Source organism: Megascapheus bottae, chromosome 5 (genome assembly GCF_031878675.1).
Source record: "Megascapheus bottae isolate mThoBot1 chromosome 5, mThoBot2.hap1, whole genome shotgun sequence".
Taxonomy (NCBI): domain Eukaryota; kingdom Metazoa; phylum Chordata; class Mammalia; order Rodentia; family Geomyidae; genus Megascapheus; species Megascapheus bottae.
This window is the reverse complement of record NC_143513.1, coordinates 6,587,153-6,731,331: the sequence shown is the minus strand read 5'-3', so window position 1 is coordinate 6,731,331 and position 144,179 is coordinate 6,587,153. Positions and strand designations below refer to the sequence as shown.

Below are 144,179 nucleotides of genomic sequence, written 5' to 3'. Positions count from 1 at the left end.
ACGCCTGTAATCCTAGCTACTCAGGAGGCTGAGATCTCTGGATCAAGGTGCAAAGCCAGCCCAGGCACTAAAAGACCGTGAGACTCATCTCCAATTAACCACCAGAAAACCAGAAGTAACCCTGAGGCTCAAGGGTTAGGGCCGTAGCCTTGAGCTGAAGAGCTCAGATTCAATGCCCAGGCCCAGAGTCCAAAGCCACATAACTGACAAAAAAAAAAAAAAAAAAAAAAAAAAAAAAAAGAGTGAGACCCTGGATTCAAACTCTAGTCTGCTATAAAGAGAAAGAAAGTAAAGAAGATTAAGGGCCAGCAGGAAAGAAACAAACATTTGTAATGCAAGACACTGTCTCCTTTCTAAAGTCAAAGAAGAGAAAAGGAGGTTTTGTTTGTTTTTTTTTTTAATTCCACTTGGTATTTGCAAGCCACCTACCTACTATTCTTGCTTATTTACAAGAGGTATTCTGGGGCTGGGAGTTTGGCCTAATGTTAGAGTGCTTGCCAAGCATGCACTAAGACCTGGGTTCAATTCCTCAGTACCACATTCACAGAAAAAATCCGGAAGTGGTGCTGTGGCTCCACTGGTGGAGTGCTAGCCTTGAGAAAGTCCAAGGACAGTGCTCAGGTCCTTAGTTCAAATGCCAGGACTGGCAGAGAGCAAGAGTGAGAGAGGGAGAGCGAGAGTGGGGGGAGGGAAAGAGCCCAAAAAATAAACCAGAAAATAGCAAATACCCACACAAGCTAAATACAATGAGGAAAAAAGAGAAAAGCATCAAATATCCCAGTTGATAAAAATTCCCATGGTAAAACAGCCATAAAATTCCTACCTTAAAGCTAAATGAAATTTTGATCCTTAAGCAATTACTTATTGATCTATTTTGAATTTTTTGAAAACTTCAAGTGGAAAGACCAAAAATTTTTTTAAAAAAACAGAGCTAGGCAAAACAAGAGTTTCTAGAATTCAAGAAGGATTTTTTAAAAAGACAAAACCCTCTGGAAAAAATACTATATTAAAATTTGAAGATGCCAAAGGGGATTCGATTCAATTGAAAAGATGCCAATATAAAAAGAGCTCAGGGACAGTGCCCAGACCCCATGTCTAAGCCCCATGACCAACAGAAGAAGGAGGAGGAGAATGCTTGGAAGCAGCAGGAGAGGTGACATCAAAGGAGGAAGAGGAGGAGGACAGAGAGAAAGAAAGAAAGAAAGAGAAAAGAGGAAGAAAAAAATGATAGGAATGAAAATAACTAGATAAAAAGTAGCATTATTGGAAACATTATCTAGAATGGTCATTTCTAAACTATACCAGAATAAAATTATGAGACTTCAAAGGCATTTTTTTAAGACTAGGAATTACACACCTGAAGATAATAAACTAAATGACTCTTGGAAGATTTTGTGCAGGCATTGCTGTAGAAATATGCAGAGCGGTAGTACAATGTTTTCAAGAAGAGAAGCAGAAGGGCGAATGGTGAATTTTGCCTCTAGCCTAGGACTCTTTAAAGTGCCAAGGTTCTTTTATATGTGCACAGCCTCAGGAAACATGGTCCTAGGAGCCATTCCAGGAATGGCTAGTGGAGAATTAGCCTCAGGTAGGCAACAAATGGTCTAGCCAGGTGCCAGTGACTTATACCTGTAATCCTAACTCAGGAGATTTCAGCCTCCTGAGTTAGGATCACAGTTCAAAACCAGCCCGAGCAGATAAATCAGTGAGAATCCATCCCCAACTAACCTTTCTTTAGAAAGGCATGGCTCAAGTTGTAGAAAACCACCTGTGAGCATCCAGTGAGCATGAGCAAGCTAGCATGGGCAGAAAATACCATTAACAATCCATCTCTCTGCACAGTCTCGATGTGGCAGTGTACAAAACCAGGTATCATTCGTGAATACTATGGAAAGAAAGGAAAAAAGAACTTGAGATAAATCAACTTGTAAAAATGAAACTTATTTGGGCTGACAGTTCCAACGATTACCCTCTTTCTTCACTTGACCCTACTACTCTGGAGCTGTGGCAGCACAGTATTTCATGGCAGGAGCAGAAGCTAGTAAAGACTGGTTCGGAAAGGAAAGAGGAGAGAAAGGACAGTAATTCTAGTGCTGCCTTCCAGGACCCGCTCCCCAGTGACCTCACTTCCTCCTAGGAGCTCCTGCCACCTAAAGATTCCACAGACTGACATAACACTCTAACCCTGGGCCTCTGGAGAATGGTAATAGCGAACCATCACTTTATATAACTCACCATACCAACCAAAGGAAAGGCGGGAAAAATTCATTAAGAGAAATAACTTCTAGGTACATTTGTGAGCAAGGAGACTTCCTTAATTTAACAATTAGAAGTCACCTGATAGTTATATAAGGATTAAGATATTAGAATAATTGAATTATTAGATCCTTACTGAAAAATGTCATAACCAAAACTTATGACCCATGAGTTTTGCTATCTAATTAACCTCTACTGAACCTAACACTTTAAAACAAAACCATTTTACTTGCTCAAACTTCTGTTCATTGTCTCCTTGGGTTTGCGGATCATCCATTTTCCTAAGTTCATGGACTGCCAAGACTGCCTATTGTGTCTCCATAGGCCACTGACCCACAGAAATCACACCCACAGGACAGCTATGCCAGCCACTGAGCGATGCCTTTCTCTCTGTGTCTTGTCCTCACCCAGTCTTGCCTGAGCTGCTTATCATGGCAATGGAAGCTTGTAGAAAGAACAGGAGAGGCAAGACTTCTCCAGGTGTGGGTGGTAAGGATTGCTTGCTGTCATTTGTGCCACATTCTCTCCATCCAAGCACATGACAGGTTCCCTCTACTTCTGGGAGGGTAGACAAAGGGAGTCCTCTCTTCTGACAAGTGAAGTAAGAAAGCTACACTGCAAAGCATCCTGTAAATTAAGAGCATAGAAATTTGAGGCTGTATTGTGTAATGTAAAACACTCGGTGTACCTGACATTAATGATGAGCCCTTAGACCCTTTCTCTTTGAGTATGAGAATTTGAAGAAAGGATGCTTACTCTTACCCTTTTGTTCTTTTCTTTTCTTTTCCTCTTTCTTTTTTTTTCTCTCTTTTTATTTTTGCCAGTCCTGGGCTTGAGCTCAGGGCCTGAGCACTGTCCTTGGACTTTCTCAAGGCCAGAGCTCTACCACTTGAGCCTCACCACCACTTCCGGCTTTTTTCTATGTATGTGGTACTGAGGAATCGAACCCGGGTCTTCGTGCATGCTAGTCAAGCACTCTACCACTAGGCCAAGCTCCCAGCCCTTCTTGTCTTTCTTTCTTCTTTCTTTCTTTCTTTCTTTCTTCTTTCTTCCTTCCTTCCTTCCTTCCTTCCTTCCTTCCTTCCTTCCTTCCTTCCTTCCTTCCTTTCGTTCACTTGAATGCAGGGCCTAGGCACTGTCCCTGAGCTTTGTCCTCAAGGCTAGTGCTCTACCAATTTGTGCCACAGCTCCATTTCTGGCTGTGTGTGTGTGTGTGTGTGTGTGTGTGTGTTTAATTTAAGATAAAATTCTCACATACTTTCCTGCCCTGGCTGGCTTTAGATCACAATCCTCAGATCTCAACCTCTTGAGCCACTAGGATTACAAGTGTGAGTTACTGGCGCCTGGCTCACTCCCGTATTTTAAGTCCATATTGGAGACCATACCCAGTTTTAAAAAGGCATGAAAGCTTTTCTCAAAGATGAAAGGTATAAAGAAAAGCTAAGGAGTCGCTGTTTACACGATACACAAAAATGAGTAGATCCTACAAATAAATATTTGAATCTACAAATAAAATATTTGAAATAAAACTTTAGATGAACAGATAGAATGCAATGCTATCTTCATGTATCAGCAACCAAGAGCAGTCAGATTGCAACATTACCCATAATAAAATTATTATTTTTTTTTTTTGCCAGTCTTGGGCTTGGGCTCAGGGCCTGAGCACTGTCCTTGGACTTTCTCAAGGCTAGAGCTCTACCACTTGAGCCTCAGCACCACTTCCAGCTTTTTTCTATGTGTGTGGTACCGAGGAATCAAACCCAGGTATTCGTGCATGCTAGGCAAGCACTCCACCACTAGGCCAAACTCCCGGCCCCATAAAATTATTTTTAAATAATCTGTAAGGGCATCATCTGCAATCACATCAAAAAGTTTAAATAACTAAAAACAGGTCAAACAAATAGTGTGCAGAACCTGAAGTAAAAGTATACAGAATTCTAGGCCAAAGAAATAAAAGTTGAAGGGAACTCTGAAATTTAGCTATAATAAGGTTTTAATAATGGTTCTTTAGTTATTGATACAGTCCTACATTGTTATTTATTTTTCTGTGAATTGTTGTGTCCACTTACATTTGCAATAGATCCCTTGACACAGAAGATAGGATGGCATTTTTCCTCTCCCCAGTGTCTTTCTCTGGTAATTAACCAACCCCACTACCTTCCCATTCCTCTTTCCAAAGAATTCCATGCTTACTCATTGCCAGTATTTGCATATATGTATATTGTGTTTGCGTGTAAGTTTCTCTTCTGATTCCTCTGTGGCTAGCTCCTTATGCACATTCTTTCTCTATTTAAATCAAAACTATTATCCAGACTTTTGAGGCTTTCTCCAATCCCAAACAACCCAGTAGAGATATGCTATAGAAACAATCATTCCTACCATGTAGATGCAGCCAGGGAGGCTTCAGTATGAGTAGCAAAGAAGAAACCAGGAGAAAGGAATCTGTTCCTAAGACATGTTTTGCAGAAGATTGTGCCCCAAGCTATTTCTCCCCACCAGAAACCGCAGGACCGGATAAACAGCCCCTCCTTATGTGCCGAGCAAAGCAAAGCACACATGTACCGCAGTGCCCAGAGTATTAGCACAAGAGCCCAGGACAGACTCAGGAGACGGGGGCAGCCATGGCATGAAGGGCAATCCATTTGAGACCACAGTGTGGGACTGCAGCCAGCTATTAGTACAGCCAAACTGACAACCTGGTCAGGAAGGCCATCCCAGCCGGTGTCTGTCCATCCTCAGCCTGGGTGCAGGGTGATGTAATGTCAAATTGGAGAGACGCCAGTGATGCTGGAAACTTGTGGCCAGGGGACCAGGACCTTTCCTGGGAATCCACAGAGCAGCAAGAGGGACTAGAGCGAGTGGGGGGGGGGAGAAAGGATTAGTGATTCAACAAGATGCTACCTGCATTCTGCATATTGTAATAAGCTGTGTGCATGCTTAAATTAATTAGGAGATAGATTTGAATGTACCTCACCCATCTGATTCTTTGCTTGGGCTCAGCTTAACTCCTGTTTTTTTCCAGTAGCCCTCATAAACTGCTGGAGAGCTGTAATCTCTAGACTTGATAATTACTGACTCCCAGGTATAGCTAAAATGCGCACGCGCGCGCGCACACACACACACACACACACACACACACACACACATCGAGGAGTGTTACCTTTGCACTGATTCATTCACCAATTCTTCATAAGAGGTGCAGGAAATATGCTCTTACTCTGTCCCAGACAGAGAGGTGGGAGGTAGCTCCTTAAAAAGAAAAGTTCTTCAATAAAAAGTATTTACTGAACCAGGCCGCTGGTATCTCATGCCAGCAATTCTAATGCTACTCAGGAGGCTGAGATCCGAGGATCACAGTTCAAAACCAGCCTGGGCAGACCAATGTAAGAGCCTTTTATCTCTAATTAATCACAGGGAAAAAAGAAGAAGAAGAAGAAGAAGAAGAAGAAGAAGAAGAAGAAGAAGAAGAAGAAGAAGAAGAAGAAGAAGAAGAAGAAGCAGCAGCAGCAGCAGCAGCAGCAGCAGCAGCAGCAGCAGCAGCTGGAAGTAGAACTGCAGCTCAAATGGTAGAGATAGCCCTGAGCAAACAACTTAAGGGAAAGCACTCAGGCCCTGAGTTTAAGCACACACACACACACACACACACACACACACACACACACACACACCCCTAAGGAACAAGTTCCTTACAAAATCCTGAGGAAGGAGCTATCATAGCTATCTGATACTGAAGAAAAGATTTTCAGAGGAGGTAACCTTTGAACTGGGAATTCAAGGAGATTCTAAAAAGTTTTCTAGGCAGGGACATGAAGAAAGGTAATCTGGACTCAGAAAACAGTGTGTGTATAAATTCAGAATCCTAAGCAGAGAATCTCCAGGGAAGATCCAAAGTCTACAGTCACAGAGACAAAGGGATAGAACTTTAACCTTTGCATGAGTCCAAACCAAAGGAAGGTTGATTTAATCGTTAACATTCCAGAAAGTTTAGGGCAGCTAAACCATCTCATTTTTTTTTGCATCTAGCAAGAAAAGAATTAAGCAAAATGCAAACATAAGTGAAAAGGATAGAGAAGTGAATTAGGAAAGAAATATGGCAGAGAAAGAGAGAGTATGGCACAGACATGCCAGGGGAAGACAGAACATCACAACTATCTTGGCATCTTAGCATCTTCTTTGCTACAGAGTTTGGTCTTGGGTTGAGTAGGGAGAATTCAGAGTCCTTGAAGATAACTTTGATTGGTGGGTTTCCTTTCTGTTTCCTGTAAAGTGTGATGTCCAAGACTTATGCCCCTCCTTTATCCCTTGGTTCTTCATCATTCCTTGGTAGCTCTGGCTCCAGTCTCCAAATTCACTGTCAGATAGCTTACCCAGTCCACCTGCAAGTTCTCTAGACCACAGCCCTTGATTGACTGCTTTTCCACTAACTCAAAGCAGGACAAGAAGGTGGGAGGAGACAGAAAAGCAATGCCCACATTTAGACAGCTATCAGAAAATCCACAGTTCCCTGCCCTCGTGGATGTAGAGGAGAGAAACTAGGGACTGAGTTTGCGCCTAGGAAGGGGAAAGTCACATGTTCAACCCAGGATGACTGAGAGCCACCAGCGGTTCAGACTTTAGGCATATACAGTCCAATCTGGACCTAAAGAAAACAGTGTGGGAGTGGGGTCTGTATATGTGTATGTATGTATGTATGCTGGTCCTGGGGCTTGAACTCAGGGACTGGGCTCTTTCCCGAAGCTCTTTTGCTGAAGGCTGGCATTTGACCACTTGAGCCACACCTCTATTTCTGGCATTTTGGTGATTCATTGGTGATTGAACTGTGATCCTCAGATCTCAGCCTCCTGAATAGCTAGGATTATGTGTGTGAGCCAATTCCTCATAGCATTTGATAGCATCTTCAATTTCCTTCATTTGCCTCCTGTCCCTCCTCCTTTAACTTCCTGGACTCTCATTTCCAATTATGATTCCTGTTCCACAATACAGTTTTTGGCGGCCTGCCCTTGACTTCTCTAATAATACCTGGCATTTGTGTTGAGCAAGCTCTCACCTGCATGATAATCCCATGCAGGCAGCATGCTGGGGAGCAAGTAAAAGATGCCCCACTGTACAGAAGTTGGCATTTTACACCCAGGAAGAACCCCACTCACACATTCCATAGTATTGACCCTGCAGGGCAAAATGCACTAAACACTGTAGCAAGATGCTTCAAACTTTCCAACTAAGGGGCCTTGAAATTCTGATTGGAGCATAAGCAATCTCAGGGTTTTTAATATGTCTCCCCCCACCACCAATTTTTAAAATTTCTATCTTCACAATTCTGAGATTACAGGCATGTGCCATCACACCCAGTTTAATGATTCTTCATTTCTACATCTGGCAAACTCTTATTGAAAAGACTGGTCCTTCCCTTCTATTTCCTTCTGCCGAATGTTGCCGCTACTGTCTGCAATGGCTACAGCTATGGCTAGAATGCTGATGAGCATGTCTCTAGCCCTAGGGATTCTGGGGACCAGGACCAACTCAGTACTGTTACTGAGTCCAGGAACCAAGATGAACAGAGTCCCTTCTATGAGCTTTGGTATTGACATCATGAGTAGGATTTAGCTTCTCTTCTGGTAGCTGAAACTATAGTAAATAAACTTGGGAGCTCTTGGTTTTCATGTGAATATGTAAAAGAAAATACAGTCAGGAAGATACATATGCATACACATACACACACAGAGAGAGAGAGAGAGAGAGAGAGAGAGAGAGAGAGAGAGAGAGAGAGAGAGAGAGAGTTTGGGAAGGGTGGGTTCCATAGTGTAACCCTTCTGAGTAATTAACAGGTTAATAACATAAATATCAGAAAGCTGAAACATATCTGAGGAAGGGGAAAATAAATGGAAAGAGGAATGATGGGAGACTACAATCATATTATATAATATATAACACTCAATGTACATATGTGAGAATGGAATCAGGGACTTGAGTGGCTGGAATAGATCAGGAAGAATGATAGAAGAGGTGGCTTTAGTCAAGGTGCTTTGTAGACATAAACTGACATGTTGAACTCCTTTATAAAACTATTCAAAGATAGGGCCCAGGAGTTTGGCCTAGTGGTAGAGTGCTTGCCTAGCATACACGAAGACCCGGGTTTGATTCCTCAGTACCACACACATAGAAAAAAGCTGGAAGTGGTGCTGAGGCTCAAGAGGTAGAGCTCTAGCCTTGAGAAAGTTCAAGGACAGGGATCATGCCCTGAGCTCAAGCCCAGGACTGGCAAAAAAAAAAAAAAAAAAAAAAAAACTATTCAAAGATAAACTTTTAAAAAGAAAAAAAATACCATACAGAATCAGAATGAGGCTGATAATAAAAAAATAAATGAAAAGAACTGGGCCTTGACAAACAAATGAAGATGGACCCCTTCTTTAAACCATGAACACAAATTAATTAAAAATGAGTCATAGACCTAAGTAAAATTACCCAATGAATTAAAAACAATTCTAAGAAGAAAATGTAGTCATAAAAATTAGAGCCCTGGGGTAAGGCAACAACTTTCTGGATATAGCAACAAAAGAAAAATAGAAAACTAGACTTTATAAGATTTACTTAAAGACTTTGTGCTTTAAAAGAAATCGGATAGTTAAAAGAAATAAAGTATTTAGAAATCATGTATCTGATAACGGAGCCCATCCTGAACATATGGAGAGCTCCTATAACATTTTTTAAATGAAAATTAAGTTAAAGTTCTAAATAGAAAGCATTCTTTGCCTGCTATAAAAAGCCTATGGAAACCAACTGAATTATCAAAATTAACATGTCCAGGAACTCAGGTCAAAGAGACAAAATTGATCCATAATATTAGAAAAGGTGCTCAGCAATGGAATTCTATGCTGCTGTCAGAAAGAATGACATCGCCCCATTTGTTAGGAAATGGAAAGACTTAGAAAAAATCATATTAAGTGAAGTAAGCCAGACTCAAGGGAACTTAGGCTCAATGGTTTCCCTCATTCGTCATAATCAGTAGAAACCTTGAGCTCTACTAGCAGAGATCTGCAATAGAGCAAAACCTTGATACAAAAGGCCATATAATGTGAAGCTAATTGAAAGGACCTCCAGGATATTGAAACAAAAGCCATATAATGAATGATTGTTGTCCTTAATGTACTATGTTGTCTCTCATCTCCTTTGCTGTCCCTTGGTTATCTCATATTGTTATAGTCTCTCACTTTGTTATCTGATATATTGAATTTATTTGTATTTGGATATTTGAAATTTGATAGGGAAGGGGGGAAAACCAAGACAGGTGGGGGTGTGGGGGGAGGAGGGAAATGGGTACCAAGACATGTGAAAGGGTATCAATGTATGTGAATTAATGCACCTTCTATCTGGCAAATATCATGTAACCCTTTTACTAATTACAATAACATAAAAAAAGAAAAGGTGCTCAGCACCATGAGTTATCAGAGAGTAGGCAAAACCACAACAAAATATAACACAAGCCCAAGAGGATGGATAGCCTCAAAAGAACAAAGGCAACAATCATTGGTAAAGGGTTGAAGACCGGGAACCCTTGAGTGTTTCTAGTGGAAATGTGAAAGGACTGATTCAGTCTCTGTGGAAGAAGAGTGTTTTGCAGAACCTCAAAACCTAGCTTACCTCATGATTCAGCAACTTAATTCCCACTACTACATCCAAGAGAACTGAGAGCAGACATACATCAGCCTCCAAACTTGCATGCAGATACTCAGAGATGCATTCTCTGCAACTCAGAAGCTCATCAACCCAATAAATGGATAGAAGAGTCATATGTCCATGCAGTAGAATATTGTCTGACAATTAAAAGGGGGAAATATTGACAGATGCTGCAATGTGGATAAATCTGGAAGACATTGCATTAAATGAAAGAAAGTAAACACAATTTGTAACATTCTATTTGTATAAAATTTTCAAAAGAGGCAAATCCATAGAGACAGGAAACAGGTAACCAATGGCCAAGATACAGAACTTAGAAAGTAGCTGCGCTCTCTCTCCCTTCCTCCCCTCTCTCTCTCTCCTTCCCCCTCCATGCCTCCCTCCTTGAGCTTTTGAAAATTATTATGATAAAGATGATATCCAGAGGGGTTACAAATTTCATAAGTCAGTTTATGAGCACATCTCTTTCTGGATAATGTTACCTCTTTCCTCTCTCTCCCCCAAGTTTTCCCTCTCATCCTCACTCACGAGTTGCACGTAGTTCATTTTCAACATGTTGTCCAGTGAGTACCAGAGCTTCTGGGCACCCTTTGCCCCTCCATTTCTGTGTATGGCGTTGCTTTGAGGCTTGATAAAAACATTCTCCAGTTGACAGTGGTGATGACTGGACATCTTGCCTCTGATCCCCCCACCCTCACAGCCCTCACAGCCCCTTCTAGTTCTGATGACCTTCCACTGATCATTGGGAAAGGTTTACAGAAGGTATCTGACTAGGAATCAACAACCTATCTGAATTGGACCCCACCCACAGATAATCTCCTTCCAAAACATCTAATTATAATAAGAGCAACCAATCAAAACACAGCTAAGGGCATAAGAACCTCTAGGGTCAGAGCTTCGGGAACAGAAACATACACAGAACCCTCTGGGAAAGCCAAGAGGATGGGTAAAAGCAGACAGTAGAAGATTCAGAGAGATACTTCCCTGAATAAAGTTTTTGTTGTTGTTGTTTTGTGTTTGGTTTTTTTTTGTTTTGTTTTGGTTTTTTTTTACCAGACTTTAGTCCTGGCTTCAGTGATTGAATCCCTGAGACCAGAACCTGAAGAGGCCACAGCAGCTCCACAGTGGGGTTGCAGCGTTGCCTGGTGTTGTCTGTGACTGGACTACAGCACTAAGAGCTGTGAACCTAGTGATCTCCGCTGGCTGCTGAGCCAGAAAAGCTGTGTGGGCTCTACCCACCATAGATAATAGCAGACGCTTCTGTAATTTAAAACAGTCATTTTGAAACCAGCCTTTCAGAATTGTTGTAAGAACTGCAAGAACAAAATATGTCTCCACTGCAGCAAGGTAACAGCCCTATAGAGGGAGAGGGCTTTTCTCTGCTGTTTCATTGGGTGGTAGAACATGTCAGAGACTACAGTAGATTTTACTCTAGCAAGAATGGTCATCATCAAGTAGACATACAGCATGCTGGGTGCCAATGGCGCTCATGCCTGCAGCTAGCTTGAGTAGCCTAGCTACTCAAGAGGCTGAGATCTGAGGATCTCGGTTCAAAGGCAGCCCAGGCAGGAAAATCTATGAGACCCTTATCTCTAATTAACCACCAGAAAACCAGAAGTGGAGCTGTGGCTCAAAGTGATAGAGCACTAGCCTTGAGCAAAATAGCTCAGGGACAGTACTCAGGCCCTGAGTTCAAGTCCTAGGACCAACAAAACCAAAAGAAAGAGGCTGAGAGTGTGGCTTAGTGTTAGAGTGCTTGCCTAGCATGCCCTAGGTTTGATTCCTTGGTACTACATACATACATAGAAAAAGCTAGAAGTTCTGCTGTTGTTCAAGAGGTAGAGCATTAGCCTTGATAAAGCTCAGGAACAGTGCCCAGGCTCTGAATCCAACCTCCAGGACTGGAGAAAGAAAGGAAGAAAGAAGGAAAGAAGGAAAGAAAGAAAGAAAGAAAGAAAGAAAGAAAGAAAGAAAGAAAGAAAGAAAGAAAGGAAGGAAGGAAAGAAAGAAAGAAAGAAAGAAAGAAAGAAAGAAAGAAGGAAAGAAAGAAAGAAAGAAAGAAAGAAAATACAAACAGCAACAAACTCTGACATGGCTTCAGGGAGATAAACCTGCCATAGTGTCAGCCTAAGTTTACATTCCCACCAACAGTATGTGTGTGCAACCACCATGCAACCGCGAAGAATCCTCAGAAAAACTCAACCTAGAGCTACCCTGTGACCACCAATAGAAAACCGGGAGTCCATTCAAAAGACCAACTGCCAGAATCCATACTCACCCATGATTATCACAGCACAGTGGGATAATTGTGGAAACAGTCCAGATGGCCCCCCAATAATTAATGAGTTTTTAAAAATGATATATAGGGGCTGGGAGTTTGGCCTGGTGGTAGAGTGCTCGCCTAGCATGCACCAAGACTGGGATTTGATTCCTTGGTACCACATTCATAGAAAAAGGCGGAAGTGGTGCTGTGGTTCAAGTGGCAGAGCTCTAGCTTTGAGAAAACTCAAGGACAGTGCTCAGGCCCTGAATTCAAGCCCCGTGACTAGCCAAAAAAAAAAAAAAAGATGTATACATGTGAGGTCATTATATACAAATACCTATTTTGCAGGGCGCAGTGGTACATGCCTGTAACCTAGCCACTCAAGGAGGCTAAGATATGAGGGTCGTGGTTCAAAGCCAGCTGGGGCACAAAAGACTGTGAGACTCTTATATTCAATTAATCACTAGGAAATGGGAAGTAGGGCTGTAGCCTTGAGCTGAAGAGTTCAGGGACAGAGCCCAGGCCCAGAGTTCAAGCCCATGACTCACAAAAAAAAGAAAAAAATACATATTTTATATTAATGTGATACAGTTTTTCATTGTCAAGTAATAAGTAATAGCTAGCGCATATATATACATAATAGAATATATACATCATGAAATATAAATATATATTGTATGGACACACATGTATATGTTTATGTAGAATTCTATGTAGCCATCGGGAAGAATAAAATTATGACATTTGCTCTACCACTTGATCCATGCCTCCAGCCTGGCTTTTTCCTTGTTATTTTGAAGATGTAACATCTGAGAAAAGCAAGCAGATAGTATTGTTAGTGCATCTGAGGGAGTAAGTGGAACAGTCTGTGGTCAGGATGAGGATGCTAAGGACATCAGATCATGCTAGCTAAGGACTTGGGACATTAGGGAAGAAAGAGCTGTATATGCAGTTCAGGCAGAACAGTAGAATGATAGTACGGATATCCCTGTTTTTTTTCTTAGTCAAGCGTCTATAACTGTCTTTTTAGTTTTTAATCAAGTGGTTCATTTTCTTGTTCTTGGGCTATCAGAGTTCTTTACATATTCTGCATTTAAAGCCTATGTCCTGTTCGTGCTTCACAAATGCTGTCACATTTCAGGTTAATTGGAGATACGATTCTCATGGACTTTCCTGCTCAGATTGGCTTCAAACCAGGATCCTCAGATCTCAGCCTCTTTTTTTTTTTTTTTTTTGCCAGTCCTGGGCTTGAGGTCAGGGCCTGAGCACTGTCCTTGGACTTTCTCAAGGCTAGAGCTCTACCACTTGAGCCTCAGCACCATTTTTGGGTTTTTTCTATGTATGTGGTACCGAGGAATTGAACCTGGTTCTTCATGCATGCTAGGCAAGCATTCTACCACTAGGCCAAACTCCCGGCCCCAGATCTCAGCCTCTTGATTACAGCGTGAGCTGCCAGTGACCAGCAGAAATGTTTACTCTTCATAGACTTCCAATTTCTCTGTTTTCTGCTCTAGGAATTGTGATTTGTTTTAACAGCTGTAAAGTTTTCACCAAGCCCAACACTTTTTATTCTTTGCTTTATTCTGGATATTTTATGCTTTCAGATTCATGTTTACTTTTATATATGACACCTACTAGTTAGCTTTTAACTATAGCCTAGAAAGTAGAACTTTGTATTCCAAGTCCAGGACTTTGCCTACAAACTTTTAAAAAAAATGTCCTCTCCAAACTTTCAGCAAAGAGATCAAAAATGGAAGAAACAGCATGTGATAAGATCCTGGATAACCTGCAAAACTACTTAAGAGGATTTCTTCAACCATAGAAGAGTGAATTTCCTGAACGTCTCTTTGTTTATCTAGAATAAATAATCAGTAACTCTGGATTCTGGATTTATCATTATAACTCATTTTTATGATTCCTATAAAAATATCCTAGGATAAAACAAGCTTAAGAGGAGTCTTTGGTTTCTGCTAAAAACAAACAGACATTCAAAAACTACTTTCAATGTAAGAGTTAAGCACCAGAGGGACCATTATTTACTTCTATCCCCTATGCTCTTTCATAGCATATTATTGGGAGTTAAATGAAAGACTTGATATTCATCCCCGAAATATAATGTGGTTTAACCCTCTGACCCTAAATTCTCATCCCAGGTGATACCTTAAGAAACCATTTTGTATTTCCAAAATGGTTTGTGGTTTTTGTTTTGTTTTGTTTGTCTGGAGGCTTGAACTCAGGGGCTAGGGGTTGTCCCTAACCTCTCCTGCTCCAGGCTAGTGCTATACCACTTAGAGGAACAACACTACCTCTGTTTTCTGGGGGTTAAATGGAGATAAGAATCTTACAGACTTTCCTGTCCAAGATGGCTTTGAACCGTGATCCTCAGACCTCAGCCTCTTGAGTAGCTGGAATTATATGCATGAGAAGCTAGTATTGGGCTGTGGCTTGTGTTTTGATGGATAATTCTCACCAATTAGGCAAGATAACCAAGTTGCAGCAGCAGAAGGTTTCGTGTATGTGTGGGTCGCAATAATGTCTGAAGTGACTTTTAAAAGTTTTGTTATTTATTTATTTTTACAAGGTAGGAGTGACTGCTTCCTACCAGATGAGGTGAAATTTGAACCTCAGGCCCAAGTGGTATGTTTTGCATTTGGATCAATATTTACCATTGAAGCCTCTATGTAAAACATGTGGCTGAATTTATTGGTCTGAGCTTTGGGAAAGCTTTTAATTAGCATGGCCATTAAGGGGCCTAGACTACAAACAGGCCAGGGAGCAGTTAGCCTTCCTGTGTGAAGGGAAAGGAAAACCCTACAGTGACCTAGGACTAGGCTAGAAATAATAAGAATTAGAAGCCAGGCACAGACGGCTCATGCCTATAATCTTAGCCATTCTGGAAGCTGAGATCTGAAGATCCTCATCTAAAGTTAACCCAGGCAAAGTCAAGACTTTTATTTCCAATGAACCAACAAAAAGCTGGAAATAAAGATGTAGCTCAAATTGTAGAGCACTAGCTTTGCAGAGAAAAGGCAAGCAAGAGCACCTGACCCTGAGTTTAAAATAATTTAAAAAGTAAAACAGAATAAAGAAGTGGAGAAAACTATTACATAGGGTTCTTCTCATGGAGAAAACAGTAGGAGATTGGAATTACTTTAATCTGCACATCAAGGTGCTACTCAAGCTAAATTTCCCAGAAAAAAAGGAAAGGAGAAGAAAAGGGTCAGATAATAGCCACCTATAAATGTACTCTGTCTGGGGGCTTCAGACATTTGATCTTTATTCCTGGGAGAAGTACACACACGAGATCCTGGGTCTTTCTCAGCAGTTCCATGACATTCACCCTCTTTCCCTAAATGGAGGGCCAATCTCTCTCTTTTCTTAATATCACCTTATTAAGCCCCCTGCCCAAAGTATTAGCCTGCCTGAAGGCTCACATATCTCTGTCTTTGTCATGACCCTGAGGCAGTATGTGATATTGCTAACAACTTAATTCAGGCAATGAAAGTACTTGGAGAAAGATTTAATAAAGACAGTCTTCTAGGGCTGGGAGTTTGGCCTAGTGGTAGAGTGCTTGCCTAGCATGCACAAAGACCCAGGTTCGATTCCTCGGTACCACATACATAGAAAAAAAGCCGGAAGTGGTGCTGAGGCTCAAGTGGTAGAGCTCTAGTCTTGAGAAAATCCAAGGACAGTGCTCAGGCCCTGAGCTTAAGCCCAGGACTGGCAAAAAAAAAAAAAAAAAAGACAGTCTTCTATCATTCCAACCCATCCCTTGGGCTTCTGCTTCTTAAGTATTAGGGAGGAGAAATGTTAGATTAGCACTTGAAGGATAAAATTGATTGGCTGTTGATTGGTTGACTGGTTAGTTGTTGGTTGGTGGGTTGGTTGGTTGACTGACTTCTGTTTGCTTGGTGGTTGGTTGTTTGATTGGTTGGTTTGGGGGTGGGACTATGTTGCAGTTGGGAGAAGGAAGATGAGTCTATTTTCAGGTACTCAAAAGTGATTATCTTTGAAGATGTAGGTGTGGAGAAACTGGAAGCACCTGTTGGAATCTGATCTAAGAGAATAACTGGAATGTAGGAAGAATCCTAAGCTTGAGGAGAGACTCATTTTCCCAAGCTCTGAGGATCTGAGGAGGAAGCTTACCTGGTCCCAGTTCACAGGGGGTGGGAGGGTGGACAAAAGCTGGTTCTTGATGGCATCAGCCAAATCCCCTGCTGAATTTCTGTCCTACCCAGCCCCCTGTATTCCCGCCCCCAACCCCTGAGAGGACACCCACAAAAAACTTACCACCCCCATCCCAGCAGTAACCAAGGAAAAATGACTCCTTGACTTAGATGACTGTCAGAATTAGATAACAAGTCAGAGACTTGTTACTGTAATAAACACCAAGATCATAAAAGCATAGATTCATTTTGGCCCATGATTTCAGGGGTTTTCAATTCATGATTACTGGTTGCCCCTGTTGTTTCTTGGCTCTCAGGAGGCAGGGATATGGTGGCAGCTCATGGCAGCGCAATACTATTTGTTTCAAGGCAAGGAATAGAAAGAGAGGGAGAGAAAGGAGCTGGGGTAGGAGAATTTTCTCTTCTAGGACCCCACTGCCCAGTGATCAGAAGGCCTCCACAAAGCTCCACCTCTTAAAGTGCCCACCACCTCCCAACAGCCCACACCTCATGAGCCCTGAGAAAAATTCCCAAACCAGACTATAGAAATCCAAGAATGGGAGCGGGGTGGCTGGGATACATGTTTATTGAAATATCTCAGTATTGGCTTCAGAATGATAGCATACAGTCTCCATTGTTTTCCTATATCATCATGGTAGCAATTTAGAACTTTTGGAGAGAAATAAGTGTGACCATTTTTCAGAAGGAAAACCATTCAAGCCAATCAGTAGAGTCCCACTTAGAGTAATGGAAAACAGCTTGGATTTTGTGTGTCTGTGTTGCCTCTAATTCTATAAGAGCAATGTAAAATGAGTCCTCATGGTGTAATTTAAATGAATCATATCCAAGACAAGAATCAGAAGAAGTAGCCAAGTTCTGGCCATGTAAACCTTGTAAGCTGCCAAGATGGAATAGCTACTGGCAGCACAAAGGGAGATTCAACAAATATCAGGCAACCCATGCATCTTGGGGTCCAGTGTAAAATGGTGACCTAATGTTTGTAACAGTTGTTCTGTACACCCCTATACGCACACACAAACACAGGCCACACACACACACACACACACACACTGTCCATACTCAAGTAGCTTGAGAGATGTCTTTGAAGACTTTGGGGGTACTAAAGAGCACAGAAGGGTTTTGGTGATCTAACCTTCCACCTCAAAGCTTCCACCAGGTAAAAACTGAGCACTGATTCTCACGAAACACTGGTGTTCTGGGCAGGAGCCAAAGTACCCAAGATGCTTTCTCTGTAGCACTATTAAATGTATGAGAATCAAAAGAAGGTAATTTCCCAGCTCTAATCAGCCCTTCATTATGAGCCAGCTCTGGGGCTAATTAGCTTCTTCCTCAGAATTATTTCCTCTCCTTACATCACCCATACCTTACATCTTGGCCAGAATTTACCCTCCAGAAAGTGGGGAGCTCTGACCATTACCTCCTCCCTTAGGAAAAGACCTCTACACATGGAACTATCAGGGTTCCTACTTGTGCTCTCCAGCAGCCTACCAATACCAGTTGTTGAAGAATCACCTTTTACTTCTAAACTCTCACTGCTAATGGACATAAATCTGTTTGCAGTTTGGGGGATATGATTAGGAAGAAAAGGATTTTTAAATTGTTGCAGGGATGACAAGGCAGAAGATAGAGAGGCTTGATAGGAAAGCAGTCCAGCCAGCTGCTCCAGGGGTCTCCAAGGATGCCTCCTCCTTAATGGGCTCCACATGTTCCAAGAGCTCGAACTACCTCACTGGGCAAGGGCTAGAAAGAGGATGTGTGGACATTCCATGGTGTATCAAACTCAATAACAATAACTCAGTAATTACTACTACTATAAAATGAGAATTTCCATTTTGTGTGTGTGTGTGTGTGTGTGTGTGTGTGTGTGTGTGTGTGTGCATGTGTGTGAGGGGGTGAGGGTGGGGATGGGGGTGTGCCTTGAACTTAGGGCATCAAATTCTTGCTTAGTTGTTTTGTTCTGCCATGGTTTCAGCTGGTTAGCTGGAGCTAATAGTCTCATGGACTTTTTGATCTTGAGCTGGTTTAGAAATAAGATCCTTAGATCTGAGCAGCTAGCTAGGATTATGGGAGTGAGCCACCAGTGCCCAGCTTTCAGCGGTATTGTCTAATGGAAGGAGTCCATAACAACTTGGACAGCTTCTTTCCAAGGTCATCATCCAAGGTCACCCTCCTAAAGCAGGACATCTCTAGACCCAGTGAGTAGACAAAGGACACTTGGGTTGGGTCACCCTGGGAACCAAAGTGGGCAGGCTGGACAGGGATTAGCCCAGTCCTACTCAGGCTACATTTATTATGTGAGAATTCTGTGTTTGACCCTGGCTTCCCAGGTTGATTGGAAAGAGGAGAGAATATTTGTCATGTTGGCTGACTTGTAATCAAGAATGGAAGACCTGTGGTGGCTGGGTCTCAGTAGTCCATCCTAGTTGTGTGGATAGTCTTAGGTTTTATTTCATTGCTGCTTATACTTTACATTTTTTGCTGTTGCTATTTTTCTCCCCCCTCCCTCCCTCCCTCCTCCTCCTCCTCCTCCTCCTCCTCCTCCTCCTCCTCCTCCTCCTCCTCCTTCTGTACTGTCTCCTTTTCCTCCTTCCACTTTCTCTTCTTTCCCTTCCTTTTCTCCTCCTAATGCTTCTTCTTCCTTTTCTCCTCCTCCTCTCTCTTCCTCCTCCCCTTCTTCTTCCTCCTCTCCCTTTCTTTCCTTTCCTTCCTTCTCCTATTTCTTTTCTCCTCCTCTTTTTTCCCCTCTCATCCCCCTCCTCCTCATCTTCCTTGTGGTTTGGTTAGTGTCTGTTGAGTAAATATTTGGTTAATCTTTTGTCTGAAAATTTCTGCATGTTTATAATTTTAGTGGGATTTTTTTAGAAAACCACATGGCTGGTCATTGTTTATGAACTGATTAGAGAATTTTCATCTTAGGGGATTTACTTTATTTTATCATCAGTATCAATGATGGTCTTTATATGTTATCTTCTTTCACTTTTATGCTTTTTATTTCATACAGTCAGGTTTTTTTTGTATTATTATATGTTTGCTTATTCCCCTGATGTTTTGAAAGATACAAACCCTACCTCCATCCTGCTTTCTATTTTCTTTAAAAGAAACTGGGCTGCATCAAAATAGAAAGTAAGACTGAAGACTAAATCCTCATTGCTTAGAAAAGAAGCCTATTCTAGTTTTGTTTCTTTCATTCCCCACTCCTTGTCAACAGAGAAGTCTTCCAGCCAGTTAGTATTGTTGTCATTGTGCAGGCACCTTTTTAGAAATTACTCTTGAGATCAGAATTTGTTTCTCTAATGATATTCTTTCTACCAACCTATACTGTTTTTTTGTTATTGTTTTATTTTGATTTTGTTTGTTTGTGGGTTTGTTTTTTGTTTGTTTGTTTTGCCAGTCCTGAGCTTGAGTTCAGGGTGTGAGCACTGTCCTTGGGCTTTCCTCAAGGCCAGTGCTCTACCATTTGAGCCATAGCACCACTTTTGGCTTTTTTGTGCATGCTACGCAAGCACTCTACCACTAGGCCGAACTCCCAGCCCCAACTATATTGTTTTTGATATTTTAATTTCATTTTTTTAAGACTATGTCTCAAGTAACTTTTTAATCGAAACTTTAGTGAGACAACTGTAGAGTCAGATGAACTTGAAGAAATAGGCGCAATCAAAGGCTCGTGGCTATCCCACCTCCTTAGGAGGTTGAAGTAGGCAGACTGAATTTGAAGGCCAGCCTAGACAGAAAAATTCATGAAACATCTTTTTAACCCACAGCTGAATCCAGTGGCACCCTGGATTCCCTGCTTCCCAACCTTGGGGAAAGGCCCCAAGACTCAATCTCCCTGTAAAGAAGCTGAACATAGCAGCACATACCTGCCATTGATACCTGCCATCACAGCAGTGACAGGAAGTTTACCGAAGGTGCATCACAGATGAGCAGCTTTCCTGGGCAGGAAGCAAGACTTTATACTAAAAATAGCCAATGCAAAACAGAGCTGGAGGCATGGCTCAAATGGTAGAGCACCAGCATAGGAAGTACAAGGCACTTCCCTCCCTCCCTTCCTTCCTTCCTTCCTTCCTTCCTTCCTTCCTTTTTCCTCAGGAAAGAGATAGAGAAAGAGAAGTGAATGTACCCTGTACATATTCTCTCCAAACAGCCCAAACACTCCAGTGCAACATCCTAAAGAAAAAAGTTTTAAAATCAACATATAGTAAAATAGTTCCAGGGGGTACTTTGGGATGGTTACATGGATATATAAAATGCACTTTGGACAAGTGCATTTTACCTCTATTCTGGCCCCTTAATCACCTTCCCCCTCATCTTCCATTTTGAACCCCGTTTTATGGGTTCCATTATGCTGTCTTCATACATAAAACTCATACATACTTTGATCCTTTTCACCCTCCTTCTGTACCCTCACCTTTCCCTTCCCCCTCCCTCCAGCCGGCAGTCTCTGTTTAAACCTTTTGAGTTTAGATCCATATATGAGAGGAATCACATACTATATGCATATGTGGAGCTTGCTTTACCTCATTCAACACAATGATCTCCAGTTCTATTTTTGCTACAGATGACACAAGTTCATTCTTCTTCCTAGCCGAATAATACTTCCTTGAATATGTGTACCATATTTGTCATTGATCAACTCTGGAGATTTGTTGAAATTCTATGCATCAGTAGTTTATAGTTCTTTTCTTTTTGGTGCAAGTGATCAAACCAGCATGCTAAGTACGTGCTCTATTTCTGAGCTAAACCTGCAGCCTCGATTTGTTCCCTTTTCATAGCTGAGTAGTATTCCAAGGTAAGGTTCTACCATAGTGAAAGCATACACCTTTGGAGAGTCATCCAGTTGTTTCCAATGTGGGGCTCTTAACTAATCATCCTACTACCAGCACTCCTGTGAAGGGTCAGTGCAAATAGAAAGTTGATTTCTCCAGGGTAAATGCCAAGACTGTAATTGCTATGTTGTCTGTCAATTATATGTTTGGGTTTATAAGAAACTGCCAAACCATGGTTTCCAGAGTGTCAATACCACCTTACTCAGGCAAATTTAAGAAGGAAGGTAAGATTTATATTTTTTTTCTGGACACTTATCTTAGAACGTCTCTCTGTTGCCTCACACCTATGATAAATGAGTCGAAGAAAAATACTAGTTTCAGAACCATTTTTCTTTGAACTTCTACAAAATCCCTTTATCCTCTGTTAGTTTCTGTTGCAGAAGAATCAATTTCTAGCCCAGCTTTGTGGACATTCTGCTCTGTCCCTCTACTTTATATGTTTCATTTTCTTTTCTCAAATTAGAAAATGAAAGTATAGCAGGGTTTTTTTTTTTTTACTTTTATCTTTTTGTCTCTGCCAGTCCTGGGTCTTGAACTCAGGGACTAGGCATTGTCCCTGAGCTTTTGTGCTCAAGGCCAGCAGCACTCTACCACTTGAGACAGAGCTCCACATCTGGATTTTTGTGGTTAAATTGGAGATGAGTCTCATGGATTTTCCTGCCTAGGTTGGCTTTGAATCATGATCCTCAGATCTCAGGCTCCTGCAGAGTTAGACACTGATGGAAGCCACCAGTGTCCAGATCCTAACTTCCATTCTGTATTATTTTATTGCCTTAACCTTGGAAAAACAATATTCCCATTTCCTCTCTCTGCATCTGCAGAGATCTTAACTCCTCACAGTCAAAGGCTTTGAGAATATGATGGAATAAAAGTAATTAATTGTTCTAGGAAATTGTTTCCCTGGGGGCCAGATGCTTCCTGAATTTTCTATGGGACTTTTCCTTCTCTTGTGTTGCGAGGTTGATTTGTTTTTGTTTTTGTTTTTTTAATGTTTTTAATTGAGAGATTCGTGTGATTTTTTTTTTTCCATTTCGATTGTCAAGGCCTATGCATTCACTGGCCTAGAGTTCCTCTGTCCTCTTGGATTCCACTGGCTGCCATCTCCCACCCGCGGCCTGTGACTTCAGCGGGTGTGTTCCAGTATAAGCCTGATGGTGAATGCAGCTTGGGATTCACAGTCCTGGTGAAGAGGAGGCACCCACATTTTCTCCAGGACGCTGGGCCCTGCACTTGCCCATGGAGATCTACCCTGAGAGCCAGGGTGGCTGCCCTAAGGCTTCAGCACTGCCACACCCTGTGTCCAACGACACTGCTCCTTAGCCTTGGTGCCTGGAGAAGACCTCACAAAGGGTGACACACATGACATGGACGCAGACAGCCTTTTTGAGTAGCCCAGCAGTCTATGGAGATGCAGACAAACCTGATTTGTGAAAACGTGCAAGGACATGCCATGAGGTCCTTAGGTTTTTCATCTTAAGAAGGGGCTGGAGTCTGGGAATGTGGCTCAGTAAAATGCTTGCCTATCATGCATGAAGCCCTGGGTTCGATTCCTCAATACCATATATACAGAAAAAGCCAGAAGTGGTGCTGTGGCTCAAGTGTGCTAGCCTTGAACAAAAGAAGCTTAGGGACAGTGCCTAGGCCCTGAGTTCAAGTTCCATGACTGACAAAGGAAAAAGAAAAAAGCTTACTTGCAAGCACCCATCATCAGAGCTAAAATGGTTTCGTTAATTTTGAGAAAAGTGACAAGGACATGATGCTTACACCTGGGGGAGGGGGCGTTGCAGAGGTAAAAATAAGGAAGATAGAGGAGGTAAGAGATAAGAAAGGACCTATGTCTCTTATCTCCAATTAACCCCTAGAAAATGGGGAATGGGAATTGGCTCAAGGGTAGGGAGGTAGCTTTGAGCTGAAGAGGTCAGGGACAGCTCACAGGCCCTGGCCAAGATCAAGCCCCAGGATGCACAAAAGAAAAAAAAAGAACCTTCCAACAATGGCTTCCTAGCTCAGGACTCTGAGCCTGCTCTGCCTTAGTCTCTACTTCTGTTCAAGCAGCTAACTAAAAACAATTAATACAGAGTTCACTAATGAAGGTCACCACACTGAGATTTCTAGAATTAGATTTGAGTGTTCTTATTGACTGAGTGTCCACCTTTTCCATGTTCTATAACCTATCAAAGTCTTGCTTTGTGCCATGATGAATTAACAGTAAGAGTGATGGAATGAATAAGTGAAATATGACTGTTAACACTACCTATCTTTAGGAAATGGGAGGAGCCATTGGAAAACACATAACTCAGAATGTTCCAAACTGAAGGATGTCATTAAAAATGCAAAGCAGTGTTGCTATTAAAATCAATAAAAAATAGTCACCAAAACAGATTAAGTGAAAAAAAAAAGTGTGGTAAATTCTTCTAGCAGTGTAACTTAAACAATGCTTCTCTATAAATAACGATTTTCCATAGAACATTCATAGAAGAATGACAATTTTATTTTGTGTGTGTGTGTGTGTGTGTGTGTGTGTGTGTGTGTGTGTGTGTGTGTGTGCTGGTCTGGCTTGAACTAAGGGTCTGGGCCCTGTCCCTGAGCTTTTTTGCTCAATATTATTCTACCACTTGAGCCACCACTCCACTTCTGGCTCTTTCATGGTTAATTGGAGATAAGAGCCACATAGACTTTGTGAACTGGGTTTCCTTCCAACTACAATACTCAGATATTAGCCACCGAGTATCTAGGATCACTATGAGCCAGTGGTGCCTAGCCTTTAAAATATTTTACTTATTAAAAAAAAAAACAAAACTGTGGCTCACACCTGTAATCCTAGCTATTCAAGAAGATGAGATCTGAGGAATGCAGTTCAAAGCCAGCCTTGGCAGGAAAGTCAATGAGGCTCTTACCTCCAATTAACCACCAGAAAACCAGAATTGGCACTGTGGCTCAAGGGATAAAGCAGTAGCCTTGAGCTGAAGAGCTCAGGTACAGCACCTAAGACCAGAGTTCAAGCCCCACAATCAACAGGAAAAAAAAAATCTGCCAGGTGCGAGTGGGTCAGACTGGTAATCCTAGTTATTCAGGAGGCTGAGATCTGAGGATCACAGTTTGAAATAAGCCCCAGGATCACAAAAATAAGTTCATTAATTAAGAAATAACAAATTAAAAAATTTTAAATCCATAAACAGAGCACCCTAGCTCAAGCTTGTAAACCTACTTAAAGCTAAGATCTGAGAATGATGAGTTCTAGCCAGCTCTGGGAGAGACAGACCAATCTAAAAGACTCTTACCTCAAATTGAGCAGAAAACATCCAGAAGTGTAGGTGTGGCTCAAGAGGTAGAGTACCAGCCTAGTAGTATCTCTGTCTGTCTGTCTGTCTATCTGTCTCTCTCTCTCTCTTTCTCTCTCTCTCTTATACATAAACACACACACTCACACACAAACACACACTGAATTAAAGGAACCAATTATAATTATTCTGAGAAAACTCTGTGGGAATTATATTGATTATTGTATCTTTGTAATAACCAATATTAATAGCCATGACAAAGACCACTTCTGGCCAAAAGGCAAAAAATTAATGATTAATAGACAATAGAACAATTTACATTTAAAAAGCCATGTTCAAACCATGGTGCTTTGAGAAGCAATTATCAAGGTGTGGTAGAGGAGCCTTGAGTGATTCTATATCTCATTGAAAGGGGCAGGGGGGTGACAAGGAATCTTATAACTGTAAGGAAAACTTTGTCTTCCCAATCTGAGGCCATTCTAGCTCACTGGTGCATGACGCATAGTCCTTCAAGGCTCTAGCAAAGAGCTGGAAAGCTAACGGGAATTCCCACATGTGAGCAACTCATCAACTCATAGATCATGAACACTTACAGTTATTTATGTATTGATTCTGAAGTGAGAGGCTACATGCAATGTAAATCTGATCACTGTAGACCAAAACTAGTAAGTTCATTGACTTTGTTAAAGATTCTCCATCACTCTTCTTCTAAAACTATGGTTGTCATCCAAGGTTCCGAGTTCACAAAGTTCTTACTGTGCACACGCCCATGGTAACTCACTTGGGAAATGATGGGGGACTTTAGGAGTTGATCATTTTTGCTTCCTAGGGTCAATTGTGTGTGTGTGTGTGTGTGTGTGTGTGTGTGTGTGTGTGTGTGTGTGTGTGTGTGTTTGTGTCCTGGGGCTTGAACTCAGGGCTTAGGCACAATCCCTGAGGATTTTTGCTCAAGGATAGAATACTGGGGCCACAGTTAAACTTCTGGTTTTTTCTTTTCCGTTTTTTCTGTCTTTTTTTTTCTTTTCTTTGTTTTGGTTGTTTAGGGGAGATAAGAGTTTCATGGATTTTTCTGCTCAAGCTAGCTTCAAACCTTGATCCTCAGGTCTCAACCTCCTGAGTGGCTAGGATTATAGGAGTGAGCCACCAATGCCTGGCTCAGCTGTATTTTTTGGGGGGGGTGGTCAGTTGTGAGGCTTGAACTCAGGACCTAGGCACTGTCTCTGAGCTTTTTCACTCAAGTCTACCACGTTGAGCCATAACACCACTTTCAGTTTTCTGGCAGTTAATTGGAGATAAGGGTCTCACAGACGTTCCTGTTTGAGCTGGCTTTGAACTGGGATCCTCAGATCTCAACCTCCTGAGTAGCTAGCATTACAGGCATGAGCCATTGGCACCTGGCTCAGCTGTAATTTTCAATCGCCGCTACATTTACTGTTTTTCAATATAAATTACTCATTAATCTGTTACTAATGTATTGTGTTGTGAGCTGATAGGTTAATCCTACAATATGCAGATTTTCCGATTACCAGGATTTTGCACATGCACGCAAGCCATTTCCAATATGACTCATTCTCTTATGACTAAAGCATGTATAGAAAATCAGCCTGTAGGGGCCGGGAGTTTGGCCTAGTGGTTAAAGTGCTTGCCTAGCATGCATGATGACCCGGGTTCGATTCCTCGGAACCACATACATAGAAAAAAGCTGGAAGTGGTGGTGAGGCTCAAGTGGTAGAGCTCTAGCCTTGAGAAAATCCAAGGACAGTGCTCAGGCCCTGAGCTCAAGCTCAGGACTGGCAAAAAAAAAAAAATCAGCCTATAGCTTGCTATGTATCATTGCTTGTTGTACTTATATTACTTGCTCTATCAAGTTAACTGTAAAAGAAATTACTGGAGCATCATTTTAGAATATAAAATGTTTCATAGAGCCTAACAATTTTGTTCTAGACCGTGAATAACACAAGCAATTCACAGACATGCCTATCAAGTTTATTTGGGTATTTTATCTTTGTCTAATTCATAAATTCTTTCTACTAGCTGGGTGCTGATGGCTCACAACTATAATCCTAGCTACCCTGAATGGTGAGATCTGTGGATCACAGTTCAAAGCCGCCGGATCAGAAGTCCATGAGACTCTCATCTCCAAGTAACCACCAAAAAGTCAGGAGTAAAGCTGTGGCTCAGTGGTAGAGTGCCAGCCTTGAGCAAAACAGTTCAGGGACAGAACCCAATCCCTGAGTTCAAGCCCCAGGATCTGTTTGCACACACACACACACACACACACACACACACACACACACACACACACTATTACAGTGTGGGTAGCCACAAAAGTGGGAAGAATGCAGTCTAGACTAGCCTAAGAGGAAAAAAGTTCCGGAGATCATCCCAACAGAAAAGATGGTAATGCACACCTGTCCTGCCAGCTATGGTGAGCCAGGAAGTGTAAACAGAAAGATAGCAGAGCAGGCTCATCTAGAGGGATCTAAAAACAAAAACAAGCCAAGGGACAACAACAACAAAAACATGACTCTATGAGGGGGGTGGGGGGAACAACAACAAAACTCAGCAGGTCTCCAATGGGAAATCCTCTAAATTGCCAACACACATTGTTCTGGAGAATGAATCACACTGTACAGATGCCAGATAACCAGAGCAGTGCTGCACACAGAGACCCATCCAAAATACACTCTCCCCCTCAAGCCCCAAGGGTTCATAAACAAGCTGTCAGCACACTGTGGTGTAGAGCTGTCCTGCAAAGGGAATCTCCTGACCCCTCTCCTCCACATCTGATTGCCCAGAGGGGAACTTACCTCTGCAACGGTTTAATCAGACCCAGCTTCTCCTTTGGATAGAGCTGGGCAGGAACTTTCCCCACCCCTGAAGGGAGCAGTAGGGATGCAAGCACAGGGTGCTCTGAGCAGCTTCCTTCAGCCTCTCAACCCTCACTCTCATTCCTGGCCTGCCTTCCAGCCTGAGTCACCAGCTCCCTCTTGCTGGCTCTTGCTGGTGTTTGTTACACCATGCTAGTGTCTCCCTTGGCTTGGTCTTTCTACCCTCCTTCTTCCCTTTGAAATTGTAGGTGAAACAAAGCACCATTCTCCTAGAATCATAACCTTGCATTTCAACCTGTATGCTACCCCGAATACTTCTTGTAATGGATGACTTCATTTTCAGGTCTTGAGAAGGCAGAGCTTCTGGTCTATCTGATGTAGTTCTTGTTTTGGTGCTATTATTCTTCTGATATTAGGTCTTGAACTCAGGGCCTCACTCTCTCCCTTGGCTCTCTTGTGCACTGCTGGCACTCTACCACTTGAGCCACGCCTCCAGACAGGCTTTTTGCTAGCTATTTTGGAGATGGCGTTTCATGAACTTTTCAGTCCTGCCTAGCCTCAAGCCCTGAGCCTCTGGATCTCAGCCCCCTGAGCAGCTAAGGATTACAGGTAGCTGTCTTGAGGCATTGTTTTGAATTCAGCTCTGGTAGTAAGCGTGTGTCATTCCAGTTTTACAGCTGATCTTCTGGTGATACACAAAACCTACCTGCTGTGGTTTGGCTATGGCTTGAGTGTCCCCCCAAAGTCTCAGGTGCTAGACCTTTTGTCTCTAGTATGATTGGGGAATGAGGGAGTGTAATCTTGAAGATACAGATCCATTGAAAGATGGTCAAGTTATTCAGGGCATTGTCCTCAGTGACTCATGTATTTCTTGTGGGACCTTTTCTGGTAAGTTTCTATAAATGCAGTTTGATGTAAAAAGAGAAAAGCAGTTTGATGTAAAAAGAGCTATGATATATGCCTATAATTTCAGCTTCACATGAGGTAGAATTGAGAGAATCTTAGTTCTAGTACATCCCGGGCAAAAGTTACTAAAGCTCTATGTCCAAACACAAGCCAAGCATGGCAATGAACACTGGTAATCCCAGTTAGAGGGGAGGTAGAGGAAGAAAAATCTCAATATTAGCCCCAGGAAACAAGCTTGAGACCCCATCTGGAAAAAAATGCATAAACGTATAAAGGGCTAGAGATGTGGCTAGCCAACTAACCAGAACAAGATTGCGAGTTCAAATCTCAGTATTGCCCCCAACCCAAGAAAGGCACTGATAGTTCACACCTGTAATACTACTTACTTGGGAGGCTCAAGAGCAGCTTGGGCAGAAAAGGCATTCAAGAGGACTTCCCAACAAAGAGCTCACTGTGGTGGCAGGCTGGTGAACAAAAAGCTCAGGGACGGTGCCTAGGCCCTGAATTCTGACCCTAGGACAAACAAATAATAACATAGAAGCCAGTCTGGAAGTATAGCTCAAGTAATAGAGCCCCAACCCAGTGAGCATAAGGCCCTGAGTTCAAATCTCAGTACTGCCCCCAAAATTTTAAAGTCTGCATTCCAAAGGGAAAAGGAGAAATAATATGTAAGCAATTATCATGAGTTCTGAGAGAGTAAGGAATAAATTAACTCACTCTTCAGATTGCAAAATACATCTTTTACCCCAAGAGATTCAGTTCCTGGTTGTTCAAGCCAGGACCAGGCTCCCCGCCAGTGTGGTCTTGGTGTGATGGAGAGAAAGCATCTTGAAAGATGACTACTAAGCCTTCCCTTGTTTCCCCGCCTTGCATGGATTTCACAGAACCCAGAGCAGAATGAGGGCAGCCGAAACACACAGAGAAAGAAAGAGTCAATGGCTGGTGCTCACTTCCAAAATACGTTCTTGATCCAAGACCAGAAGCTAGGCTTTTGAAAGCCGTAGTTTTTGAAATGCGAAGAGTAAGGTTGTTTCCAGAAGAAAAGGCTATTAAGAACCAACAAGAGAAGACTGGGAGGAAGGAGGGCAGAGTTTCCATGCCAGAGAAGAGGGTGAAAAGAAGGTAGAGAAAGAGCAGACTCTCACGCTCTGAGGGGGAGGCAGAGCAGATGACATTCAGGCAGACTCCAAGCAAGAAGACTCAATCAAGCAGTCTTGATTGAGTACAGGGGGCAGGTGGTAAGTGGGCTCAGCCAAGTCCCTTGGACCAGCATGATTTAGTGTGTCATACACTTGAGAGACACAAAAACCACCCACCCACAGCTGCCCACAGGTGGGTCCCTGATGGCAGGGACACTGTTGGCTCGGTTCTACTGGCCTGGTTTGCACAGCTCCTTTTCAATGGGCAATGGCAAGGTGACCACTGACCTTATGACCTTGAACAAGGCCCTTAGCAAGGATCTTCTGAGGCTAGTTCTTCATAAAGGGGTTGTTTCCAAGCAAAATGTTTAGGAAGTAAGGGAGTTGGGTACAACAGCATGAAGAAGAGAGACAAGCTATATAGGTGGACAGGTAACCTTGAGAGATTCCATCTCTCCCTTGAGATGATTTCTGAGACCCGCTAAGGAAAACGAAAGTGAGGTCAGATTTAAGGAAGGACAAAATAGCTTAGAATTTGCCAGAATTAAAGCAAGACTTGAGTGTTGATAAGAGTATGTACTGTATGTCAAGAATACTATCCCGGGTGTAACTATAGGATGACAAAGACACAAATGCTAAACGCTAGCCGGGCACCAGGGGTTTAGAGCTATAATCCTAGTTACTCAGAACGCTGATATTTGAGGATCTTAGTTCAAAGCTAGCTCCAACAGGAAAACCCATGAGGCTCATATCTCCAATTAACCACTAAAAAGCCAAAATGGAGCTGTAACTAGAGTGATTGAATACCAGATTTGAGCACAAAAGGTAAAGGACTCAGTCCCTGAGTTCAAGCCCTACAGCTGGCAAAAAGAAAAAAAAAATTAAAAGCTAACAGAGCTGGGCACTGGGGGCTGATATCTGTAATCGTAGGTACTCAGAAGGTCAAGATCTCAGGATCACAGTTCCAAGTCTATAAAGATTTCTTTCCTAATTAACAAACAACAAACCAGAAGTAAAGGTGTGGCTCAAGTGGTAGACTGCCAGTCTTGTGGGGAAAGGTGATGCAGGAGTGTAAGCCAGTCACTTGCTTTTAAAAACTGGTGCCTAGCTGAGATCTGAGGATCGTGGTTTGAAGCCAAACGTAGGCAGGAAAGTCTGTGAAAAGTCAAAGTGGAGCTTTGATTCAAGCAGAAGAGAGCAGTAGAGATGTAAAATAGTTCAGGGATAGCACCCAGGCCCTGATTTCAAGCCCCAGGGCTAGCACAAAAGAAAAGGTCATTTAAATCCAAACAAAAATAAGCCAGTTGACATTCTGGTAGTTTGTGTGGCTTAGTCAATAATGGAAATATTGACTATATAAAATATTCAATGTTTTTAAAGTCTACGCAAATTTTGAAGTGCTCTTCAGAAGCAGAATTATTACTGAGCAATATCATTGAAGTGAAGAGAAGTGGTCTCATTTGATCAGTATAATGAACAAGTCACTGGAAAAATGCATTGTGATTTCCCTAGCCTGGTATTGGCTCAAACTGTTATAGAAAGAACAGCTATACATAAAATAGAAGAGTAACATTTTAAAAATGCTTTAGAAATTGTTTCAGTGATTTCTTGCAAATTATTGGTGCTACAACTTAAATCACTGATAGAAGTTTAAATACCTTCATTTAGAGATAAAAGAATAAGTATAATTTAAATTTTTTAGTTAACTTTATTTTTAGTGGTTATTAAACATTTCAAATACCTTCCATACTATTTTGAAAACAGTATAGACCCACACTTTGACTCTGTGTGATTGTTGCATTTGGGATGACATTGAATGCCAGAATATAAAATGTCATGATTTTGATGGTATTGAATAGATACTGTCCTGTCTTAAGGACCTGTACCCGATATCTTTTTTAAAATATATTTTAAAATAATTTGACACACAAGGAGGTACAGTGGGACTGACTTAGAAGTTTGTTTTCAGGCTTTTCATAACCAAAATATTTTTACTGTTATTTTAATACCTCAGAATGATTTGGGGGAGTAGCCTTTTCCACAACCCTATTTGTAAAACATGATTGTTGAATTCCAGGTCTTTGGTTTAGAGAATTGTATTGTGAATCCCTTTGCCCCTTAGCTTGTTAGTGAGCAGAAAGTTACCAAGTGCTTGTTTTGTGCAGAGCCTTGCACTGTGTACTAACTACTCTTGATGTGGGAATGGAAACAGAGAGCTATCAAATAAATAGATACCTGTTTTAAACAGTGACATTTTAGGTGAAAAAAAAAAACTGGTGCCTAGGTTCCTTAGAAGCAACAACTAAAGCCTCAAAACTAGCAAGTAATATGTTTAAAGGCTGAGAAGAGTACACACACACACACACACACACACACACACACACATATCTATTTATCTATCTATCCATTTACTTATAAAGAATTCTGTACTTCATTAAAGTATTATTCAAGAGTAAAGGCAAGCCAGGCACTGGTAAATCATGCCTGTAATCCTAAACACTCAGGAGGCTGAGATGGGAAGAAAATTGTTCAAAGCCAGAAGGAAAGTCCTTAAGACTCTTATCTCCAATTAACCACCAGAAAACCTAAAGTAGCACTGTAGCTCAATGTGGTAGAACACTAGCCTTGAGCTGAAGATCGCAAGGACAGTGCCCAGGCCCCAAGTTCAAGGCCCATGACACACAAATACAAACAAAACTAAAGCAGATTCCTAACCCTGGCCACTCCTGAAGGAAGCATGGAAGGGTGATATTTAGCAAGAAGAAAAAGAGACCAAAGGGAAGGAATGTGTACAAAGAGCATGGAGGGGCAGAGTTGATGGTGTAGCCATGTCTGTGCTGACCCCTATGGTTTTGCTCTGACTGGGTTGAAAAGCTCCTGCCATACTAAAGTCATTAGCACAGCGATGTTCACTGCAGCACTATTTACCATAGCAAAGATATGGAACCAACCCAGATGTCCCTCAGTAGGTGATTGGATCAAGAAATGTGGTATGGGCTGGGAGCATAGCCTAGTTGGTAGAGTGCTCGCCTAGCATGCACGAAGCCCTGGGTTCAATTCCCTAGTATGACATACACAGAAAAAGACAGAAGTGATGCTATGGCTCAAGTGGCAGATCGCTAGCCTTGAGCAAAAAGTGTCCAAGGATAGTGCCCAGGCCCTGAGTTCAAGCCCAGGACAAGAAAGAAAGAAAGAAAGAGAGAGAGAGAGAGAGAGAGAGAGAGAGAGAGAGAGAGAGAGAGAGAGAGAGAGAGAGAGAAAGAAAGGAGGGAGGGAGGGAAGGAAGGAAGAAAGAAAGAAAGATGGATGGATGTACAATGGAATTCTAGGCTGCCTTCAGAAAGAATGACATTGCCCCATTTGTCAGGAAATGGAAAGACTTGGAAAAAATCGTATTAAGTGAAGTAAGCCAGACCCAAAGGAACATAGGCTTGATGGTTTACCTCATTTGTAATCATTAGTACACATCTAGGACTCTCCTAGCAGATAATTACAATAGCTCAAAACCTAGGTACATAAGGTCATGTAGGATAAGACTAAATGAAATGAACTCTAGGATATGGAAACAAGAGGTTTATCTTGTGTGATTGTTCTTAATTTACTATGTTATTTCTCTCCTCTTTTTTCCCCCTTTGGTTAATCTCATATTGTTACTGTATCTGACTATGTTACTTGTTATATTATATATACACTTATTTCTTTATTTGAAATAGGAAAGGGAAGGGAGGAAAACAAGATGATTAGGAGGGGCTGGGGGGAAGGAAATGAGGACAAACACATGAGAAGGTGGTATCAATGTGTGAGAAGTAATGCACCTACTATCTGGCAAATGTAACAGTAACCCCTCTATACATTTCCCCGACAATAAAAAATAAAAATAAATAACATAACATAAAAAGAAAAGCTCCTGACACACTCACACACAGGTGTGTGTGTGTGTGTCTGTGTGTGTGTGTCTGTGTGTGTGTCTGTGTGTGTTTGTAATGTTCACAGAGAGAAGGCCCACCTTCCATGTGTTGTGCATTCATTAATGACTGGGCCCCCAGATAGGGTACAAGCCACAAAAGGAGTCACGTGCTGGCTCATGCCTGTAATCCTAGCTACTCAGGAAAAGAGATCTGAGGATCATGGTTCAAAGCCAGCCTAGGCAGGAAAGTCTGTGAGACTCCAATTAACCACCAGAAAACCAGAGGTGGAACTGGGACTCAAAGTGGTGGTGTGCTAGGCTTGAGGAAAATTCCTCAGAAACAGTCCCAGAACTTAAGTTCAAGCTCCATGATCAACCAAATAAAACTAAACTAAAATAAAATAAAAGGACACTGGTAGCCTCCAGGAGGCCATGTGGTGAACTGTTTTTCTTCCTCACCGCCCCCCACACCGCAACTCCCAAACCCTTCTTCCCTGACCAACAGATGGATAGATGAATTACCTTTTCCACCAAAACTACAACTACAATACAAATAGGATTCAAGTTGTTAATTGATCTAACAGGTAGAACTAACTCTCCAAATAATAATATTGAAAACTAACAGAAAACATTTAAAAGGGTGTTAGCCAGGTAAACTTCCTTGGGTTTATTTCCCCCCACCCCCAGGGAAAAAAAACAAAAAACAAGCAAAAATGCATCTTACTTAGGTATATTTATATTCACTATTTAAACATTTACCATAAAAAATAAGACAAGTTGTAACTGAATGTGGCAAGATGAGAAAAATGACTTCATTTCATTATTCACAGGAAGCTGGAAAAGAAACAGAAGCAAAGTGGAGAACACAAATTGAAAAACCAAAATAAGATGACAGAAATAAGTCTGAATTCGTCAATAATCATGATGAATTATAAATAACTCATTCCTCAAAGGCACATGATTCCGTAGTACTGTGGAAACAAGAACAAGATCCAAATTTATACTTCTATGTCTCTTACATGAAACATGCCAAAAATGAATAAAAGCCAAAATAAAAAAGCATGACAAAAGATATACCAGGAAAATACACACCAAAAATTTTTTTCAGAAAAGTTTGCACTTTGTGAGAAATAATGCACCTACTGTCAAATTTAACTATAACCCCTCTATACATTACCCTGACAATAAAAAAAGAAAAGAAAATTTAAAAAAAAGTTTGCACTTATGTTGAAACAATAATGTGAAAGAAACTCTTATGCTAAAGAGATATTTTCAAAATTACAAAGGAAATAATTGTACCAGGTAAATCAGTAAATATGAATCAGTATACTTTGTGGTGTGTGTGTGTGTGTGTGTGTGTGTGTGTGTGTGTGTGTGTGTGTGTGTGTGTGTGTGCCAGTCCTGGGCTTGAGCTCAAACCCTGAGCACTGTCCTTGGGCTTTCTCAAGGACAGAGCTCTACCACTTGAGCCACAGCACCACTTCCGGATTTTTCTATTCATGTGGTACCAAGGAATCGAACCCCGGGTCCTCGTGCATGCTAGGCAAGCACTCTACCACTAGGCCAAATTACTGGTCCCGAATCAGTTCACTTCTGAAAGCAGATTGTCAAAGTATATTTAAAAACAAAGGGCACTTCGTGGCTCACACATGTAATCCTAGCTACTCAGGAGGCTAAAATCTGAGGATTGTGGTTCAAAGCCAAACCAGGCACAAAAGTCTGTGAGACTCTTTTCTCCAATTAACCACCAGAAAACTGGAAGTGGTGTTATAACTCAAGTGATAGAGCATTAGCCTTGAGCTGAAGAACTCAAGGACAATGCCCAGGCCCTGATTTCAAGCCCCACAACCAGAAAAAAAAAACAACAACAACAAAAACATTACTAGCAGGGCACCAGTGGCTCACACTTATCATTATAACTACCCAGGAGGCTGACCTCTGTGGATCATCATTTGAAGCTAACCTGGACAGGAAAAGCCTGTGAGACTCCAATGGACTACGAAAATGGTGGAAGTGATGCTGTTGCTCAGGTGGTAATGGCAGGGTGCTAGCCTTAAGAAAAAGAAGAAGAAAAAATAAGATTCTGGGTGTTAATGGCTCCTACCTATAATCTTAGCTACTCAGAGGGCTAAGATCCTGACTAGTTGATTGAAGCCAACCTGGGTAGAAAGTCTTCAAGGGTCCATCTATAGTTAACCCACACAAAACTAGGCTAGAAACATGGCTCAAATGGTACAGCACCAGCCTGAGCAAGCAAACTGAATGAGAGCTTGAATCTGTTAAACTCCATCCTGGTGAAAAATCTAGGAATCTTGATTCAAATCTGTCAGCCCAAATACCACTGGAAGCCTGAAATAAGCTCATTCAAGCCCTGGCATGTGCCAAAACTGGAAGTGACATCCTATCTTAAAAGTGACCAGTGCAAAAAAAAAAAAAAAAAAAAAAGTGCTGCAGGAGGTGTGTCCCCACATTTGAACTCTGGTCTAATAATCTTGAGGTTTTGAGTTCAAAAAAGGGGGGTGAAAAGGCTTATGAATTTAATGATGAGATAGCTGGAAAGTAGACCTTATTATTAACTTTCCCCAAAGAAAAAGTTGGGGAGAAGAGAGAATGGTAGTCAAACCCAGGCACTCTGGTCCCCAGAGCCTTTGTATTATGTTCTATTTAACTCTTATTTAATTCAGAACTTCACAGTTGGGGAGCCAGGAAGAATCAGTTCCAGATGTGGCACCTGAAATTGGTTCGTGCGGCTCTGTCTGATCACAGCCTTGTCCGGGGCTGTCCACTGAGAGTGACAGGTCTGGGCTTACAGGATGTGGAGCCCTGACTGCTACCTGCTGTTCTGAGGTGGTGTCAGTGTTGGAAGGACAGGTACCCCTCCCCTGAGGGCAAGCCAAGATACTAATGGCAGGGTATTCCATCTTCATGTGGGATATGTGTTGAATGGTGGCAGATATGTCTTTCTGGTTATAGCAGAGTGATCACCTTCATCTTCCATGTGGTCTGGGCTCATGAGAGCCCTGTCAAACCTTTGAAATGCTTCTCTTTCTTGTGCCTTACTAGGGCCTGGGCACTATCCCTTAGCTTTTTCACTCAAGGCTAGTGTTCTACCCCTTGAGTCCCAACTCCTCTTCTGGCTTTTTGTGGGTTAATTGGGCATAAGCATATGTCAGATTTTGTCTACCGTGGCTGGCTTTGAACTGCAATGCATATATCTCCTCACATTTGGCTTTGGACCTTAATCCCCAGATCTCAGTCTCCTGAGTAGCTAGGATTACAAGCAAGAGCCATTATTGCCTGACTTAAAATGTTTTCTTTAAAACTACCTGACTGAATGGAAATGTCAGCTTATTTTCACATTTGTTACTGAAGAGACTGTGGGGCCTCCTAGTTGGTGGCCTAGAAGCCTAGATTGCTCTCTGTGCTTCCGTGACCCTGTGCCTTCAGGCCACGAACACCCCTGGGAACACCCAGTGAGGTGGGCAGTCGGAACCTCAGGGCACTTCCACTGCAAGTTGAAGCTCCAGGAAACTCCCGGTAAGGGCGCGTGTCTCAGGACACCATTGGCTGACAGTTGCAAGAGGAAGGCCCTATTTGCTGGTGGTGGTATGAAGTGGCTGCCATTGGAAGATGTGCTGTATATAAGCAAACACATTTTTTAATAAAGTTTAATCTGCACCTTGAGTCTGGTCTCCAGAGTCTGTGTTCCCAGGATTCTTCGGGATCCACTTTCCCCCGAGAAGGACCCCGACAACAACAAGAGACAACAAACACGCTCAATATAATTTCAGCTTTTGTAAATCTAGGATCATTTTGAAATAAAACATTGAAAGTTTCTTCTTATCTGGTTGGGTGAGCAAAGTTTGTCAATTTTTAATGACTTTGACTTTAGTGAGAAGAGTATAAAAATCTATTAAGTGGAAAAAATTTTAGTGGTCAACAGACAAAGCTACAGTCATGGAAGCAGGCTCACATTTTTTCAGCAAAAATATGTTGAAATGGTTGGACACTCATGGCTCATGCCTGTATTCGTAGCTATTCAGGAGGCTGAGATGTGAGGATTGCAGTTCAAAGTGGGCCTCGGCAGGAAAGTCTGTGAGACATCTTATCAGAAAACTAGAAGTGTTTCTGTGGCTCCAAGTGGTAAAGCAGTAACCTTGAGGAAAAAATAGCTCAAGGACAGCATCGAGGCCCCAAACACAAGCCCCACAACCAACAAAACAAAAAAAGGAGGAAAGAAAGAAGGAAAGAAAATTGTTAAAACGTTAACTTAGGACTTCCATGGAAGATTTACATTGGTGTCTTTCACCCCTTTTTTTTCTTGCCAGTCCTGGGGCTTGAATTCGGGACCTGGGCACTGACTTTGGGCTTTTTCCAGGCTAGGGCTCTACCACTTGAGCCACAGTATCACTTCTGGCTTTTTTCTACATATGTGCTACCAAGGAATCAAACCCGGATCTTTGAGCATGCTAGGCAAGTACTCTACCACTAGGCCAAACTCCCAGCCTTTGACACTTTTTTAAAAATCTTAGTTTTCTTGCCATAATTATGTACTAAAGGGACAATGTGGCACAATTTTCATCCAGAAGCATATAGGTCCTCGAGTCAGCCTAGGCAGAAACACCTGTGAGGCTCTCATCACCAATTAACCAGGAAAGAAAGAAAGAAGGAAGGAAGGAAGGAAGGAAGGAAGGAAGGAAGGAAGGAAGGAAGGAAGGAAGGAAGGAAGGAAGGAAGAAAGAAAGAGAGAGAGGAAGGGAAGGAGAGACCCTGAAATATGCCTATTTTCTACCTATTATCTGTCTTTCCTCTATCACCTTCTTTCAATCTCTCATCTACCTATCTATTGTCTGTTTATCATCTATCCACTTATACTATCTTTTATCCATTACTTTATCAGTACTAGAATTTGACCTAAGGATTCACACTTGCCCTCCTTACTTGCTTGGCTTGTGCTCTACCACCTGAGCCTCAGTCCAGTTTTTCATTTTGGAGATGGAATCTAGCAGACTTTTCTACCCTGGTTGGCTTCAAATTATTCTCTGCACTATTTGAAGTATCTTCTGTCCCTTTGTTCTGGTTGGTTAGATTGGTTTTAGGTAGTACTGGGTCTGAACTGAAGGCTCTGCAGTTGCGAGGCAGAAGCTCTGTTACTTGTGCCATGACCAGCCTTTTCTGATCTGCTTCTGTTTGAGATAGGGTCTTTCTAGGTCAGCCTAGAACATGACCCTCTATTTATGCCTCCTGCCTAGGGCTGGGATAGGCCTGAGACATCATATCAGCCTTTTTCTGTAGTTTTTGTTCCTTCCACAGTGTCTGACCTTCACTAACTTGCCAGTGGTGATGCTAGAAGTCAGGGATGGGGGTCCCTTCCTGTCTCCTTTATGAAAGAATGACATAAGAAACAAGATCTACATTTTTGGGGGGCTAAGGGGTGGGCCAAGCCTGGGGCTTGAACTCCAGACCTGGGTGCCGTCCCTGAGCAGTGACACTTGCAGAAGGTTCTAGGCTCTGAATCAGTCAGCAAACAGGAGCCCATGCACCTCAAGTTTCTTTGTGTGTGAGTGTGTTCATGTGTGCTTGTATGGACTCGTGTGTGTGTGTGTGTGTGTGTGTGTGTGTGTGTGTGTGTGTTCCTTTGTTTTTCTTTTTGCTTGAACTCTGGGCCTTGGGCACTGTCCTTGAACTCTTCATCTCAAGGCTAACACTGTACTACTTGAGCCACAATGCCACTTGTGGTTTTCTGGTGGTTAATTGCAGATAAGAGTCCCATGGACTTTCACACCCGGGCTGGCTTTGAACTACAATCCTCACATCTCAGCCTCCTGAGTAGCTGGGATTGCAGGCATGAGCCACAGAGCATGGCTTGTGTTCATTTTTTTCTTTTAAGTAATGAAGATGGTAACTGGGAAACAAAGGGTCTTTATTACAGAAAATTCTGGGTTTTCCAGCCATCACAACCCAAGTCCTTCATAAGACTTCTCAAACTTCAGCACTCATAGGGGAAAATTATAAAAGAGAGAAGAGTTAAAGATAGAGTATATATTTCATCTAAGTCTAACTGTAATCTTAACTACTTGAGATCAGAGTTTGAATTCAGCCTGGGCAGAACAGTTCAAAAAACTTCCATCTCCAATTAACCAGTGAAAAAGCTGGGCTGGAGATATAACTCAAGGGGTAGAGGATTGGCCTAGCAAGCAAGTTGAACAAGGTAAGGCCCTGAGTTCAAACCATAGTAGCATTAAAAAAAAAAGATGAAGGGATAACTTAAAAAAAAAATTAAGTGAAGGGGCCGGGAGTTTGGTCTAGTGGTAGAGTGCTTGCCTAGCATGCACGAAGACCCGGGTTCAATTCCTCGGTACCACATACATAGATAAAAGCCAGAAGTGGTGCTCAAGTGGTAGAGCTCTAGCCTTGAGAAAGTCCAAGGACAGTGCTCAAGCCCTGAGCTCAAGCCCAGGACTGGCAAATAAATAAATAAATACTGTATTAGGTGTGTGAGGGGGTCATTTGGGTTTGATCTTAAGGCCTCACATTTTCTCAAGCCTCTACCCCTGGAGCTCTTTTGCCAGCCCTTATAGACATAAGGCTATATGTTGTTTGTTTGTTTGTTTTTATTGTTGTTGCTGTCATCTTGTTTTATTTTGTAAAAATTGTGCACCAACCCTGATTTTTGCCTAAGATAGTTTATTACCTTAATTTTAGTCTTTCATTTAAAAAACAACAACAAAACAAATTCTAAGAAGGAAAAGAAGCATTAAACGACATCCAGTTAATATCTTAGTCTATCTAACCCATAATTAATCTTTGGTCACACGTCAGATTTACATACTGTTCGTGTACACCTCTATACCTTTTGGGGCATTGCTCAAGAAGAACTTAGCCCTGGGGGAGAGGGGAAGGATGAAGATTGTTCTGACTTTTCTGACTCTGCTTCTAACTGAATAAGCAAAGTACTTACTCTTATTTGATTTAAATTTCTGGATTTCCAAAATAGAGGCTGGACAAAACAATCCTGTGGTCCCTTACAGTAATAAAATTACAGGCTTCTGTGACTTAGAACAGGATTTTAAAATGTAGGGTGATCACTGAGCTTGAAGACATACATGGCTTTCTGCTTATGGTACAGGAGTGGCCACAGTGTTGACTTATTTTCCTCTCAAATCCCAGTGATAGCACTGTTTCTATAGGAAAATAGCTTCATCATGACCTTCTTCCTCACAAAGACTTCCAAAGATGCACTGAGGGGAAACCAGTATAAACTTCTAAAGCTCCCTGGGTTACCACCAATTTGAGATATAAAGGTTTTTGTAAAAGGACTTAAAAGTATGCTGGTATATTCTAGAATATTCCATCCATTGACCTACAGCTCCAGATACCAAAACAAACACCTAGACTGTTTCTGCCAGAACTCTTGGTCTGTTTGGATTGGAAAATCATGCAGGCAGGCACAATGGCAAGTTTATTTCATTCCCTATTGCCTCTGTGTCACTCACTTCCTTCTAATGGCATTGGCTTGAATGAAATAGTCTCTAAAAAACCCAGTCCTATTCTAAAGATCCTGACAAAGCTGGGGTCCCTGATCAGAAGGCGCCATGCCAATGTTCCTTTGGGAAAGAGCCAAGTTGTAGGGACAGAAAGTACTCTGTAGACCTGCCCAGGGAAGTAGCCCAAATGTCTAATTCCTTTACACACTCTGGGGTTCACGTAGATCATCATAAAATAAGTCAGGGAGCATGCAGCACCATGGTGGTATGAACAGAAATCAGCTATTTTGTATTCTTTTCTAGAAGTGTATTCTTTGTTGCCCTTGAGATCTCAGGACATTTAAGATAGGATAAAACTTGTAGTCTCTCAATACAGAGAGGATGCTTAGATATTATGGTCTCTCATGCCTCAACCAGAAAGGACTGAAACCTCACACCCATTAGCTGGAATTAGTCCTGAGAGACCTTGGTCGCATACTTAATTCTCCTCCCCCTCTCCACCAGTTCTATGTGGCTGCCTTTACAGAACAAAGATGGAAAGTTTGTTTCTCTCCTCTCCCTACTTCTAAATACCTTGTCAAAAGCCCCACAAAACAAAGCAAAAACAAATATTAATAACCACATCCACCCACCAACTTTGAAATGTCAGATATCCATTAGGCCTGCCTTGTAGAGCCAGTTTAATGGAAGCAGTCAAAAGTTATGGTGCATGCCTGTAGTCCTAGCTACTCAGGAGGCTGAGACCTGAGGTTCACAGTTAGAAACCAACCCCCAGATAGGAAAGTCTTTGAGACTCTTTCCCGCTTATTTCCAATTTTAAAAAAAGCTAGGAGTAAATCAGTAGCTGAAGTGGTTGAAAGCAAACCTTGAGCACAAAAAGATAAGGGACAGGGCCGGGAGTTTGGCCTAGTGGTTAAAGTGCTTGCCTAGCATGCACGAAGACCCGGGTTCGATTCCTTGGTACCACATACATAGAAAAAAGCCGGAAGTGGTGCTGAGGCTCAAGTGGTAGAGCTCTAGCCTTGAGAAAGTCCAAGGACAGTGCTTAGGCCCTGAGCTTAAGCCCAGGACTGGCAAAAAAAAAAAAAAAGATAAGAGACAGTGTCCTGGCCCTGAGTTCAAGCCCTGGACTAGCACAAGAAACAACTATGCAAATAATTTTAGGTTCAATTAACCAAAGCCTTAACACATAAGCCACTCATCCAAGCATCTACATATTAAATTCCTAAATGTCTTTTTCCTGATAATATTCCAACTTTAATCTCTTTTTTTTTGCCAGTCCTAACTATTCATAGGCTGAGATTTGAGGATCAAAATTCAAAGCCAGCCCAAGTATAAAAGTTAAAGAGACTCCTTTCACCAATTAACCAGCAAAAGTAGGAAGTGAAAGTACAGCTCAAATGGTAGAACACTGTGAACAAGAAAGCCAAACAAGATCTCAAGCAAGCCTCAGTACTGGCACACACACACACACACACACACACACACACACACACACACACACAAAATACTATGGGAAAGGAATGACTGAGGGACAGGAGATGTTTGATCATCTCCATGGATGTTGAACTAGCTTCATGGAACACAGGGCAGAAAGTTCTCATTTCTGTTGTATTGCTATCAAGCCAAGCGCTCCTTCTTCCTCGGACTTCCTTACCACCCTCCATCCTCTGGATCCTTCTCTACTCTACTTTCTACCCCACATCCTCCTGAAACCATTTCAAACCATCAACACACCCCAATCTTTCACTGAGAGTCACAGTTGACTCCTCACAATGGCCTCCAACCTCATATTGTCTATGACCTGGAGGCTGAAGTAGAATCTTAGATCAGCGTAGAGACTAACAGCATCCTCATCACTGGCAACTTGTTAGGGAGGGGCACAGAACCTTACCCCCCGCCCCCACCAGCCAGGCTATTGAAACAGGTTGCACACGGGGGCAGATCCCCAAGGGAGTAGAGTGTGCATTAATGGTGGAGAGGAATAATATTAATCTACGCTCTCTTAACCTCTTCTAGTGTCTACCACAAAGCCTGGAACATTGTAAACGTTTCATCAGGAAAACAGATTGCCAGATCTGATAGCCACTGTTCGAGTTCACGACTTGGTTGCTCCCTCTGACTGTGTGAAGAGTGGCTGCAGGCTTTAACTTCCTCCTGCCTTGCATTCCTGCACAAAGCCATAGCTTTGCCTTCTTGGTCTGCCAGGGTACAGGGGGCCACCAGGGATCCATCACTAGATGCCACCTGGGGTGGGAAGGCTTGCCTCTGGCTCCATTCTCTCCCTTACATTTTGGTAGCAGGCTTCGGATTGCAAGGATAAGCTCCTGCCCAGAGCCTCTCCTATTCGGAGTCCATATTTGTGTATTTAGTATGCTAAATCTAATTATTACACAATCAAAAAGGAACCTACTCTCCCTGCCCCTCCTACCTTCCTTCTTCCACTGTTTGTCAGACATTGTACCCCTGCATTTGTTTGGGGCCACCTTCCTATTACCAGTATGAGAAAGAAAGTAGAATTGCAGTACACTCCTTCAGTCCCCACAAAAGAAATCCAAGCTCATGTTCCAATATCTGAGTTTATTTTATTCATCCCAAGGGATTAGTGAGGTGACAGGGAGGGACAATCATTCTCCAGGGCTCCTACCATCTGAGGTTGAGTTTTCTGCCATGGGCTGCAGACAAACAGTCCTGGGCAAATCTATGGCATTCAACGCCTGTGACCACACTGTTTTTTTTTTTTTTTTTTTAAAGTGCCGACACATCGAAGACAGGGTGCATAGAAAACCATTCTCAGAAGTATTCCAGGATTTCATAAACTTTGGCCAGATAACCACAGCAGAAAGGATTATGTCCCTAAAAAAATATTGTTGCTGGATGCTGGTGGTGGCTTACATTTGTAATCCTAGCTATATAGAAGGCTGAGATCTAAGGATCGAGGTCAAAGCCAGCCTAGACAAGAAAGTCCATGAGATACTTATCTTCAATAAAATGGGGTGGGAGGGAGCCAAAAGTGGAGCTGTGGTTCAAGTAGTAGAGTACTAGCCTTGAACAAAAGAAGCTCAGGTACAGTACCCAAGCCCTGGGTTCAAACTCCAGAATCTGCACAAAAATAAACAATAGAGGTTGGGGATTTTAGATCAATGGAAAAGTGATTGCCAGCAAGTGCAAGACTTTAAGTTTGGTCCTCCGTTCTGCACTAAAGAAGAGAAAGAGAAAGAAAGAGAGAGGGGGGAGGAAGGAAGGAAGAAAAAAGGAAAGAAACAGAAGGAAAGAAAGAAAGAAAGAAAGAAAGAAAGAAAGAAAGAAAGAAAGAAAGAAAGAAAGAAAGAAAGAAAGAAAGGAAGGAAGGAAGGAAGGAAGGAAGGAAGAAAGAAAGAAAGAAGATGGCAGGCAGGCAGCAGGGAGGGAGGGAGGGAAGGAAGGAAGGAAGGAAGAAAGGAAGGAAGGGAGGGAGGGAGGGAGGGAGGGAGGGAGGGAGGGAGGGAGGGAGGGTGGGTCAGGGGCATGGCCTAGTGGTGGAGTGCTTGCCTAGCATGCATGAAGCACTGGATTTGATTCCCTGGTGCCACAAACACAGAAAAAGCTGAAAGTGGTGCTGTGGCTCAAGTGGTAGAGTGCTAGCCTTGAGGAAGCCCAAGGACAGTGCTCAGGTCCTGAGTTCAGGGAGAAGAAAAAAGGAAGGAAAGAAGGAAGGAAGGAAGGAAAGAAGGAAGGAAGGAAGGAAGGAAGGAAGGAAGGAAGGAAGGAAGGAAGGAAAGGAGGGAGGGAGGGAGGATTGCTGTTTGACTCTGGTGGCTCACATCTGTATTTTTTTTTTTTGGTCTGGGAAGCGGGGAGGGGGTCGGTTATAGGGCTTGAACTCAGCCTGGGCACTGTCCTTGAGCTCTTCAGCTTGAGCCAAGCCCCACTCCCCATTTTTTTAGAGGTTAATTAGAGATAAGAGTCTCCGGTCCTTTTGTGCCCTGCTGGCTTTGAAGCTTGATCCTCAGATCTCAGCCTCCTGAGTAGCTAGGATTACAGGTATGAGCCACTATGCCGGGCAAACACATTTGTAATTCTAACTACTCAGGAGGCTGGGATCTGGATCACAGTTCAGTCATGGTTCAAGTAATAGCTAATTGGAAGCAATAAACCCAATTAACTCCAACAAACCAGTCCAAACCCAGAAGTGGCGCTGTTGCTCAGGATGTGCTACTCTTGAGCACCAAGAGGCTCTGGGACAGCACCCAGGCCCTGAGTTTAAATCCTGACTGAAAACAAAAACGATCAAACAAAAAGCAAACACTATTCTACAATAATTCTTGAATGCTAAGGACTAAAGATAATATGTACTTTTGAATGTAACAGCTTTAACAGAGTGAAAGCCTTCATCAAGGTGTTATCAAAAAGAAAAATGTACTGGGTGGTGGTTCACACCTGTAATCCTAACTACTCACGAGGTTGACATCTGAGGATCACTATTCAAAGCCAGCCCGGACATGAGACTCTTATCTGCAATTAATCACTAGAAAATGGGAGGTAGGGTTGTGGCTCAAGGGATAGGGTGGTAGCCTTGAGCTGAAGAGCTTCAGGAACAGTACCCAGGGCCAGAGTTCAAGCCCCATGACCCACAAAAATTAGTAAGTAAATAAATAAATCTACTATTTTCTCACCTATAGCATTACAAAAGAAGGGATCTAGAAACTATTTTACATGGTCTGTCTTTTGTCAATAAAGTTTTATTATAATACCACTTTGCCATGTGTTTGCACATAATGCTTTTTCAAAGCTAGTGCTCTACCACTTGAGTCACAGCACCACTTCTGGCCTCTATGTATATATGTGGTATGAAGGAATCGAACCCAGGGCTTTGTGCATGCCAGGTGAGCACTCTAACACTAGACCATACTCCAGGCCCGAGTCTATGAGATTCTTTTTTTGGGGGAAGAGGGAGTGTCTTGAGGCTTGAACTCTAAGTCTGGGTGCCTTTGAACTTCAACCCTCAGCCTTCTGAGAGTACCAACATCCAGCCCCAAGTCTCTCTTATTTGACAAGTTGGAATGGGTGCTTTGCAGCCAGGTCTTTCTTTTGGAAACGTTCGTCTTAATTGCTCCCTACCTGGCACCTGGCCAATCCCCACTGAAATGATTTACCAATTTTAAAAAGAGCAGTGTCTCACCCTAGCATCTGACTAGATCCACACGTGGATAATCCAAACTAACAAACCACATTTTGCCTTAATTGTCTGGCCTATGGGAAGATAATTTACTCCATTTTCTGCTTCAGTTTCCTTGTGTAGATGAAGTGTGACTAGTTGTTCAGGCAGATTAATCCGAGTTAACAAGCCCTTGGGACTCGTGGTCAATATGTTCTTCAGGCTCGACTTTGATTTTTACCTACAGTTTTCATCCACCTGTGCTCTGCTTTGAAATGTGTTCTCCACCCTGACTGCACAGAACAGACCACAAATATTCACGCTTGAAATCATATGTAATACTGGTAGACAGGAAGTGGTAAGCACAATGAATATTTTTGGGAAATTAATAAGGGCATATGCTTATCTAGAACCCAGCACAGGAAACCTTTATGTCTGCCAAGGGCCATTTAGATTATGTGTGTGTGTGTGTGTGTGTGCCTGTACTGGGGTTTGAACTCAGGGTCTCAAGTTCTCACCTGACTTTTTTTGTTCAAGGCTGGTACTCTATCATCTGGGCCACACCTCCACTTCCAGCTGTTGGTGGTGGTTAATTTGAAGTAAGAGTCTTTTTTTTTTTTTGCCGTGATTGGCTTTGAACTATAATCCTCAAGTCTCAATCTCCTGAATAGCTAAGATTACAGATGTGAGCCACTAGCGTTCAGCTATTTGATGATGTATCCAGGCAGGGCTGAGTCAAAGGAGAAGCATACAAACTACCCAGTCATGTACCAAATAATTTCTTGGGCCATGTAAGGCCCTCAGTCTTGACAGGTATCTTGGGAAATGACGAGACATTTGTTGAGCCAATGCATTGGAACAGGGGACTTTGTGAAAAGAAAAAATCAATGTGATGTGTAATTCTTCAATTTACAATCAGGAACAAAGTTAAGAACTAAGTACATAGCAGCCTATTACCATAATGATAAAGCTCTTTTTATTCTTTTCCTTCCTTCCCTCCTTCCTGTCCCTTTCCTCCTCTCCCTCTCTCCCTCTCTCCCTTTTCCCTCTCTCCCTCCCTCCCTTCTCTTTCTCCCTCCCCTACCTCTCTCTCTGTGCTAGTCCTGGTGGTTGAACTCAGAGCCTAGGTGCTATCCTTTAGCTTTTGTACTCAGTGCTGGTACTCTATCACTTGAACTACATTTCAACTCTGCCATTTAGTGGTTAATTGGAGATCAGAGTCTTATGGACTTTTCTGCCCAAGCTGCCTTCGATCCTCAATCTTCAGCTCTCAACTACCCTACTGAGAAGCTAGGATGACGGGCATGAGCCACCAATACTGGGCTTGATAAGCCTTTTAAACAATCTCAGCATCTTTTCTAGCATCATGTAAAGCTATGAGATTAGCCTCCCCTATCAGATAGAGCAAGCAAAGCTAATATCAACGTTGTTTCCAGACACTATCACCATGTACCACAGTGCCTTTAGTGAGGCTATTTTCCTTACCTGGACTAGAAGTCAAACTTCCCAAACCATTACCTTTTATCCAAGGATCTCACCCTAAGTCTCTCTGTTGTAGATGGTGTTCCCAGGCCTGATATGAATCAGGGACTGTCCTCTTCTTCTCCCTGCACTGTATTTGTCACGTGTGTGTGAGCTGGTAGGGTGGAGTAGGGGTATGTCATTCTTTCTCTGCCTACAGGGCAGAGACTGACCATTCAGCCATTGCCAGTGGCTCATGAAGGCTGTCTCAAGTATTGTGCTTGATGGCTGTCTGCAGAGGGAATATTTGAATGGACAATCAGCCTGCTGCCTCACGCTGAGGTGACTTCTAAGAGAGAGGTCTCAACATCTCACCAGTCTTTGCCTGCAAGCCAATATCCTGTACCTGGCTGATGGAGTCTCTAAAACAACAGCACCATTGGCTAAGGGTCAATCATTTTAGATCTTTGCTTTTCTTTTTTTCTGAGTGGTATACGAGGAAATGATTTCTAAAAATAATACTAAGGCCGGTCAAGTGCCAGTGGCTCATGCTTGTAATCTAATTACTCAGGAGGCTGAGACTAGATGATGGAAGTTCAAAGACAATCCATGCAGGAAAGTCCATGAGAGTCTTATCTGCTACTAACCAGCAAAAAGCTGGAAGTAGAACTGTTAATTTGGCAAAGCTGTCAATCTCGCAAGGAAAGTGGAAAGATTTAAATCTAAGTCTTCCTTTCTTCTGCCTTACGACTATCATCAAAGAAGGGAGACTTTCATTATAAAAAGTAGAATCCTACCTCATGCCTGTAATCCTAGCAACTCAGCAGGCTGAGATTTGAGGATCACAGTCCAAAGCCAGCCCAGAAGGAAAGGTCCGCGAGACTCTCATCTCCAGTTAACCACTAGAAAACCAAAAGGGGCAGTGTGATTCAAATTGGTAGAGCCACCAGCCTTGCACAAAATGACTCAGAGACAGCTTCCAGGCCCTGAGTTCAAACCCCTCAATCGACAAAGAGAAAAGTAGAATCTATGTCATATACTGAGCATAGACAGACAAACAAACTCAGATCTTTCACCTTTGTGTAACTTGGGCATCCTCAACTAGCAGGTACAGTAAGAAATGTGTAACAATGTATGAAAACAGCTGGAGCCTGGGCCCCAGTGGCTCATACTTGCACAGGAGGCTGAGATCTGAGGAAGGCAGTTCAAAGACAGCTGGAGCAGAAAAGTCCATGAAACTCTTATCTCTAATAAAAGACTTAGAAAAGGCTGGAAGTGGTGCTGTACAGCTCAAGTGTTAGAACACTAGCCGTCAGCTAGCTTCTGAGTTTAAGCTCCAGGACTGGTGAAAAGAAAAGAAAAGCAACTAGAAGCTCCAAGCAGCACCCTGTTGGACCATGAACAACACCAATTCCTGCTCAAGGTCTCAGGGTCCCATTTGAGATTCTTTGGCCTTCATGACTCTAGGCCATAAATGCTGCCTTCTCTCTACCCTTCCAAGAGCCAGGCTGGGTGTGCCATTATCCAGGGTTTTCCCCAGCAACCTTGATGTTAAGGGCTGGCTCTTGATCTCAGGTCTAATTCTCTTATCTTTCAAAGGTGGAAGAAAGCCATCTTTCCCTGAGTACTAGTACATCACTGCAATTTGTCCCATCTCAAACTATCTACCCGTCATTCTGTCCCTAGTTGTGTGGTGTCAGTAATATCCTTGTTTGTGTGTGCCAGTACTGGGGCTTGAACTCAGGGGCCGGGCTGCTGTCCCTTAGCTTTTGTTTCATGGTTGATGCTCTACCACTTGAGTCCAACTGTGTGTGGGGTGGGGGGGAGGGAGATTAATTGGAAATAAGAATCTCATGGCTTTCCTGCCTGACCGGCTTCAAATCTTGATCCTCAGATCTCAGCCTCCTGAATAGCTAAGCTTACAGATATGAGCCCCCGTGCCTGACTTTCCCTTGGCTTTTTCCACTCACAGCTGGTAGCCCACCACACGAGCCTCACTCCCACTTTTGACTTTTTGTAAGATATGAATCTTGTAGATTTGTCTGCCAAGGTTGGCTCCCACCTGTGATTTTCAGATCTCAGATCCCTGAGTAGTTAAGATTACAGACATGAGCCACCAGTGTCTAGCTAGTATTGTCCATTTCTTATGGAACAAAGCAAAGGAGATTTTACTCACCAAAATTCCTCACTGGAATTCCTTTTACTTGTTTGGGAAAAAATAATCATAGACATGCTAGTGTAGGAGACAGGGGAGATTCAAAAGGCAGGTAGGGGTGTTCTAGATTCTTCTAATGAGGGTGGAGCCAAGGCCTTGAGACAGTCTGTGTTGGAGCATATTAGACATCTCAGGACATTCAGTTTGGTAGGACAGATATGAATTGGTCTGCTCAAGAGAGAGAAAAAAAGTCCCTGGAACTGGGCATTGAATGGGCAGAGGTAATAGAAACAGCCTGGTAGAAAGAAGATTGGCTAGAAAAAGACCAAAGGCAGGACATTCTAATGGAAATTCAAATTGGATCTCATGGCTGTGCTATGTCTGAACTCAGCTGAAACTCTCCTTAGAGCTTGGCTTTGAAGACTTGCTAAAGCCTAAGGCTCATGTAACTGGATTATGTCCGGTAAAAAGAGCCAAGGCAGACTTTTCTATGAGGGAGGCAGGTTATGTAAACAAGAGACACTGCAGATCAGACTGAGAAGTGACACAGCCTGTGGCTGCAGGCAGAACTTCCTCGTGTGCATTGAAGAGCACACTCCAGTGGACATTTGTCTCTCAGGTCACTGCTCATTGGTAAATGCCAAGCCCTGCCACCAGGTGGATGGCTGAGGATCTCCAAGTAGTCACCACTAGACTAAAAGCAGACAGTTTAGTAAACCTAGGTGTCTATTAAACTGCTTTGTTTGAGACGCCAAGAGTCATCTTGTGTGTGTGTGTGTGTGTGTGTGTGTGTGTGTGTGTGTGTGTGTGTGTGTATACACTACTGAGGCTTGAACTCAGGGCCTGGACACTGTTCCTAAGCTTTTGGGTTCAAGGTTAGTGTTCTATCACTTGAATCCAATTCTGGCTTTTTGGTAGTTAATTGGAGGTAAGAGTCTCATGGACTTTCCTACTCTGACTGGCTTCAACCCACGATCCTCAGATCTCAGCCTCCGGAGTAGCTAGGATGACGGGCCTAAGCCATGACACCCATCTTAATTTGGTTGTGAAAGAGAATGAGGAGAATCCTCTGGGGACTGTCTCGATCACCAGTGAAAGCTGTCATACTGAGAGTATGTTTCCTTGGGAGTCAAGTGAAGGTCTCTGTTCACCAGAAGTCTTTCTCATGTAGCATCCACAGGGGCTGACAATTTGCTGAGATCCAGAAGAGGATTTTAGATGTTCCCAACTGTGGGATTGGCTGAGGTCCAAGCCAATTACCGCTACATCTCCAAGGTGAAGAGGGGAAGCAGGCAGCTGGGATCCATTTATAATCCCAGTGTTCCAGAAAGATGGAGGGGGAGGAAGTCCTTAGAAAAGAGTGCATAGTGCTCTGAAAACACATTTCCCTTGCTGCTGCTGGGTGCTAGTGGTTCAGATCTAAGGATGAAGCCAACTGGGCAGAGAAGTCCATAAGAATCTTATCTCCAATTAACCAACAAAGAGTTAGAAGTGGAAGTGTGTTTCAAGTGGTAGAGTGTTGGCCTTGAAAAATAAAACCAAGTGAGAGCAGTCTACCCCAGTACCCCCCTCCCTCCACCAATCCCTCAACCGACACACTGAAACAAACAAATAAAACACATTTCCCTCTTGGGCAACCTGCCAATGGCATGGGGGAGCCAAGGCTCATCCATCTGCTGTCTCCAGAGTGCTCCCTGCCCTGGCATGTTCCCGAGGGCTTCCTGTTGTCCCCAGCCTGCACACAGGCTACATGACACTGCAGGTGCACAATGAAATGACCAGAAAATCTAAGTGGGAAGCCAGACACCTGTGGATATGAATTCAGAGTGGTCTGGTGTCCCCTCAGCTGTCCAGGAAAGTCTGTCGTTGCCCTGGATGGATGCAGGGGACAATGCTTTAGAAGAGCTGATGGTCAGAGCAGTAAAAGGCCTAAGCCTTGCTTGCCTCATATTACATTTCAGTGGAGTTTTGCTGTATACCTTTGTTTGTGGCCACCCATGTACCCATCAAGATGTTAAGACCAAGCTGCGGATATGCTGAGCCTTCATCAGTAGTCTTGGGGTTCTATTGGCTGTGTATGCAACCAGGCTTACTAGTGGCTTGATCTGAAGATGAATAAAATCTTTTTCTTCTTTCCTTTAAGTTCTACATCTTCTGCTGTGCATCTCTGGTTATAAGTAGATGACTGCTGTTCTTAATGTACTATGTTATTTCTCATCTTACCTAGTTATCTGATATATTGTATATATGTTTATTTGTTTATTTGAAATAGGATAGGGAAGGGAGAAATATTAGATGGGGGGGTGGGGAAGGGAAATGGGGACAAAAACATAAGAAGGGGTACCAATGATTGTTAAGGAATATACCTTTTATCTGGCGAATATAATGTAACCCTTCTATTCATTACAATAATTTTTTTTAAAAAGAAGATGGCTGAAGTTGGCAGAAGGAGGGAGGGGAGTGAGAAGGGGAGAAAGGAGAGAAGAAATGAGAGGGTTGGAGAGAAGAGAGAAGAGAGAGAAACAACAGAAGTGGGGGAGAGAAGAAACCAACTGTAATAACATTTAAGTCCCAGGAGCAAAAAAGGCCTTTTGTCCCCAAGTGTGCTGTGACCTCCCAGACAACTCTGTGTGCTCAAAACCATCACCTCTCTCTGACGAGCCACCGAGGCAAAGACTCTAGTCTTGCACTGCAGAAGGGGGCCAGGCTCAGAGAAGAAGAAGAAGGTGGCCTTGCAATGGATGTAGGTAAAGGAGTTCTAGTGATAATTACACGTGTGTAACCAGCCTTCTTGTCTGGCCAAGAGGTCCATTCTTAAGAAAGATGATTGTTTCCTGACAGTGAAAACAGCATTGATCATGTCAAATGTAGCTAGTTACTAGAAACAAACAAAACTAGCAGAGCTTATTTGAGCCCCAGGATCTTGCCTTGTCTGGACATTTAACCAATAAAACATTCACCCCTAACTCTTTTTAACTTACATCAATCTGACCTGGGTTTCACAACTTTTAACTGGAAGTTTTATCAGTGGATGTGTAATGTTCCCCTGGGAATTTGCCAATAATCAAGTGGGAACAACTCTACAGAGAGATGGACAAGCTGCATGGGTGAGGGAGGGCAAGATGAAAGCTTATTCTGCACATGTGATGGGAAAGGAAGAGCAATGGGTGAAGTTCGGTGTCTAGCTCATTCTTTGTCCTCTTTGGCACATACTTTTTGGCAAATTCCCCTCTCAGGGTTCCCATTAGTTTATGTTGGGTTGCCATAACAGAAACACAGGAGAATGAATATTTGAGAAAGCAAACAGGTTCAGTTAGCTCCAAGGTCATTAACATGACCTCTGCTAAAGTTCTCAATGAGGAATAGGTGAGAAGTCACTTGAGGAGTCTGCCTTGCTAACTTAATAACAATTGACATTCTTTCTCCTCTCTCCCTCCCTCTCCTCTCTCCTTCCTTTCTTTTCCTACCTTTTTTTTTTTTTGCCAGTCCTGGGTCTTGAACTCAGGGCCTGGGCATTGTTCTTGGACACTTTTTGCTCAAGGCTAGCGCTCTGCCACTTGAGCCACAGCGCCACTTCTGGCTTTTTCTGTGAATGTATGTGGTTCTGGGGAATCGAACCTAGGGTTTCATGCGTGCTAGGCGAGCACGTTACCATTATACCATGATTCCGACCCTTCTTTTTTCCTTTCTTTCCTCTGGGTTTGAACTCTTTGAGTTCTAGTTCAGCTTGTTTAGCTTTCTTGCTCATAGCTAGAGCTCTCTCCCATTTGAATTGTGCCTCCAGTCTGGCTTTTGCTTGATAATTGGAGACTGGAGTCCTGAGGAGGTTTTTTGTTTTTTGTTTTTTGTTTTTTTTTTGGCCTGTGGTGGTATCAAACCTCACATGTTATGTCTCAGCTTCCTGAGTGGCTAGGATTACATGATTGAGCCCCTGGTGGCTAGCCACACATGGCTTTTTTGAGAAAAGCAGCGTCTCAAGAGAACGACCTTAAATCCCTTCCAAGGACATGCTCCCCAGGGATTCAGCCACTTCCTCCCAGGCTCTACCTTTAATGGCTTCACCATTTTTTATCACTACCACCCAGAGAATCAAGCTGCTAATGCTTGAACTCTTTGGGGAGGCTGTTTGTGAACCAAATTGTGTCTCTCAAAAAGAAATGTTGAAGTTCTAGCTCCAGGATCCACAGAATACAATGGTAACTTGGGAACAGAATTGGATTACAGATTTATCTCCCTCTTCCTTCTCTCCCTTCTTCCTTTCCCTCCCTCCCCTTTTCTTTCTTTCTCTTTCTTTTTTTTTTTTTTGCCAGTCCTGGGCTTGAGCTCAGGGCCTGAGCACTGTCCTTGGACTTTCTCAAAGCTAGAGCTCTACCACTTGAGCCTCAGCACCACTTCCAGCTTTTTTCTATGTATGTGGTACCGAGGAATCGAACCCGGGTCTTCATGCATGCTAGGCAAGCACTTTAACCACTAGGCCAAACTCCCGGCCCCTCTTTCTTTCTTTCTTTCTTTCTTTCTTTCTTTCTTTCTTTCTTTCTTTCTTTCTTCTTTCTTTCTTTCTTTCTTTCTTTCTTCTTTCTTTCTTTCTTTCTTTCTGGCACTAGGGCTTCCCTCTTTCACTTGGGTTTTACACTCAAGGCTGGCGTTCTACCACTTAAGTCATACCTCCACTTTTGACCTTACTTTGTGTACCAGGGCCTGGGCAATGACCGTGAGCTTCTTTTTTTTTTTTTTTTTTTTTTTTGCCAGTCCTGGGCTTGAGCTCAGGGCCTGAGCACTGTCCTTGGATTTTCTCAAGGCTAGAGCTCTACCACTTGAGCCTCAGCACCACTTCTGGCCTTTTTCTATGTATGTGGTACCAAGGAATTGAACCCAGGGCTTCATGCATGCTAGGCAAGCACTTTAACCACTAGGCCAAACTCCCAGCCCCGACCATGAGCTTTTTTAATCAAAACTAGTACTCTACCACTAAGTCACACCTCCACTTCTGAAGGCTTTGTGTGCGTGCGTGTGTGTGTGTGTGTGTGTGTGTGTGTGTGTGTACTTTTCTGCCCAGGCTGGCTTTGAATCTCAATTCTCAGTTCTCAGCCTCCTGAGCTGTTTGGAGTACGAGTGTGTGCCACCAGTGCCTGGCTAGATCATTTCAGATAAGGTCACAGTGGAATAGGGTGGCTGTGATTTTTGCCCTTATTAAGAAGAGAGAGTGGAAAAGAGAATGTTAGAAAAAGACCTGGGCAGAGTTATCAGCGAAGCAAGTGAGTCAAGGCTCATTCAAGCACCAACAGCAGACAGCAAAGGCAACCTGCCTCCACTTTTCAAGGATCAGTCAACCTGGCATGATGAGCCCTTAATTTAGCTACCATAAACCCAACGGAGTGCATTTCTGAGGTTAAGTCACCAGTTTGGGGTATTACTAAGTTAGAATAGCCCTTGAAAAAGTGAATGACGATATCTTCAGGTATCTTACTTAATTGTTGTAAAACAGGAAAAAAAAATCCATCTTAAAAGAATTATTCTGAAGACCAAGTCTATGAAAATGTTTAAGACATTTGCATTTGAAGCAAGAACTAGAGAAAGGAGGCACTTAGTGAATGAACAGTAGTGCAATTTCAAACCTCAGGAGGGCCAGCTTCTAAACTCATGGCTGCTGGTGAGTGCAACAGAAATTTCAATAGTTTCAAAGGGGGCTAGATTCTGAGACTCTGCATGGACTTCTTGACAGTAACTCATCTCTTTTATAGCTTGGCAATTAAACAGCAAACTACAAGCAGACATTTTGTTAAGATGGTGAAATTGTGTGAATTGTTATGATTATTATTCTTATCTTCCCAGCATTGTATCACATTTGTTTTGAAATTTTGTTATCCTTAGGAAGTTTTACAAAGAAGTTGCCATTTAATCAAGATGTTTTTGAATACAATGTGTCTTGATGGATGTCACCCCTTTTAACATTTTCATCCATCCTTTCCATATCAACCCCTTCCCTCTCAATACCTTCTCTTACTTATCTTAGTTTTGTAAAGGTACACAGAGGTTCTGACTGCATTCGCCTCCCCACTTCTATCTACCCCTCTCCCCTGGACCCAACCCCACCCCACCCCACCCCTTTCAATTACCCCTTTCCTAGTGTTTATTTTTTTGAACTTTGATTTTTCTTTTCTTTTTTTCTTGCCAGTCCTGCGCCTTGAACTCAGGGCCTGGGCACTGCCCTTGAGTTCTTCAAAGTTAGAGCTCGCCACTTGAGCCACAGCACCATTTCTGGCTTTTTTCTATGTATGTGGCTGAGGAATCGAACCCAGGTCTTCGTACATGCTAGGCAAGCACTCTACCACTAGGCTAAACTCCGGCTTTGATTTTTTACCCCCCCAGTCCCGGGGCTTGAACTCAGGGTCTGGGCACTGTCCCTAAGCTTCTTTTGCTCAAGGCTAGTGTTCTACCATTTGAGCTGCAGCACCACTTACAGCTTTTTCTGAGTGGTTAATTAGAGATAAGAGCCTCATGGACTTTTCTGCCCAAGTTGGAACTGTGATCCTTAGATCTCAGCCTCCGAGTAGCTAGGATTACAGGCATGAGCCATCAGCATCTGGCTTGCTTTTGCCTTTCTAAGGAACTACACTGTTTTGGAGTTTCCCCTGAATCTACCCTATTTCAGCTAATGTGTTCTTATACACTCAAGGTACTTATATGTTTATAAAGGCCACACTCCTGGCCCCCTGTTCTAGTCTGTTAAGTGCAGAAAACCAAGATCATAAGGATGCGAAGAATGTTGGAAGACTCTTCCTTGTAGAAGTAAATCATCTAGTTGATTTTACTTGTTAGTTGATGGGTTGTCTTTGCTTTTATTTAGTTTTTGCCATTGGGAGAAGAGGGAGAGGGTACGCAGGCACATTCTTTGCATTCACATGAAGGAGACAGTGTTGAAAACATTCAAGAGTAGCACCCACCCTGACTGTAAGACACAATTGATCCACACACACTAAGTCCATTTACAACTTGATAGGCATGACCTCACTGAGAACCATGGTCATCCTGAGGCCACATCAATAGGCCTTACATGGCTGACACCATTCCACACATGGGCTCATAGTTTAGGAAGTGCAGAGAATCCTGCTAGGCCTGAGGCCAGTGAGTGAGTGGGTCCAAGAACATCCAGGAGTTTTGAAGACTCCTGCTCTCTAAGATGGATGTGGTTTTGCTTTTTTTGTTGTTTTGATTTTTCTTTCCTTTGAAAAGTGATGAGATGAGCTGGGGGCTAAGGGCTTATGTCTGTAATCCTAGCTCCTAGCTACTCAGGAGTCTGAGATTGGTGGATTGTGGTGAAAAGCCAGCCCTGGCAAGAAAGTCTTTGGGACTCTTACCTCCAATTAACCAGTAAAAAGGTGGAAGTGGAGCTATGGCACAAGACGGGTGTAAAAGCTAAGGGATAGTGCCCAGGCCTGGAGATCAAGCCCTAGTGTGTACGTATGCACACATGCCTGTGTGTGAGATGAAGAGAAATCTTCAAACACAAAGCTAACAAGGCCCTTCCATCTCATTTTATTCCCTTTGTACCATAAAAGCTTAAATCACTGCCTCTAGTGTGTGTGTGTGTGTGTGTGTGTGTGTGTGTGTGTGTTGCACTTTGGGGCTTTGAACTCAGGGCCTGGGCTCTGTTTCTGGTTTTTTTTTTTGTTTGTTTGTTTTCCCTCTAATTAAGGCTGGTGCTGTAGCACTTGAGTCACAGCCCCTCTGCTAGCTGTGTGTGTGTGTGTGTGTGTGGTTAATGGGACTTAAAAGATTCACAGATTTCACAAGCAGGAGCCACAGACACTGGGCTTGCCATTTTTTGTTATTTTGTAGTGAGTGAGCAACAGGTCCCTGGAAACAAATTGTGAATAGGACCTGCAGTTCCCTTAAAACATTCTCCAGTTAAGCTTGTGACTCCCAAGATCTGCTTCAACTCATAATAGCTCAGTCACCCACCCACTGGCTTCCTTAGCAAGAACGACACAGGCACACAGCACCCAGAGCTCCTAGGATTTCTGGCTTGGGTAGGTGGGGGCGGGAGGAGTGGGAGTTGTGGGCTACAACAAGATCTGGAATGTCACAATCCTTCCTTCCTTCCTTCCTTCTTTCCTTCCTTCCTTCCTTCCTTCCTTCCTTCCTTCCTTCCTTCCTTCCTTCCTTCCTTCTCCCCTTCTTCCCTTTCTCTTCTTTCTCTCTCCTCTCTTTCTGGCCTCCTTTGTTCTCCCTTGGAGATCTCCTTTAGGAACTTTCACGTCCAGGTTGGGGACACAGCGGGGTGCATGCCACCTGGACGGCAGAGGAAGGAGGGAAACATTATTGTCACTCTGGAAATCGAGGGAGACACTTGGTAGCTGCGGGGAAAGCTGGGCGTAGGAGTGCCGGCTCCCAGCCGGTCTGTCTTTTGTGAGCCCTTCGCCGCGGGACCCGCCCCGCGGGGCTGCCCGAGGGCAGGAGAGCCCCGCGTGCAGGGAATCCCTGAACTTGAAAACGCGTCGTCCCGAGAGAGAGACGCGGTGGGCCCGGAGAAATGTACCCGGGCGGGGGGGGGGAGCCGAGACGGGGGCCGAGGGGGGCCTTAAAAGAAGTGGGGGTCCCACGCAGGAGCCATCCCGGAGGGAAGGGAGGCTGCCGCGGAGGCGCGGAGCGGCGCGCCCCACCTCCCCCCCGGGCCCTGGGAGCGCGCGGCGGGGCGCGGGGCCGGGAGGGCGCCGGTGACGTCACGCCGGGGCCCCCTTCCCCGGCCGGTGGGCGGGGCCTCGGCGCGCCGAGCGGGCGCGGGGTCAAGGAGGGGGAAGAGGAGGGGCGGGCCTGGATGTGTCTGTGTGAGGACGGGGAGGGCGGAGGCGGCGGAGGGAGGGCGGGGAGCGCGCGCGCGCGTGGCTCGGGGTCCCCCCCCACCTCCACCCCACCCCCGGCCGTCCCCGGGACCCCAGCCCGCCACGCACGGCCTCCTTGCCGCCCGCGGAGCGGATCGCAGTGCGGGGGACCCGCCAGGGGCGGGGGAGGCGCGACCCCCGGCGGGGCTGCGGGGCGGAGAAAGCAAAAGTAAGGCGCCGCGCCCGCCCCAACTTTTCCCAACTTCGTCCCCCGCGGCGGCGGCGCGTCCCCCCCCCCCCAGGCCCGGCGCATCCCCCTCCTCCTACCCCCCATCCCCGGCGGAGAGGGGGCGGCTAGGGGGGCCGGGGCGGAGGCGGGGCGGAGGCCGAGGGGCGCGAGGAAGAGCTCGGCCACATCTGTGAAAACTTGGGGGGAGGAGGAGGAGGAGCGCGGGGCGGAGGAGGCGGCGAGGCGGGCCGGAGGGAGCAGGGCGGCGCGCGGCCCGGGACAACTTTTCCACCCAGTGAGTAGCGCGCGCAGATCGGGGCCCGGCCGGGTGTGGGGGGGTCACCCCGCGTTCGTGTGTGCGTGTGTGTGGGGCGCACCCGGCGACCGTGTGTGCGTGGGGAGGGCTCCCGACCGGGATGGGACTTTCTTTTGGAAAGTGGACCGGACGCCGAGAGGGGCCGCTGCGGGCGGCGGCGGGGCTCTTTCTTCCCCTCTCTCCACCCTCCCGCGACTGAACCGAGTCCGCGCCGTCACTCGGGGCCCGTGAGTCGGGGGGGGGGGTGCGGGGATCGGATTACAGAACCTCGAGGCCGATGCCCGCGCCGCACGGGCGGGCGAGAGCGGGAGGGCAGGGGCCGCGCCGCCGGCGCACTCGCACACTCGCGCACTGCCGCCGTCCCCCCGCGCCCGCCCCGCGCCCACAGCATGCCCGCGCCCGGTGCCCCCCGCACGGGGCCCGGGCTCTCGCGGTAGTCCGAGCCGCCTGCCGCCACGCGGGCTCCGCCGCTGCGCGCCCGCGCCCCGGACGCGGGTCTATGGGAAGTTGGGGACTTGACAGCCGCCGCCGCCGCCGCAGGTACGTCCCGCCTGAAGTTCTTTGTTTTGCGGGCCCCGGCTGCACACTCCTGGAACCCGCGCCCCCGCCTCCCGGTCCAAAGGTGCGCCTCTGCCCGGGAAGGGGGTGGCCCGAAAATGGCTGTCAAAAGGCGCCCCGATTGAGAGCGGGTGAGAGCGAGCGCCCCTCGGCAGGGAGCGGGGGCGAGTCTTGCGCCGGCCTCCTCCTCCTGGAAGCCCCGCGGGCGTCTTCCGAGGGTCCGGCCCCCGCCTCGGAGGCGGGCGGCCCCGCTGCGCGGCCGGAGCCCGTGGCGCGCGCCAAGTTCGCAGCCGGCTCCGCGCCCCGGCTTCTTCCCAAAGGGTTAAAAAGAAGCGCATTTGGTTACGGAGTCGTAGCGGCCGGGGCGGAAGGAGGCGGCCGGCGCGGCGAGGACGCCGGGGGCCGGGGAGCGGGGGATCGGAGGCCCCGAGGCCGCCGGGCCCGCTCCAGCCCCGCTGCCCCGCGTCGGGCGGGTGCGGGGCGAGCGGACCCGGGAGGCGCCCCTGTCGTCGGAGAGGAAAAGTGAAAGTTGTGCCATCTGTGTGTGATTTGAGCTCGCTTTTATTTCTTCTTCCTTTGCAGAGGTAGCGCGCACACACAGACACGCAGACACACACAGACACACACACGCACACGCACAGAAAAGAAAAGGCTGCGGCGGTGCTGCGTGCAGAGGCCGCGTCCGCCGCGGGTCGCCGCGGGGGTCGCCAGGGGACGGGGACTCCGCGGGAGTGGCAGCCGCGGGCGGGGGGTGGCGGGAGGAGGTGCCGGGGAGTCCATCCCCCCCCACCTCTTACTCGCAGAGTCGGGGAGCGACTTTCCAGCAGATGTGGACGGGTCCCCTCCACGCCCGGCTCCCGACGGTCTTCCCAACTCCGTGCTTCAGTTCCCGCCATGCCCCCTCCCCGGGACAGGCGCGGGGACCCCGTCCTCCCCCGGCCAACTCCGGGTGGGGAGATCATTAGAGAGATTTCCTTTCTCTCCCTGGCTTCTTCCCGCCCTCCCCGGCCACCCTCCCTCCCGCCCCAACTTCTCCTCTCCCCGGTGGAGACGGCCAGATCGATTCTCGGTTTGGGGGTACAGCAGCCCGTGGCTTTCTGCCAGTGTCGAGGTGCATGAATTTATGTAAAACTTCTCTCCTAGCTCCCAGCCGAACATTTTTGAGCTGCCACTTCATTTTGCAATGATGGACCGTCCGCGTCCCCAAGTAAGAAAGAAGCCTGGAGCGCGTGGTCCGGAGGGCCGGGCCGGCCGCTGCGCAAATCCCCCAAACAGCGCAGTGCCATCCGCCTGAATGGCATGGTTAGTGCTGGGAAAACACCTCCCGCTTCCTTTCCTCCTCCTCCTCGTCCTCCCCCTCCTCACTATTAAGTCCTGCCACAGACCAATAGATAATACTTGGCTGAAAATGCAAGTAATAAAGTAATGCTACTTTCCCTCCTTAGATGTGATTTTTGGACAAAATTTGGAGGGAGCTGTGTGTGTGTGTGTGTGTGTGTGTGTGTGTGTGTGTTGGACATAAATGAACTTTTAAGAGAGTTGCAGGCGGCTTGAGTGCTTTGGGCATAGCTGGGGGAGGGGGCGGAGTTGGGAGGCCTGGCCCCTGAAACGATCTCATTTCAGTCTATTTAAGACAAGGACTAGAATTCATCTATCTTGTCCATTTTGTGTTGTTTGATGTCTTCCCACGTTATAGGCAGAAATCGGCAAGGATTGGCTTAAAGTATTAATTTTGAGTATTTATGTAATTGCTCTCTAATTTGAAAAGGTGCCTTATTGATTGATTCCTGTAATTATTTCATTTAGGTTTTAAATTAAAAATTAATAATAGCCTGACAGTTTCTTAATTACATGTGTCAAAATTATTTTGAGGGAGGAAAATGCTCTTTTAAAATAGTGGCATAGTCTCAAAAATCTCTCTCTTTTCTAAAGAAGGGAGGTATTGAATTAAAGCAAAGGTGACTAGTTTAAACAATGTAAACTGTGCGAAGTATCTAAAGAATTTGTTTATGTTACAAAATACTGGTCTTATCCGTCTGGTACACAAACCCTCTGGCCAGTTAGATTATATAGTCAAACCCAAAACAAACATGAAATAACAGTTAAATTAGTTGAAATAGCATATTTATCCAGAGCAAAGAGTTTATTTTACACTAAAAGCTGTTTAATTAGAAACTGTCTGCCTAAGGGGAGAGGCTTTCAGGGGCATATAATTCTTAACTTCAGCCGAGGTAAGCTTTAGTTTTAAGGTTCCTGGATGAGCCCAGTGTTTGAGGTGACTTTAGTGTGCAATTTCACAAATGCAGAAACACATTTAAGAAATACAGATTGTATGATTAAAAATTGTATGATTCTTAAATAAGCTTGCAGGTTCAATCCAGATGGCCTCCCAGTTTCCCTCCCCTGCCCCCTTTGTGCTTTTCACATTCCTTGATTTAAATCCTGATAGATGCACGTTTTTATTGTATATCTCATTTGCAAAGGATCACAGACAGAAATGAGAAAATTCAGCATGGATGAAAAATGGCTGTTGAGTTATTTCATTACTTATTTAATGAAAAGGTCGTTAATTTATCATTTGATGCCCAAGCCTAAAAGTTAGACTTTGTTTCTAAGCCAGTGAAGTTGGCTTAATTACCTGCCTGCCATAAGGGCTCCTTTCAGACTTCCTCTGTGCTTAGGCATTTAAACTAGCAGGATGCTTACTGACCCCCCCTCCACCCCTTTTCCAGGCTAGAGTTTGGGGCACTGGGCAAAGAAGCAAATTTGGTGAACATTGTTATATGTTCTCTTATATGGAGACCCTAACGTACTAAGAGAAACCAGTCTTGATGCGGAAGCCAATCAGTGAGTCCTGAAATGTCCAAGAGAACCTCAGTAATGGAATGTTAATGCTTTTAGATTATCTTAAAAGTCAGACTTTCCTTCTTTATGCAATTGTTGTAAATCCTCTGCTAAAGAATTCTTTGAAGGAGGTTTTACTTGTGCTCACATTCCCATTCTGAGGTCTTGTCTGCTTGGTTTCTGGAAGATGCAAAGAAATTTTCTGCCAACTTACTTCCTGAGAGTCAATTAAAATGCACCAGGAGCTCCTGGAGAAATAAATACACACATATTTGTCAAAGAAAAGGGTCCACTTTAATGCTAATTTCAGGTAATGCTCTTCTTGGGATCTTGTAGAAGATGCCCTCCTTCATGGTGCAAAGCTGTCATTTTTTTTCCCCTAGATTAAAATGGATCTTTTCTAGTTTCAGAACAAATAAAGGGAGAGGCAAGAAACCACAACAGGGCTGGAGGACTGTTGCAAACTTTCTTCAAGTACTTTCTGTGTATTTTTTTTTTTCATCTTTACTTTTATTTGATGGGCCTGTGAAATAGAGCTGTAGACTGGTGAAGACTTTAAATGAAATTTCACACTTTGATGATTTTTTTTAACTTTGATATATTGACAGCAAAAGGAGCTGCAGTGCTTTTATAGAACTTGAGCAGTAACACCAGGCAGCCGACAAACGTCTGCCTGCATTTGTGTTTAAGTGCAGAAGAAAAACATGCCTGTGACCAGTGGACGTTCTTATCAACCCCCTAATCCCAGATCCCAGCCAACCCTGAGGGCACTCTTCAGATCTTGCTCAAATCACTGTGGACTCTTCACAGATTTCAGATTAAATATGCCCTGTTCCTGCCTCCAACCATGATTTTATGAGCTCACTAAGCTTCCTGTTTTAAGATCCTTTTCTTAAGTTTTTAGAACCCGCTAAAGGCAGCTGGAGTTTGGTACTTGTTAATTTAGAGACACTTTAGATACTTCGTTTCTCTTGAGAAATTACCAAAATTATGTTTGTTTGTCTGTTTTTTTAACTCCCTACGATGGGAAGGCTGATTTATATACAGAAGAGAGAGGAGAACTGATGGAAAGAAATTTGATGTTAATTATGTTTGTGTGGGAGTGAATTTGATTGCAAACTATGTCGTGTTCGTTGTTTTATTGCTCTTTTCCTTGGCTTGGCCCCTGAGAATTTGATGGGTTTTTTTTTTTTGTTTGTTTGTTTTTTTTCCATTTGCACTTCCAAATGCACTGTATTTTAGTGCCAAATTTCTTAGCTACTTGTTACTGCATTTTAATTTTTTTATTGTGAAACTTTTTTCTGTGTGTTTGGGTATGTGTGTATATTTTAATATGGCAAAATGCCTCAGAAAATCTGTGGCTTTCTAAAGATGGTGAATAAAAAAGCCCCTCTATAGTTAATAAGGTGGTCCTGGCTTAATTTCAAATGCCTGTGAGACAAGGTTGTATTCAACCCCATGTCTGTTTCTGTGATGCCTTACTGTTCCTTTTGGTTGTTGGTTTGTTTTTGGTGCCAGTACTGGGACTTGAACTCACAGCCTGGGTGTTATCCCTTTGCTTTTTTTTTTTTTTTTTTTTTTTTGGTCAAGGCTAGTGCTCCACCACAGGGGTCACATGTTTACATTTGTGTGTGTGTGTGTGTGTGTGTGTGTGTGTGTGTGTGTGTGTTTAATTGGACATAAGTGTCACACAGACTTTACTGCCCTGGCTGGTTTTGCATAGTGATCATCAGATTTCAGCTTTCTGACTAGCTAGGGTTACAGGCGTGAGCCACCAGCCAGTCTGGCTCAACCCTGTTTTATTAGGGGTCTCTTGCATTTTGCCCAAGAGTCAGAATTAAAAGAGAAAATACTTACATCATTGTCCAGCCCTGGGTCCTATCATTCCCGAGAGAATCTGAGCCAATTTTGTGCTTAAAGCTTATTCAGTGAATGAAATCATGAAGGCCCCATTTGTCAAAGTACTACATGGGGCTCTGTTACTTTTCAAGCTCCAAATTCATTGTCTGCTTGAGCCCAGCCATTAGTTCCCAGTGTGTTAGTGCTGTCTTCAGGCCCTGCTGCCCTGCCCTTCTTCACACCATTATAGCTTGGAGTGTGCTCTGTCGACTTGGTAGAATTACGGCTCTGATTTCCGCTTGGCTGGCTTTGAGGTAAGACTCCCTCCTTCACTTCTAGCTGACTGTAATCCTTGCTTTCTCTTAAAGCTTCTTTTCCAGAGATTTAGAGAAAAACTTTCTAAAGGGCTGTGTTGGCATCACACTAGTTTGGTTATAGCGTGTCCAGTATGTATAAATTATACCTGCAGTGAATTGTAGCCATTGCTGCTGCTAGCCCCAGACAGCTAGAGGGACCTGCCTGCCTGCCTGCCTGCCTGCTTGCCTGCCAGCCAGCTCTCATTTTCTTTCCTTAACCTTTTCTTTCCTCCTCTCCCCTCCCTTCCCTCCCTTTCTCCTTCCCTTTCCTCCCCTCCCCTGCTTTATCCTCCCGTCCCTCTCTTCGGAGGGGAGGAAGAGGGCCATCAGTGTTTAGGTGGTGGCCCAGGAGGTCCAAACTATCCATCTGTGTTCTTGAGTAATTTTTAGGACCCAGAAGTAAGGTAGTTAAATAATGAGAGATAAAGTTCATTTTTTTTGAAGTATTGAACTAACTTTAGATTGCAGTATGTCATTGCATGATTGCTTATAATGTGGGAATTTTTATCTTCCTCCCCTCATTTTTTTTTAAGATTGCCTAAAATGCTCAGTAATAGTCTTGAATGCTTTTCGTTCTGAACCTATTGACTTTTGAAAGGTAAGTTTCAAATGGTAGTATTGAAGTAACAGGATAGTTAAGCCTTGTTATTGATTTCATTTTGTGATATACATAATATGAATAATACATATTTGGATTATATATTACTGGTAGCATCATATATTATGTGTGCATATTATATAATACGCACACCAAAAGAGACTCATTTCATACATTCCAGGGAAGGTAATCATTGTGAGGCCTAACCTCATGCATCAGCTTAAGAATAAATTCATATGCGTGGAACCTGTAATGCAGTAGCCAGATGTGTATGGCAGGCCACTGCAGGACCACTTTTGCTGTTGGAACTGCGCATGTGAAATTGCAATCCCATAGCAGAATCTCAATGGGTGGGCAGCTTATATGTTGATGGACATATGAATTTTGTTCATGCAGAAGGGTCAAAAATAAAACATTGAGAAATGCTGTTAGTATATAAGTGAAATCCAGAGGATAAAATAGGGAACCAGAGATACTTTTTTCAAAATAAGGCTTTGTGTAAAAATTCTTAAATTGTGTGCAAAAATAGCTTTTAAAATTGTTTTGAAGATTTAAGAATCCAAGTTGAAAAATGAGGAGGATAAAGTGGAGAATTTGTGTAAAAATACATCAAGGACCTTTGGATTTATCTGTAGTTGATTTGAACACCTCAGACGTGGGCAAATTATCGGCTAGTCACAAGTATGCCTGTCTCCTTAGAATTTGTTAAGACACACACAAACATGGGTTCCAGAAGAATACTTTTTTTTTTTCTGCAAGTACATTTTGGTTCCTCTAAACTTAAGTGAAGCAAGACAAGGTATGTACATTTCCTCAGTGGTGGTATTTCTGTCAAGAAAGTGGCCTGAGGCGCATACACTTGTCAGGAGTTTGACTCACTGACTGATAACTGTCTTTGGGATCTAGGTGTCTGAGAAGGGGTGTGTGTATTGAGCTAAGCAGCAGGAGGCAAGTGTTACATCATCACACATTCTTTAAGGGTACCCACTACAGCAGTCTGTAAGAACTTTCCAAGGCATCGGGGCTGGCTGATGTATAATTTCGCACAACTCAAAAAGAGCAGTGAGGATAAAATGGAGACCTCAGATTATCTCCCTCCCTTATGTGTGTCCTGCAGTCCTTTGGGCTGCTAAGAAATAGCAACCCAAACACAATCTTTCCTTTTACATACTCAGGGCAGAAAGTGTATAAAACTGACACAGGAAGCTGTAGCTTGAGATTTTTTTCTTTTTCTTTTTTGTGTATGTGTTGGTCTACGGGTCTTGAACTTGGGGCTTGGGTGCTGGCCTTCTGGTGTAAGGCTAGTATTTTATCATTTGAGCTGCAGCCTCACGTCTGGCTTTTTACTGTTTAATTGGAGAGTTGCATGGATTTTCCTGCCTGGCCTGGCTTCAAACCACAGTCCTCAGAACTCAGTCTCCTGAGTGGCTAGGATTACAGGCGTGAGCCCTTGGCAGTTGACTTGCTTACAATTTTTAAACTGTGATGGCACTGATTGTTTTCATGTTGGGTAGCGTTTGCAGTGGTTGATATTAAATGTATAGATTTTGGAAAAGTTCAGATGGAGTTAATTGATGAGAACCAAACTTGGCTCAGTCCAGAGCCAAGCAATTATTTCTTCTTTGAGTAATTCCATCTTGGGGCAGTCTATCATGAATACTGTGGATACTGCTTTTCTGCCATCACAGGCATCAGCAGTAGGACAAAAGATTAGGCCAAAGATTTAGGGGAACCCTTGAGTGCCTTTCATGGTAACTCTGGACAGAACCTTCGTGTAGTTCAGGCTTCAGGCTTTCTTGACTCTGGGAAAATGAATTCTATAAAGGTAAAATAATTGTATATTCAAAAATACTGTCATTAAAAATGCATGAAGATTTCATTAAGAACTTATGAAGTTGGGCTGCTTTTCCTTCAAAAGGAGGAAGGCAGACTTGGGGTATGGAGGGGAAGGCAAGCTTTAGAAACCCTGGGAACCTTGGCTTTCACAGAGCTCAGGCAGACCTAATTGATTTTAAATCCAGAAAGATATTTTGAACACAAGAAAATGTCAACCACATTACATACCGGTAAGAGGATTTTTTTTTGGGTGTGTGTCTCCAGTGTTCCATTAATTGAAATCTGTTGATGTTTTACATTTTCTGCATTGTGTTTATGGAACCCCCCAGACTATTTTTCACATGCAGAATTGATCATAAAGATAAAGTCAGCTTCAGCTTATGCTTCTTGATTTTGAAAAAAAAAGAAAAAGAAAATCTCTTTCTGAAGGATCTCCTCTTTAGGAGAGGATTCTTTAATAGCTTATAGAGAGGTATAAATATTTAATAGAAATCTTACTAGAGCAGTTGTTCCAATAGTAGTATCTTGAAGTAGCTCATCTGAGAGGAGTCACTCCTTAGAGACAGGATGGGGGGACTCACCCAAATTCCAGGCTGTTTGTTTTATTTATTTATTTATTTTGGTGCTCTTGTGGTTTGAACTCAGGGCCTGGGCACCCCTCGCCCCCCACTCCGGAGCTTCTGTGCTCAAGGCTAGTACTGTACCACTTGAGCCATGGCTCTGTTTCCTGCTTTTCTGGTGATTAATTGGAGATAAAGAGTCTCAGGGGACTCTCCTGCCCAGCCTGGCTTCGAACTGCTATCCTCAGATTTCAGTGTAGCTAGGATTACATACAGGCCCCTAAACCATGCTGCTTTTAGAGTTTTTGTAGCACTTGTCAATAATTAGTTCATCAGTAGTAGGCCGATCTAAATCAATGTAAATTCTAGAGGAAGGCCTTAGTATTGTTTTTCCTGGAGTGATTTCCTCAATTACACAGAATTTGTCCAGTCAGGCTTCATCTGATGCTGTGTCTAGAGTTGCTTTTGCCTTTTGAAATGTTTTTTCTCTTAGCAAGAGAAACTGATCAGATGATCACTAATCAGATTTTTTTTTTAACTGGAGTCCATATAAATCTTGGAATATAGTAAGAACAGAAAAAAATCCAAAAGCTGTTGCCCAAGTTCAGGCAGCTGGATTAGTAAAAAAATAAACGATGGGGCCTCCTGTGTTTGTAAGGAAGGGTGCTGTAGCAGTTGGTGACTGATGCTTCCTCTCACCCCAGATTAGAAAATACCTTCTTTCATTCAGTTCAAACAACAAAATCGCTTGAAAAGTCCTCTCTAGCTCTGGCGCTTTTCTAAACACCTCAGCATTCCCATTCAGAACAAACCTGGCTTTTCCTGCAGAAAAGGGGGGAGACTGAGTTTTGCTTAGAATTGGAGTTTTTTATGCACTTTACTACCTAGACCCTCTTGTGGAGCGACAGGACTCGGGCAGCTAAGGAAACAAGACTGCGTGTGTGTGTGTGTGTGTGTGTGTGTGTGTGTGTGTGTGTGGTTAATAGTGAATTAGAAGTTTTGTAAGTGAAACACACACAGGCTTCCTGCATACTTTTCAATGTTTTTGTAGCACACACACACAGTGTTGCACTGCACAACACCTGAACTCAAGCTAGAGGGATACCACCAGGTGTCTCTGCTGGAACTTTGGCTGGGTCAACTTTACCCAGAGTTTACTATTTGGACTGATCTGAATGGCTCTGGGCTGCCCCAGCCCTTTGCACTGGGGAGAGGGGAACTGCCGAGCTGCCTGCTACCATACCCTCCCCAGGCATTTCCACTCCTCCCCCCGGCTGGCAGCCAGGCATTGTCTCCCCAGAAAAGCTGCTTCAGGAATGCAGATCAAAAGCCTGGGCTTGGAGCCCCTCCTCTGCTCCCTGGTTCTCAGAGCCATGCAGGAGCATTTCTGGGCGAGTTGCGCGTGCTGCGGCGGTCCTGGTCCCCGCGCTGGTGGAGCGATGATGGATGCGGTGACAGTGCGCGCGCTGCCAGTGAATTGGGTTTTGGAGTGGGACGCGCGCTCTGGAGCTGGGAAGATGCGAGAAGACGGGCTTGCTTGCTTTTTCTTTTGTAAACGGCTGAAGCTGAGACTTCCCAGACAGGAAAGCAGGGTGAGAGATCCTTCCAGCCAAATGAAATAAAAACAAAAACAAAAAAACTACCAAAACAATCACCCTCTTGAAAAGGGCGTCCTGACCTTAATGAAGAAGAACCTTTGGCTTTGTCTACCCTACCTCCCCTTCCATTGCATCTGCTGTTTAAAATCCAGGCTCTCCCGAAGAATACTGGAATTTGGTAAATGTTACCTTTCTCTTTCTTCTTTGCTGTCTTGCAGAGGCAAAACCCCCAACTACAGCAGGCAGGTTCAGAGTTATAATTTAGAAAGAAAAGATGTAGCGGCAGGCAGGTTGCTTGTAGGAGGCAGAGTACATTTAAAATAAGGCCTGGAGTTAATTGCACCCCCAGTTTTGCCTGGGGGAAATGAGCATTGGATTTTGGGGTCTGGTTGAATGGGGGAAAAAGCCTTAGTGGCTTGCTGGAGGGATGAACTTTGATCCCTCTTTAACCAGGTGAATTCTGGTTTCAGGAGGTGTATTACTAGTTGAGTGGCAAGTACAGGTGGCTCTTACCTGTGCTATGCAACAAGGAGACTGAGATCTGAGGAGGATCAAGGTTCAAAGCCTACCCAGGCCAGAAAGTCCTTGAGACTCTTATCTCCAATTAAGTAGCAAAAAGGGGAAAGAGTAAGCGTGGCTTAAGTGATACCAGAACCAACACTGAATGGAAAGAATGCTAAGGGACAGTGCTCAGGTCCTGAGTTCAAACTCCAGGACCTCCCACCCTACATACACACACATGTGTAAACACCCCCAAACCAATAAACATAAATACTAAAAACTGGTTGAGCACTTTCATGTTTGAAGGGTTTTCTCCCCTCCCCCCCACACACTCCTTTTTTCTTTTGTTTCTTTATTTTCATGTACTCAAGCTGCTAGGATTCAAACATCAGCTCTGAACAGAAAAAGTCAAGGGACATGCCAGCCAATCTTGGCCACTTTTTTTGGGTGGATGCGATGCAAAGAAGGGATAAGCTTTCTGAAGGGAGAAGCTCAGAAGTGCAGCAGCCCAGCTGCCTGTTTTCTTACCATCATACTTAAATTTGAACTAAATTTACACTTGATTGTCCTGATCTCTTGCCGATCTGTTCAATAAGAAGCAACAGCCTTTCCCTGCTAGGCCTTCTCCTGTGAAATTTGATGGTGGCATGGGTGTGCATTTTGTCCCTTTAAAACTGGCAAGGACAAACTTGTGTTTGTGTCCGTGAAATAAGCTGGTTATACATTACAAGTTGTAGGAAGCGGATGTCTGTTTTTTCACCTTGTCATCCCTCACGGTCCCTTCTCAAGCATCGACTACCCTTGTAAATAATTATTGAGATCCAAAAATGGGTTTTTCAAGTAGAAGAGGGTTGACTTGAGTGACCCAAGTTCTTATTTTGTTATTTAAAAAAAAATCTCCAGTAGGAATTCCTATTTCTCAAGAGCATCAATTAGTGGAGTTCAGACAGAGCCTAGAGCTGTACCCACCCTGGTGAAACTGTGGTGATTTATTCTGGATGTGTTTTATTGTTTTGTTAAAAATGAAATCTTCAGGGAGCTGGGAGCATGACCTAGCAGTAGAGTGCTTGCCTAGCATACACGAAGCCCTGTGTTCGATTCCTTGGTACTACATATATGCAGAAAAAGCCGAAAGTGGTGCTGTGGCTCAAGTGGTAGAGCGCTAGCCTCAGGAAAGGCCCAAGGACAGTGCCTAGGCCCTGGGTTCAAGCCCCAGACACTGGCAGAACAAACAAAAACCCCAAAATGGAATCTTTAGTCTCGTGGGGAAACAGCAAATATACAAATTTGCCAATATACCAACAGCAAATATACCAATTTATGCGGGCACTTTGAAGAGTTATCTCTTGACTACCAGTAAATACCACCTTCTACCGAGGATGTTTAAATATCAGAAATCCCAGTTCTCCATGCAGGTTTCTGTCTCCTTGCTTATTGTTATTGAGGTGGTGGTGTCGTGTGTATGCATGTCCATGAGGTTTTAATTTACATTTTTTGTGTGTGCTGGTCTTGGGGTCCTGGGACTTGAACTCTGAGCCTGGGCCCTGTCTCTGCCTGACCTTTTTGCTCAAGGTTAACATTCTACCACTTAAGCTTTTATTGCTTTAGCCTAGCACTTTACTACTTGAGAGCCAACCTCCACTCCCAGCTGCAAGTGTATGGCTTCAGCATTTTGGTGGTTCATGGAGATAAAAGTCTCATGGACTTCCCTGCCAGGGTTAACTTTGACCCATAATCTTTAGAACTCAGCCTCTTGTAGTAGGATTACAGGTGTGAGCCATCAGCACTCAGAGATGTGTGTGATTTTTTAATGTAAAAGGTTCTGTCCACATTTTTATTTCTTTGGGGAGGTGTCCTTGTGGAGCTGGGGTTTGAGCCTTGCACTTGACAGATAGGTGCTCTATCACTTTACCTATACTTCCAGCTGATTTTGCTTTCATTATTTTTCACATAGGGTTTCAGTTTTGCCTGGGCTGGCCTCGATCACAGTCCTCCTATTTCTGTTCACTGTACAGCTGGGATGATAGATGAGTATTGGTTAAGATGGGAGTGGAGTCTTTTAAAGTATTTTTCAAACCATAATCCTTAGATTCTTTGCTTCCTGAGTGGCTGGGATTACAGGTGTAAGCCACTGCACGCAGCTACATACGTGTTCTGTAGGACATGATATAGTGCAGTAGCTGCCTGCTTATCCCAAGCAATTAAGAACGGAACATTTTGATGACACATTCCTGGTAAAAGTGTCAGGTATTCTGTCATTTGCCAGTTTTCAAAGAAACAAGACATAAAGAACATGTACGAAGCTAAGCTCAGTGGTGATTCAGTTTCTTTAGTGTGTGTGGGGGGGTCTATGTGAGTATGCCAGGATTGGACTTGAACTCGGGGCCTGGTGTTCTTGCCCAACTTTTTATCTCTTGGCTGACACTCTGCTACTTGAGCTGCACCTCTAGTTTGGTGACTGAACCTGAAAACCACACAGTTTCCAGGGTCATATTTCAGGTGCTAGAAACTTACAGATGAGGTTGCTGTCATGCAACTTATAGTCTGGAGGGGGTGTGGTGCTGGCTCCTCAAAGACTTGCAGATGGGGCTACCTTGTCATTACTCTTGGTGCTGACATAGATTTGTGCAGCGTGTATATTCTGGAGTGTACCTCATGTATTAAACAGTCAGCAAAGAGTAACATGAAGTCCTCTTATTTTCTTCTGGCATATCACAGTGAACAAGACCCAACTCAACAAAACCCAACAGTTGCTTGAAAGCTTTAGTAAACCTGACAAGCTCCCAGCTTCCACCTCCAAAACAAATGCATCCTACCAGAAGTGGTTGCAAGAGTAAGAATACTAGTGCACTTGGTGATTCATGCCTATAATCCTGAGCAATTCAGGAGGCTGAGATCTGAGGATCGTGGTTCTAAGTCAGCCTGAGCAGGACAGTCTGTGAGGCTTTTATCTCCAACTGACCACCAAAAAAGCCAGAAGTGAAGCTGTGGCTCAAGTGGTAGAATGTTACTTGTGTACCAAAAGCCCAGGAACACCGTTCAGGCCTTGATTTCAAGCGCAGGACCAGGAGGGAAATAAGGAATACTAGTGTGTATGGTTCTGGAATGGCTCTGAGAAGCATTGGCTTGCTTTTTTCCATATTTTAAAAGTAATATTTAAAGCCAAGTGTGGGCTAGGTGTGTAATCCAAGTGAAGACAGGAGGACTATGAGTTTGAGATCAACATATCCATAAAAAAATGGGGGGAAAGAGTTAATTAAATTTGTTTTGGGGGAGGATTGAAAACCAGTCATTCTGAGATTGTTAAAGTTAGAATCCACTCAAAAATTGATCTTTTTTTTTTTTTTCGCTGGAGCCAATGGCCCACATCTGTAATCGTTGCAATTCAGGGAGCTGAGACCTGGAGGAATTTGGAACCATCTGTGAAGCATTCTGTAAAACTACACTTCAAAATAAACAGCAAGAAGCCAGGCTGGAAGCCCAGTTCAAGTGGTTAGAGCACCAGTTGAGCAAGCAAGTTCCAACTCAAGAACCTCAAAAATAAATGTTTTCAAGGTTATTTATAGTAGATTTTTGGGAAAAGTTTTGGAATGACCTCTTTTCCCTTGGAACCGGATTGCATGCTTGCTCTAGTGTTATTGTCTGAGAAGGTGTTTGACTATTTTTATCACATTGTGTGTGTGTGTGTGAGTGTGTGAGAGAGAGCGGGGGAAGGGGGGGTATGTGTACATGTGCTGGTCCTGTGGCTTGAACTCAGGGCCTAGGCACTGTCTTAGCTCTTTTCTCTACCATTTGAGTCATAGCTCCACTTCCAGCTTTTTGTGGTAATCTCAAAGACTTTCTTGCTCAGTCTGGCTTTGAATCTCAATCCTTAGCAGCCCCCCTGAGTGACTCAGATCTTAGGTGGCTTTAACCCCCACCCTCACCCCCATCTCATAGGAAAGGGGTCAGTTACTACTTCCTACTTTTTTCCTCTCAGTGTCTGTAGCAGGCAGCTTATCCAAACTTCCAGGGACACCAATCTGAGCACAGTGATATTGTGGCCTCACTGTGCTTCTTCAGAAATCTCCTTTGTCTGTTTTTTGAGAGCTGTTTGAGAATTTGGGATAGGTCTTACAGTTGAGAGAGAACGTCAAGCTAAGTTGCTTCTTACATCCTTCAAAAGTCCTTCTTGTATAACTGTGTTCTCCAGTGTGAAGATTAGCTAGTGCTCTCCAGGCCTGGTTAGGGGAGAATTTATAGTGTTACTTTGCAAAGATGGATTAAAGGTGACTAATAAAACTAGTTTCTCTGCCAGTTTAGACTTTTTAACTGCTGTAAGTGGTTGCTTATTTTATTTCAGTAATCACTGCTTTGGCTGAATGTTGACATCTGCTACAGGTAGAAAAATAAGCAGGTGACTAGATAGATGAATGGTCTAGGGAGGGGTGGGGTGTGGCCATCTTCCTAGCTTGAGGAAAGCCTGCTGGAGAAACAGCTTCTCATCTTTTTCCATAAAGACTGTAGTTATGTAAAGCACCAGGTTCGAAATTGTGTTTATGACTTGGGCCAATCACCCCGTGAATGAAGCTTGGGGAAAATACATGGATACAACTTGTCTCTACTTATTTTATTTTCCTTTCTCAGTAACCCTAGCCTTTGCCCTGGATGACCTTTTGATGATTTCCATGTGGGATGGAGTGGATACTGTAAAAAAAACAAAAGGAAGAAAAAAATCACCCACATGAATTGGGATGTTCTAGTATTACTATAATAGCTTTGCCACAGTGATGTATCAGAATAGTTTTAGTATAAGAAGCATATTACAGTTCAGATATTCTGGGGGTGGGTGGTGGCTTGAATTTTCTTCAGATTCGGGACTTTGGGTAGGGCTTGGATATGGGAAATTGTCTGATATTGTGTGTGTGTGTGTGTGTGTGTGTGTGTGTGTGTAGTGAAGCTTGAACTCAGGGCTGGGATGCTGTGCTGTCCCTGAGCTTTTTTGGTGAAGTCTGATGCTCTGCAACTTAAGCCACAGCTCAACTTTCAGTTTTTTGCTGGTTAACCATAGGTGAGAGTCTCACTGACTTTCATCCAAGGGCTTACCTTTGAACCACAGTCCTCAGATCTCGGCCTCAGGAGTGGGTAGGACCGTAGGTCTGAGGCATCCTGATGTACTTGGCATGAATACTCTTTGTAAACATCATATTCATAATTAGAAACCTTTTCTTGATTTGAAGTTGTCTTAGTGTCTCTTTACAGTTGGCCAACAGAGATGCCTGTAGTTATGGAGTGTGTAGTTATGGCCTGTGTAGTTATGGTGTGCGTAGTGACAGCGTATGTCGTTTACAGGGCATGCAGTTAAAGAGTGTGTAGTTACAGCCTGTGAGTTTATGCATGTGGACTTATGACACACGGGTTTCGTGAGCACTGGGCTGCACTCTTCCTGCTTGACAACGCAGGGATGGCTGGGCATGTTCGCTGTGAGGTAGTTACTTTCAATACTTCTCCATGAGAGACCCCCAAATCACCTGACTGGTGCATACAGGGTGGAGATGTTTAAATCCCACAAAGATGTGTCATCCTGATGTCTTGAGTGTTTGTTTAAGCTTTACCACCTGGATTGGCCTTGGCTTCTCAGGTGACAGCTGAGGGTTCCTGGCATGGGGGAGTTGGCTACCGCTGTAGGCTGCTGATGGCACTATGGTGTTTCTCAGGCATTCCTGTTGACCAGAGGGGAAGGGATGAGAAGACAGCATGGAGACCCAGGCCCACAGCTCCGTGACTCCTGAGAAGAAGAAAGCAGAGAATTCCATCGTGAAATGCTCCTCCCGGACAGATGTCAGCGAGAAAGCCGTGGCCTCTAGCACCACCTCCAACGGTGAGTGGCCACATGGCCACTGATTGGCTTCACCCATGATCATGGCCACTTATTTCTCTGTCCTATTGGCAGTTTGTGCCTGGACCAGTGTTAGTTCTGTGAGCTGCGAAAAGAAAGCAGGTGGGGTGCCAAGAGTGGGAGGGTGGCCTGGGAGGGGTGGGCCTTCCTCATTTCTATTTTGGCATGCAATCCACTTGCTTCCTTCCAAATTTTCTAATTTGATAAGTTATTCACGATATGAAGTTCCTGTTCGGACATTTTGGAACTCATCTAGACTATGCTGGCAGACGTTGAAGATGTGTCTGCATTTTTTTGTGGATAGAATACTTAACACACAAGATAAAAAGTTGTATTGTGATCACTTGTGGCAGGATCTTCTTCTCGCCCTACATTTTATTTAAGTTACATATTTGAACCTTAAGGTCTAGCTAATAATAGTGCAGGTTTAGTTAGTGGTATATGCAAATTAATTATTTTCAGTGACAATTTTGATATATTCTGCATCTTCAGTGTTAGACAGAAGTGTTGAGAGGTGTTTCAGGTCACGTGTGGGACATGGAAAATAAATTCCAGGTCCTCTTGTGGTAAAAACAGACTGGTGGTAATGATGTCTTTGCTCTTTGAATATTTCAAATTTCACTCTTGGCTTTCCCAAATTTCACTCTGCTTTTCCATGTGCCCTTATGAGACATTAACTGGTTAGCATTCCTTGTTCTTGGATGTTGATGGAGTATATGGGTTCCCTTACTTATTGGTCTGAATCAGCCTGTGCCTCTTTCCCAAAGGCTTCTAACATTTTTTTCCCTTTTTATCTTTCTTATCTCTGGTGCTCTACTACTTGAGCCATATCTCTAGTCGTGTATTTTGCTGGCTCATTGGACATGGAGTCTCTGATTTTCCTGCTAGGATTATAGTTGTTAGCCACCAGTGCCCAGCATAGCGAGCTTCTCTTCAGAGTATAGTTTTCATCTAATTACCAAGATGTTCATCTAATGTGTCTATACAGCTCCAGAGCTGTGGGTTAAGGGAACTCTAGAGAACTTAGGTTCCACATTGTTCCTTGCCTGGTGGCACATATCCCCTGATCCTGCCATGCAGATGGGGCTAGGGGTGGAGGGGCTCTTCGGGTTTATACCTCATGGTGTGCAGGCTTTCAGAGGTTGATGCACGGTATGTGGTACTTATTAGCTGTCCTTGCTGTTGCTGTCATTTGTTAGTCTATCCATTTGTAAACATTCTAGAAATTCTTAGATACCCACATCTCAGCTATCCGTTGGAAGGAAAGTAGCAGCACTTGGATGCTTTAATAGAATTTACAATGTCCTTACACCTTCTTTCCAAAGCTTTGGCATTTGACTTGTAACTGGACGGTGAAAAAAATTAGTTTAATACCAAATACCAAAGGAATGTAATTAAACGTAATGTTTTCAGATGGGGCGATGGTGGCTCATGTCTATAATCCTAGCTACTCAGGAGGCTGAGATCTGAGGATCACAGTTCAGAGGCAGCCAGGGCACGACAGTCAGAAAACCAGAAGTGGTGCTGTGGCTCAAAGTGGTAAAGCACTAGCCTTGAGCTAAAGAGATCAAGGACGGTGCCCAGGCCCAGTTCAAGCCCCATGATGGCCCCCCCCCCCAAAAAAAAGTTTTCTTTCTCACTTAACCATTTTTTCATGATTAAAATCAAACATTATAAGAAAGTTTTGTTACTGGCAAAGTGATTGATGAAGTTGATATGTGGTGTAATTTATTCTTGGTTATAAGCCTTCCAGCTACACATGTACATTCCATTGCCTGTCCTTACAGGTCTGTCCTCTGGCTTTCTCTGCTCAGTATCTGCTCCTAATTAACACTTAGAGTTTTGTTTAAACACATGCGTAAGGCCAAAATATATTCTTCAAAACCCTTAAACAGTATTGTAAACTAGCAATCACTCTGGAAGACTGAATTTGGGTGTAATATTGGGTGACAAATTACTTTCTAGATCTTGAAGGGAAAACAAAACAACAACAAGAACAACAACAAAACTAAGCCATTACTGTTGGTGACATTACAGAACCTAATGTGTGGGGTTTACATGGAAATGGCACTATGTGCATTACTTCCTTGTGTGCGCTTCAGTTTTAAGCTTTGGCGTTTTTCTAGGAAAGAGAAGTGACAAAGGAGATGACATTTAGTTTTCTGAATTAGTTGTTCAGTGCAATTATGATTTAAGCAGTCCCTTTTGACATCCAGCGTGGTGGCTTTCATATATAAAATGTGCTTTCAGTTATTCATTTATATAGGAATACCAAGTCTGTTAATATGCTAAGACTCTCAAGTCGAACACCTTAATTGTCTGTGTATTTGATTTATGTTCGTTACTTGCTAATGTACATGTTCTGTTTTCTAAATGATTCAGATTGTTATCAATTGGGGTCTTCCATAGTTTTTTACATTCTCATTTCCCAAATCATTTCTTTCCATCACTTGCAAATATTGATTCTTTAGTTTGAAATGCATTATCCCCATTTTAGGCCTAAAATTATTTTTAATTTGATAGTTCTTTCTTATTAACCTGCTCCTCCTCAGCTTTAAGAAAGAAACACAGGACAAATAATACAGACCATAGTCTCCTAAGGATTTTTGTTGGATCTGCTGGTTATTGGCAACTTGCCTTTGTGGTAGCAGTGGTTGCTGTTTTGATTTTTGCCAGTCCTGGGGCTTGAGCTCAGGGCCTGAGCACTGCTCTTGGGCCTTCTCAAGGATAGAACTCTACCACTTGAACCTCGGCACCATTTCCAGCTTTTTTGTCTATGTATGTGGTACTGAGGAATCGAACCCAGGTCTTTGCGCATGCTAGGCAAGCACTCTACCACTAGGCCAAACTCCCGGCCCTGGTTGCTGTTTTATAGGGACACATGTGACACCAGAATTCTTCCCCACTCTTCTCAAGTCTGATTAGAAGGAGTTCAGTGATCCACCTAAATGTGCTTAGAGAGAGGGAAGGAAACCATTGTATGGTCTAGGACCATATCAGACACACGCTTGTTGGTTAGTTTTGTTTCTCTTTGCTCACTTTCTAGCTTTCAGATTGTCTATGACATACATATTAGTTCATGTGACGTGGCTGATCTGTGGATCTCCTGACTGGGCTGAGGGGAGGGGTGCAAGTGGACCTGGGTTTGTTGAACACTTGAAATTCATGGCTGATTTTTCCACCTTGGGTCCATCTCTGACCTGTGTTATACCTTAAGTCAGATTGCTGTATGCTATTCAAAACTGACATGGATTATGAGTTTTACATTAGACAGTGAACCCTTTTTTCCTTGTCCCCCAAATTCCCTCCTGTCACATGGCAGAGTGACTTTCAGATGCGAAGGATTTGGCATTATAGGGCTTGAGTTAGACACACATACAAGCTTGGGTTGAGTTTTGGCAATTACCTGGACCAATTGTGGAAGCATGAACTCTGCCCCAGTTTCCTATCTATTTAACAGGGTGATAGTTCCACCTACTTTTGGGACATAGGGAAGGAGGACTGTTAAGAGTGGCAATATTTGTGCCGTGCAGTAGCTTCCACTTTTTATTTTTATTTTTTTCATATATTTTTATTGTAATTAATAGAAGGGTTACATTATATTTACCAGATAGAAGATGCATTACTTCACAAGCATTGATACCCTTTCTCATGTCTTGGTTCCCATTTCCCTCTCCCCACCCTTCCCCCTATCTTATTTTCCCCCCTTCCCTAACCTATTTCAAATAACCAAATAAACATATATACAATATATCAGATAACAAGGTGAAATACTGTAACAATATGAGATAACCAAGGGACAACAAAAGAGATGAGAGATAACATAGTACATTAAGGACAACAATCACTCACTATATGGCTTTTGTTTCTATATTCTGGAGGTCCTTTCATGTAACGTCATCCTATATAGCCTTATGAATCTAGGTTTTGCTCTATTGTAAATCTCTGCTGGGAGAGCCCAAGGTTTCTACTGATTATGATAAATGAGGGAAACCATTGAGCCTTTGTTCCTTTGAGTCTGGTTTTCTTCACTTAATATGATTTTTTTCTAATTCTTTTCTTTTCCTTACAAATGGGGCAATGTCATTCTTTTTGACAGCAGCATAGAATTCCGTTGTGTATAAATACCACATCTTGTTGATCCACTCATCAACTGAGGGACATCTGGGTTGGTTCCATATCTTTGCTATGGTAAATAGTGCTGCAATGAACATCCTTGTGCTAGTGGATTTAATATGTCCTTGTTTCTGGACTATTGGGTAAATGCCAAGTAGTGGAATTGCTGGGTCACAGGGGAGCTCTATGTTTAATCTTTTGAGGAACTGCCATACTGCTTTCCATAGTGGTTGAACAAGTTTTGCCGTGCAGTAAGAACTCTTCCAAGCAGCCATTGCCACAAACATGTTTGCTGAGTGAAAAATAGGATCAAACCCAAAACAACGGATTGTGTTTTCTTGACAGTACACCCAAGTAATGAAATTTCGGGGGAAAATGTTTGGCTGACTCTGATGTCTTAAAAAAATAGTTGAAAATGTTTCTCAAATCGCCGTGTGACTTAAGTTTGCTCATCTTAAGGAAGATTTGATCAAAAACAAAAACAACTACATTCATAGTCATGTTTTTTACCCTTCTCTATCCTCCCTGTAGGTAAATTTATGTTCTTCAGTCAGTTAATGGGGGAAATTTATTCAGAATGTGAACATTATGCTGATTATGAATCTTACAATGGAACTAGTATATTTACATTCATCTTCACATCTCTTTCCTTGATCTCTCCTTCCTCTTCCTAGGGTCAGCTGTTTCCTTTCAGGTTATAATGGCTATTTGTAAGGGATGTTTTGTGCAGTGTAGTAGTAGAGTCAGGATTGTTTTTCTATGTTTAAGAGCTTTCTTTCATGTTTTTCAACCAACTAAAGATGATTAATCTGATCCAAGAATTCTGTCTTGAGCTCCAAACATACTTACTGGGAATACTGGCTTCCAGTATCGTCTTTATTTTTGTTAAGCAGATCCTCTTTCCTGTGGTCACCCAGGCTTGAAACCGTACGGTCACCTTTGACCCCCTCCCTTTCTCATGCTTCCTGTGTCCTGCCACTTTTGAGGTCTTGGTAGATTTTCCTCTATAATTACTCATCCATGAGTCCCTTCAGGGCACCCGGCACTATTTAAATCTTCCCAGCTGGTTGCCTAGGCAATTAAGGAGACCTTCCAATCCCTCACCTTCTCATTGCCCCTCTCTGCTCCTGCATGGGACACACACCTGCCAAATTAATGTCATTATGGGTCTCCTTGGGCCACTCCCCTAGAATCTCCAGTGACTTCAGCCTACCTACAGAATAAAGTTCATTAACTTAGGATTTAGAAATCATCCTATGTATGACTGCAGTCTTATGTGCTCCATATTTCTCCTGTACTATCTCCTAAAGTACAACTAGGTTACAGTGAGGCCTCTGGTTGTGTGCATGTGTGCATCTGTACAGGGGTGTTGTGCTGACTAATATCAGACCCTCTTTATCATCAAGCCTTTTCAAAGGTAGGCCCTCTGTCTCTCTCCATATTACCTTCTGTCCTCGAGGGAATGCCCTAATAACATGGTGATTTTGACAGTCTCACTTAATTCCTGGTATTTTAATGAATCAGCCTGGTATTTTAGAAATGTTTCAGGTGAACCAGGAAATACAGTGTTTATTCTCTGCCCTGTTGGCTTTTACCACCTAGTACCTAGTAGGTGGGATAGATTTATTACAGTGGGAACTGATACTGTTGTTATCAGAGTCTCATCCTTTGGGGTACACTAGGGTTCTGGGTCCTGGACAAAGGTGTGAGGTTACATGCCTGCCCCTGCAGAGTCCATAGAATGGTGTCACTGCCCTGAGAATGCTCTGGCTCCTTCTGTATGCCTCTCTTTCCTGTAACCCAAGAATTTTATTCATTATTTGTTTGTTTAGGGGCCACTGGGACTTGAACTCAGGGCTTTAATTTTCCCTTTAAAAAAGAAAAAAAGAAGCTATCCCTTACCAACTTTTGTTCAAGGTTGGCACTTCTACCGTTTGTGCTGTAGCTTCACTTCTAGCTTCTTGGTGGTTTATTGGAGAGTAGAGTTGCGTGGATTTTTTTTTTCCCTGCCCAGGCTGGCTTTGAACTGGGACTTTCAGATCTCGGCTTCTTGAGGAGCTAGGATTACAGGTATGGTTCACCAGGGCCTGGTAACACTTGGGGATTTTATATTTCCCTTAAAAATGTTTAAGATCTACCTTTTCCTCCTGTGCTCACTTGCCTCAGTGCAGTGTTTGGTCTGCAAAGTCTAGCACAGGCTTGTTGGATCTTTGGGACAGTGGGCAAGGGAACACAACACAATGCTTCATAGTGGTACATGGCTGGAACCCTAGCCCTGTTAGGGAATTGCTGTGGGATCATGAGTAAATAGATAAACTCTTGGATTCAAGTAGAACAGGTACCCCACACATGGTTGCTATTGTGAGTAATAGTAGTAGAGTCTCTGGTTGTAGTTTGGCAGGTTTGGATTCATTGATCTCTTTTGTGCCGCTTCCTTCAACCGGTATCATTTGTTTGCAGTCCATGAATGGGTGTGCTTTACTTGGACTGAGAGGACTGTAGAATATTGGCTAACAGAAGATGAGAACTGTAGCAGGGCTAAGAGGCAGCAGGGGAGAGCTGTATGTCAGATCACAATTCTGAAGTTGGTACTCATTCTGATGGTGTCAAGAGTCTGATCAGTCCTTCAGTTTTGTAGACACTCCCCTTAGGTATCAGTTGATGTTACGTTTGTTGTTGTTGGTCATAGGGCCTGGACGCTGTCCCTGACCTCTTCAGGTCAAGAGTAGTGCTCTATCACTTCCAGTTTTCTAGTGGTTAATTGGAGATAAGAATCTCATGGATTTTTGTACCTGGGCTGCCTTTGAACCGAGATCCTCCCATCTCAGCCTCTTGAGTAGCTAGGTTTGCAGGCGTTAGCCACCGGAGCCAGGCTGGTGTTGCATTTTGAACCCTAGTACTTCAGTGTTTCCTTAAGGACAGCCTCTAATCACCCCCAACTTGTAAGTTATTTGTGTTTCACTTTTAAAAGAGCAATTCCTACAGGCTCAGGTAAGTTAGTCATATTCTGCCAAAAGTCTATAAACTTGGGAGTAAAATAATCTGTAACATGTTGGGCACATATGGCTTATGCCCATAATCCTAACTATTCAAAAGGCTGAGATCTGAGGATCGAGATTCAGAGCTAGCCCAGGAACAATAGTCCATGAGACTCTTATCTCCAATTAACAACCAGAAAACTGGAAGTGGTACTGTGGCTCAAAGTGCTAGAGTGCTGGCCTTGAACAAAACAGTTCAGGAACAGTGACTTGGTCTTGAGTTCAAGTCCCACAGCAGACAGTCATAAAAACAAGCCATACCATGATGTATGTTTTGCTTGTGGAAAATTTCTAGGTCACCACAGTACTTGTGGTTAAATACTGTTTCATGTTTCCAGAAACAAGTAGCCAGAATCAGAAACCTCCAGCTAACTAGCCACCAGGCACAGTGGCTCATGCTTGTCTGTAATCCCAACTACTTCAAGAGACTGAGATCTGAGGATTGAGACTCAAAGCTAGCCCACATTTGTGAGACTCTTAGCTGCAGTTAACTAACAGAAAGCTAAAAGTGGGGCTGTGGCTCAAGTGGCAGAGTACCAGCCTCAAATGAAAAAGCTAAGGGAGAGTGCCCCGGGCCCTGAGTTCAAGCTAGTACTGGCCAAAGAACACAGAACCCACCAGTTAGTTGTGGGGCTCAGGGGTAAAAACAGTCATTGTGGAAGATAAATCTTTCTATAGGAAGATGTCTCAGGTCTTCTCACCCTTGGTCCCTGACCCCTGACCCTTGGCCTCTAGGCAGGGGAAAGGAAGGGTCTACTTTTCCTAGCAGGAGACATGTTTCATAGTCAAAGCAAGAGCTCTCCTATTATTTTATACACCCAGAAATGTTTTCAAACTGTCTCCCTTGGTTCGCTCTTACATTAAAAATTTATATACAAAGTGAAATTCACTCTCTGCACTGGATGATTCTGTGAGTTTTGACAAATCCATGTATCCAGTAGCCACCTCTAAAGTAAGACACGGACCAATTCCAACCCCATCCCTCTAAAGCAAATTGCCACAAACACTTGTGCATGGTGCTCAGCTTGGCAGCGAATGTACTGCGGTCGAGTTGCTGTCGTTGTCTGTTTGGGACCTGCTTGAATGTATATTTATCTCAGGTGGGTTTAAGAAAAAACAAACTTCCTTCAATGTAAATATCTCATTGACTTTGCAGCAGAACTAAAGTGTTCTTGAAAGCTGCTTAGAAATACAGATCTCTGCCCACTTATGTCTGCTTTGAAGGTCCAGACAATGGACATTTAAGACCAATTTCAAACTCTATTTTAAGTTTTAAAATGAGACAGACAGTGGTCATACTAATGAGAGCTTTTTTTGTTGGTGTTCTTGTTACTTTGAATGGCTTGCAGAAGAAAATTTGAATCTGCACATTTAATACAGCTGAGAAGCAAGAAATCCTGTGCTAAATTCTCTCCTCTCCCCTCCTCCTCCTCTTCTTTCCCTTTCTTCTCCTTCCGTCTTCTACCTCCCCCTCCTCTTTTTCTTCTTCCTCCTTCTCTCTTTTCCTCTCTTTCTTTCCCTCTTGCTTTCTGCCCATGCTTCCCTCCCTTTCTTTTTCTGAACATCTTTTTCTCCTTGGATTTTATAACTAGAACTTCTTCACAGGTAGGGATCTTTTTATTATTATTTTTTAACTATAAAAGTTAATAGCTAGGCTGCTACTTTTTCTCCTGTCTTGTACGGCCCCTCCTCCCTCAACTTCCTTTGACTCTTTCCTCTTCTTGGTTTCTTTCTTCCTTTTTCCTTCTTCTTTATTTTTCCCTCTTAGTTGTGGAAAGTTGAGTTCCATCCCAATTATGAAATCTTCGGAGACCATTCCACATGGCTCAGTAAATGGTAGCTTCACCCCAGTTCTTTCATCTTCCTCTCTGCTCTCTGGCTTGACAGCTGAAAAGGTCTGACTGTGCCACACAATGGTCTGATTGCTTTCTCTGGGGGGGACTTTTCCCGGCCTCATCATTCGCCAGGCAGGTGGACCACAAAGTCTCTTGATTCTTTTGTTGCCTCTCAAAGTCCGAGGTCTTTGACTGAATAAATCCGCCGTCATGGGATAATTTGCTGAAAGGGAGACTGAAAGACGGGAGAGAAAAGCCTCTCGACTTGGGTGCTGCATTAATGAAATAATGGCGCCTTGGAGTTTGCAATTGAAAAATCACCAGGAATGCAATGGGTGGAGACGGGGGCTTCTTTTATTGCGTAGCATAATCTTGGGGTTGCTAGCAGTGAACGATTGCATGCCTGTCCTTTTGCAGGCCTTGCAGGCCTGAGTGTGGTGGCATTTTGTACCCACGTTTAAGGGGACAGTCCTGCCCGGCTGTGTCTCGTTAGTCATTAGATTATTACGAGTGGATGGAAAGAATTCCATATGACAGAACTAAGGTTGAGTTAACACGGGACGAAAAGTAATTTACAGATAGGCTGTCCCCAGCCATCTTTGTAGCCCCTGATAAGGTTTCATTTCAGAATGGATAGGCGACATTTCCACTTACGAGCCCATTCGGCGACATCTGTGATAACAGCTTCTGGACCCTAATTGAAATTGGTTTCAAAATGGATTTTCACTTTTCTCTGTCGGTGGAAAATATTGAATGGACTCGGAGCTGCCACAGAGACCCCGGACCTTGGAAAATGGAGCAGGGAGCCAGGCTAATCTTTCATAAAAGTGTCCATGCTATGACAGTTTTGTTATCTGTCTTATTAATGAAATCATTGATCACCTGATGAGGGATATAATAAACTACATTCCTCCAGTGTGGGTGGAAGAAGCTCAATTAGACTGGGATTACAAGTTAGGAGGACAGACAAACAGCAAGGGTTTCCAAGTGTAAAGATCAATTAAAACTCCATTCCCAGTTTCTGATTGGGCCGTAAGGAGCGAGGGCGGCCCAAGCAGGTTGAGATTTATACACATCAACATTATGCTCAGGGACTTCCTGTAGGGCCGGGGAAGTGGAGTCACAGCTTCCATAAGAACACTTAAAAAAGGAACAAAAACTAAAATTTACTGAAAAATATTACCTGTTTCATGTAGAAAGGCCCAGAACTGGCAGCTGAAAGTGGTACTTGTGGAAGAGTTTGATAACAAGGAAATTGAGGTACATACACAAATAAACATACACACACATATCCCAGCTTACACCTATAGATACATACATAGCCCTGTATATGCACGTGTGTGTGTGTGTGTGTGTGTGTGTGTGTGTGTGTATGTGTACATAGTTCTTCATATCTTTTTCCCCTCCCCCATGAAGAGGGGGATGGGGCTTGTCCCGGATAGGTGTATTAAATACAAAGATCAAGCTCAAGGGTTCATAACCTTAGATTCTTTGAAAGAAAAGTAGCTTATGGTCCCTTCCTCTCTCTAATCGCTTTGGGAATCCTGGTGGGGGTGTGTGAGTAGGTTTGGATTTAATGAGGTGGCTCTATTGTTGGGTGTGGGGCTGTCCTGGAATGTGCCCTCTGTCTGTCTTGGAGAAAGGCAAAGGCTACCGGTGAATTGTCCCTCCTAGATGTTTTGCTATTCTGTGCACCAGTCAAGAGCATTTCAGCCCCATCCCCGCTTGAAAGAGGATCTGGGATCAAAGGCGCTAATGATGTCACTGATCTGCAGTGATTGATTAGGAACAGAAGTTCTGGAGAAACGCTCAGGCTTTGTAATTTCAAATTCATTAGTGACTTCTGTGAGCGTTGCTAGCTCTTAATCAGCAAAATTACTGAAATGGATGATGGGGGAAATATCATGATTTCCTTCTTGATCTATCTGTCGCTACTCTTTTTTTTGGGGGGGTGTGTGTGGGGGTGGTTTTCTGTGCTGGGACCCAGGGCCTCAAAAATGTTAGATAATCTACCACAGAGCTACACCTTCAGACCTGTCACTGTTTTTAAGCTTCCAGTCACATTGTCTAAACCTTCTTTGCCCTCAAATCTACTGCTAAGAAATTGTCTAGGTGAATTAGATTAAGTCTTTTGATATTCTCTCTGTAAATTGGGATGGATATTTGGGAGGAGTGAAGACATTTCCATGGTTTCCCTAGCAATAGAATCCTAAGTGTAGGTTAGGTAATCATTACATACCTTTTCAAGGTTTTGTTAATGTGAAAATCTTAAGTGTTTCATAGGCAGATTTAAAAATCTTTTGGGTTCTTTTTATGGAATCATCTAATATTTTCCTCTTTGCCACAAACAGGATGATTCATTTCTATGTGCTCACTTGTCTTTGAAAAGGCAAACAGATGCTTTCATGCCAAGAGGTGTCAGATCTTACAAGGGGTGGGAGAGTAGATGAGGCTTGCAGGGAAGAAAGGAAAAGAGCAAGAGAGAGAGGTCTCTCTGCCGAACTGTTCACAACTACTGTAGACATTGGCCCTGGGCCACCTGGAGATGGATTGCAAAAGCATAGGAAAAAAGAAGTTCTGTTTTGTATGGCACTGCACCCAAAGAAAGAAAAGCTGAATGGAAAAAGAGAGAGTGAATGTCAGTTTTTATTAAGGTTACAGTTACCTTGCGTGGTGGTTAAAGGCTTTAGGTTCATGCTTGTTCATAGCTAATTTCTTTCACAGAAAACTTTATTTAGAAGATTGCTGTCTGAGTATGACTCTATTGTTATATGTGTGTGTGTGTGTGTGTGTGTATGTGTGTGTCACACACACACATATATGTATATGTCTAATCTGGGGTGAGTATCAACAGAAGAGATTGTGCAAATGAGCTTTTGACAGAGGATGACAGAGCAGTGAACATTGAAAGATTCTCCTTTCTTTGGAATATCTGCATTTTATTAATAAGGAGAAGAATATATATAACCTAAGACCCTTCCCCAACACCAAAAGCAAATGTCTAGAAAGAATGCCACAACATTGTTAAAGAATGGGTCTTTCCACAATGCAAATATTTCCTGGTGAAATATGAATTTAATTATCCACTGGAGATGTTTTCCAAGCATTTAGAAACTAGAAAACGCACAGCAGCCCATTTCATATTCAATTGAAATCAAACTTGTCTTTAAAAAACTAATGTGCCTAGGCTTGTTTTCAAATCCTGGTAAATTTCAGAGCAGCAGAAATGTTTCTTTCCTATAAATGTTGACAGCAGTTCCTGTGTGTAGGCTAACAGTGTTTTATAAATAGAGTTTACTTAGCAAAAACCATATGTATGCCCAGTGAAATAATCTCTCATTTATTTATGTTTTGATTTATAGAAAACATGTGCCCCTCGACAAAGCCTTGGGCTCTTTTCCGCAATTAAAAGGAATCATGTCTGAAAAAAAAACCAGCTACCATCTTAATGGGAAACTTTTCCACATAAATTCAAAGTACTTTCTTTGATCCATTTTTACACAAAATCAGAATATTTTCATTTATTACCATGCCACAAAATGCTGGGTGAATTGGAGAGAAATGCTTACCAATCTTATTTTTTTCATGCATGCATGTATGTATATGCATACTTAACTATGTATGATCTATATGTGTTTACCTCTCTATACACATGTATCCATCTATTTGTGTATATATATCTTGTCTATCATCTATGTGTATATCATGTATTTATCTTATCTGTTGTCTTTTGTCATTCTCATCCTCATCATCATTATCATCATCTAGCTTTTCCTTTTCTGAGGAAAAATATTGTATAATTGTATTTTGAAATATATCTTTTTGGACTTAAAGAGAGTCTTCTCTGAAGAAGAAAAAAAATGGCCTATAGACACATGAAGAAATGCTCAACATCTCTGGTCATAAAAGAAACGCAAATCAAAATAACTCTTAAGATTCCACCTCACTCCAGTTAGAATGGCCAGGATCAAGAAAACTAATAACAACAGATGCTGGAGGGGATGTGGCCAGGAGGGATTACTCCTACACTGTTGGTAGGAGTGCAAACTTGTTCAACCACTATGGAAAGCAGTATAGCAGTTCCTCAAAAGACTAAACATAGAACTCCCCTATGACCCAGCAATTCCACTACTTGGCATTTGCCCAATAGTCCAGAAACAAGGACATACTAGATCCACTAGCACAACGATGTTCATTGTAACACTATTTACCATAGCAAAGATATGGAACCAACCCAGATGTCCCTCAGTTGATGAGTGGATCAACAAGATGTGGTATTGTGCACAATGGAATTCTGTGCTGCTGTCAGAAAGAATGACATTGCCCCATTTGTAAGGAAAAGAAAAGACTTCATATTAAGTGAAGTAAGCCAGACTGAAAGGAACATAGACCCAACAGTCTCCCTCATTTGTCATAATCAGTAGAAACTTTAGGCTATCCTAGCAAAGACTTACAATAGAACAAAGTCTAGAGACTTAAGGCCAAATAGTATGACACTAAAGAAGACCTCCAGGATAAGGAAACAAAAGCCATTAAATGAGTGATTGTTGTCCTTAATGTACTATGTTAAATCTCTCATCTCTTTTGTTGTCCCTTGGTTATCTCATAATGTTACAATATTTCACCTTGTTATCTGATATATTTTATATGTGCTTAATTGGTTATTTGAAATTGGATAGGGAAGGGGGAAAACCAAGATGGGGGGGAGGAAGCAAATAGGAACCATGTCATGAGAAAGGGTGTCAATGTTTGTGAAGTAATGCACCTTCTATCTGGTGAGTATAATGTAACCCTTCTAATAATTACAAAAAATGTTACAAATCTATATAAAAAAGAAATATATCTTTTTGCCTTATATCCAGGGCTGGGAATGAGGAGAACAAAACTTTTTATTATTTTGATAAAGAAATGGATATATGACCTGGGACCAGGCCACAAAATACTATTTTGGTTTATATTCTAGTCTAAATCAGGATGTTGATGGTAGGATGAGGAGAAGAACAAAGTCAGTATTCATTAAATACAGAATGTTCATCATAGGTGAGCATGTTCATGGCACAAATATGACTCCTCCATATATGTAAATGCTGCTATAGTTTTGTGCTTATAAACTTGAACATGCCTTCTTTTTTCTTATCTTTTTATTGTCAGGATAATGTATAGAGAGTTTACAGTTACATTTGTAAGGTAGTAGTTGCATTACTTCTCACACATTGATACCCCTTCTCATGTTTTTGTTCCCATTTTCCTCCCCGCATCCTCTCTCAATCATCTTGTCCCCCCCACTCCCTTCCCTTTCCTATTTCAAATAAACATACCATGTAACAAAATCAGATCCAGTAACATTTTGGCCTAGTGATGAAGTGCTTGCCTAGCATGCCTTGTTTTTGACAAGTGCAAAATTACATGTTTATGAAAATAGAATAATCTTTAACGGAAATTCTACCTCTCAAAGGTAAATTCAGTTTTCTTTCTTTCTTTTTTTTCTGTCTGTCATGGGACTTGAACTCTGGGCCTGGGCATTGTCCCTGAGCTCTTCAGCTCAAGGGTATCACCCTACCCCTTGAGCCATAGCACCACTTCTGGTTTTCTGGTAGTTAATTGGAGATATGAGTCTCACGGACTTTTGTGCCTTGGCTGGCTTTGAACCACGATCCTGAGATCTCAGCCTCCTGAGTAGCTAGGATCACAGGTGCAAGCCACTGTGCCCAGCCTAAGTTCAGTTTTCTGAGTCCTAGAAAGCCCAGCTGCTGTCTCTGAGTGGGTCCTAAGGCTTGAACCTGGGGCCTGTGTGCTATCCCTGAGGGGTTTTTGTTTGTTTTTGCTCAAGGCTAGCACTCCACCACTTACATCACATTTCCATTTCCAGTTCTACTTAAAAGCTTTTTTTTGTGGTTAGTTGGAGATAGATCACTGCCAATAACCAATGTGTCTGCATGGGCTGGCTTTGAATTTCAGTCCTCAGATCTCAGCCTCACGAGTAGTTAGGATTACAGGCATGAGACACTGGTGCCCTGCTTGTGTGTGGTCAGAACAAGCACACTGACCTCAATGTCAGCTTACCCCAGGACCAGTATGGAGTCCAAGAGGAATGAACTTTCTTCTTTAGTGTGGGATTTCTCTCCCAGTAGGGATACCTTACTCACAGAGAGGCATCTAGCAAGGAATGAGTGTGTTGGTTATTTCATGGACCCCTTATCTCTGATCATAGACATCATTTGTGGAAAACACTAGTGAACAGGTAAGGTTTGGAGCTCTAGTAGTTAAATATTGCTGGAGTGATTAGAATTATTCCTTGAGAGAGCTTCCCCCGCCAATTAGAGACCACAGAACTGAATTTTATCTGCAGTGCCATGTGGTCATCACAGTTGTAGCACAGCTAACTCACATCAAATTTCTCATCAGTAATTTAGAATGAAACCTATTGAATCAGTTTGAAGAACAGGGTTGGGGGGTAAGAGAGTGAAATAGAGAGGGGTGAGTCAAAAGCACTTTCAGGTATCCTAAAGGATTATCTATTAATGCCCATTTCCGGTACAAACCCAAGGAAATCGTTGACCAGTTGTGGTGGAAGTATTGATTACAGGTTCTTTCCTTAACCCAGTTGAGGTCGTAAAATGTGAGCTGTGTGTTTTCTTTTTCTGTTGGTGCCAGGTCTTGAACTCAGTGCCTTGCATTCTTGCTTGGCTTTTTTTCTTAGAGCTGGCTGTCCACCATTTCAATCATATCTCCACTTCAGCCTTTTATGTGTTAATTGGACATGAGTCTTGTGGATTTTACTGTCCTAGCTGGGTTAAAACTGTGGTCTTTGTATCTCAGCCTCCTGAATAGCTGGGAAAACAGGCATGAGTCACCAGTGCCCAGTTCCAAGTGTTTGCTTGATGGAACTCTGGCAACGTCTGTGCTTATCTTGGCATCTTGAACTCAGCTTCTTGTGTTGGCGTGCATGCCTTCTAAAGGGGGTGTTGTCACTTATGTGGAAAATCTCTCGGATGTCCTTGAATGCTTTTCTTTGGCATCTGGTTTTGGGTAGTCCTCCATCTTGGCTTCACTTACAGCTTTTGCACATGTCTTTGATGTTAATTTAGTTGCTTTAAAGTTTTTGGTAGGAAAAAAAACCCCAACAAAACCCAAACCCAGGAGTACAATAAAGTTTTGGTTACCAGACCCCCTAAATACCGAATCTCTCAAGTAACCCATATTTGTAATTTATTCCTGGAGTGTGGAGAAGCTTGGGGAATCCATGCCACCTGAAAAACGAGGTACTATGGCACAGGACAACACAGTGAAGTTAAGGGTCCTGGCACTGTTGTTTTTGGGGACACCTGGGGAAGGGCACGTCATCACCAGCAGATGAGGAAGGTAAGTCATTCCAGAGTGGCTATGCAAATGAGATGTTTCAGTAAGCATGCTGGTGAGAACAGAGCCTTCTGTTATCTGTAAAATGCAGAATATCTTGGCTTCAGGGTCCTCACACCTTCTTACCAGGGTCTGAGACCTGTGCTAAGCCTTGCTATTCCCTAATTTCTTTGACTCAAACTTTAGCTTTGCTTATTATTATTATTATTATTATTATTATTATTATTATTTTGGCAAGGCTGTGACCTCATTGGGAAATTGAAAAATACGTAAGGAAAGCTGACTGGGGCTCTGGATCTTGGCATTAGATAGACTTTTGTTTACATTTTGGTCTATTTTAAGTTTTTCACTTATGTCTGTCTGTCTGTCTGTCTGTCTAGTCATGGGGCTTGCACTCGGGGCCTGGGCACTGTCCCTGAGTTTATTGCTCAAGGCTTGTGCTCTACAACTTGAGCCACAGCTCCATTTCCAACATTTTTTGTTTTTTTGTAATTTATTGGAGGTTATTTGAGGATTGAGATCCTTAGATTTCAGCCTTCTGAGTAGCTGGGATTACAGGCATGAGCCACCAGCACCCAGCTTGGTGCAATAGTTTTTAAGGAGGGATAAGTGGGAACTTTTTCTTTAGAACTTGGAATTGAAGTGTAGTATGCAGATGAACAAGCACCTTGATGAGTTTTCCCCTAGCAAGTCTTTTACGTACCCAGTGAGCAGATGACGAGAGAAAGTCCATGGTCCATTCCGTGCCTCATAGAGGTTGGGCAGTTGTCAGTGTGTGGCTGTTATGAACATTGATTATCCGGAGGCCCTGTCCTTTGGTGGACCTGTATCAAGGACTGAAATGATCACCTCTGCCACTGAACTTGCTTCCACTTTCCTCTGGATTTGCTTCTCATTCTTGTCAGCATGATATCATTTCTGTCTTTTCCCTTCTGTTGGCTGTGCAGTGACATCTAGCTATGGCTTTCATTGGTACCAGAGCCTGAGTGGCCTGAGTGGCCTGAGTGGCTTATGCCTGTAATTCAAACTGTTTGGGAGGCTAAGATTGGGAGGATTGTGTTTTAAAGTCAGCCTTGTTTAAAAAGAAGTTCACCAGACCCTTTCTCAGTCAGTCTCTGATTACTGTGGTGCACACGTGTCGTGCTCGATTTGATGATAATCCTTCCATATGTGGATTATGCCCAGGCCGAAAGTCAACCACTATTTCAAAAATAGCCAATGGAAGATAGGGCTGGAGGAGTGGCTCAGTGGTTAAGATTGCTTTCCTTAACAAGCATGAGGCTCTGAGTTCAAATGCCAGTACCACCAAATCAAGGAAAGCATCTTTTTTAGATGGTTATATCCATGTGACTATCCTCTTGAAGTGTATATTGAAGTCTGAAAAAATAATGGTAGTTAATTGGATATAGATGATCATCAGTTCCTGTTTTAATATATATTTTTATTTCTTCGGACCTATATATATGTGTGTGTATATATATATATATATATATATATATATATATATATATATATACATCTCCTTTCTTTAGTATCATACTTTTAAGGTTGTCTGTAGAGTCCATTTTATCTGAAGAATTTTGTTTGTTTGTTTTCCTATGTTGGTATTGGAGCTTGGACTCAGGTCCTGGGTTGACCTGGAGCTTTTTCTCTCAAGGGTAGCACTCTGCCACCTCGGCCACAGTTGCATTTGTGGCTTTTTTTGGTAATTAATTCGAGTTAAGCGTCTCATGGACTTGCTGTTCCTCCTGGCTTGGGGCTGCAATTTCAGATCTCAGTCACCTGACTAGCTAGGGTAATAGGTGTGAGCCACTGGCACCCAGCCAAATTATCTATTATTCCTTTCCCAAATAGTTCATGATTCTTGCTTACTTTTCTTCTACACAAACTTTTCATCACTTCAGAAGCATGCTGTTTATGAACTCATAATACACATGGTAAAATGATAAGAACATGAATGGATACAATTGACTTAACAGCAAAGTTAGTGAAAAAGAAGTAAGGTGGGTTCAATTACATCTGCTCCATGTTATCTCTCTCTTCCCTCCCCCCTCTCTTCCCGTGTGTGTGCCAGTAACGTAGGGCCTTGTATTCTTATTTAGCTTTTTGATCAGTTCCAGTGCTCTACCATTGGAGGCTTACTTCCATGTACGAGATGAAAGACTCAGGTTTATCTGTCTGGACTAGCTTCAAACCTTGATCCTCAGATCTCAGCCTCATAAGTAGCTAGCATTACAGTTGTGAGATAATAGTGCCAGGGCTCTATGCCATTTCTTAAAAGAATAGTGTTTGAAGCAAATCTGACAAAATATTCACAAGTATTAAGTCTAGGAGTATAGCTGAGTGTTTCTTAGATTATTCTTTGAAAAGTGTCATGATGAAAGGTTTATCGCAGGGATTTTCTTGTTTGGAATTGTACTAAGCAGGCTTTAGTGCAATTACCCAGCCGCTGCAGGAAATACCCTTAGTTGTTTTTCTGCCAGATTCCTCTCTTCTCAGGAGTACATCAAAGCCATACAAATGCATACTTACTTGGTGTTTGCATTCTGCCTTGTCTTCAGAAGTGTGTGTGTGTGTGTGCGCATATGAATGTGAATGTGAATGTGTGTTTTTAAATCTGTCACCTATTGGGAAATACATAGGAAATAACAGATGGCAAGACCTACCAGGTATTTGCTGTCTTTTCACCTTTGATACTTTAACATGTTCTGGAAGCAATTGAGGTTCACTTTTGTTTCATCTGTCTTGAATTGCAAGTTGCAGGTACATCGCTAAGTGCTTGAGTTAATGTAAGCACTCTCAGAAAAAAAATTCAGTTCTCCGGCTTCTCTCCCTTGCTCTGCATTTTTGTCAAGTTACAGCTACCCTTTGTGGTTTTTCTTTTTTGGAAGGAGGGAAGACCTGTCATTGGTTGCTTTTTCTTTTTTTCTTGTTTTTCCTTCTGAAACCCATCAGTGCCAAGGATAGGGTCTAGGAGTATGTGGAGATTGTTTGTTTGGGTTGGAGTCATTTTGATGATAGCAGTTGTTAAGTGTCTAGGTCTTTTTGAACTCCTTTTGGGTATAAATTGTGTCTTTGGGGCAACCTCAGCTTGGGATGGTAGACCCAAGATGGCATTGGCCCTGGCCAAATTGAAGACATATTGTATGCAGGTTCCATCATAGTTCTGTGCATGTCCTAGCACTGTGATATAGACTTACTATGAGCATCTTTAGAAATGCTCTGTTGTGGGACATACATACCTAGTAAATGTTGGCGGTCAATCTATAATTTCAGTAGTCTTTTAAAGCTTCAACTTCATATACTTAAGCTTGCTCAGAACTTAGCTATGAAAAAAAGTAACTGAGAGACAGGATACTTGCTTATTCTCCAAATTTCAGATCATCCAGCATTTGGTTGGTGGTTTTGTCTGGGGAGACACAAAACTCACCAGAACCATGCCAGTAGATACAGAAGATTTGCCAGCCCACTGAGAAATTCATATTTCCTTTTTTTTTCTCCCACAGGGAGTGTCTTGGGGAAATTGTGCATGCAATAAAAGTTTTCATGTCTAGACTCTATTTATTAAGAACTCTCTCTCTCTCTTTCCTACAGCAGGCTCATTTGGAGCAAACTGAGGAAAAGGTTTTGGATAGGAAATATTGCAAATCATCCATCATTGTATTTTCCCAATTCTGTGGCAATTGTTAGTCCAAGGTTGTCTTCACTGGGGTGCTGCTAGAGCCAGGAAACAACAGTACTGTGACTGCCATATGCCAGACACAGTGTTTGGCACATAGACCTAAGATACTTGCACCACTCATTGGATGAGTAAATAGCCAGTTTCCACTTCATGTATTCAGTACAATATAAGTGATATCAAGGAAAGTTTCGAGGAAGGTAGGGCAGACGTTAATGGAGCCTGGGAGGTAGAGAATAATATAAAAAAAATGGACTGGGAATGTGGCTTAGTAGTGGGTACTTGCCTAGTATGCATGAAGCCTTGGGTTCCTCATTACCACATAAACAGAAAAAGTCAGAAGTGGTACTATGACTCAAGTGGTAGAGTGCTAGCCTTGAGCTAAAGAACAGTGCCTAAGCCCTGAGTTCAAGCCCCAGGATTGGCAGAATGTAAAAAATGAATTAAAAAAAGAGAATAAGATAAAGAAGAAAATCATTTGAAGTAGAGGTAGGTACATATCAATCGGAAAGCTGGAAGTAGGGATGCTGTTAGTAATTTCATGGACCTTTCAGTTATTATCGACATGACTGGATGGGCATTGGATAGTGAATCTGGAGTTTTATTCTGCTGGCTTTCAAGTTCTAGGAGTTCTGTCTGTCAAATTTGGCCATTTTCCCCTAATTGTCACCTGGTGAAGGGCAGAAAGATGAGATTTATAACATGGTGTCGGCTTTCTTGGGAAAATATCTTTAGCCATCTTCTGGGTTCAGAGATGAGCTATAGCCTTCAGTAGACATAGAACTCGGGAAGAATGTGCCATATGGATGAGCAAGGAGGCTGGGTCACCGATGTGTGTTGGTATTCATCATCTCAGTCAGTCTCTGTAAATGTGTTATTGTTTGATCACTTGAGAGGAGTAGCAGGTCAGGATAAACACATCATTGATGCCGGGCAGGTGTTCTGGCCTTTCCTGGATTCCAAGATGTCTCTGGAGGGACTGCAGGAGAAAGAATGGCTCAGCACAGAGGCCTTAGACAAAAAAAAACAAAGTAGAGATGAGGGTGCCTAGGTTTATCCTGCTTTTAGTCAGTTCATGGTCTCAAATAGAAATCAGTACTTTGCAGCAAAAGCAGCTTTGAAATGCCTGTTGTACAAAGGAGGCTGGTCAGAAATGTGGCTGGACAGGTAGGTGTGTTGAGGCTGGATGTGGAGCCCTGTGAAAGGAAGACTGTAAGGAGTGCTGCTCCATCCTTCATGTGAGGAAGGAGTAGTGGCATGTTTGTGTTTTAAGAACCATGCTTGGGTCCAGAGCAAAGGCTCTTGGGAGATGAATAGTCTATTAGGAGGTTGCAGAGATCCTGGTGGGGAAATTGCAACAAGGAGAGATCAGTTCATAGTATCAAGTCCAGAGGAGGTGTTTTTCTCCCATATTTACCGCAGACCTGTCTACAAGATAGGAAAACACCATCTATCCATCAGCAGGTGAAAGGCTAAAGAATGAGGTTTTTATACAAAATGATATTTTTTAAAGGAGATAAATGTCATTTCTGGCCAGAAATGTTTATCTAAAGAAAAAAAAATAACCAGCAAAATAGAAGACTGGAAGTGTAGATGAGAGTGGTAGGGCACAAAGCAGTGTATTTCCACAAGGCCCAGGCCTGAAACTGGATTCAGGAATCTGGGTTTCGTAGCTGATGGGCTCTTCATGATGCTGGATGCTATCCTTAAGTGTTCTTCCTTATCTGCCATATGCCTGCTGTTGGGGACTGAAAATGAACAGTCACATTTTTGGTCCCAAATGTAATTCTTTTTCTTATATTCCATTTCTTTTTCCTACTGATAGCTTGTCACCAGAGAATAAAATGGATTGGATGTGCACATGTTCACACATCCATGTACGCACACAGCCTTTTATTCACCTGTCCCAAGTTTTGCATGCCAGCAGCCATCACATATATAAGACCACTCTTTGCAGAGTCACTATTACTGTCACAATAAGAAAACCAATGGTCATTTGAGCAGGATCCACCTCACTCCATTCTGGTGATGCTGGAAAACTGGCTTGGCAAGGTGGTAGTAGAAACTCCTTCCTCCACCCCCCATCCTGGCCTGTGTGTATTGAGGTAAATCATTTCTAATGGGCTTTTAATATGCTTTCTGTACACTTATTAGAAATAGATATCTTGCCTGCTGCCTGTTATTTACCTTGCATACTAATGCCAGTATATCAGCAATGGAAATATTTCATCTGTTACCCAGTAAGCTAGAGGCCTGAACATTATTTTCAGAAATTCTAGAAATGTTAGTAACTCAGCTCTGTGGCGAGTCTCTCAAACCACATCTAACATTTGGACCAAGCCTGGTCTGTTTTCAAAGTGCTATTGCCTGTTGCGTGTCTAGCTGACATAATAGTTGTATTCTTCTTTTGTTTCTGATTATTGACCAACTGCTTCTTAGATGCCCATTTGTTATCTATCATCCCACTGAATTTAGGGATTAAAAATGCTTTGTCATGTCAGTTGGCTTCTTTTAAAGCAAGAGAAGGGACAAACTTCCAAAGGAGTTGTGACTAGGATGCTGTGAAATTGGTGACCCGTGTTTGGGTTTCATGCCATCCTTTCTAAATTTTAACTTTTTAAACTTTTTCCTGTTGTAGAATTAATCTGTGTACGTGGCTTGTGTATGAGCGTCCATGTGTGTGTGCATGCAAGTGTATATGTGTGCATATGTGCTCCTGAGTCTGTGTTGGGGGTACCAGTTGTACCCCAGGAAAGTACTGAAGAGTATGGGCTTTGGGTACAGAATTAATCCCTCGAGGGAAATTCTAATCTTGACAGCTTTCAAAGCTTTCAGCCATTGCCTAGAAGGTCTTAATGCCAGCTCTTGCCAAACTACGCTGAGAACAAACAAAACTTGTTTTGGCCCGTGAGTGCAGCAATGCAGCTTCCTACAGCCCCAGAGCTCTGCATCCTCAGGACTGGCTCACAAAGAGTTCTCAGGCAGCTCCTGAGCAGGGTAGGGCTGGGAGGACACACTCAACCCACTCAGCCTCCTGGCTGCTGCTTCTTGGGGTCCAGCTTCAGCACAGCCACCTGATTCTGATCCTCCAGGCTGGAACTTCCAATTGCATTTTCAAGTCACAGAGTTGGGCAGCTCTTCTGTTTTTTATTCCTTTGTGTATTTGTTGTCTCCCCTCTGGATATAACAACCAGGTGTCTCTCTTGTCTCTGTAACTCAATCTCGGGGCATGGAGCCGAGGCTGAGACTGTGCCAAAGTTCCAGAAAGACTTGTTGGATGAGTAAGTAAGTCTAAAAATGACTTTCACCAACTCTTCAGACATTTAGGAGAACTGAATTCTGCAGATAGTTCTGGGGTAGGTGGGTCTAATGGATGGGTAGTTTGGGTGCTGGTGTTGTATATTTTAAAGAATATTGTAGATATTCTTGGTCAAGATCACCCTCCTCTGTTTCCTAGCTCTGGTTCTAGTCTGTCTTTACTGTCACTAAGTGGTTTCCTTAAGTGTGTCTCTGTCACATTCTTACAGATTTAATGAAATAGAAGCTGATAATAAATACAGAATGAAACTTCAGAGACTGTCACCCAGCTTTGTGATGCTAGAACAGGTTGTGCATTACTGCTTATTCTTTTTTGTGTGTGCCAGTCTTAGGCTTTAGCTCAGGGCCTGAGCACTGTCCTTGAACTTTCTCAAGGGTAGAGCTCTACTACCTGAACCTCAGCACCAGTTCCAGCTTTTTTCTATGTATATGGTACTGAGGACTGGAACCCAGGTCTTCATGCTTGCCAGGCAAGCACTCTACCACCAGGCCAAACTCTTAGCCCCTACTACTTATTCTTAACAAAGATAATCTGAGACCCGATGACATGGCGTCAAAGTCATGGATGAAGCACAATCCGAATAGGACATACGTTCAGTTGTAGCATTCTGCTAGAGCTGAATTGCACAAGAAGTGGCTTAAGTCTGTCCTTTTGGCCTCTCTGCCCAATGGAAGGACCTTAGCATGTACCAGATGCCTATGAATCCATCCATCATCCATCCACCCTCCAGGTACTTATTCTTCTTCTACTCATCCACCTATTCATGCGTCATCCATACATCATCCATCTATCCATCTATTTTCATTATCATCCATTCACCCATTTATCATCCATCTATCCATCCCCTCATTTACCTATCATCCAGACATTCATCTATATTCTTCATCCATCCATTTGTCTATCATCCATCATTTATCCACTATCCATCCTCCATCTTCCATTCTCCATCTCCCTACCATGCTTGCTTGCATGCATGCATGTATGCATCCATCCATCCAACCATTAACCATCGTCCATCTACCTATCATTTATCCATCTATCCATCTATCATTTGTCTATGCATTATCTGTCTATCTTTCATGTACCTATTATCATTCATCTATTCAAGAATCATCTATTCATCTATCTATCATCTATTGATCTAGCATCCATCTATCTATCCATTCTCCATCTACTTATTACCCATCTATCCATCATCTAGCCATCTTCTACCTACTTATCATTTATAGTCAACTACTCATCATCCATCCATCCTCTGTTTACCAATCTTCCATCCATCCACCCATCCATCATCCAACTATCTATTCATATACCATCTATTTTCACCTACCCACCTTCCATTCTTCATCTTCCATCTACCAATCTTCCACCCATCTAATCATTAACTTATTTCTCCAGTAACTATATTCAAAAATGCTCCATGTGCCAAACTGGTGATGAGTACAGAGAGGATGAATTTATTTGCTTCATTTTTTAATTGTCTGGTGGGGAAATTTGATCATGAAACGAACCAAACTAGTAAATTTGGCAACTGCTGTGACAGAGCAACACTGGGATGAGGGTGGAGATAGGGGAGCCCCCAGGGCACTGAAACTATTGGGGCTGGACCTGAGAACTAGGGAAAATTTCCTAGAAGAAGTAATGTTCAAGATGAAACTTACTCCAAAAGAAAAGAATTGGTGAAGCACAAGGTAAAAGCAGGGAAAAGGAGGGTGGTAAAGAGGGAAGTTACGTTTCAAATGTAACCATTCATGTAACTGTCAAGGAGACTTCCCAGAGGTGAAAGGGGAATGGAGTTCAATGGAGTTGGGTAATACGGCGAGGGATGGTGGGTGTATTTGGGTGAAACTTGTTAAACAGGATCTAGGCTGGAAAAGTCCGAAGCTCTGTTTTCTTTTAACCAAAGGATATCTGAGAAACTGCATACATGCTGTCGAGGCAATGGCCTGACATCTACGGTGATATGTAGGAGGATCTATTGGAAAGCTCCCGCTTTAACTCAAGTGCCTGGATTTCAGCCCATGACCCATGGTCCTTATTGCTTTGGGCCTTTGGTGGCACATGTCATCAAGGTGGACTTGCACGGTGGAAGAGGTGGGCTGCTCTCTTCCTGCCTGAAAAATCAAAGGAAGAAAGCAAAACTCAAGAGGCCCATTTCCCACCGTTTCCTTGGAGGACACGCCCCCAGTGGCCTAAAACTTCCCACCGTGTCCCATCTCCCAGTAGTGCCAGTCTGTGCAGGTGGTTGGGGGGTTGGGGAGGCCAGGCTTGTGCTGGAGCAGAAATAGAGAGGTTTCCTCAAAGTCAACGATCACCTCACTTGACAGGCATCGTTTGCCTCATGCAAGGGTTTGGATTCAAGGCTTAAAAACTTAGAAGAGACCTGTGTAAGAAATGTGGATGGCAACTGGGAAAAGACGAGGTCTCTGAGCAGAGCAAGGAGAGGTAGGAGGAACAACTGCCTGCACTCCCACAGAGAGACACCAGGTAAAAGAAACTCTCTTCTCAAAGGAACCTGACTAGCTGAAAATGGTAGGGTGGATCTTCTTCCACTGCAAAAATTAAATTACCTTTGCCCATGATAATAATTATTAAATCTGTTGTCTTTAATCCTTCCCTACTTTTTTCTCCCTTCTGCCATGGTAGAGGCAAGATGGACAAGTGTTATGGTAGAGGCAAGTGTTGACATATATTGTGCTGGCAGTGGGGGCTCCATTGTAGGGTGTGGATCTAGAATGTGCAAAGGCCCTAAATTTGATTCCTAGCACCTATAGTCAGTAAAATAAAATTGTGTGTACGCACTCTGGCGTTTGTGTGCACACAAACACAGAGTGGGCAGTGACTGCAAAGTCTGTGAACACTTCACTGTTTCAAATCAATAGTAGCTGGAAACAGAGTTTGTGATTTATGCAGTTTTAAAATGCAAAGGTCAGGGCTGTGATCATGGTTCAAAAAAGTAAAACACATCCATAAGAAGGAAAAAATCAGAAACAATATGGATATCTCTGATGTCTCAGATTTGGGTTATCAGAACACTGCTGATTTCGTGTTTGCTTTTCTCGATTTCACAGTTAAGATGTTTTTTATTTGTTTGTTTATTAAGTTTTGGGCCAGTCTGGGGGCTTGAACTCAGGGCCTGCTCACTGTCCCTTAGCTTATTCCAAGGCAAAGATACTGCCATTTGAGTTACAGCTCCACTTCTTTGTTAGTTAACTGGAGACAAGAGTCTCAGACATTCCTATCTTGGCTGGCTTTGAACTCCAGTCCTCAGATTCAGTTTCCTGAATATTTAGCATTACAGTCATGTATCACTGATACCTGGCTTTTAATTATTATTATTTTTAAGAAATTGAAATCAGCTTGGATGACGAATGTAGACCAGAAGCCATGGGAACAGACTAGTAAATTAAAAGTGGGGGGTCTTGTTTGGAACCCTGATTTAGGTGGAAATAATATTCGAGTTCACTGTACAAGAGTTTATAAACCCCCAAATCTTCTGGTGTTTGCTCTTCAGCCCTCTTGAGAGCTGAGCGAGGCCTTTATTTCTCTCCACTTTTGCTCCCCCCAGGATTCCTATTGGTAATCTGAGTCAGGATTTTGTTTGCCCTGAGAATTACTGATCAAAGGGTTTCCTCTTCCAGATGGAGGCTCACTGGCTTCTTTGGAGTCTGGGGTTCATAGGAAGGAGAAAAGCAGGGAACCACACTTGGGATTGAAGAGATAGAAACTTCCTCCAGGATTATTTGTTTTAAACCCCTTTCTGAATGGACTCATTGTTTATAAGAACAGCTTCTTAATGGAAAGGCAGAAGGGCATGAGGGTCTGTAATGGCTCTGGCCTAGCCTTTGCTCGCTCAGTTATTTATTTGATTTCTCAAGTCGCAAGTAGTGAAACCGCCTAGTGACCTCCCCTGCTCCCTACTATCCATTTTCTTTATTTAGAAACATAATATTAGAAGGAGAAGAAAAAAAAAAGGCTGAAGCTGAATCCCCAAACCACCACTTTTGGGGTGTAGTCATTTCCCCTAGTTTTTGAAACTATAAGCTCTCCCAGGGCTGTGAAAGTGAAAAAAGACAGGTGTTTTTTTTTTTTTTTTTTTTTTTTTAATTTTTATCCTAGGTCTTTCTGGATGCTGGGATGGACGCGGATTCTACTCAGGGCCTCAGGTCCTGGCAGGACCAAGTGGCAAGGATTCTGCCTTGCCTTGCTAGGGCCTTCAGGCCTACATACCATTAGGGGGCAAAGTGACATCTAATTTAGTGCTAAGTGGAAGGGAGGAAATGAAAAGATGGAGACAGAGCTGGATGGGACTAGACTGGACTGGACTGCCAGCATGCCCTACCCAGTGCAGTGGTGGTATGAATTTATAACACAATAGAACCCAAGCTGGCCTCTCTTCAGATCTTTGTGTTTATTACAGATGACCTTTGTTCTTCCAAATTAAATGCTAAATGACTTTTTGAAATGACTTTTTCCCTTGTCTTGAATCCAGGGGCCTTTCCTTTTGCTTATTATTTACTCAGTCAGTATTCTACCACTTGAACCATGCCTTTAGCTTGCCTTTGCTGATTAACTGGAGATGGACTGCATGGATTTTTTTCTGTCCAGCATGGCTTAGAACCGTGATCTTCCAGGTCTCAATCTTCCAAGTAGATAGAATTAGTCATGAGCCATTGGTACCTAGGGGTTTTGTTGTTTTTTTGGGGGTCCCCTTTCTTCCTCCCCTTGCTCTCTGAGCTTGGACTCAGGACCTTGCTTTCTTCCCCATGGCTGGTACTGTACCACTTCAGCCATGCCTCTAGTCCAGTGTTTTGCTGGTTACTTGGAGATGGAGTTCCACATTCTTTTCTGTCCAGGCTGGCTTCAAAATGAAATTCTCCAGGTCTCAGCTTCCTGAGTAGCAGACCTGAGCCATAGTACTTGGCTGTATCATCTGTTCTTCAAGCTGATAGTTTCTGGCAGATAGAAAATCTATTTATTTTCTGAGTATTTTCAAATGTATGATTATATCAAAATGTTTTATCTATTCTAATAATTACTGTTACATTGGTGCTTTCTAGATAGAGAATGATATTCTCTGCCAAAATAATATTTCTCTCTTCCTCTTAGTTATTGTACACTAGATTTCTGTTTTATCTATCTTTGAACTGGTTTCAATTTCTTGGATAATAGTGATTAGCAACGATGATAACCATCTTGACTGTAACTTTAATATTTTTGGTTTTTCAATCAGGTTAAGGAAGTATCTTTCTAGTTGAACTTGGTACTGTTTTTAAAAAGGTGAATGTGGCTGTGCACTTACTGATGGCTCATACTTGTAATGCCAGCTATCCAGGAAGCTGAGATCTGAGGATTATGGTTCATAGTTAGCCTGGGTAGGAATGTCTGTGAGACTTATCTTTAACAAACAATTAAATAAGCTGCAAATAGAGCTGTGGTTCAAGTGGTAGAGCAGTAACCTTGAGCAAGAGAAGCTCAGGAACAGCACCTAGGCCCTGAGTTCAAGGGTCAAGATAGCACCCCCCCCACATACAACTTGTATGATTAATAAATCTTTCAGAATGCCCTTTGTCATTTTATTTTTCTTATATTTAAGTAGTTTTGTATAAAAGGGTTTCAGTTCTACATGACAGTTTGTGAGTATAATGCATCTTGATGAATGACACCCATTCCATCCATCTTTCCCATCTCTCCAGCCTTACTCTCTTTTGATATTGTACTATACCATCCTTCTCTTTTGAGTAAAATGGTGATCTTTGCATATTTTATGTAATATTTCTACCTATATTTTCCAACATAAAAATCTACTTGATTCTAGACTTTTTGGTGGAACTTTATACATTGATTAAGGAAGTAAGGATGTGGTACATTCATGCAATTTTAAAAAAGGTAATCAGTTTCTTATTTGCTAATTTGCTTAAAGTAGTTGTACTTGGGGCGGGGAGGGAGGCAGGATTTCATTAGGTTTATAATGTATACCAGTCCATCTCATCCATTCTATCATTTAGTGTCACTTCCTTTCTGCCTTTTCACTCTTCCCCAAACAATTTCAACAGGTAGGTTTCCTCCCTCCCTACCTCCTTTCTTCCCTCCTTCCCTTCCTTTCTTCCCTCCCCTCCCTCTCTTTCTTTCTTGGGCCATTTTTGAGCTTGAACTCAGGGCCAGGGCACTGTCTCTGAGATATTTTGCCCAAGGCAAGCATTCTACCACTTCTGACATTTTTGGTGTGTAACTGGAGAGAAGAGTCTCATGGACTTTTCTGCCCAATCTGGCTCTGAACCGTGATCCTCAAATCTTGGACTCCTGAGCTGCTAGTATACATGCATGAGCCATCGACACCTGACCATCATTCTATTTTCTTATATAAAGACTATTCATCTCCTTATTAGCCATTCTCATAGTCCTCTCCCTTCAGTCTCTACCCTCTATCCCCTGCTTTTCTTTCCTGCTTCACAGGTTTTAGATGAATTTCTGACTTTTGCCTTCATCATATTAAGTTTTAGTATGGGGATGGGATTCATTTTGGAAATGAATTGGCATTTCTCCCCAGTATCTTAATTTAGAAAGGTTTTCATTGTGCCGAAGCACTGGTCTCTTGGAAAGTTAGTTATCTGACAGGAAATGATGAAGCCCCAAAGTCCAGACTCCTGATTTTTAAATAAGTTTGTAAGCTCCTCTCTGTCCTGGATTGCTCTGCTCACCTCTGCAGTGGATTTTGGTGCCTTCTACTTAGCGATTGTTTTTGACATTTCACCATGAAGAGTGTTAGCAAGTTTACTTCAAGTATAACAATGCAGGCAGCAACCTTACTTCCCTCTTTGTTTATCTCCTCAATTTGCTTATGTTTTATTCCTGCCCCTGGAGTATTGTTCACATTTGCTAGAGGGGTTTAGTGTCTGTGGTTCCCTGATTCCTAGACACTCTGCTTTGGAATTTTAATTCTAATGACTTCCATTTTGCTCACTCCTGTGCGTGTGTGTGTGTGTGTGTGTGTGTGTGTGTGTGTGTGTGTGTGTGTGTGTATATACCAGTACTGCGGCTTGAACTCAGGGCCTCACACTTTCACATGGATTTTTCTGCTCCCATCTGGTGCTCACTTGAGCCACATCTCTCCTTCTGACTGCTTGGTATTTAATTGGAGTTAAGAGTCTCTCAGATTTGTCTGCTTGGACTAGCTTTGAGTTGCGATCCTTAGATCTCAGCCACCTGAGTAGCTTCTAGCTGCCCCACTCCTTGTATGTTTCCACCTCTAAAAATAAAAATGGGGTGCATGATTATACCCATTGGATTTGATACCAACAAGATGCTATTTGTCAGTAAGTGATATGGCTGTTGGTAATACTCTTCACAAATGTAAATACTTAATGAAAAGTTTATGGCTGTGTGTGGTAGTAGATGTTTGTAATTCCAGGAAGAGGAGGTGGAGGAGGTGGAGGAGGTGGAAGTGGTAGTCACAGGAAGCAGCAGGAGGATCTTGAGTTCGAAGTCAGCCTGAGCTATATAGTGAGACTCTTGCCCTATTTGCAAAGCATGAAGTTGTGTGTGCACGTGTGTTTGTGCGTTCTTCATATGTTGATGCATGCTTACTAGAGGATATACTTGACTCTATGAAGACATTTGATGACAGTATGTGAAAAGATTTCACCAGTTACTCCATCCAGGCTTGTTTCTTGCATCTAAGAAAGGAGGGGTTGGAGGAAGACTGCTCTCCTGTCTGTCCTTCCTAATCTGTTTCAGGACTCTAAAATCTTGGTAAGATCATTTTCACTTTTGTGTCAGCAGAGCTTCCTTGCTGTATGTTTCCAGCTGTCTTACTACTCTGTGTTCTTCAGAGTCCTTAGAGTACAAAGTCAGTGTTCTTAGTCACCTCTCACAGGCCCAGAGATAGGTATTACATCATCTGAACCTTCTATGTTTATTATTTATTTAGTTATTTATTTTGCTTTCTCAGGCCTTATAGATTGGCTTCGACTGAATACAACTTTTCCTGCTTGGCTTACTTATACAGTAGACATAACTACCCCATTAGCTTTTATTGGAGGCCTGATGAATGAGTAGATCAGGAAGAAGTTCTGAAATATAAATTATTGATTAGGTTCCTTATCTTACTAGTTTTTTTGGGGGGGGCAGGGGTAGGGGTGTCAGTCACAGGGCTTGAACTCAGAGCCTGGGCTGCTGCCCCTGAGCTTTTTTTTGCTCAAGGCTAGCACTCTTCTGTTTAGAGCCACAACTCTACATCCAGTTTTCTGGTGGTTAATTGGAGATAGGAGCCACATAGACTTTCCTGCCTGGGCTGGCTTCGAATTGTGATCCTCAGATCTCAGCCTTCTGAGTAGCTAGAATTACAGGCATGAGCCATTAGCGTCCCCCTCTTAGTATTCACGTATTTTACTGGGATCTTATGGAAATAGATTTCTGTATCATTTCTCTGTCGTGTCAGCTGTTTAGAACTTCTACACATTACATATTCTATGAAAGACATCTTGGTCCTATCCCAAGTTTTAGCAGTTAGGAATATTTACTATTACCGGTAAAATGATGGTTGTCTTTGTGACTAATCTTTAGTTCCTGTCTCCAGTTATGTAAATTTTTAAGGGATGGCAGATCGAAATGCTGGTTTTGGCTTCACTATCTATTCAGAAAGGCAGAATCATCACTTTCAGTGTATTTCTTTTTCTTTCTTGATGGAAGCAGAGTTTGAACTCAGGATCTTGTGCTTGGTCATTTCAATTGTTTGGCTGGTGCTCTACCAGTTAAACCAAGCCTCCCGTAGTACTTTTGGCTATTTATCTTGAGGATAGAGTCTCCAAAATAGCTAGGAGTACAGGTATGAGTTACTGTGTGTTTTTATCAGTAGTCTTTGACAATACAGATGTATAGGAACGGATGGAAATCTGCCTAGTTAGAATATTCAGGTGCAATGATAAGTCTGTTGGATCACATCACACAATGGCTATCTTAAAATGATCAGTCCTGGGAGCTAGAAATCTGAAGTCAAGGTGTTAGGAGGTTCGCAAGATTCTTAAGATAGAATTTCCTCTGGGCTCTTCCATCTCGTGGTAGGTGTGGCTAGCCTTGGCATTCTTTGGCTCTTAGATGTGTGACTCCAACCTTCCCAGCCAGCTGGCATTCTCTTCTGCAGATAACCTGGCCTTCTGACAAATACACCACTAATTGGTTGAGGGGCCATTTTAATCCATCCTAACCACACATTCAGGTAATTGGTTTATTTTCAAATTCCTTTAAAATTCACAATTCTTCCTCCTTGATGTTAACAGCAGTCCTGTGGGCTGCAGAGAGTGGCTGGTTGTGGAGACGCTGCCTTGACATCTGTGGCTGTGGGAGGGCAGGACAGCCCCCCGGTATCACTGAGAAAGTGCTTGGTGATTTGGACTTTCAGAGAGCCTTAGGACAGTGTAGAACTATAAGCATTGTACAAGAATGGTCTCTGAAAAGAATACAGAGTCTGGGGTCCATACATGTTCTTTAGTGGTCTCCGACTCTTGGCTGGGAAAAGTACAGGACAGTGTGGACAGGGCATGGGGAGAGGAGAGGGGAGGGAGGTTCTTGGTTCCTGTCCCACTTTCCATGAGTCAGAAACAGATTACAGAGAGAACTGTGCTTTCTGATCTGAATATGGCCATAGATTCCAGTGGACTCTGGAAACCTGATCTAAAACTCACCCATACCTGTAAGTGGGGGATTAATGCAAGCTTCTCACATGAGAGTTATAGAGGCCATCAGTTCAGACAGGAGAGAACAAGATAGGAAAAAACTCCTTATGGTGGTAGGCTTTGGTGGCTCATGCCTGTATAATCATAGCTATTCAGGAGGCTGAGATTTGTGGATCATGGTTCAAAGCAAGAAAGTCCTTGAGACTCTTATCTCCAGTTACCAGCAAAAGGCTGGAAGTGGAGCTGTGCATCAAGTGAAGAGCTCCAGCCTCGAGTGAAAAAGCCCCCAAAGAGCATGAAGCCCTGATGTCAAGCCCCCATGGTGGTCCTGCAGTACACGGAAATGGACAGCTCTGCAAAGCCCTGCACAGACAGATCACTCAGCAATTGAGGTTTGTCTAGGGAATGAACTTGACCTTGGGTCCATAAATACGATCCCATCCCATTTCATCCTACCCTATTCTCTCACTCCCTTTCTCTTCCTTCCATCTTCCCTTCCTGTCTTTTGTTTCATTCCATGTATGCATGGGGAGAGAAGGTGGTTGCTCACCTGGGAAGTGGAACAGAAACCCATAGATTCAGGTTAGATCTTGGAGGTGTGGCTGGATAGGAGGTAGGAGATCAGGTAAAGAGAGAAGAATCCAAGAGGTCTCAGTTTCTTGGGCATGAACAAATAGATAAAATAGAGATGCCCTAGAGTAATCTCGTATGGTCAGAGGGCTGTAGGGCTAATTAAGAAATTTGGGAGGTGTCACAGAACCATTCTCCAGATGAAGAGAGTAACCTCAGAAAGGAGCATGGATTTCTGAGCAGGAACCCCTTCTTTCTTGCTGTCAAGAGATTTGCTTTTGTTTCTCTGAGGTAGGAAATTGTCCTGAGCTCTGATTGCAGAACTGGTAAGGGTAATATAAGGAAATGATGGAGGTGGGGTGGCTCTGTACCCCCCAGTCCCCCAAGAACAGCTTGTACACAAAAGAAAATTAGCATGCAGCCTGTTGCTGCCTGTCCTGGTATGATTTGCCAGCACAGTTACCTAGGCTGGCATCACCACAGGGCAATGTTTACTTCCCAGTTGCGGGAAGAGCCCATGCTCAAGAGGAATTGATTTAAGATTCAATTTGCCAAACCTTGAATTCCTCTGTAGACCAGGGGGAATGTTTTCCATTGTGTGTCAAGATTTGTCTTCTAATGAAGTTGGAAAGCTGATTAGTAAACCTGATGGATTAGAAATGAAAAATGACATTAGGGAGAAAGTTTAGAGTTTTTGTTTTGTTTTGGTTAAGAAGCAAGACTTTACAGGGACTGTTATGACTTTACATCCATTGATTAGGAAGAGCAAGAAGACAGGAAAAATCATGCCTAATTTTGCTTTTTTTTTTTTTTTTTGCCAGGCCTGGGGCTTGAACTCAGGGTCTGGGCACTGTCCTTGGGCACTTTTTGCTCAAGAGTAGCATTCTTACCATATGAGCCATGCTGTCATTTTTGGCTTTTTCATAATATGTGGTACCAAGGAAACTGAACCCAGGGCTTTCTGCATGCTAGATGAGCACTCTTACCACTAGGCTAAACTCCTGGCCCTCTTTTTCTTTTTATCATTGTTTGTCTGTCCAACTCAGTAGTGACTAGCCATAGTTGGTGACTTGTACATAAATGGAGAAAAATTAAAAGTAAATTTGCATGCAATAAACTCTTCAGCTCCCCGGTCATAGTAGCCATATTGAAGTGCTCACTAAGCAAAGCCACACAAGGCTGCTGGCCAACTGCCATATTGTACTGGAGCCGTTCTAGTGCTTTGGTTTTCACAGAAAAGTTCTTTGGGACAGCATTGTACCTGAGTCTTTGCAGGCACATTAAAAAAAAAAATGGGTGCCCCAGGAGCATAAGAGAGAAAATTGTTAGAAAGTGACATAGATCTAAAGACAAGAAAAGAGCTGTTCCATTTAAGGACTGCTCTGCACCCTTGACATGCCATATTTTTTCTGGCTCAGTATAGAGATAGAGTACTAGTTATTGGAATGTTGTATGTGTGATGTTTTTTATTTTTATTATTAATTAATGAATTGCCAGTCCTGGCTTAAACTCAGGGCCTGAGCACTGTCCTTGGGCTTTCTCAAGGCTAGAGCTCTACCACTTGAGCCGCAGCACCACTTCTGGCCTTTTCTGTGTATGTAATACCGAGGAATTTCACCTGGGTCTTTGTGCATGCTAGGCAAGCACTCTACCACTAGTCAAACTCTAATTTTTTTTTCTTTATTAACCCTCAGCCAGTTAGAACTCGTTTTTGCTTGTTAAGATGTATGGGGCCTTCTTAGTTTTCTATGTAGTTTAGTTGTGTTTACTCTTATCTCTTTGAAAATTGGTATAATCATCCCAGAGGAATGCACTGTGGGGGTAATGGAATGTTTTCATTGTACTTTCAGGGCACAGTGAAAGGTACTGATCGTTATACGAAAAGAACAGCATAAGTGAGCCATTGAGCTTTTGTATCAAAGGGATATGCTGACTTTGGATTTGTTGTTGCTGTTGTTGTTGTGAGTAGTGTTTCTAGTATAGGCAAGAAGTTAGGATGCTCAAACCTGTAGACAATATCTGTGTTCTAGTTTACAGAAGTCAGCAGACTAGCTGGAGGATCAACTATAGCTCACTGTTTGCTAGCGTCAATAAAATGTTATTAGCACACAGCATGTCCAATCACTTATAATCACCTGTGGCTATTTGGTTGGGCTCCATTATTGCAGAATTGAAAAGCTGCAGAGGAACAACCTGCCAAATTGAAGATAGTTTGGAGGCTTAAATAGGGTTTGTAGGACCTATTGGACAATTCAAAATTGTGGAGGGCCCTCTTGGTGCCTCAGTCTAAAGCCCAGCTGCCTTTAGTGTCCTGGAGAATTTTCTAGAAGGTCTTTGGGTTGATCTCAGCCATATGTGAGCTTGAGGGGTCTAAGCAAATGTTTCATCGTTTGAAATTAGACTGCACGAGAGACTGCTCCAGTTTGCTGTGGGCCTTAGTGTTCCCTGTCTTTGTGAGTGAATTCAAATCCATTTGAAGTTTCAACTTGGTAGAATAAAGACAGTGGTGGTGGGTATGGTCTCAGTTACCTGGGACCTAGGCTGAAATTTAGACTTTGCTGTGTGACCTCAGGGAACTTTCTTACTTTCTCTGAGCTTTGTTTTTGTTCCCATCCCCTTGGGTGAAAGAAGAATGATAAGCTGGAGGTGAAGGTTTAAGGAACTCAAAAATGGAAAGGGATGCATGGTTAATGTTAGCATCGTACCCTGTAGTATGATAACTGAGTACCAGGTTATGGGTTTCAAAAACTAATTGTGAGGGGATGGGTGGGTAGGTTTAGAAGAGATGGGGAGACAGCGCTGATCAGGACATATTGCTCTCACAATTGCCATGTTTAACCCACGCTTTGGACATCTACTGAAAGATAATAAAAGGTAGTAAGTCTAAAACATACACAACACAATACACTTAAAAATAGATTTGTAAAATGTAAATCCCCCGTGCATGAGAGTTTTAAGCACACCGCCTTTTAGGAAGCACCTCTATCTTGCACAGTGAGCCATCAGAGAGGCTGCAGGGGGTGAGGTTTGAAGGCTGGGCCCCCAGGGTGAGGTAGAGGTGGGCAGAGGCATTCTGGGGGGCTGGGCAGGGCTCCCCCTCCTGCATTGCTGCTTAAGAGCAGTTTCTGCTTAGGCGGGGCATCATCGCCTGTGCTCTGTGGCTTTTTATCAGCTGATCTCAGGGTCTCTGCAGGAGCCCAAAGGACTGGGAAAAGTTGCCAAGGATGCGCACTGAGGAAATAGCTGAACTGACTGACCAAAGTCAGACGCGACTCTATTTCCCACTTCACAAGTACCTCCCATCGGCGTGGGTCAGAGGTCTGCTGAGCACTGTCAGCTATACATTCCTCCCACCCCCACGCTTCCTTCCCTCACCTCATCCCGCAGGCCAAGGGAGTTCAGTGCCCTTTGTAGTGGGACAGAGCCAAACCTTGAACCTTGGCAGCTAGACTCCTCTGCAGGTGGGGTGTAGGGGGTGGCCAGTGAGCACAGTTCATCAAACAGAAACTGTGAGCCGATGGATGAAAGGAAGACTGTGCACATGTGACGTTCTTTTGTGAACTGAAATGTGCTCAGGTTGTTTGCTGCGTGGCAGGGAAGAGCCACTGCCTGCCAGTTCCTCCCGCAAAGAGCTGATTTATGAGCCCTCACCCAGCCATGATAACTGATTCACAACAGAGCTTTGAACCTTTCCAGAGAGGAAGCGAATAAACGGGGTCGGGAAGAAGATCCTTCCCCCAACATGTCTTGGAGGCTGGCTGACAGGTGAATTAATGAATGGATGTCCCTTTACCCTGTCCCAGGAGAGGCAGGAAATCAGAATTTGCCCGTTAATTCCCTAACTCGAGAGTTGTCAGAAATTTTATTTTGGAAGGACCTTACCTGGCATCGTGGAAACTCATCAGAGAAGGAGTTGTAGTTGTTTAGTTTTAAACAGGTGGAATTGCCATCAAAATGTTCCCATCAGTTCGAATGCTTGTAATTTGGTCTCCTTTTGTGGTTATGAACTCATACCTCTTTGTAAACTAATCATATAACATATGCAAAACAATTGTATTTATTTATTTATAAGCAAGATACTACCAGGAATCTTTTCTTCCTCCATGATTTTTTTTTCTCTATTTTTGAACTGAGGGCACTCTACCACTTGAGCCAGACCTTTACTTCTGGCTTTTTGCTGGTTAATTGGAGATAAGCATCTCACGCAGTCTCTCTCTCTCTGGGTCGACTTTGAACCTGTATCCTCAGATCTCAATATCCTTGAGTAGTTAGGGTTACAGGTGTCTCTTGATAGTTCAACAGTTTTTCAGAAATGGCATGGCTGTGGTCAAGTGTGTGCCAGGCACAGAATGAGGGGAGGTATGGGAGAATACAGAAAAATCAAAGTGGAGAAGTTGGTATGTGTGCTTCTAAAGCAGAATGTAGCAACAAAAATTCCAAAGTATACTATCTAGGCACTGCCCAAGCTCTGAGCTAGGCACTCTTCTGGTATTTATGATAAAAACTTAAAAAAGAAATAAATTCCTATATACAATTTAGGGTCAGGCTTGGGTATTAATTGAGTACCTAGTAACTCAGAAGGCTGAGATCTGAGGTTTGTGATTTCAAAGCTGCTCAGGGAAAGAGACTTAATTAACTAGCAAAAAAGACAGAAGTTGAATTGTGATTCAATGGTAGAATAACAGTCTTGAGCAAAAAAAAAAACCTAAGGGACAGAGAAAGGCTCTGAGTTGAAGCCCCAATGCTTGCAAACATATAGTCAGGCAGACAGGGACACAGACAGAGACACAGAAAGAATCCAAGCTGCATTGGAAGAGTACAGAGCCATGAGTTCAAGCCAAGTTAGGAAAGCTCCTGGCCTAGATTTCTACTTCTTTCCTCTCCACATTTTGTATTCTGTGCCATTTGGTTCTTGGTTCTTCCTAACAAAAGCAATCCTCAGCCCATAGAGAAAATTTGCAAAACCACTGCCAAAGAAGATAAAGTCACTCTTATTCCACTAGTCGGGAACGGAAGAAATTTACTGCCTTTCAGTATATTTGCTTCAGTCTTTTTTTCTTCTTCACACATTGCATAAATGGAACCAAACAGGAGCAGGTAAGTCTTGTTTTAAACCCAGCCTTTCCACACAAAGTTCATCAGCTCCTGCTCAGTTCTTACAGCCAGCTTGCCTTTCCTTCTTCCTTCCTTCCTTCCTTCCTTCCTTCCTTCCTTCCTTCCTTCCTTCCTTCCTTCCCTCCCTCCCTCCCTCCCTCCCTCCCTCCCTCCCTCCCTCCCTCCCTCCCTCCCTCCTGTCTTCTCAGGATGAAGGTTTTCCTGTTACAGAAAACAGTGTCCACTTAGTAAAATTTGTGACACACTTACAACAATACAAAGAGCTGTGGAAATCATATCGAATCCAGACTTCTGAACAGTCTTGAAGATTTTGTAGTCAAGATGGCTTTGTATTCGTGTGTGTGTGTGTGCGTGTGTGTGTGTGTCTGTGTTTGTGAGTGCACACATTTGTGTACATATGTGCATGCATGCTGGTACCAGGGCTTGAATTCAGGTTCTCATGCACTTGCTTGGCTTTTTTTTTTTTTTTTTACTCAAGATTGGTACTCAACCATTTATGCCTCAACTCTGCTTCTGTTTTTTTGTTTGTTTTTGTTTTGTTTGTGTGTTTTTTTTTTTGTGCTTAATTGGAGTCTTATGGACTTTTCTGCTGAGGCTGAGGCTGGCTTTGAATTGTGATCTTCAGATCGCAGTTTCCTGCATAGCTAGAATTATACATATGAGCCACCAGTGCTTGGCTGGAAACCTGCTTCTCACATGCTGTTATTTTCTTCTTTTGATACCTGTTTTTATTTCAGCGTGGTGAATGGAAAGACCTGGACTGTCTTTGCAGAAATGAGTTTACTTACTGGTCTTCCAAGCAGCCTCGTTAGGTTTGCTACTGTAATGAGAAGCACATTTGGGGGGCAAGAAATTAGATTTAGATTCTGGGCCTGCATGAATTGAGATTGAGCAAGGTGACAAATGGGGATCATGCAGCTATATGCATGAGTTAAATAAAAGGCATTAAAAAACTTTATTGCTGTTCCCTCTCTTTTTCTTCTTCTTCTCTTAAATCAGCTTTCTGTCTGATTTTTTTCCCCTTACCTCTAAATTCTTGGGCTGATATGAGTTTTGAAGTTCTGCCATCTTCCCTTCTCAGCCTGTGGCAAATACGGTCCTCACCAGAGTTAAGATGAAAGGCAGATAGTTAAAAATAAGAGATCCATGCGCTACATAAAAATGCCCGACCTTGTAAAGGAATTGCCAAGTTTTGCTTTACTTCTCTTTTTCTCTCCTCTCTTGGGTGGTGTAAGAGGTAAGATCTTAAGCCAGGAGCCCATGGCTCATGCCTGTAATCCTAGCTACTCATGAAGGAAGCTGAAATCTGAGGATTGTGATTTGAAGCCAGCTGGGCCAGGGTAGGAAGGTCAGTGATATTCTTATGTCTAGTTAATCAGCAAAAAGCTGCAAGTGAAGCTGTGATTCAAGTGGTAGAATGCCAGCTTTCAGTGAAAAATCTTAGAGCTAGTACTCAGGAGCTGAGTTCAAGCCCTGGCACTGACACAAAAACAAAAAGTAAGGATTTAATGTACCCTTGTTAATCGCTTGGGTTGTACATCCATCTAAATCATACACATTATCTGTGCTTTACCAAGTACATTCACACTGGCAATTCCAGGGCCACACCAGTGCCAAATATTACCCGGTGCATTTCTGATTTTATGGGTATCTTGGCAAACTATGAATCTCCTTGTACTTTTCTCTTATGCATGAGGTTAGTATGAATCTGTACAGAAAGAGGCATACGTATTGAGCAGACAAGAGCTGGATACAGGGAGAGACTAGATCTGGGCTAGATTCTGTAGCTATTGTCATCTTTCTTGCTCTTGGCCTGTTTGTTTATTTTCAGTCTCACTGCTCAGATATTCTTTAATGGTTTATTTGCCATTCAAGCATTTGTCTGAAGTCTTTGAATTGTAGCTGGATTCCTGTAAGTGGTAATGTGGCAATATTTAATAAGGACCTAGAGTTGGGCTGCAGCTCTGGTGAGTGTGTGCCTACATCGCATCCACTGGGCTTTCCCAGCATTGCAAACAAAATCAAACAAAAAACTAAAAAAGAAAAAACTAAAAAACAACCAAAACTAGAGCTCAGATCAGGCACAGTGCTAACCTACGGTCTTCTTTTGCAACTCTTGCTCTGTTGGTTGGTTCTCCCTGGTCTGGAGTTACACATATCCATTTTTGTTTTGTGTGCCTGTTCTGGGGGTTGCATTTAGGGCCTCGTGTACTTGCTTGGATTTTTCACCAAAAGGTTGATGCTCTACCATTGAACCCATCTTCTCTACTTCCAGGTTTTTGCTGGTTAAGTAGAGATAGTGTCTCTGGGGGTATATCTGACTGGGCTGGCTTCAAATCATGGTTCTCAGATATCAGCCTCCTGAGTAGCTGGGATTACAGATATGAGTCACCAGTGCCTGGTGATCCTACATTTTTTCCTTGAAAACTTCAGAATGTTAATACTCTAAGCAGATATTCGTAAGGGCTTTTCAGGTTCCTTTAGAAAAAGAAAAGGCTCAGAGAAGGTGTAAGACTTGATTGGCATCTCTTGCAAGTAGTTTTCAAGAAGAGACTGAGGTGTGGCCTCCATGGGGAGCAAGGCTGCACTTCTGTTTTGATTTGTTAACACAGTAGCTTATGGCGTTCAATGCGTATCTTCAGAGTGTGGTTGATGAGATTAACCTAACCAGTGGCTTCTGGTCCTTCAGTTTTAAGTGTCTCTATGAGGAAATTCACTCCATCCTCCCTGCAAACCGCAGTGCTTTTGCCCTATGTTTTACTTCAAAGTCTTCCAGTAGTATCAAAATGAGATAGTTTGGTGAAGCAAGTATTTTAATGAAAATTGTATCCGCAGTTCCTGTATAAGGGGTACTTTGAATTATTGGTTTGCTTTGTATGTGTGTGTGTGTGTGTGTGTGTGTGTGTGTTTGTGCACATGCATGAGTGCATGCACATGTGCACCAGTCCAGGGGCTTGAGCTGAGAGCCTAGATGCTGTTCCTGAGCTTTTTTTGCTCAAGGCTGGTAGTCTAGCATTTGAACCACAGCTTTACTTCTGGCTTTTTGGTGGCTAACTGGAGATGAGAGTTTCACAGATTTTTTCTGGCCCAGGCTGGCTTCGAATCACAGTTCTTAGATCTCTACATCTGGAATAGCTAGGATTATAGTAGTGAACCATTGGCTCCTGGCTACTTTTTAAAAAATTTGTATACATTAGTAGCAGAAGTGTGTGTCATTGTTCCCTTCCATAGGCATATTCCATGTACTTAGAACTAGTTCTTCCCGATGAGGAGCTCACGCACGCACGTACGCATGCACGCAAGCACGCGTGCGCGCGCGCGCGCGCACACACACACACACACACACAGAAGATCAAGTAGATTCAGCCGAGTGGAGTCATTTATCTGGTCTCAGAGACTGGTGTGTATTGTGTGTCTAGCCTGCAGTCTTTGCTGGATCTTCTTGAAGCCCTTAGAAGCCCTAGACTTCTCAATGGGATTAGGATGGAAGAATTCTTCTCAGAATGAGTGGGCAACTGTGGGATGTGAGCTGCTTTTATTTCTAACCCTTCAAAGCTTTTCTGCCAAGAAATGTAAATTTCTATTTAAGTCAAGAAGATGTAAACTAAAGAACAGAGTAAAGTATGTGTGTGGAGCAATGAAGATGTTTTCAACTTCAACCCAAGATGGCATTTGTTGAAAAACCCATCTTTCTTCTTTTTTTTTTTCTTTTGTCAGTCCTGGGCTTGAACTCAGGGCCTGGGCACTGTCCTTGAGCTTTCCCAAAGCTTGTGCTATACCTCTTGGGCCACAATATCACTTCCAGCCTTTTCTGTGTATGAGGAATCAAACCCAGGGTTCCGTGCATGCTAGGCTAGCAGTCTTACTACTAGGCTATGCTCATGGCTCTGTGGTTGGTTTTTGAGATAGTGTCTTGCTTCTGCTTGGATGTGTGCCTGAACCACAATCGGCTATGACAGGGTTCCATCTTTGCTGGGATGACAGGTGAGTACCACTGTCCCCAGATCTTGGTTGAGTGAAGAGGTTCTGTGTACTCTTCTGTTCATGGTTAGCCTTGAATCACTATCTTCTCCATCTCATGGACTTTTCTTCCTGGGCTGGCTGGCTTCAAATCATGATCCTCTGGGCGTCAGCATCAAAGGATCCTAGCAAACTACTACTAGGATACAGAGAAGCAAACAACTATGTCTGGCTTGGCCTCTTTTTAAAAAAATGTATTTCTTTTATTTTATGTTTTGCTGGGGTGTGAATTCAAGGCCTGAGCATGGTCCCTGAGCTTCTTTTGCTCTAGGCTAGCACTCAACTACTTGAGCCACAGTGCCACTTCCAGCTTTTTCTGAGTCGTTTATTGGAGATAAAAGTCTTATGGACTTTCAAATTATTTTGGAGATGGAGTCTCATTCTTTTCTCTTCATGCTGGCCTCCCATAGCAATCTTGTAGGACTCAGCCTTTGAAGGAGCTGGGACTACAACCATGAGTCATGAGGGCTGTGGAGCATCAGGCCTGGAAGTGAAAGCACTCTCCCACCTGCTCCCCCAGGCTTGGCACAGGATACCTCCATTCTACTTTCTGTTGCCTGATCTTACCACGCAGAAAATGACATTCTTGAGCCCACTTAACATTCAGAAATGCCAGATGATGAAGATTTCTCTCCTCTACTATTGTAGTTAATCCTCAGTAAGCCCTAGAAAGTAGGAGGGACATATTTTCTGATCTGTCTTTTATAGGAGAAACAGTCAACAATCTCATATTTTTGGGTTGCATACTGATGAAGAATATGTATGTCTTGGAGCCAAGTTTTCAAATTCCTTTTGTATGCCATACTGACTGGCAGTTGTTGTCATTAATGCCTAAACATTAAAAGAGGAAGAGGAAGGAGAAGAAGGAGAAGGAGAAGGAGAAGGAGAAGAGTAGTAGTAGTTGCTGTGGTTCCAGCATCTTGGCAGTGATTGTTTTTCCTTTTTTAATTTTATTTTTTTGTTGTTCATGAGGCTTGAACTCATGGCTTAGGTGTTGTCCCTAAGCCTTTTTGCTGAAGGCTAGCACTGTACCACTTTGAATCACCGTGCTACTTCCAGTTTTCTGGTGGTTAGCTGGAGATAAGTGTCTCATGGTCTTTCCTACCCAGGGTATGCATGATCCTCACATCTCAGTTTCTTGATTATCTGGGACTGCAGGTATGAGCCACAGCCACCTGGCTAGCACTGATTTTAAGGGAGAGATTTGTGTTACAGGAATTCTTGCCTTCACAGTAACCATGTGGAAGTAACCTTCCTTCCACAAAAGGTTGCATGTAACAATTTCTATTTTCACTTTTTGCCAAGTGGCTTGTGTATGTTTCTATTTGTTTACTTTGCTTCTCCCCTTCCCCCCCCCCAACTTCTTTGGATAACTGATGTACAGTTGGATTTTTACTGCACAGGTCACTCTTAAAAGAAACAAAAAAGGTGGCTGATTAGTTTCCCTATTGCATAGAAGGAACTAGACCTGGAACTGTTGGGAACAGTTACAATTCTTGACATGTGGGGCAGGGGGAGGGGAGAGAGTGAGTTCATCCTCACATATGCTATAATTTGATAATCATTTATGCTTGTTGAAATATCTCTGTGTAACTGTGCTAATTTTACTAGCTTCATGCATAGCCCTTTGGGAGGGATTGTAATCTCAAGAAGCACGGAAGACTTTTAATCTGAGCCAAGCTGCTTTCAAATACAAGTTCTTTTCCCTCTTTGTATAAGCTGTGTGCATCTTTAACCTTGGATGTTATTCGTGCTCAGTGAGTTATGTCTGGCTTTCAATGTTGGAGATACTATTAAGGTAAACTCACACCAGGTCCTCAATGCTGTCCTGGTATCTAAGACTGCAATACAATCTCCCGAAAGACAGTGCTCAACATTCCTTTGTGGAATAACAATTCACAGCAACACCTGGAAAGGCCCTAGAGAAATAATAGGGCACAGCGGACACTGTAATCCTAGCTACTCAGGAGGCTGAGTTCTGCGGGTCATGGTTTGAAGCCAGCCCAGGCAGATAAAAATCTATGACTTTTATCTCCAACGAACCAGCAAAAGGCTGTAAGTTAGAGGCATGGCTAGAGTGCCAGCATTGAGTGGGAAAAGCTAAGGGACCAGCCTTACCTCTCAGTTCAAGCCCTACTCCCTGCACCCAAAAGAAAGAGGAGGAGGCATAAGAGTAGGAAGAAGGAGATGGGGAGGGAGAGGAGGAGGGAGAAAGGGAGGCAGTGGGGATAATGGGTTGTAATGGGGAGAGGTGTGGATGAGAGGCTAGGGAAAATACATGGAGGATAAAAATACTCAGTTGGAGCAGGAATATTGTCATTTATATTGCGAGATGCTTATCTAAGCTTCCAAGTTTGGCAGTGCCAGTCAGTACAGATGTAAAGTTCTGAGACGTATCTAAACCATGTTTGATGACCCTTGCTTCAAGTTTACAGTTAAGCTTTATTGGATTAAAATTTGGAGCATTTGTTTTGAATAGCCTAATAGGAGAGGGTTCCATAGTTTTGACAATGAATGAACACTGTCTTAGTGGGTGCTTGAAGAAAAATGGCAAGCAAATGGATCTTTTGCTTTATATATATATATATATATATATATATATATATATAGACTGAGGCCTAGTTCTCCACCTAGAAAACGCAGCAGGAGAGTGATAAAGGAAAGCTTAGACTCCAGGGTCCTTGAGCTGACACACTGGGCTACTCCATATTTCGAGAGGTTCTTTGCAGGACCTACATGAAATAGAATGTAATGTGTAATACAACAGAAAGGTCATCTCTAACTGGTCAGGTACCTGAAGGATGTCTTAGTCTTCTTCCTGGTGCTTGAATAACGTACCTAACTCTGGGGAATTTAAGACAACAACAACAAAACAAACTCAAACAACCAGAGGTTTATTCTACTTATGTGAAATCCAAGGGCATTCCTGCAGCCTCCTATGAAGCTCTGAGGAGGAGCCTTCTTGTTGCATTACAACATGGTAGAGAGCCCACATGCCCAGATAGCAAGCTAGCCAGAGAGAGCAAGCTTTCTCTAATGACCCTCCTGCCACAAGAACACTAACCCCTGAGTGGGCTCACCCACTGATCTCTGGGAGAGTTGTCATTTCTCCTAAATCCTACTTTTCAAACCCTGCTCGTAAGGCCCAAGAGTAGCAGTAGGAAATAGCCAAAGGCTGACTTCAGGGTCCCACTCTCTAAATGATTTCAAGGTCTTCAGCCAGTGAGTGGATGAGCCTTGAGCCATGGAGAAGGGAAGTGGGAATTTAAAATGGAGGATGAGACCATAGGTCTCTGAGAGAAAATACTGTAATTAAGCTTTTCAACTTACCAAAGTATGGAATGTCATAAGGTGAGAAGGTAGGCTTTTTTTTTTTTTTCCTACCACCATTGATAAGCCTTAGTCCATTCTAAGTGGGTCAACATATAATCCCTGAAACAACAGATCTGTAATTTTAACTGCCCAGGCCAGTCACCCATGTGCTAGAAGTCAAAGTTTATTCAGTAAACCACATTCACCCTTGGGGTAGAGACTTGGACCCAGGGTGGATCCTGAAGAGGGGTTTAAACACTTCAGGCCTTCTTACCTCTCAATAAAAACCTGTGACTCAGCCGGGTGCTGGTGGGTCATGCCTGTAATCCTCTACTAAGGAGGCTGAGATTGCAGTTCAAAGCCAGCCCAGGGACAAAAGTCCGTGAGACCCTTATCTCAAATTAACTACCAGAAAACCAGAAGTGGTGCTGTGGCTCAAGTGGTAGAGCCATATCCTTGAGCTGCAGAGCTCAGCCACCACTAGAGCTCATCTGGCTTAAAGGTAGGTTTTTAGGAGTCAAACTTTCTGGACTTTCAATTCCACCCACATACCAGCTGTGTGAAGTTATCTTTCTGGCTTTGTCATTTTTCATTATTATGGAAGTTAGCTGAAGACCAAGGTGGAAAGACCTCTAGTGTGATGGATATTATATCACCTTCTTCCCAGGTAAATGCTAGCGCTCAGTTACTGGGGCACCTATAATAGATTTAAGCTCTGAAGCTTTTCGCAAAGATAGGAAGAATGAGTGGACTGGCATTCTAGAAGGGGGTTCTCTATCAGAGGAGATAGCATGGATAGCTGGAATCCTGGGTCCTAGATGATGTGGGGAGGAGGTGCTATAGAAGGGGCACTTCCTCTTTTGATTGTTTGCTGGTTTTGTTTGGATGTCCTGGGGCCAAACTCATGGCCTCACTTGCTACTCAGATGCTTTACCGATTGAGCCATACCTCCAGCTGGTCTTTTTTTTCTTCTTCTTCTTGTGCTTTAGTTATTTTTAGACGAGAGACATGTGTTGTTTTTTGACCAGAGCTGTCCTACCTATACCTCTCCCATCACTGAGATTACAAGCATGAGCTGCCACACAGGGCTGCATTTGAAATTGTTTCATTGACTGCTTTCATGTTTTAGTTGGCTGATTTTATTGCTGTTTGTTTCAAATTAAAACACACATCCTCCCCAGAGTTTGGCCTACTGGTCAAGTCCCAGGACTGGCAAACAAACAAACATATATACATTTCCTAACTTAACTTTGGAACATTAAGTTCCCCTGTATGCTTCTGGAACTCTAGAAGAAAACTAGGAGGAAGCTTTGGTGTTTGTTTTACTTCCCAGGATTTGGAGAGGTGTGTTACAGGGAGGGACGGCAGCAACCTATTTTGGGACCCAGAAAGGTAGAGAGATTGAGAGATTAGTGCTTCTGTTTCTTCCCCTCCCCCCCAACCCCCGCCCCAGTCATAGGGCTTGTACTCAGGGAAGGGGGCTGAGGCTGACTTTGAGCTTGTTTCTTTTTTTTTTTTTTTCTTTTTGCCTGGGGCTTGAACTTGGGGCCTGAACACTGTTCTTGGGCTTTCTCAAGGCTGGAGCTCTACCCCTTGAGCCATAGCACTACTTTGGCTTTTTCTATGTATGTGGTACCAAGGAATGGAATCCAGGTCTTTGTACATGCTAGGCAAGCACTCTACCACTAGGCCAAGCTCCCCAGCTGGACCCTAAGCTTTTTGTTTTGTTTTGCTTAATTACATTTTATTTTACGGAATTGGGGTATAGCGCATATTTTCTTCTCTAATCTTATATATTTTTTTCATTTTAGGGATCATACATAGTACAAATGAGTTGCCTTATTTAAAAGTGTCATACATGTGCACAATATTCACCCAATCCATTATACTTTACAACCTCTCTCTCTCTCTCTCTCTCTCTCTCTCTCTCTCTCTCTCTCTCTCCCTCTCTCTCTCTTCCATTCCCTCCCTCTCCCTCTCTCTCTCTCCCACTCCCTCCCTTTCCCTCTCTCTCCTTCCCTCCCTCCCTCCCTCTCTCTTTCTCTCTCTCTCTCTCCCCTCCCCCCCTGGACTTTTTTATTCAAGGCTAGTTAGTGCAACATTTTTCAGCCACAGGGCCACTTCCCATGTTCTGGTGGTTAATCCTCATCAGATCTCAGCCTCTTCAAGTGCAACTAGAATTATAGGCCTCAGCCACTGGTGCCAAGGCTCCTCCTGAGTCTTCATCTGAAAGTTTAGGAAGTTGCCTCTTTCCTTGGGTGTGGACTAAGCGTAGCTCTCTAACAACTGAGTGTGGTATTTGCATTTGGGTGTCCTAAGGGAGATCTCTATCGGCTATGGCCTGAGGGCATTCTGGTGAGGAAACCTGAGCTCAACTTGCACCTGGCCTTTCTCCAGAGGTGATTCTCCTGTGGAAGTCCTATTCACTATGTCTCAGGCTGTCAGCAGGACTTCCAGCTCATTTGGGCACCTTTATGGTTATGGTATTATCTCCATGTTTAAATGTACTCTTGGGAAGGGTCTGATTTCTGCAACTCAAGTCAGCAGGGTCTGTAAAAATTTATTAAAAATATAATCCTGCCATATGTGCATGCTTACCTTGTGTGATCTAAACACAAAACCATGCAGCACAAATACCAGATGCCTCCAGTTAAGACTGGTAGAACGTTCAGAAAAGGGACTTCGCAGTTGGAGGAGGCATGTGAACTTGGAAATCCCCATGTAAAGGTGTTGCCCAAGGGGTAGCTCTCCACTGTCCTGAAAATCACACTTTCAGAACCCCTAGAGGCTGAATCTGATCACTACAATCGGGATCATGTCCTAGCTGGGCCACATTCACCTGTGCAGCCTGGCCTGTAGACAGGGCAGTCATTGTTTCTGTTAAACTGTTGGCTAGCAGTGTTAAATAGACTACGAATGCTCCAAGAGAAAGAGAGACTCAAGCCTAATCACGGCTCAAGTCTATAATCCTCGTTATAATTAGGAGGCAGAGATGGAGGATCTCAAGTCAGTGGCTGGGATCAGTGGTCTGCTATCTCATCTTTAGAGGGGAACCTTGGTACCTGGGTACAGTTGCATCTGCCTGCCACACAGGAAAACACAAGTAGGAGGGCGGTGGCCCAGGCATAAAGTGAGGCCCTCACTGGACTCATGGCTCAGGTGGCAGAGCAACTGCCTTGAATCATGGAAAGACTCTTTGCTTATAAAAGATGAAAACCCAGTTTTTCCATCTCTTGTGCCTTCACATTCAGGAGACTGTCCCTGTGGATTGAAGTAATGGCGAGATAAAGCAGGGTGACAGACTTTTGACCCTCCTGGGAATTTATTGTAGTGCTTTTGATGTCAGACATTAACTGACAGCGTGTAAGCAGTGGCTAGCTATGAGTAGCAGGCTGATAGAAAATGCTTCTGACACTGTAGGCTTCTCAGTGTAAGGGAGTGGCTTGTGAAGCTTAGGGAAAAGACTGAAGATCCTCCCTCCTCTCGGGGAGCCCTGGGACCTCCATGGCGCTGTTTGGTTTGTATTTTTCTTTCCCAAGCTGGGCTTTCTGGTACTGCTTATCAGAGTTTGAAAGTTGGTTAGACTTTTGCACTTATTCTGGGACCAGAGCATGATCAAGGAACTGGTTGGTCACTCAGAGATCTTGTTTATCATTGGCCTTTAGAAGCATTGGCAAAGATGGAGCTGTAGATTCTGGAGAATTCAAGAGCTTATGGGAAATGAATGGCAAGATATCGTGGCTCATGCCTATAATCCTAGTTATACTCAAGAGGCTGAGACCTGAGACACATGATATGAAGCCAGTCTAGGCAACCACATCCATGAGATTTCCCCTCAGGGCCTGTGCACTGTCCTTAAGCTTTTTTAAGGCCAGTGCTCTACCACTTGAGCCACAGCACCACTTCCAGCCTTTGTGTGTTTATGTGGTATGGAGGAATTGAATCCAAGGCTTTATACATGCTAGGGGAGCACTCTTATCATTAGGCCGTACTCCAGACTCAAGTCTGTGAGATTCTTTTTTTTTGGGGGGGGGGTTGTCATGGGGCTTAAACTCTGGGCCTGGGTGCTGTCCCTGAGCTCTTCAGCTCAAGGCTACTGCCCTACTCTTGAGCTACAGCCCTGCTTCCCATTTTCTAGTGATTAATTGGAGATAAGAGTTTCACTGCTTTGTAGGGCCCGGGCTGACTTTGAACCTCGATTCTCAGATCTCAGCCTCCTGAGTAGCTAGGATTACAGGCGTGAGCCACTGTGCCCGGCTTTTTATGAGATTCTTGTTTCCAGTGAACTGCTAAAAAGTTGGTGGAACTATGGCATAAGGGGGCACAGCCATGAGTGAAAAGTGCAAGGCCCCAAGTTCAAGCCCCAGTGTGGGTATAATAAACAGCAAAAGATAAAAAAAAGAAACATCCCAATAATGATTTCTGCTCTTTCTTCTTTTGCCCCGGTTAATGAAAGAAAGGAGAGGGAACTGCCCTACTGCCGTTCAGTGTGGGGTTTCACTTGCATTTTTCCAGAGTGTTAAATCCTGCCATAGCCTTTTCCCATGACAGTCCTGGAAGTTGGGTTTAAGACTTAGGAACAAAGCCCAGTACCCTCTCTGGATCCCTCTGCCATCTGTCATTGTCAACGGGAGATGTCTGTGTAGCCACACAGGCCAGTGACTGACTGACCCCATGGGCCCTGGCAGTGATCCTACAGAAGACTTTTTTGCTCAGGGCTTGGAAGCCCAGCTCTAGCCATTGTCAGATCCTGCCTGGTTCAGGGTGGAAAGAAGGGGCATTCTGCCGTTAGAAGCTCAGGGCACTACTCTGTACATCTCCTTCGCCTCCACTCAGGTGCATTCCATATTCCTTTTGTCAGAGTCAGAGTCACAGGGAGACAAATGACACCTGTTTTCCCTCATGTATGGAAGCCAGATCTTCATTATGAGCGTGTGTGAAAATGTAGGGTCATAACGATGGACATACAAACACATTAACTAAAGAATTATGTACTCGGGGGAGGTATCCAGTGGTGTAACTCGTGGGAATAACTAATGAACATTGAACAAAATGAACAGCAGGAAGCAGGAGCATGTTATGTGTGAGGGTGAGGAGGGCCACAGGAGGGGAGCAAAAAAATGGGTGGGCAAGTACAGTCAGTATATTCCATATATCTCATGTAAATACTGAACTATATAACTTTGAGGGTAGGGATGAGACAGGGAAAGATGGAGGAGATCCATAGAAGGGGTGACATGGGTCAAGGGTCAAGATTCATTACGTTTATAATCTGACTCATAGAATTGAACCCTTCCCCCCCTTTTTTTTTTTAAATTCTGTTTGTTGTGGGACTTGAACTCTGGGCCCAGGCGCTATCCCTCAACTCTTCAGCTCAAGGCTGTTGCCCTATCCCTTGAGCCACAGCCCCAATTTGGTTTTCTGGTGATTAATTGGAGATAAGAATTTCACAAACATTTTAGTGCCTGGGCTGACTTTGAACTGCGATCTTCAGATCTCAGCCTCCTGAGTAGCTCAGGATTATAGGCATGAGCCACTATGCCTGGCCGGGTTTTTTTTTTTTTTTTTTTTTTTTGCCAATCCTGGGGCTCGAACTCAGGATCTGAGCACTGTCCCCTTGATCCACTGCACCACTCTGTTTTTTTCTGTGTATGTGGTACTGAGTGAGGAGTTGAACCCAGATCTTCCTGCATGCTAAGCGAGCTCTCTACCACTAGGCCAAACTCTTGGCCCAAAACCCTTTTCTTTGTACAGCTTCTTCAACCCAAATAGGTGGTGGAGGTGGTGGTGGTCGTGGTGGTGGTTGTGGTGGTGGTCGTCATTGTCTTCCTCCTCCTCCTCCTCCTCCTCCTCCTCCTCCTCCTCCTCCTCCTCTTCTTCTTCTTCTTCTTCTTCTTCTTCTTCTTCTTCTTCTTCTTCTTCTCCTTCTCCTTCTCCTTCTCCTTCTCCTTCTCCTTCCTCTTTTTCTTCTTTCAATACTAACAAAAAGAATCATAGGGAGAAATTTGAAGAGTTGGGTTATTACTAGCCTTTATTTCAAGAGCATCAACATGTAAACAGCCCAAGAAATAAAAAATGGAGATGCAGGCCAGGAATACCCTCTGCAAACACATCTAGGCATTTGCCTGGGAGGGGAGAAGGATGCTGGGACTCTGGGGATAGGAAGATCCTAGGCTTCTGCAAGCAGGGCTGAAATCTGTAGGAACACACTAAAGCCACTGGCTGAACCTCAGAGGCCCATAGAACACTTCAGCCATGTGTGTGGGTGGGTGTTGGCATGTTTGTCCTGTTGTATGCCAAGCTGTTCAAGTGGCTGATCTCAATAAATGTTATTTGGACATCATTGGTTTTTCCTACTCATGGATTTATGTGGACAAAATCTATGGGGAAAGTATTTCAGTTTGATGAATGGAAAATATACTTTTTTTTCGTTTTTTGTCTTTTTTTTCTGGGGTTAGTGGTGATGGATTTGGGGGCACACGTCTAAGTGTTATTCCCCAAATCCACCTGCGAGTAGACCTCTTGTTATAGGACTTCGTCTTGGTACCTTTTATCCACCAGGGAAAGTGGCTTTGGGATCTGGATGTTGGGAATAAGGCTGGCCTCCTCTTCTTCCATCATGGAACTGATCAGATGACAGGGCATAAATCATAAATCATAGCCATCATGTCATGGGATTTACTCGTTTTCTTGAAGAAGGAAAAGCTATTTATTTGTTGGTAATGGGGAGTTCCACGTGAGTCATTTGCATATCTACTGAGTCCTTGCCCTGTGTTTTAATTCATTCCATGATAACTAGACCATATTCAAATGATGAGGTTTTTTATTTTACAAACTTGGACTTTCAACTTGGAAATAAATATTCTTCTGATCAGAAAGTCCCTGGAAATCTGAGTACCTAGGCTTTTCCTTCCTTTGCCCCCTTTTCAGCATTTTTTTGCCTTCTTCCTACCTCCCCCCACCCCCACACACACTCTTTTTTTTTTTTTTTTTTTTGGCTTAGGGCAACCAAGAGCCTCTTTCTGGGAAAGTCTGATATTCTGACTTCAGTTTTGTAATTTAATGATGGAGAGTTTCTTTAGTAAACCAAATTTAGAGCCCTAGAATGCTTATCTTATATCCAGACCTTGCACATAAAAGGCATTTTATACCCGCAATTGTTCACTTAATGAGCAATTGCGAAGTACCGGCCGGTTAAGGGATTGAACTACACGCAGCATTATTGCAAGCAGTATTCCGAAATACCAGAAATAGGACGTAAGTTCTGATCAGGGAGCCGGCGAGCACAATTACCTTCTTTTCAAATCCTTCTGTGACACTGCGGGAGGAAAAAGGACTTTGAAACTTGAAAGGAAAGAGCTTGCTTTCAACCTCAAAAGCTAGGAGGAAAGGGCTCTGAAATTTGCTCAGAATTCCCAATTCACCATTAGCCTGTTTCTTCCTTTAGCCTCAAGGCATTCTCTGCTTTTTGAAAAGATGTTAAGAAATTCAGTCACAATAGAGAGCCTAGTTTTGAACATGTTTCACTCGGTCCATTGAGGTCTGGGCTCCAGCCTTTGTGTGGGGTGAATTGAGCTGCGCCCCTAGCTGGTTGGAGAGAGGTGAATGAAGAATCGTTATGCAGTTGCAAATTCTGGCAAAAAATAAAATAAAATAAAACTCACCCCTTCCTTTATTTTACAACATGCATTCCTATACAAGCCTGCTAGAGGCTGTCCACGGAGTCTAGCCTTGCCTCTGTCAATAAGGAGTACTTGCTTTAGAGCAACTCTTGTTAAGTTTGTCTTGTAATTGAAGCTGCTGTTGACCTTGCTTGGGGACCATTTGTAAAACCGTTTATTTAGCATAAACTGAAATAATAAACCCTCCTTCTCTGGGGCCGATTGTGATAGGGTGACATTAGTTTGATTTAATGATTAGCCGCCTGACCCTTCTGCTGGCGAGAACTGCTTGAATGGGGGAGAGTTCACTCTTAAGCACTTGGAAAGAATACTAATGAGCTTGTTAAATTTAGTGTCGCTCTGACCACTTTTAATTCCTCTAATGGGAGCCTAGCTGCAGTGCCTGGGAGAGGGGGAAGGGGGGGGGGGGGAGACAGATGAGGCTCAGAAAATGTTCCTAGAGCTAGAGAAAGATCACCAAAAGAAGTTTGCTGAAAGTAGTAGTGAGAGCCTGGCGATTTGAGGTGCTGTGTGTGTGTGTGTGTGCGCGCGTGTGCATGCGTGCGCGTGTGTGTGTGTGTGTGTGTGTGTGTGTGTGTGCTCGTGCACGCATGCGCGTGTGCGCACGCGGGTACTGGAGCTTGAACTGGGGCATGGGTTTTGTCCCTTAGATATGTTTTTTTTTTCCTGCTTAAGTATGAGGCTCTAACCAATTGAACCACTGTTCCACTTCCACTTCTTTGTGGTTAATTGGAGATAAGATTCTCACTGCCGTTCCTCCTTGAGCTGGCTTCGTACCTGCATCCTCAGATCTCAGCCTCCTGAGTAGTAGCTAGGAGCTGGAGTGCCTGGCTCTGGAGACTGAGTTGTAAGTATTTTCTGTTTTCTAAACCTTGCTTCAGGACTGTGAATGACAGAGGAGTAGTGGGGAGTTTCAAGGGCCAGTTAAACATCCAAATTGGAGGGAAAAGGGGAACACGTGTATTTGTGGGTTCTAAGCAGCTGTTCAGCATCTATATCCATGCTTCTTGGTAGGGTTGTGCTTTCACACTTAAAAAAAGGGGGGGGGGAGAATGCTCTGACACTCACTTTTCCTGATAGGCGAGAAAGAATCTGCCTCTTCCTTGCAGAAGTTTGTTGTGAGCTGGAGCTGGGTTTGTAAAAGCCTCGGTTTGAGTTCTGCCCTGTGTTGTGATGGGACTGCTTTTCCCTGACATTTGTACTAAACGTCCAAAGCATTGTAGCATGAACTGGCTTTGGATTCTCACCAAGTTTCTGACGCCATGTGCATCAAACTCGTGTATGTTGCTTTTGGATGAATTGGGGACAGATTTTAAAACTTGATGCCTTGCTCTGGGCTGGCGGCCGTGGGGGGATGGGAAGTTTCATGATGCAAGAATCCATTCATATCTACTTGAGACAGAAAGGAGGGGGTGCCAAGTGGTATTATGATGATAAGATTTAAAGTAATTTTTTTTTCTGCAAGTTTTGAGTGGATTGCAGGGTTCAGTCTGACTCTCCAAACTTGCAACTGTGCAATACATAAAGCTCAAGCAGTTGTCTGGTGTTTGGCTGTTAAAAGTCCATTGGCATTGGCTCCTGGGAGCTCTGGGCTGTTTGCTTACATTTTTGTAGCGGACTTCTTCTTGTTACCATGGCAGACAGCTTGTTTCTGTCAATAATTTTGGCCTGGTGGAGCTTGTCGGCTCTGATTCTCAAACTTCATTGAGTAGCTTGGCTGAATTGAAGAAGATCAGACAGCCTTGGTCTTTGGGATTGCTAAAGTGAAGTTTCTGAGCTCTAGCAAGAATATTATGGCTTGGGGAAGGCGCCACTTTGCTTATGTAGAGTTTTTCAAGCTTCCTGTCTGAGGGTAGTTAGCAGTGTATAGTGTCACATTCTGTTCTCAATGAACCTCGAAAGTTTATCAATCCTCAAAGTTAAGCTCATGTGATATTTGCCTGCTGGAGTTATTATTTTTAAGAGGGGATACTTAGAGCAAAAAGGACATAGTATCAACTACTATAAAAGCAAACCCTCAAAATAAAGTTTTCTATATTTAAAAAAAACCCACTGGCACAATGTTTTTCCTGTATTAAATGTTGGAACTTTGGTGACTTCTTATATAACTTTTAATACACCCATTCAGGGGTGACTCAATAAGAAAATCACTTAGGCTGTGGCTCACATCTGAAATACTAGCTACTCGGGTGGCTGAGTTCTGAGTTCAAAGCCAGACTGAACAGAAAAGTTTGAGATGCTTTCTGTCTCCAATTAACCAGCAAAGTACCAGAAAGGGAAGTGTGGTTGAAGGGTTAGAATTGTAGCCTTATGCAAAAAAGCCAAGCAAGAGCCCTGACTGAGTTCAAGTCCTAGTTCTCTCCCCCTCTCTCCCTCTTTTTTCTTCCCGCTCCCTCCCCCCCTGGCTCCAGCCCTCCTCCTTTTCTTTCCTTCCTCCCTTCCTTCCTCCCTTCCCCCTCACACTCACACACACCAAGACAAACCCCCAGAAAATCACTTAGCAGACACCCCAATTTCCTCTTCTGCCCCTACTTTGATCTAGGAAGTATGGGGTTGGGGAGGTAACCTGAGGGTGGGAGAACTTTGTCTGACCATATCAATCATTCAGTTATTGGTAAAGTGGGATTCAAATGCTCATTGCAAGAAGACATTATTTTGAACTGAAACTTTTTGGTTTTCTTTTTATAAATAAGAATGCAGTTTCTCAGGGAAGAAAGGTGAATTTCTTCTTGGTAGATTAAGGCAAGGAAGTCTTGTTTGAAATCTGGAACAGATTAGCACGTTTGGCTATTCATCTTTCCTAGAGAATGCTAATTACCTGGCCAAGCCCCTAGTAGGGAGGGAGGTGGGAAGGTGGGGGAGGGAGGGAGGGAGGGAGGTTGTTGGCTGGTGTCTAATGCAGACCCCTTTTCATACAATCCTGACTTTCTCCATCCAAGTTCACTTCAGGTGGAAATTTGAAATAAATGTTTTATACAGAGCACAAATTAGTGGAAAATATGACCTGAGCCATTTGTAGGTTATAGGAAATTTTATAAAATCCACAAAAGTTTTAGTGTTTTTGACACCCATTTGCTTAAGGCAAAGTCCTCTTTCTATAGCCTGCTAATGAACTAGAAGGTGGACCAGTGCTTAAGGTGTTAGGCAGAAAGGAAAATAAAAATGAGGTCTCTGTGTCTGTCTCCCTGTTTTCTCCCTGTCTCTGTCTTTCTCTGCTTTGCGGTAGTTTGTTTGAAAATACCGAAAGCGTGATTTGAACTGCTGTTTTGAAATGATTAATAGGAAGAATGTGGTATTCTGCCTATTTTTCGGTGCATTTGCAGTTGAGACTTGATAGATTAAACTTGTAATTTACCGCTTCATTATGAGGCTGTGGCTGAGGGTCTGCACCTAACATAAAATAATATCTCACAGTTACCTTGTGGTTGTCAGCAGATTCACTATGAGGGCCCAAACCTACCTCATCATTTATTCTGTTTTACAGAGCGTTTGTTAGGCTAAAACAATTCACTGCTTATTTTTCAAATCTTACACCTGGATTGGAAGACTTGAGTAGCTACTGGCTTTAAGTATTTAAAGGTCTTAGTCAACACAATGTAAGAGTTGTTCTTTCAGTCTGCTGATATATAGTCTGTGCACAGTTCCAATTGTGTGTGATTTTAAACAGGGCTTTACAAGTGTTAAAAAACTAGTTTTTCTGTGTTTTTTTTTTTTTGCAGGGGAAGTATGCATAGTCATATCTACTTTATGGATTCCTTTGAAGAGAAGTATATATATAAGACGTGTTTGTGCCTTTCCCATCTAAGATGTCCAGTAACTGTGTTATGTACATGGGAAGGGTAGAACTGTAGGATCTCGCCGTGAGGAAGCACTGGTTTGCTGGGCCAATATTTCACCTACACGCACAGCTTGTTTGGTGTGCATACTATAGTGCTGATTTCTGATTCCAGTGGGTGGATCAGTTTCCTTGTCCAGGGAATACCATGTCATATGGTTTATTGACGTAGTTGGAGTGATGTCGAGCACCCCTCACCCCCACCCCAGCATGGCCAGGTAGCAGCACTGCGATCACCTTCCCTACTTATCCACACCTAGCCACATGGTGCCTAGACACAAGACCTGTGGGAGGTTCTGTAGGCTTTGTAAGAATCCCTGTCACCTGGTGGGTTTTCAGCTCCATTTCTGTGAAATCTCTCTCTGGTTTACAGATCTTTGGAACTTCTCCTCCCCCAAGCCAATTGTATTACTTTCTGATAGATCATTCTCTGTGGAACAAAGGCCAGGCACCCCTTAGAGCCATCCAGAGCCCCACTGGGCAGCTAGGCTTCTCCTCAGATCCCCAGACAAAGGGGAAGCTGGACACCCCACAGGCTGAAGCTGGCCAGAAGTTTCAGTCCCACGTGAGAACTGAAACCCTTTGGCATGCCCATGAGGAAAGCCTGGCCTGCAGAGCCAGCCCTAACTAAGCTAAGCTGGTTTGCCTTTTTGTCCATCTGTGTCCCTCTGTAACAGGCTCATTTTCGGCTTCACCCTCCCTTTGTAGTTGAGGGCCTCATTCCTTGACAATTTTAGTATGCAAAATCCATTTCAGGTTGCAAAATTTCTCTTGAAGTGAAAAGAGAGGAGGCCTTAATTGATGAGTAGTTTTTGACTGCTCCTTCTAGTGGCTTCTAAAGTCTTTTCCTTTCTGTCTTTAGAGGATGAAAATCCTGGACAGATCTATCATCATCACCATCATCACCACCACCATCATCGAGAGAGAAGAAACGCAATCACAATGCAGCCTCAGAGTGAGCAGGGGCTCGGCAAACTCAGTGAGGAGCCGTCCACATCCAGTGACGAGAGAGCTTCGTTGATCAAGAAGGAGATCCATGGGTCTCTGCCACACCTGGCCGAGCCCTCTGTCCCTTACCGTGGCACTGTATTCACCATGGACCCCAGGAATGGCTACGTGGAGCCTCACTACCGTAAGTGTATCAGGCCAGTGGTCCTTGTTCTGGGGGAGGCAAAGAGTGTAGGCTGTGTGTGTGCGCGCGTGTGCGTGCGCACGCATGCATACATGTCGGTCCTGTGGCTTGAACTCGGGGCCTGGGTATTGGTCCTTAGCTTTTTACTTAAGGCTGGTGCTGTACCACTTGAACCACTACTCCACTTTCAGCTTTTTTTGATGGTCAGTTGGAGATAAAGAGACTCATGGACCTTCCTGCTTGTGCTGGCTCTGAGCCCTGATCTTCATATCTCAGCGTCCTGAGTGAGTAACTAGGAATGTAGTTGTGAGCCAGCAGCGCCTAGCTTTGAATGATTTTGATTTAATGATTATTGCTCCCTTGATGAATAATGATTTATTAAAACAAAGAAAACAAAAGGATCAGTGCTAAATGGCTTAATATGAAAGATTTTTCTCTTTACAGCAAGCCAGAGGCAGGAAGTGGCATTTCTAGTCCTAATAAAGTTTAATCAGTGGACTAGGATTCTGAGCCCATGTGTACATGAATGGTTTTCTCCAAAGACAGAATCTAAAGGAAACGTAGAAGAGGTGAATTTCATTTCTTGTTTGATTCTAGTTTAAAAACGAAAGAAAAGAAAAAAAAATAAATGATTTGGTTGGGGAATAATGAAGTTCATTCTGAGGTGCCAGAACTCCAGGTCTTGATTACAGATTTATCTTTCCCTGGATGGAGACTTAGCACTTGACCTTCTCCGCTCTCAATCCAGATGTGGCACTGAGCGGCAGGGGGTTGGGGATGGAGATTGGGTTGTGTCTCCTTCTTCCCACATCATTCACAAATGTTGGCGTTTTAAGGCAAAAAGGTCATTAGCCAGATGACTGATGTGTGAGGAGAGCTGATTAGTGCATGTTTTCCTGTTCAAGAAAGTGCACAGGATAAAAGCTAATTTCAGCCCTTCATTAGCTGGCTCTCAGCAAAAGGGGAGTGGGGGAATGTTCCTTCAGCCCTCAGATCAAAGGGCCTGGCCATAACCTGAAGCCCCAGCCTCTGCTCCCCATCCCACCAGAATATAGTACTGACACAAAAAGAAGAGAGAAGTTATATTTACTTATTTACTTACCTGATTATTAATTTAATTTATTTGTACTAATATTCAGGCTCGAATTCAGGGCCTGGGCTCTGTCCCTGGGCTTTTTGTTGTTGTTGTTCAAAACTAGCCTACTACTTGAGCCACAGCTTCACTTCTGGTTTTTAGTGGTTAATCAGAGATAGGAATCTCCTGGACTTTTCCTCCCTTGACTGGCTTTGAACCACAATCCTTAGAACTCAAGCCTCCTCTGTAGCTTGGATTATAGGCATGAGGCCCTAGTCCCAACATATTATTGTTCCAATGAAAAAGTTGTTTTGTTTTTCCTTTTAAAATGTTTTAATTGATATTATGAAAGTGATGTACAGAAGGGTTACGGTTACCTAACTCCAGTAATGACCGACCTTCCTTCCTTCCTTCCTTCCTTCCTTCCTTCCTTCCTTCCTTCCTTCCTTCCTTCCTCCCCCCTCCCTTCCCCTCCCATCCCCTCCTCTCTCCCCCCTCCCTCTTTCCCTCCCTTCCTTCCTCCCCCTCTTTTTTTTTTTTTTTTTCTTTTGTGTGTATGGTGGTCCTGGGGCTTGAACTCAGGTCCTGAGTGTTTACTGTCCCTGAGCTCTTTGCTCAAGGCCAACAGTCTACCACTTGAGCCACAGCTCTACTTCTGGCTATTTTAGTACTTTATTGGAACTAGGAATCTCACACTTTGTTGCCCTGGCTGGCTTTGAACTGTGATACTTACATCTCTGTTTCCTGAGTAGGTAGGATTATCTGCTACATTAGCCATCAGCATCCTACATGAGTACATTTCTTTTGACAGTGTCATCACTTCTCTCACTGTCTCCTAGTGAAATAGTTGATTTTTAAATAAATATATATATATATTTTTTTCCTTTTTTTTTTTTGCAGGAGAGGAGTAGTTAGTGGTAGTGAGAAAAAACATGTTGTTTTTCAAAGGTGTTCCTGGTTCCTGCAGATATGTAAAGTGTTTATGTGGTTCCAGAATTAAGCAGGAGATGAAATGGACAACTGTTTTTCCTTCTCTCATCCTAGGCTTCTATCATCTGATTTGTTTTTCTGTACTGTTTGCAATGACGATTTTAAAATCAGCATTGGTAAGATTTTTTTCTCTCTCTCACGCACATTTTAAAACTCTTTTTCTCTTTCTCTTGATGAGTCTATCTAAAAAAAAATCAGATTTCTCCCCCCAGCTCCTTGCATTTAGATATCCGTTAGTACATTTATTTCTCTCAAGTAAATAAATAAAGAAATACATACTTACATACATCAAGTAAGTTCAGATACTTGCCTACAAGTTCCTTGGAGGTGTTTTTGTGCTTCTGTGTGCATACAAATTTTTTCATTGTGTACTGACGTTTTGTTTTCTTTTGGTGATGCTCATTAATTAGTGTGGTATTTAATTAGTCAGGACAGCTGATGAGTCTTTCTCTGTGAACTGAAGTAGTATTGGGCAGAGAACTATTAACTTGGGCTAGGTCATCAACTGACACTTGTTCCTGAAGCTTGTTTGTTTCAACCGTTTCTCCATTCAAGCTTGGAAGTGCCATGCTGTCCTCTAACTCCTCCCCCCCTCCTCTGTCTGGCACTTTCTCTGGTCCTTTCTGTGGGCTTGTGTTTCTCAAATCTCTGGACCTACCATATAAGACTTACTAGTACAGTAAGTGGTGGGCTAGGAGTGGGGTTGTGCTCATTCATTGCCCCTCTAGTTTGAGGTTATAGCACCTCTAAGTTTCTGACATCCTCCAGATTAATTTCCTTCTATATCATTTCTATTCCGTAGTAAAATGCTGTGATCATTTATGAAAGGCACCTGTTAGCCAATGACAGTGTGATTTTGATGTAACACCTCACTAAACTGCTCATAAGCAAGTTGCATCACTTCACTGATAGGGGAACTAAACATTGCACAGATGTCCTTCCTTTTGTGCCATTACTGGGGCTGGAACTCAGGGCCTTGGGCTCTTGGATCCTTTTATGATAGAGCCCTACCACTTGAGCCACACCTCCATTTCTATCTTCTGGGAAATAAGAATTGCCCAGACTTTTCTCCCCTATCTGGTTTTGAACCTTGGTCCTCAGATCTCAGCCTTCTGGGTAGCTAGGATTACAGATGTGAGCCATATAGCCAGGCTTGCATTGTGACTCTTTTTAAAGGAAATCAATCCTTTCTTACTGATGCTTACTAGACTTTTTTTTGTTTTTGTTTTTTGTTTTTGCATTTTGTAAGCAAAGGCTTTTTTTTTCTTTTTTAAGGAAAAGCTATAAAATGTGTTTGAGGTTTTGACATGCAAAACTCTTAGCAGAAAGTGTTTGATGTACAAAACATAAACTTAGAAACATTCAGAAAAACAAAGAGATGTCATTTATTTATTTAAATATATCCTAAACTAAACCTGGGGTGGGGAGGGAAGTTTCAGATTGGATATGACTTTATTTTTTCTAAGAGTATTTAATCTACTGATATCACTAGTAGTTTTTAGGCCCTTCATAACTAAAGATCTTATCTACACATATGGATTTAATTATCCAGGCAAAGCTAATGACTTTATCAGAGCTGGAGGTGATGTATTTTCAGAGAATGATTTTTATTTTATTTTTTCATTTTATTTATTTTTTATTTTTTTGCCAGCCCTGGGTTGGGCTCAGGGCCTGAGCACTGTCCTTGCACTTTCTCAAGGCTAGAGCTCTACCACTTGAGCCACAGCACTACTTCTGGCTTTTTTCTATGTATATGGTACTGAGGAATCGAACCTGGGTCTTTGTGCATGCTAGGCAAGCACTTTACCACTCAGCCAAACTCCCGGCCTGAGAATAATGTTTTTAATGTATTTGAGAACTGCTCACTTCTTAGAAGAGACATAAAAATATGGTCACGTGGTTGTCCTGTGGATAGCACTCATTCCTGTCCTGAAGTCCTGCCCATAGTCCAGGTTGTGGGCCTGGGGAAGCTCAGTATCTAGAAACAACTGTATAGACCGTTTCTTTTCCCCTTGAGTTTTTTATCAACTGAAACTGGGCAGTCTGAGAGAAAAGTCTAGAACCAATATGGCTGACTCTCGTTACTCATAGCTATGCCCTTTGTTTCTCTGTGGTTGGGAAATGGGGAGTTTTCAAGATGCCTAATTTTATATTTCCATTTATATACAAGCCTGGTATTTCAAAAGTATGGGCAGGCTTCCTGTAAGACCAGAAAATGGAAAAAATTAAAAAAAAAAAAGAACCTTCTCCCCCCTCAACTTTTCCCTTCAGAAGGACAGACATCTGTAAAACGTGGATTGCACAAGATTTTATTATACTTGGGTATGTGTTGTGACATCTCCACAAATGGTAGTTAGGCAGCATTCAAAGTATTTTAGGTTTTGTGGGTTTGACTGAAAAAAAAAAAAGCAAGAAAAGAAAGGAAAAAGACAAGTAAACCAAGGGATAGCGGGCACTTCAAACATTGCGGGCATGTGTTTAGAATCAAGTCCTCTCCGGGGGAGGGAGGAGCATGCTTCGCCAAGGGTAGCTGTGGACAGGCTGTAGATCAACCTGAAAAGTAGGCCTGAACTCTGCGTGGCTCAGATATGGTGTGGCTGCCCACAGGCACTGCATCACGTGATCAGTAGTGTTTTATAGTGTGGGAGACTAGGAATGGGGGGATGTGGGGGTCTTGATCTGCTTTTTACCCAGAGATTTCTCAATGTTTTTTTTTTTTTCCCCTTGTTCTTCTGTTCTACTCCAGCTCAAGCTAGCTTTGCTAAAATGCTATCTCTCTCCTCCCTGCATGTATTGTTTAATAAACTTGGAAAGTCACGTGATAGAAAAGTCCAAGCATTCCTAGTCCCTTAGTGGCACTTAACTTTTTATTCTCTGCTTCTGTGGAAAATATATGTCTTCTTATGAGCTGTGAAGACTGTAGTTTTTTTTTAGCTTTCCCTGTAGGAGTCTATGTAGGAATTTTGTTGGCTTTAATTTTTTGTTTATTAATTATTATTATCATCGTTGTTTTTATTTTGTGCCTGTACTGGGGCCTGAGCTCAGGGCCTTGTGCTCTTGCATGTTTTTTTTTTGTTACATGCTGGTATCTATTAATTGGACTACATTTCTAGCCTTTTTTTCTTTTTCTTTTTCTTTCTTTTTGCCAGTCCTGGGCCTTGAACTCAGGCCCTGGGGACTGTCCTTGAGCTTTCTCAAGGCTAGCACTCAACCACTTGAGCTACAGCACCACTTCCAGCTTTCTCTGTGCGTGTGGTATCAAGGAACCCAACCCAGTGTACATTAGGCAAGCACTCTACCACTAGGGCACACTCCCTGCCCTTGGGTCACTGGAGATAAGATTGTCAGGGCTTTCCTGGGCTGACTTCAAACCGCTGTCCTCAGGTCTCAGCCTCTTGTGTAGCTGGGCTTACAGATAGGAGCCACTGTGCCCAACTATCAGACATTTCTTAAAGGGTTTCTGTTGGTTTTGTTAAATGGGACAGAAAGATAGGTCCTTTTCCGCCTCTTCCGCCGCCGCCGCCGCCGCCGCTTCCTCCTCCTCCTCCTCCTCCTCCTCTTCCTCCTCTTCCTCTTCCTCCTCCTAGGAAGCTGTGTAAAGATTGCTTTTCTTTGCTCCCAACTGCTCCCAAGCAGTAATTCCTCATGGAAAATCTGATTCATTCCTCTGTGCAAATGTTTTGATTGAAAACACACACCCCTGGTTTTCTGCCTTATGGTCCCCAGCTCAAATGACACAACTATTAGTGGCTAATTAGCAAAACCTGAGGAATTTCGCTTACAGAAAAGAAACTGAATTTTTAATTGCCTTGAATTTATTTTGGATGGAAACCTGCTTGGAACTTAACTTGAGTTTTTTTTTTTTTTTTACTGCGGTTTAAAAATGCACACACGATTATTATTATTACTAATTAATTATTTTGCTCTCTGCCTGTCTTTATGTTCGGTGACTTTCTCCACCCCTCAGAAATCCGTCTTTTGAGAAGGGGATGTGCAGTTTACATATTTAATGGGTGCACCTGCTCACAGTCTCATTTCAGTGTGTCATTTTGAGACAGTGAGAAACAAAAAAAAATGCCTACAAGGCACAGATGAAGAGTTTGGTGTTGACCAGACTGAGAAAAGGCAGTGACAGTTCCCTGAGCATGTAATTCACCCGCATCCAGATTGTACCTCTTTAGACAGAGCCATTGCTGCACCAGTCAATGCTAAGAGTGACATTGGGTGAGTCTTCCCTGGGAACTCTGCCCACTAACTTGCTGCTATAATGCTCTGTCTTAAGAAAATACAAGAACACCACTGAGCAGTCCTATGTATGGCCTTGGTATGTGAGCATAAGCTCTATTGCCTTTTCTATCTTTCTCTGAGAAACTCATTATCATGGTCTAGCTTGCTTTTGACAATCCAAAGGTAATTTTGTGTGTGGAGTGGGAGGGGAGGGCATACCAGGATTTGAATATAGATATTTGTGTTTGCTTCAAGTTCTCTTCATACCTATAGCTGATAAAAAGTTCTACCACTAGAACCTTGCCTCGAGCCTGGCTTTTTGCTGGTTAGTTTAAAGAGTAAATCCGAATGAACATTTCTGCCCAAGGCTGGTCTTGAAACCTCAATTATCTGCAGCCTCTTGAGTAGCTAGAATTACAAATATGAGCTGCTGGTATTCAGAACCCAGTGTCACTTTTTTTTTTTTTGTCAGTTGTGGGGTTTGAACTCAGGGCCAGGCACTGTCCATGTAGTGTCCACACTAATGCTATATGACTTTATCTCCAATTGGAGATAAGAATCCATTGGACTTTCTTGCCCAGACTGGCTTTGAACCATAATCCTTAGATCTCAGCCACTTGAGTAGCTAGGAAATGAACCACCAATGCCTGGCTAAATGTCACTCTAATAGTTGCTTTTGATTTCTGTCCTGTATCCCTGTCTCTTCTTCCTTCAGTTCCTCCTAAGAAAGCATACAGACAGCCTTTGCACATCTGCCAGCAGTTTTCTCTCCCAATTCTTGATGGAAGTCACATGATCCTGGACTCTCTTTCTTTCTCTTGTATAATTAAAGAATGTTTCCTTTGATGTCTCCTGAATGCTGCCTCTCCCTCCTACATTAGCTTTCTAGTAACTAAAAATTTGTTTCGTGGTTTCCTGGGTCATAGTGAAAGGACCTGATATCTCTCTCTCTCTCTCTCTCTCTCTCTCTCTCTCTCTCTCTCTCTCTCTCTCTCTCTCTCTCTCTCTCTCTCTCTCTCTCTCCTTCTCCCTCTCCCTCTCCCTCTCCCTCTCCCTCTCCTTCCCTCCCCTGTCTGTCTGTCTGTCTGTCTCTCACCTTTGCAATTTGGCTTCATACAGGGTGACCAAGCCACAATACTATCTCTTCAGCTGCTACCAGTGTTCCAATACAGCTTGGATTCTTTGTGTGTGTATGCGTGTGTTTATGTGTGCTTATGTGTGGGCTTGAACTCAGGGCCTTGATGCTGTTCTGGAGTTGTTTTTGTTTGTTTATTTTTAGTTTTATTTTTGCTCACAGCACTCTCTCTACCTTTTGAGCCATAATTCCACTTACGGCTTTTTGGGTGATTCATTACAAATAAAAAGTCTCATAGACTTTTCCTGCCTGGGCTGGCTTTGAACCTTAATTCTCAGATTTTAGCCTCTTGAGCTAGGATTACAGGCATGGGCCATCAGTACCTGGGTAATTTATTTATTTATTTTTGTCAATCATATGCTTATCATATGCTTATTGAGTTATCTACCAGGCTAAACAACGTTGGGTAAACAGAGACCTCTCTTTCTGTGGAGTTCAGGGCTAGTGGTATGGGGACCAGAGCTAAGCCTGATGAACTCATCAGATGAAGGATGGTCATCTGCCCCCAAAGACCAGAATGCAGGGTCATTTTAGGGGGCAGAAACACTTGGGGGAGCCGGGAGGCCACAGGAAGTCCTCGGTGTAATTAGAGGATAAATTTAGGTGGAGGGTGGAGGCCTGGATAGTAGTGCCTAAAGCCCCTGAGCCTTGCTTCTTCCTCTTGTGCATGGAGGCCCCGGTAGTTGCTGTTGCTTTCCTCCCCGAATTCTGATGCCCACTGAGCGTCTGTTTGGACACGCTGTCACAGTTGAGGACAAAATCCATTTCAACAGCTTCTGAGCTGTGGTGTATTAGGTTCTACAGCATTTCAATTCCAAATGCCTTCATTTCTAGCAGCTGAACTATTCTCTCGATAAAAAGACATGTTTTTACTTGAAGGGAGGGGTGATGTTCACCATGAAGAACAAAAGCAAAAACTCAGACCCTTCAATTTTATTTTGGTGAAAAACTCCCAACTCCTCACCCTTCATGCCTGAGAGAATGTTCAGGGGACTCAGGCTGAAGCTGGAGATCTGGGCAGGGGAAAAACTGGGAGTTTAAGCTGAGGGGGGAAAAAAAATCCTGAAGCTCAAACCACTGGGGGAAAAGGAGAACAAAGGCTGGTATTAATGGAAGGAGCCAGCAGTCTCTTGGCCTGAAAGAGTCTGAGGGGAGATGGTTGGCCCCTGAGGAGGGGAGCAGTGGCCTCTCCATGGGGGTGCTTCAGACCTAATCAGACCACATTGTGTGGGTCAGAAGGGGTCCTGGTGTTTACCTCGCCTACTTGGGCGGGGGGGGGGGGGGCAAATCTGCATCCTGATTTGTGCTTGTGAGTGGAATGAAAGGTGGTACCCAGTTTCCTAGGTAATTTCCAGAAGGGCAGACAAGTACAGGCAGAGGAATACTAAGAATTATACCCTCCTTTATGGGGCGGGGGTGCGGGGGACTTGGTTTACTAGAGTAACCCTGGGAAAGATTTCAAGTCTCTCTTCTGTCTCCTTTCCCCTTTGTGAGAGCTGTTATGGCCCCTCTCCTTCCCTGGAGCACCCAGCCATGGCAATGCAGTATGGATATTTTCCTGTGTCCTTTTTCCCTGCCAGAGTCTGCCATTCTCCCCTTCCTGTGCCAGCCATCCTGGCTCCTCTCTAGCCTGCCTTCTCTGCTCTCAGTGTACCCCTACTCCACTAAAATCCGTCCATCCGGTTCCTTCCTCCCCAAGTTCTATAAGTATCAGGTTTCTTTTTGTCCCCTTAGCATTTTGCCATTGAAATTTATTTGGTTGTTACTTCTTCCTCCAGGACTCCCCATGCTCACAAAGTGAGTTGACCCTTTAGGGCCAATGAATCACTTCTCCCCCCCCCCCTCCCTTGCATCTTTCTGTCATTTGTCTACCTACATTTATCTACCTACTATTCGTCTGTCATCTGTCATCTACGTTTCATCTGTCATGACTCTCAATCATCTATCATTTATCCATTTCTTACCTACGTATCCGCAGGGGATATATTTTGCCATAGTTTCTTATCGATTGTCACCAGTGACATTATATATGCAGTCTGTGTCTACCACAGTGACACCAGTTGGCGATGTGGGGAGAGAAAAGGAAGAAATGGAGGCACCTGAATGCCTCTTGGAGCTCAGCCCTTCTCACCACACCTGTGCAGGCCTCACTATACTGGATACATGGCACCGGATGTTTCTTCTCTTTTCAAAAAGGCCATGTGTATTTGGAGAGTGGGGGCTGGGACTCACTGGTGGTTCTTGGGGACTGGCAGCATTTGCTAAGGACCACAAGCTGTCAAGGTGGACATTCTGGTAGAAGACATGCCATCAGGGGAACAGCAGGAGGCTCCCTAGAACCTTACAGTCCTCGATGTGCTAGAGTGGGACTCAGGCAGAGAGGTGGGCCTCAGATGGGGAGGAGGGGAAGAAGTGGGGAGAACTTTAATGACTCTGGTGCAGGTGCAGGAGCAAGAGACCTTAGAGGATGATGTGAAAGTCAGAGGAGGGAGAGGGGAATGGTGGGAGGTCAGAGGAGGGAGAGAGGGATGGTGTGTAGTTAGAGGAGGGAGAGGGGGGGATGATGGACAGTCAATGGAAAGTGAGGAGGTTGATGGGAAGTCAGCAGAGGGAGGTAGGGA

The 144,179-nt window shown here is 43.3% G+C and overlaps 1 protein-coding gene across 1 annotated transcript; it reads left to right on the top strand.

Moving 5' to 3' along the window:
* The first annotated feature begins 60,659 nt into the window (after window positions 1–60,659).
* Window positions 60,660–140,424, top strand: LOC150062780 (transcription activator GLI3-like). Its single transcript, XM_090333235.1, has 4 exons — window positions 60,660–60,737; window positions 75,264–75,427; window positions 133,862–134,131; window positions 140,363–140,424. Exons 2-4 carry the CDS (start codon window positions 75,304–75,306, stop codon window positions 140,422–140,424), a joined length of 456 nt encoding a protein of 151 aa, XP_090189361.1. The 5' UTR covers window positions 60,660–60,737; window positions 75,264–75,303.
* The last annotated feature ends 3,755 nt before the right edge of the window (window positions 140,425–144,179 follow it).

Bases quoted from the DNA above. Each gene is read 5' to 3' on its own strand.
- LOC150062780 (XM_090333235.1), top strand. From the start codon at position 75,304: ATGGAGACCCAGGCCCACAGCTCCGTGACTCCTGAGAAGAAGAAAGCA. The intron at 75,428-133,861 runs GTGAGTGGCCAC...TTCTGTCTTTAG, and splicing joins CTCTAGCACCACCTCCAACG to AGGATGAAAATCCTGGACAG. The intron at 134,132-140,362 runs GTAAGTGTATCA...ACCCGCATCCAG, and splicing joins CTACGTGGAGCCTCACTACC to ATTGTACCTCTTTAGACAGA.